Source organism: Bos taurus, chromosome 9, assembly GCF_002263795.3.
Source record: "Bos taurus isolate L1 Dominette 01449 registration number 42190680 breed Hereford chromosome 9, ARS-UCD2.0, whole genome shotgun sequence".
In the NCBI taxonomy this organism is placed as follows: domain Eukaryota; kingdom Metazoa; phylum Chordata; class Mammalia; order Artiodactyla; family Bovidae; genus Bos; species Bos taurus.
Window position 1 is genome coordinate 100,045,506 of NC_037336.1, and position 144,179 is coordinate 100,189,684.

The following is a 144,179-nucleotide window of genomic DNA, read 5'->3' on the forward strand; positions in this document are numbered from 1 at the left end:
TCAACCCCATGGACTGCAGCATGCCAGGCTTCCCTGTCCTTCACTATGTCCCTAAGTTTACACAAACTCATGTCCATTGAGTTGGTGATACCACCCAACCATCTCATCCTCTGTCATCCCCTTCTCCTCCTGCCTTTAATCTCTCCCAGCATCAGGCTCTTTTCCAATAAGTCAGTTCTTCACATCAGGTAGCCAAAGGATTACAGCTTCAGCGTCAGTCCTTCCAGTGAATATTCAGGATTGATTTCCTTTAGGACTGACTGTTTTTATTTTATTTTATTTTATCTCCTTGCTGTCCAAGGCACTCTCAAGAGTCTTCTCCAGCACCATAGTTCAAAAGCATTAATTCTTTGGTGCTCAGACTTCTTCGGGCTTCTCAGGTGGTTCTGTGCTGTGCTTAGCTGCTCAGGCGTGTCCAACTATTTGTGACCCCATGGACTGTAGCTCACCAAGCTCCTCTGTCCATGGGATTCTCCAGGCAAAAATACTGGAGTGGATTGCCATGCCCTCCTCCAGGAGGTCTTCCCAACTCAGGGATCAAACCCAGGTCTCCAGCACTGCAGGCAGATTCTTTACCATCTGAGCCACCAGGGAAGCCCAGGTGGCTTTATGGTAAAGAACCTTCCTGCCGATGCAGGAAATGCAGGAGACATGAGTTTCCTATGTCAGGAAGGTCCCCTGGAGTAGGAAATGGCAACCCACTCCAGTATTCTTGCCTGGAGAGTCCCATGGGCAGAGGAGCCTGGTGGGTTACAGCCCATAGGATCGCAGAGTCAGACACGACTGAAGAGACTTCACACACAAACAGCCTTCTTTACGGTCCAACTCTCACATCAGTACATAATTACTGGAAAAACCATAATTTGTCTAGCAGCTGTCCAGTGTTTACACTGTGTCTAGCACAAAGTAAACTCTGAGTGAAAGGAACATGTCACAGGCTTACGGCAGCAGTTCACAGGGACTCTGTTCTGAAACTTTTCCAAAGACCTTTACATTAGTTACTTGTCTGGTCATTTATGACCACATTCAGGACTGCAGATGAGCCATGAGATGTGTCATTAGCTACTACTAAGTGTGAGGAGTGGAAATGACCATGCATACTTTTCTTTTCTTTTTTAAACTTGGAGCAAATAATCCAAGATGCAGAAATGCCTGACACCCAGGGTTGCCTGTCATCCCTCACGTTCACTCCCTGTTAGTGCAGCGAATGGACGAGATCTTGGTGTACACGCACAGCCAGTGGTGGGAACACATAGAGGTCAGTTCCAAGAAAATGCACAGAGTAGACAGCTAACCCTCCAGGAGAAACTAGGAAACTCTGCTCTGTCTCGCCTCAGCCCAGACACTGTGGTTAGGGGAGGGAAAGCAGTTTGCTTGCTAATATGGCCAGCCTAATACGGCTGATTATCTTTTCTTTCTTTCCTGTTTGTAGACAGTTTGGAAAGCTTCCCAGGTAATGATCTATTTGTCTTTCCAAACAGCACCTCACAGGCTGAAGAATAGGATGGGTGCGAGGGAAAACCAACTTGTGAGCAGGGTGGAATTTTTCCTTCTCTGCGTTAGCAGATTCCTCAGTGTCTATTCAGAGGCTAAAGAAAAGATCGTGCCTGTTAACCAAATTTCAGCAAACACGCAAATCAAACACGTCTCTGTCTACAGCCTGAGGGGCAGGCCTGTGAGTTTGTTTCTGTCCAGGGGCTTCACGTCAGCCCTCGACTAAGAAAGGGGTTCAATCCAGGAAGGAATTCCTGGGCAGCAGAGTGAAAGCACCATTTTTCCTCTTCTCCTCGCTGCATTCATTTTAACTCCTCTCCAGATGTTCTCTCTTTACTGTGTTGGGGAAGGTGATGTATTCAGAGGAGCTAGAAGAGAAGAGAAAGAAATGAAGCAACTCGTCCGGGAGACAGGCTCCTAAGACAGACAGTATATAGGTCTCTTGTTTGTGCGGTTCTATTTCTAGATCGTGAGGAGGAGAAGGAGGAGGAGGTCTGAATCAAGAAATGGTGCCAAGAGTTGAGATGCAGTGTCTCTTCGTGGTGATGGAGGAGGCATGGAGATGCAACTAGTTGCAAAAACATCTTTAGCTTTTTCTCGCACACAAAGATAAAAGTTATTCTTTCTGGTGGGAAACGTGTTTGAATTCCCAAGTTAAATACTAAGAGAGATTGAAAGCATAAAACTGAAGAAAGTAGGAGAGGGAAGAACTCCCAAGATGCCAATTTATTGGTGAGCAGGAGACTAGGAGATGAGAAATACATTTAATACACCCTCTAAACAGCATATGTGTCTTCACCGGGTCACATGCTTTTTTAGGTTAAATTGTTTCTCCTAGAAGATACCTTGAAATCCAGATCCTAGCACCAGGGGAGGTGACCTTATGAGGAGAAAGGGCCTTTGCGGATGTAGCCAAGTTAGAATGAGGTCACACGGGGGAAAGTGGGCCCTGATACAATGTGATACGCGTGAGTGCTCAGTCACTCAGTTGTGTCCTACTCCTGGGGACCCCGTGGATCCTTGCCCATCAGGCTCCTTTGTCCAGGGATTTTTTTCCTGGCAAGAATACTGCAGTGGGTTGCCCATTTTCTCCTCCACGGGATCTTCTTGACCCAGGGATCAAAGCCACATCTGCATCTTCTGCACTGCAGGCAGATTCTTTGCCACTGAGCCATGACGAAAGCCCAATAGGATGGATGGGTGTCTCTAAGAAGAGACAGAAGACACACAGGTAGAGTGTCCCGTGACCAGAGCAGCGGCGATTAGAGCGATACAGTGCCAAGCAGACACCAAGGGCCAGGGTCAACACCAGTGGCTCAGAGGAGGGGAGAGAGGGTTCCACCCAGAGTCCTAGAGGGAGCCCGGCCCTGCGGACAACTTGCTCTGGGACTCCTGGCCTCCAGAACTGTCGTGGAAGACATTTCTACCATTTTAAACCATCGAACGTGTGGCATGTTACCACAGCAGCCCTTGGAAACTAACACCCACTGAAGGAAATATGACCGGAATAGGACATTGTTTTTACTGTAAAAGGATCTGCAACATAGCTAGGAAGGTTACCTGGTGGGTGCTGAAAACAGCTCTTTCCTGCTCCTGGGGGAAGAAAGATTGATATTACCATGTTGAGGCTGTTGATGAAGTTTTGTGCTAAAATCTCTGATCAAAGCCTCGTGTTCTACATATGTAATTTTAGAACCATGTTATTTTGAAAATGAAATGGACTGAAGAGAGTATCCAAGCCCTTGCAACATGTGCCCTAATTAGAATTAAGGTCCCAAAGGGTGGCTTCACCCCTGTCCCAGTCCTGCTGTTTCTGCCTCTTTAACAAGGGCAGGTTCACTGTGATCTGCACCAGACACTTAGCATCAGGACATAATGCTGTCATGCAGCATGAATGTGAAGGAGCTTGCTTTCCCCAGCCAGTGAGAATAGGGCTTTCCAAAGCTTGAGCAGACTCACTCAACTTCTTGTTTGCTTGTGTCTTGATCAATGATTCGAAGAGCTGACTTGTTTGAAAAGACCCTAATGCTGGGAAAGATTGAGGGCAGGAGGAAAAGGGGACAACAGAGGATGAGATGGTTGGATGGCATCACTGACCTGATGGTCTTGGGTTTGGGTGGACTCCGGGAGTTGGTGATGGACAGGTAGGCCTGGCGTGCTGTGGTTCATGGGGTCGCAAAGAGTCAGACACGACTGGGCAGCTGAACTGAACTGAACTGATCGATGATTCTAAGTCTCTACCACTTCTATGGCTGGGTCAGAAAGATCCCTTGGAGAAGGGAATGGCAACCCACTCTAGTATTCTTGCCTGGGAAATCCCACAGCTGGAGGAGTCTGGCAGGCTACAGTCCATGGGGTCACCAAGAGTCAGACACGACTGAGCACACATGCACAGCTAACAATTATTTTTCTTAAGAAGGAGAACATGACCCAGATGAATTTCAGTGGAAAATGATTTTTTAGAAGGATGTTGTCTAGCTTATAAGATACTAAGAAAGACTTAGGTAATGGATCATATAAACACCAGGACCAAGCATACCAACCTCCCACCAGACAAGACATCTGAGGACAGTGGGCCCAGCCCTCAGACTCCCAAGATACCAGGTGATCTCTCTGCCCACTGTTCTCTTGCCCACCTGCTGTCCTGGTCCTGAAGGCTGGGGCTGCTGCCTCGGTCTCCTGCCTTTAGTCTACGACAAGGCATCTGGGTGTGTGAGCCTGGCCTCACGTGAATCTCATGGAACTGGTTATACAAGTAGTATGTAACTGTGTAAATGAATGGCAACTTCTTAGTACCTCAAAATATTTATACTAGTAACTTAATCAGATTAAGACATCCGTTATGAAATAAGAAAAAAGACTAATAGTTAACTCCTTCCCAGGAGCACCAAATATTCCAGCATCACATCATGTCCTACTTTGTAACAGCAAGCTGGAAATGAGAACACAGGTAAAAATTACAAGACCTTTTTCATTCTGAGGTTCTTCCAATAAGATGATAAACTCCCAGTGGCAGAGAATATATTCCAACCTTCCTTTCTCTCTCTGTGGACCCCTGAGCCTGTGTCTTCGTGCCACCAGCGCTAGTTGAATGCCACCCCCCCCACCCCCAGGAACATCCTAAAACAGACACAGTGACTGATGGGACAGCGTGGAGGCCACAGGTCATAGAGGGAGGCCAGCCACCAGCACCCGCTGCCTGACCGTCTCCTGTGAATAACTCCAGCCCAGTGTCGGTTGGTTTCATTTCTATTGTAAGGTGTGCATACGTAGCCAGGAGAAAGGAGCTTTAAAATTAAGTGTGCTCTGACTTGTCTATCTTTCCCGATTTTGAACTTCTTGAAGAATCCAACTGCATTTTCTATTGCTGAAATTTCCAAGTGCCTCAGCTCACTGCCATTCACTCAAGGGGCAGACACTTCACATTTCATGGGAAGAACAAAAGTAGGTTATAAATAGCTCACAGCACGGTTTATGGATATCTTTTAAAGCAGTGCTCTCCATCCGCAAGCAGTGTATGCTGGGAACCAATTAAATGCCGTGTGCATCACTTCCTGGGTGACTGGAATTTACTCAGGAAAACCATCACTGCTTTTGTGATTATCCAAACCTTCGGGACACAGATCAATTCCGAGTGAATTCTGTGAAGCGCATGGCAGACAAGCCCCCTCAGATCTCAGTGTGCCATCTCACAGGGATTGTGCCTGCAGACACCACAAAGAACGCTGAGCGTGGCTTGCAAGCTGAAAAAACATCGGCTGCTCGGAGTATGTTTGTGAGTGGTATCTGAGTGCAAAACGCCATAAAGAAAGCATGACATTTCAGGAAGAGCTGGACCCGTCATACCCAGCATCATTTGCAAAGAGTCTTTCCCCAGTTTCTTTTGTCTTAACGAGTGATTATACAAGGCTCTAGGCTCAGAGTCCTGGAACCGATTGTTCGCGATGCATCTTCCTTGTCAGAGGGCATCACACAAACATATATAAAATGGGAAATTACAAACAAAGATAGTCTTTGCAAGACAAACTTGTTTTTCTTTAAATTTACACACATTTTTATTTAATTTTTTTTACACAAAACTATTATGTAATTGTAGAACCACTTAAGATAGATAAATAAAATGCAAAAGTATTATCAAATTTATTAGTCACTATTAACATTTAGCTCATTTCCTTCTATTATATTTTAATTACATATATTTTTATATTCTCTACTTTGATAATTATATATTATATATAATTGTATCTATTATGTATTTACATTATTATATAATACAAATGCTGTTCTATTATTTCTATGTGTACATGCATATAGTTTGATTTATTTTTTACACATCTGTATATGGATAGAAGGGCTTCCCAGGTAGCACTAGTGGTAAGGAACCTGCCTGCCATCGAAGGAGACGAGAGACGTGGGTTCGATCACTGGGTCAGGAAGATTTCCTGGAGGAGGGCATGGCAACCCATTCTTTCCTGGATTCCACAGACAGCAGAGTCTGGTGGGCTACAGTCCACCAGTCGTCAAGAGTCAGACACGACTGAAGCGATTTAGCATAGCACAGCACATGTGGATGGGATTGTCATGTTCTTTTTAAGTTATCACTCAGTTTCATACGTAACTAAATAATATTTGAAAATATGACAGAATGTTCATAATAGTTAATAGTTTGATAATTTTCCTATGAAGTGAACATTTGATACTGATGTTGACTATCCATGGGTACTCCGCTTTGTTTCCAAGCTTTTAGCATTATATATCATTTTGGATGAACATCCTTAATCAAAACATTTGGTTATATAAAGTTTTATATAGATTTCTTGGTAAGAGGTAATGAACATTTTAGAAAAGAGAGAGAAGAGCGAGAAAAAGAGTGTACACCCCAAATTATTCACCCTCCCCTTAAATGTCTGATTTTTCAAAAAGTACATGAGAGAACTCATTTTATTCCAACCTTTCTGAAATTGAATATTATCATTAAAACTTTTTTCATAATCTTTCAAGCAAGAAAGTTATATTTTTGTTTTAATTGTAGTTTAATTACTAAGCTGAACAATTTAAACAGTTTTATTAATCATCTGTAATTCCTCTTCTCTAATAGTCATGTTATAATTATCTTTCTGCTAAATTTTAGTATTTTTCTTATCCACTTCTGTGGATTCTTTCTATAATAATTTATTGTCCCTTTTCTTTTATATTTGTTGTAATTATGTTTCTTATTTGCACTTTTAAAATTACGTTTGTGATTAACATCTTCAGATTCATATTTACTGTTCATGTTCTTTCGTATTTCACGTTGATTCAGATTTGGGAAGTGACTGATTTCAAGATCATATATATGTTTTCCTATAATTTTATATCCATTCTCTGGTTTTTATCTTTTAATAAAATTATTTAATGTATTAGAATTTCAGTGTTTCTTATCAAGTGAAGCTCCAAAATTCAAATGTATAATATCAAAATTAACAAAGAAGATCAACCCACAATCTGATTTATATGTAATTGTATTTAAAATTTCTATATAATTGTACTCAAAACCCACAAGTGACTTTCCATAAACACAGATCTACTCTTCCTATTTTCAAGTGAAACAATATTTTAAACAATGGTATAATTTTGAAATGTAAGAAAAACAAATGTAAAATATAAAATTCCTTTTGAGAGACAGGATTAAAGGAAAGTGAGATTTAATATGGCTGGTAGTCATCTCCTCTCCGTATCAACTGAGCATTGAGACCAGAGAGTAAATCTGGTGAGACTGATGCGAAAATACTACCCTATCTAGTGAGGATGTGATTTTTTAAAACCTACAAGATTAGAATAGTAAGCTCACATGAGTAATGTACAGCTGCAAAGATTAATGCTACTGCTGTCTCTTCAGCTAGCCTGTCTCCTCTGCTGATGGCATTTATGTAGGACTGGCTGGCTCTGATGAATAGTTTGCAATAATAGCAGGTGGACCGAGTTAATCAAAATGGCCACATTTATGGTAGAAATAATCCCCAAGGGCTGTTTAATTGTCTGCATGTCTGAATGTTCTGATATGACCTTTTTTTTCTCTTGCCATCTTAAACAATAAAACTCAATGTGAGGAGAGTAAAGACAGATGCAGAAAGTAGGCTAAGAACCACATGGGTCTGAAATCAGCACAGTTGTCTCTGTCGATGATGCCTCTAACAGAAACCGAAGATAAATCACAAGACAACGAATGCTTATTGTCTCTTATTTGGTGTCCCATGGCTGAAATACGCAGTGTTTCTGATGGATATATTTGTGGAGCTTTTTCGGATAAAGAGAATCATGTAAGTTAGGGCTTTTCTGACATAAATATGATCTGGCGTCAACAAACTAGGATTTTTTGTGTCTACATGTAACTCATGCCCAGGCCCCTGGAGGGCACGTATGCCACGGAATTTTTTGCTGGGTTTTCAGTGCTCTGGAGGATTTACATTAGTGAGACAAATGGCTAATTCACTACAGCCAAATGTTGCACATTTCATGATTAAAGACAAGCCTCGCAGGACTGGGCTTCATTTATTTCTCCCACAGTGAAATATGTGTGGGTTTACATGTTTTCATTACTACATAAATACAAGCAGTTTATAAAATGCTGGAGGAATTATCGAAGAGAAATCTCCCATTCCAAGACAATGAAAGGAATTTTCCTGTTGTTTTTTTCTTTGTAAAAGCACATCTCATTTCATGCTCAGTTGTGTCCGACTCTTTTGTGACCCGATGGACTGCCTCTTCTGTCCATGAAATTTTCCGGGAAAGGACACTGGAGTGGGTTGTCATCTTCTCCTCTAGGGGACCTTCCTGACCCAGGGATCAAACCTGCATCTCCTGCATTTTCAGGCTGATTCTTTACCTCTGAGCCACCTGGGAAGCCCTTACAGCACTAGCCACCATATAATGATTTAATGACAATAAAAAGATCTATTTAATTGCATTACTTAAAAAGTGAAATGAATAAAATTCAGCACATCCACTCATTAAGTCAGCTGGAGCTAAAGTCTTGCTTTCTGAAAATTAAAGGGTACTGGAGAAATTTGTACCGCTAACTGACCCAAGTTACTGCAATGTCTGGGGCTCCCCCAGTGGCTCAGTTCATAACGAACCTGCTTGCCAATGCAGGAGACACAAGAAGTGTGGATTCAAACCCTAGGTGGAGATCCCCTGGAGAAGGAAATGGCACCCCACACCAGTGTTCTTGCCTGGAGGATCCCATGGACAGAGGAGCCTGGCGGGCTGCCGTCCATGGGGGTTGCACAGAGTCGGACACGACTGAGCAGGCACGCACAGGACACAGGGCAGCCGTGCTCGCTGCGGCGCTGTTTACCAGCTCACGGAAGCGACTTAGTGTCCATCAGCAGACGAGTGGGTGAAGATGCGGTACATATATGCCACGGAATACTGCTCAGGAGAAGGCAATGGCACCCCACTCCAGTACTCTTGCCTGGAAAATCCCATGGATGGAGGAGCCTGGTAGGCTGCAGTCCATGGGGTCACTAAGAGTCGGACACGACTGAGTGACTTCCCTTTCACTTTTCACTTTCATGCATTTGAGAAGGAAATGGCAAGCCACTCCAATGTTCTTGCCTGGAGAATCCCAGGGACAGGGGAGCCTGGTGGGCTGCCGTCTCTGGGGTCGCACAGAGTCGGACACGACTGAAGCAACTTAGCAGCAGCAGCATACAAGGAATGAAATAGTGCCATTTGCAGAGACACAGATGGACCTAGAGACTGTCATACAGAGTGAAGGAAGGTGAAAGAGGACAGCAAATATCGTATAATATTGCTTATACATAGAATCTAGAAAAATAGTCCGGACGAACTTACTTGTGAAGCAGAGATAGAGACAGATGTAGAGAACAAATGTGTGGACACCGAAGAGGGAAGGTGGGGTGGGACCAGTTAGGAGATTGGGATGGACATATGCACTCTACTATGTGTAAAATAGACAGTTAATGACAACCTACTGTATAACACAGGGAACCCTACTCTGTACTCTGTGGCGACCCAGATGGGAAGGAAATCTGAAAAAGAGGGGATATGTGTACACTATATATATATAGTAAAAAAAGAGGGGCTATATAACTTTGCTCTACAGCGGAAACTAACACAGCATTGTAAAGCGACTCTACACCAGTCAAAACTGGTAGAGACGGCATTGGATCATAACATCAAGTTTGCTAGTTTAGTACACGATTATGCTGCAAATTTTCCAGGTTATCAAACTATTCATTTGTCTGTTCCCCTACCCCAGGAATTCTTTAGGGACACCCTTGTGCTTGCTCCCAGGAATCAGGAATTCAGTAGTTCTCAAGACAAAGGGTGAGTTTCCTGGAACTGACTGTGAAAGGCAGCAGTTAAAAATAGAACTCTCTATTTCACCCATCGGAATGCTTTTATGCCTTTGTAAAAAGTCATCAGGGCTTATTTATGGGGTTCCACTTCCAAACTCTACTCTGTTCCATTGGTCTGTGTGTCCCTCCCTTCATCAACACCATACAATTGGATTTTAGCAGCTCGATAACTCTTGGATTCAGGTAGAGTAATCCCTCCTCTTTATTCTTCTTTCTAATAGTTTTAGCTTAGATTAATTTAAAGCTTTTATTCTCTCCTAATATATGTGTTTAATATCATAAAATTCCCTCTCAACATTGTTTTAACTGCATCCCACAGATATTCCAGTTTCTTCAACTTTATATATACAGCTTTTACAATAATCTTGTCTATAAGTAACTATATGACATTTTACTAGGATTTTGAAAGAAATTAGTTAAACCTATGTTTCAATTGTTATCTTCATCATGTGAGTTTTCCAGTCAATGAACAAGATGTGTCCCCCCAGTTATTTAGATATTTGATTTCTTTAAATCGTGTTGTATAGTATTTAGCATACAAGTCCTATATATTCATTAGTTTACACATTATTATTTCATTTTGTAAATGACCATCAATGGTATTATATTTTAAGTTTAATTCTAAGTGCTCATTACTAGTATATAAACTTCTACTGAATTTTGAGTATTTATATCCTACAATCTTGCTGAAAATACATTACTTCTAGCAATATTTTTGTAGATTTATTTGGTTTATTCAACAAAGATAATTATGTAATCTGAAAAAAGGAAGTTTTATTTTCTTCCTTAAGATCTGTATGCCTTTTACTTGTTTAGCTCACTGTTTTTCACTGGCTAAAACTTTTGGCTGAAACGATGTATTATTTTGAACGATGGTAGTATTAACAGGTATCAGGGTCTTCTTCCAGATCTCAACAGAAATGAATTCAAGCTTTTATAGTTAAGCACAATAGAAGCTATAGTTGTTTTGCAAGTACCGGTATTAAACTGGAGGATTTTAGTCATATTTTTCTAAGGGTTTTCATCATGAATTCGTGTTTAATTGTGGGTTTATCCTTTTTCTCAGTACTATGAATTTTTGCTTGACACCACTTCAGTTCAGTTGTTCAGTCATGTCCGACTCTTTGCACCCCTTGGACTGCAGCACGCCAGGCTTCCCTGTCCATCACCAGCTCCCAAAGCTTGCTCAAACTCAAGTCTGTAGAGTCGGTGATGCCATTCAGCCATCTCATCCTCTGTCGTCCCCTTCTCCTCCTGCCTTCAATCTTTCCCAACATCAGTCTTTTCCAATGAGTCAGTTCTTCACATCAGGTGGCCAAAGTATTGGAGTTTCAGCTTCAGCATCAGTCCTTCCAATGAATATTCAGAACTGATTTCCTTTAGGATGAACTGGTTGGATCTCCTTGCAGTCCAACAGACTCAAGAGTCTTCTCCAACCCCACAGTTCAAAAACATCAATTCTTTGGTGCTCAGCTTTCTTTATGGTCCAACTCTCACACCCATACATGACTACCAGAAAAACCATGGCTTTGACCAGATGGACCTTTGTCAGCAAAGTAATGTCTCTGCTTTTTTTGTCTGTTTGTTTTAATATGTTTTTAGGATTACTGGGTATTCGTGGTTGATTGACCCTTTCATCATTATATAACATATAACCCCCAAATTTTTGGTTTAATGTGCTCTTTTTCCTTCCTAATGTCTAAGTGTGCTAAGTATTTTTAAAATTATTTATGTTGGGGGACTGCTTTTAGCTATCCTTTTATGTCAGGTCTTCTGACAAAAACAACAACAAAAAAATCTCTTTATATTCTTTCTTCTGAGAATATCTTCATTTCTCCTTCATTCCTTAAGGACATTTTTACTGAATGTAAAGCTCCAGATTAATAGTTCTTTTCTCTCAGCATTTGAAAAGTAAGCTGCTTCCTTTTGGTCTTTATGGCTCTTGGTAAGACCCACTGCCACTTGACTTGTTTTCTCTGTAGATAAATTGTTGTTTCTCACTCACCAATTTCAAGATTTCTTTGTCTTTAGTGCCACGTATTCAATTATAATAAGCCTGAATTTGTTTGAGTTCCTCTAGTTCAAGTTTTACCTAGCTTCTTGCATCTGTAGTTTTCTGTCTTTTACTATATGTGAGAAGTTCTTTGCCATTATTTTTTAAAGTATTTTTCAGTCCCTCCCCTTTTCTCTTCCATTTCCAGGATTTTGATGGCATGAGCGTATGTTTTGTTACAGTCTTGATGTTCCTTCTTTTAACTCATTTTCTCTCTGTTGCTCAGACTGGATAATTTCTAGTGTTCTCTCTTCAAGCTCATCGGTTCTTTCCTCTCTCACCTTGCTGCAGGTTGAATGTGCGCCCCCTCAGAATTCTCATGTTGAAGCCCTAGCCTGTGATTGTTCATGAAGATGGGGTCTTTAGGGAAGTAAAGTCGCATGAGGTCATACGGGTGAGGTCCTGATCAAGGGCAGTAGTGTCCTTATGAGAAAGGACCCCAGAGAGCACCTCCCGCTCCTCTCTCTCCCTCTCTTCTCACCACCCTTGAGCTTTTGCACAGAGAACAGGCCATCTGAGAACTTCACAGGAAGGCAGCTTTTTGCAAGCTGAAGCGAGAGGAGAGGCCTCTCTAGAAAAGAAACCAGCTGAAATCTTGATCTTAGACTTCCAGCCTCCAGAACTGTGAAAAATAGATTTCTGCTGTGTAAGCCACCCAGGCTGTGGTATTCTGTTTTGGTAGCCTGAGTAGACTGAGACACCCCTCCATTCTTCCACTGAACCCCTTGTGGAGTGCTTTACTTCAGTTAGTGGCACTGGGCATGGTTATTGAGGAAGAATAAGTTTGCACTGAAGTAGGGAGGAATACAATGCATGAGCAAGGCAAACTCATCATGTATATATCAGTTATTATGCAGCTTTTATCTAAGATGAAAAAAAAAATCATGGGACCTTAAGACTTGAGTTTTCAGGCCTTTGGAAATTATCTAAAACTTCTCAGTTAAAGGTATGATTAAACTTTTCAGTTAAACAAATATGATTGATTAGCTAATTATTCGAGAAGCTATCCTTGCTGTTCAGTATTCTCTCTTAAATACCTATTATTTTAACAAGTTTCTCTACTATATGTATACATTCAATAAATTATTATTTATTGAGGGCAACTTATTTCCCTGAAACCATGGATAGTCTTTTTGACTGTGTTACATTTATAGTCTTATAATAATGATTTCTGAATTATACCCAGAAAAGGAAGTCTTTCGTATTTAGCGTGGATGCTAAGGCTGCTGGCCTCATTCCTAATTCTATTTAATACCTCTCTTCTCTACTTTTGGTGGGAGCTGTTTTCTTCCCTTGCTTATGACATGAGAGAAATAAATACCATTAAATGCATGCAGTGTGTGGCTTCCCTTTGTCTCTATCTTTGTATAGAATTTATCCTGAAAAATAAAATTTATCCTTAAAAAAACAGGTTTCCTGATCCCTATGGGTGGTCTGAGGCTTCCTGTGGCAGCTGGTAAGCCTAGCCCACTGCTGTGGGGCAGCAGGGGAACCACTAGCAAAAGCCAGTTACAAGGACTTATTTTCCATTTGTTTTTTTTTTTTTTTTTTTTTACCATAAATTAGGGGGAAAAAAACTGTATAATACTTAGTTTGGCAAGCAGAAAAAGGAAAATGCAAGATTTAAATTATTGGTTCGTAAAATAAGGCACAGACGATTCACCACAGTTGGTCATCATCTGCTGGCAGGTGGAAGTGCTGTGCGTCCAGACGCCGAGAGAGGAGGAAGGAGCCGCTGACCGGGGAACCAGTTCCCCCACCTGAATTATTCTCATAGTACTTCTCTATCCACTACCTTCATAGATAATCCATAAACGGAGTACACCACAAACTCCAGATTGTCATTGCATTTGCTTTTATTTTTTCAGTAGATAAAGTTTGCAACCATGCTGAGATAAAAGTTTTAAGTACTGTATTGTCTCTGATTTATACTTGTTGTCATAATTGTGGGTAATAAGGCATATTGGCAGTCTAATATCCAAATTAAATGCATTATGCATTGGTAAAGGACTGAACCAAGAAGAGGTAAAGATACCGTGAAATTCTTGAACCTTAAAAGCTTTTGAAAATTTGAATTTATGTGCATTGTAATACTCTGGTGGCTCAGATGGTAAAGAATCTGCCCACAATGTGGGAGACCTGGATTCGATCCCTGGGTTGGGAAGATCCTTTGGAGAAGAGTATGGCTACCCACTCCAGTATTCTGGCCTGGAAAATTTCATAGACAGAGGAGCCTGGGAGGCTACAGTCCATGAGTTGGACATGACTGGGAGACTTTCATTTAATAATAGGAAAAATAGCCAAAAGAGTCCAGTTCCCAAAATTCAGAGTCTTCATAAGACATAGACTCAGAATCAGACTTCAGATTTTGAAGGCCCCACCCATTCAAAGTTTTAGCTAGTAACTGTGGGAAATTCTGAAAGAGATGGGAATACCAGACCACCTGACCTGCCTCTTGAGAAATCTGTATGCAGGTCAGGAAGCAACAGTTAGAACTGAACATGGAACAACAGATTGGTTCCAAATAGGAAAAGGAGTACGTCAAGGCTGTATATTGTCACCCTGCTTATTTAACTTATATGCAGAGTACATCATGAGAAATGCTGGACTGGAAGAAACACAAGCTGGAATCAAGATTGCCAGGAGAAATATCAATAACCTCAGATATGCAGATGACACCACCCTTATGGCAGAAAGTGAAGAGGAACTAAAAAGTCTCTTGATGAAAGTGAAAGAGGAGGGTGAAAAAGTTGGCTTAAAGCTCAACATTCAGAAAACTAAGATCATGGCATCCGGTCCCATCATTTCATGGGAAATAAATGGGGAAACAGTGGAAACAGTGTCAGACTTTATTTTTCTGGGCTCCAAAATCATTACAGTTGGTCACTGCAGCCATGAAATTAAAAGACGCTTACTCCTTGGAAGGAAAGTTATGACCAACCTAGATAGCATTTTTAAAAGCAGAGACATTACTTTGCCAACAAAGGTTCGTCTAGTCAAGGCTATGGTTTTTCCAGTGGTCATGTATGGATGTGAGAGTTGGACTGTGAAGAAGGCTGAGTGCCGAAGAATTGATGCTTTTGAACTGTGGTGTTGGAGAAGACTCTTGAGAGTCCCTTGGACTGAAAGGAGATCCAACCAGTCCATTCTGAAGGAGATCAGTCCTGGGATTTCTTTGGAAAGAATGATGCTAAAGCTGAAGCTCCAGTACTTTGGCCACCTCATGCAAAGAGTTGACTTATTGGAAAAACTGATGCTGGGAGGGATTGGGGGAGAAAGGAGAAGGGGACGACAGAGGATGAGATGGCTGGATGGCATCACCAACTCGATGGACGTGAGTCTGAGTGAATCCCGGGAGTTGGTGATGGACAGGGAGGCCTGGCGTGCTGCGGTTCATGGGGTTGCAAAGAGTCGGACACGACTGAGCGACTGAACTGAACTGAACTGAACTGTGGGGTCATTTACTGATTCATTTTTAAAATATTGATTGACAGCATACAATGAGCTGCGGGCTATTTTGATGTTAAGGGTTGATGAATTTGAGGGCTAAATCTCAGGAATAACTCACCCCTAAGGAGCAACTAAAATATGAGAAATCAGTGATTGTGAGATACAGCCCCTTGTCCCTGCTGACACGCTTCCCTCCCTCTTCTAGATGTGCAAATCCTGTTAAAGATAGGGTGGCTTTTCCCTAAAGTTTTCATCACAGAACCAGTCTAAAATGCACTTTCCTCATTAGGGATGTGAAGAAGAGGGCTTGAAAACGGCCATCTATGGTGGTGTTGTGGGTGGTTCTCTAGGGTTGAGAAATGTAAAGTGTCCAAGAAATGCATTAATAGTCAGGAGAAATTTGCTGAGGAATCAACATATACATATGAAAGCTATGGTGTACTGTTACCTACTGCTAAATGAAAAACCACCTAGAACCTGTTGGTTCAAACAATAGTGCATTTTCTGCTGGTCTTGCTGGGCTCACTTCTAGGGCTGTATCAGTTGGCAGCTTGGCTTGGACAAGGTTCCATGGCAGCCTCACAAGCATGCTGCTGAAGGTGGCTGTCACATGAATGTCATTGGAGATGTCAGGAAGGGGCTTGAAAATGGCCATTATGCTTCATAAAATTGTTTAAAAATATGATCTAAAAACATTAGGCTTCCTTGGTAGCTCAGCTGGTAAAGAATCTGCCTGCAATTCAGGAGACCCCCATTAGATTCCTGGGCTGGAAAGATCCCCTGGAGAAGGGAAGGGCTACCCACTCCAGTCTGGCCTGGAGAACGCCATGAACTATATAGTCCATTGGCATCGCAAAGAGTCAGACACAGCTGAGCGACTTTCACTTTCACTTTGATAAGCATTAAGTGAATGGATTTTATTTTTAATGATATTGAATCAAAGGTTATGGGCTTCTTTTTGTGCCAAGACATTGTTGAAAACTTCTCTAAAAATAAACAATCAGAGACTCTAAACAGTCAAAATAAACAGGGACTATCTGTGACTTTCATGATATAATTTGGGAACTGACAACTTGGCCGTTGACTCTGAGGCCTAAGGGAGAGTCAGTCATTTCATAGGCCCAGCATATAATTCAGGTCTCAGTGGACTTGAAGAAATTGGAGGGCTGAGCAGTGTCCACCGGCTGTGCTTGGTCCGAAAGTACACGGGCCTGACCTCAGCCCATCCTCACCCAGAATTAACTTAATTGGGCCAGAGGTCCGATAAGACAGTTTTGATTTGATGGCTCACACAACACAAATATGGCAGAATTGCAGATTTATAAATATATAGAAAAATAGGGACATTGAATATTGTTCAAAGAAGAAGAAAACAGAAAGCATTCCAGTTCACATAAGCAATTGTTTCAAAGTTTGTTCATCAGAGCATTCTTTGTACCAGTAACTTAAGTATCTTGCTTTCTTTCATTTAAAATTTGCTCCTAATTTTTTGGTGTGTGTAGTTCGTATTAAATTTTATGTTTCATTAATAACTCATGTTTGTGTCATCGTATCCAGAAAGTTATTAATAAAAAATTACCATAGCAATTAAAATAGAACTGATGACTTTTGGAATGCTTTAAACAATTTTTTTTTTTTTTTGGATATTAATACCTTTTAATGTTTCACATTGCTTTTTTTTTTCTTCCAGAATATTTATAACAAAAATACATGGAATTTAATGAGTTTCAATACACCAGGCGATTACAGAGACAAGTCTATAAGGTGGGATTCTTCTTGTGGGGGCAGAATATTCCATTCCACGAAGAAGACAGAATCACAACATGATTAGGCTTACTCTCGATTGCCACTATAGCCAAAATTGTGAAAAATGTGCACTATACTATAGTCAAGGTGAGACATTGAGATAAGTTATAGGTAATTTCCACTTTTAGGGCCATTTCTATGGTTATATAACCAGCACATATTACTTCAGAACATGTTACCATGGTTATTTCAGGTAATTCCAGGTTATTAACACTTTTAAAATAAAAATAATTTTTCTGCAGTGATTGAATAAAATTGTTCAAGAAAGAAATACCCATGGAGCATTTCATTTAGTGCCCCTGACGGAAGGTGGGAGGAGGCAGGCGGGGGTACCTTTCCCTTCTTAAACCTCTCCCATCTTCACTGAAATCATGACAACAGGGTAGAATCTCACACATCTACAGATAAGCTGCTGTACATGAGCCAGAAGCAGCAACAGATGGAAAATAAGCTCTAACGCTTAGCGCTCCCTCTGCTTCTGGATATAAAAGCAGTGACAGAAAAATGGACGACAGCAAAGCCCAGAAAAAGGAAGGACTGAGCAGATGCTCGTTTGCTCCTCGCCGTGGCCCTTGTTACTGTTTACTTGTTTGGCTCACTTTCTCCACTGATGGACACATGGGCTGACATAAACTCGAAGCGCAGATGAGTGCTTAGGAATAGATACCTGAAATAATATTTCAAGAGCTGACTCTGAGCTGGAAAGTGTCTTTAGAGCACACTGGATGTCCAGGGACAGAGGGACATGTGGACAGATGAAATGCTGGCTGGATTTGATCACTTTGAAACAAGATGGGGTTTCGTCCGACCACACGTGAGCTTTTAGCCACAGGCCCAATGTGTCAGGCTTCTGATCTTCGTATTACTTGGTGACAGTCTGTAAACATCTGAAACCAAATTTCTGCCCTCCCCCGCCCCAGAAACCTGGAACAGAGGGTATGGTTGTATGAACACAGAGCAGACACAGGTCCTGAACAGCTTAAATTTTCTGTGACTTTTTCTTAGCTTTTTAAAAATGTTTATTGTATATTGCACTATAGTTTATTTACGACGTTGTGTTAGTTTCAGGAGTACAACAAGCTGACTCAGTTATACATATACATGTATTATTCTTTCTCAGATTCTTTTCCCATGTAAGTTGTTACACGATATTAAGCAGAGTTCCCTGTGCTAGACAGCAGGTCCTTGCTTGTTGTTCTAATTGTTCAGTTGCTAAGTCGCGTCTGACTCTTTGCGACCCAGTGGACTTCCCTATCTTTTACTGTCTCCCAGAGTTCGCTCAGATTCATGTCTGTTGAGTTGGTGATGCCATCCAACCATCTCCTCCTGTATTGCCCACTCTTGCCCTCGATCTTTCCTATCATCAGGGTCTTTTCCAATGTGTTGGCTCTTCTCATCAGGCAGCCAAATGGAACTTCAGCTTCAGTCCTTCCAGTGAATCTTCTGAGTTCATTTCCTTTAGGATTGACTGGCTTGATTTCCTTGCTGTCCAAGATTCTTGAGGATTATCTATTATTCTCCTTCCTCTGATGATTCCTTGGCCTTCCTTTCTTACTCTTCTAGCTCATGTGATTTAAATTTCATTAACATTGTGTTGTGTCTAATGTACTAATGTACTTACATAAGCAGTAGTAAATGTTTTATGAAGCAGGCTGTGGGAGGAATTTATAAAAAGAATAGAAATCAGGAAACATGACTGTCATGACAACACCAAAGTGAAGTAAATGCCACAGGTACCACACAAATACACAAATGTGCACGATTGCCTAACACTACCTTAGTTATCTATCAGCATCTATAGTTATTTATAAAGCAGGTGTTGTCTTCTAAGGATTTGTAAATTAATGAAAATAATAATTATATGTATAACTGAATCACTTTGCTGCACAGCAGAAATTAACACAATATTGTAAATCAATTATATTTCAAAAAATAATTTTTAAAAAAGGAGAAAAAATTTAAAATAAATTATTGCTAAAATATAAAAAATATCATATCCATAAATAATTACATACCTAAGTTTTACTCATATTAAGTAGCAGGGTTTTCCAGGAAAACTTCACTATCTAACACAAAATCTTATTGGAAAACCTTAAATCTATGAACCTTTGTTGTAATGCTGACACTGATGGAGAGTATATTTGGACAGGTATAAATAGTGGGCCCACTACCCTATAACATGGACATCTTACTAAATCTATGGGTGAACAGTGCCTGTTTATTTTTTTCCTCCATGCAGAGACAGGGAGGAAGCCTAATCAGAAAGAAACAAACAATGGTTTGTTCAGTTCAACATGTGGACACATTAGGGCAGTTTAACTGAATTTTCTGCCTGTTTCCTCATGTGCAAATAGTTCCTGACAAAGACCCTCCCAGGGCTGCTCTGAAGTTCAAAGCAAAAAACTGATTTGTCATTACCTGTAAGTGCTCTACTAACATGAATGGCCAAGTTAATAATAAAAAAGACAATACAAAACTCATTTTCTTTACTAAATAAACTCAAAACATATACACAAAACCAATTTCCATTTCACATAAGTATTTGGACAGAATATGTTTGAATTGCTTCTCTGGATTCCATCTTCACAACTCTCTCTCATTTTATCCTTCTTCTTTTTCTTTTCTTTTTTCTTGTTTTACCTTGACTACTTTTCTGACTTAGACCTGTCAATTTTACAGGATGCTCTCTGACCAAAGTCTTTAAACAAGCTGTTGAGTCAGACTGTTTCAAAGAATGTTGCGCAGAGTATATCAAAGGGTGTACAACTCCAGCTAAACTTAATAACATTGTGCTTTATTATAATTATAAACTATGCTCAAAAGCAGCTTCAAAATTAAAAGAGAAATTGAACAAGACATCATACCAGCCATTGGATAATTGAAAAGGAATGTTGCTTGAGTGGATAGTGGACTTCATCTTATGAAAGCTTAGATGTCAAAAGAGTTTTGGTTAAAAGAACATCTATTTTCATTTCAGGAAACAAAGGGCAGAAGGATTATAGATCTGGAAAACTAGGAATCTTAAAGAATTACTTGGCATAGCCCACAGTATAGAAAAAAAAAATTAAAGCAGCCTTATAAAAGGACTTCAGATTTTGAGAGACTGTCCCCAAGAAAGAGGAAACTAACATGTCTGGTTAATTTCCTACTTGAACCTGAAAAGAGCACACTTGCATTTAGTCAGAACACTGAGTGAGGCAGTCAGCTGAGTCACTCAGTCGTGTCTGACTTTTTGCGACCCCATGGACTGCAGCACACCAGGCTTCCCTGTCCATCACCAACTCCTGGGGCTTGTTCAAACTCATGACCATCAAGTCAGTGATGCCATCCAACCATCTCATCCTCTATCATCCCCTTCTCCTCCATCTACAATCTTTCCCAGCAACAGGGTCAGTTCTTCACATCAGGTGCCCAAAGTATTGGAGCTTCAGCTTCAGCATCAGTCCTTCCAATGAATATTAGGACTGAGTTCCTTAAGATTGACTGTTTTGATCTCCTTGCAGTCCAAGGGACTCTCAAGAGTCTTCTCCAACACCATAGTTCAAAAGCATCAATTCTTTGGTGCTCACCGTTTTTATGATCCAACTCTCACATCCATACATGACTACTGGAAAAACCAAAGCTTTGACTAGATGGACCTTTGTTGGCAAAATAACGTCTCTGCTTTTTATAATGCTGTCTAGGTTGGGCTTTTCTTCTAAGAAGAAAGCATCTTTTAATTTAATGAGTCACCATCTACAGTGATTTTGGAGCCCAAGCAAGTAATGTCTGTCACTGTTTCCATTGTTTCCCCATCTATTTCCCGTGAAGGGATGGGACCAGATGCCATGATCTTCGTTTTCTGAATGTTGAGTTTTAAGCCAACTTTTTCACTCTCCTCTTTCACCTTCATCAAGAGGCTTTTGAGTTCCTCTTCACTTTCTGCCATAAGGCTGGTGTCATCTGCATATCTGAGATTATTGAGATTTCTCCCGGCAATCTTGATTCTAGCTTGTGCTTCTTCCAGCCCAGCGTTTCTCATGATGTACTCTGCATATAAGTTAAATAAACAGGGTGACAATATACAGCCTTGACGTACTCCTTTTCCTATTTGAAACCAGTCTGTTGTTCCATGCCCAGTTCTAACTGTTGCTTCCTGACTTGCATACAAATTTCTCAAGAGGCAGGTCAGGTGGTCTGGTATTTCCATCTCTTGAAGAATTTTCCACAGTTTATTGTGATCCCCACAGTCAAAGGCTTTGGCATAGTCAATAAAGCAGAAATAGATGTTTTTCTGGAACTCTCTTGCTTTTTCCATGATCCAGCAGATGTTGGCAATTTGGTCTCTGGTTCCTCTGCCTTTTCTAAAACCAGCTTGAACATCTGGAAGTTCACGGTTCACGTATTGCTGAAGCCTGGCTTGGAGAATTTTGAGCATTACTTTACTAGCATGTGAGACGAGTGCAATTGTGCAGTAGTTTGAGCTTTCTTTGGGATTGGAATGAAAACTGACCTTTTCCAGTCCTGTGGCCACTGATGAGTTTTCCAAATTTGCTGGCATATTGAGTGCAGCACTTTCACAGCATCATCTTTCAGGATTTGAAATAGCTCAACTGGAATCCCATCACCTCCACTAGCTTTGTTCGTGTGATGCTTTCTAAGGCCCACTTGACTTTACATTCCAGGATGTCTGGCTCTAGGTGAGTGATCACACCATCGTGATTATCTGGGTTGTGAAGATCTTTTTTGTACAGTTCTTCTGTGTATTCTTGCCATCTCTTCTTAATATCTTCTGCTTCTGTTAGGTCCATACCATTTCTGTCCTTTTTCGAGCCCATCTTTGCATGAAATGTTCCCTTGGTATCTCTGATTTTCTTGAAGAGATCTCTAGTCTTTCCCATTCTGTTGTTTGCCTCTATTTCTTTGCATTGATTGCTGAGGAAGGCTTTCTTATCTCTTCTTGCTATTCTTTGGAACTCTGCATTCAGATGCTTATATCTTTCCTTTTCTCCTTTGCTTTTTGCTTCTCTTCTTTTCACAGCTATTTGTAAGGCCTCCCCAGACAGCCATTTTGCTTTTTTGCATTTCTTTTCCATGGGGGTGGTTGATCCCTGTCTCCTGTACAATGTCACGAACTTCCTAAGGCCCACTTGACTTCAAATTCCAGGATCTCTGGCTCTAAATGAGTGATCCCACCATTGTGGTTATGTGGGTCATTAAAATCTTCTTGTACAGTTCTTCTGTGTATTCTTGCCACCTCTTCTTAATATCTTCTGCTTCTGTTAGGTCCATGCCATTTCTGTCCTTTATTGTGTCCATTTTTGCATGAAATATTCCCTTTGTATCTCTAATTTTCTTGAAGAGATCTCTAGTCTTTCCCATTCTGTTGTCTTCCTCTATTTCTTTGCACTGATCACTTAGGAAGGCTTTCTTATCTCTCCTTGCTATTCTTTGGAACTCTGCATTCAGCTGGATATATCTTTCCTTGTCTTCTTTCCCTTTAGCTTCTCTTTTTTACACTGCCATTTGTAAGGCCTCAGACAACCATTTTGCCTTTCTGCATTTCTTTTTCTTGGGGATGGTCTTGATCACTGCCTCCTGTACAGTGTCAGGAACCTCTGTCCATAGTTCTTCAGATAATCTGTCTATCAGATCTAATCCCTTGCATCTATTTGTCACTTCCACTCTATAATCACAAGGGACCTGATTTAGGTCATACCTGAATGGTCTAGTGGTTTTCCCTACTTTCTTCAATTTCAGTCTGAATTTGGCAATAAGGAGTTCATGATCAGAGCCACAGTCAGCTCCCGGTCTTGTTTTTTTGACTGTATAGAGTGTCTCCATCTTTGGCTGCAAAGAATATAGTCAAATATTTTGGTATTGATCATCTGGTGATGTCCATGTATAGGGTCTTCTTGTGTGTTGTTCGAATAGGGTGTTTGCTCTGACCAGTGCATTCTGTTGGCAAAACTCTGTTAGCCTTTGTCCTGCTTCATTGTGTACTCCAAGGCCAAACTTGCCTATGACTCCAGATATTTCTTGACTTCCTACATTTGTATTCCAGTTCCCTATGATGAAAAGGACATCTTATTTTGGCGTTAGTTGTAGAAGGTCTTGTAGGTCATCACAGAACCATTCAACATCAGTTTTCAGCGTTACTGGTTGGATAAAGTTCTCTTCAGATCAAGGTAAATCATGATGCTGTTACAATAGTATTGTCTTTAGAACTCAAGGTATTCAAGTTTGGCAAGTTTGACATTTTATATGAGAGTCCTTTTGTCCTCTATAATATCTGTGCCATGTTGACCATGATATTTATATTAATAACATGGTATTAGAGATTGAATGTAGTCACTTGACCAGTAATTTTGGTTAAAGAGAAACTGCATGGGATTGCCGTATTACCAATGTATAAATATGTAGGTATGGAGGCACCAATATAAAATATGTGCTGAAATGACAAACGGCAAACATCTACCTAATGAAGACAATTTTTAAATATCATTAGAAACATCTTTATATGAAAGTGTTAGTTGCTCAGTCGTGTCCAACTCTTTGCAACCTCATGGCCTGTAGCCCACCAGGCTCCTCTGTCTATGGAATTCTCTAGGCAAGAATACTGGCATGGGTTACCATTCCTTTCTGCAGGGGATCTTTCCAACCCAGAGATCAAGCCCCATTCTCCAGCACTACAGGCAGTTTCTTTACATTCTGAGCTGCCACGGAAGCCCCCTTTATATAACACTGTGTAAATAAAATTGTTTAAAAGCCTGCATGAAGAGAATTGCTTCCTGTGTAAATGTTAATTTATCTGTATCAGTCCAAATGGAAATAGAAAACCCAAACTGAATAATTACAAAAGAAACAAAAAAGTAATTAGAGTGTCACAAAGCTTAAAACAACAGCTACAGCAACAAAAAATATATTCTTTCAGTCCTATCACTTTTTGGTCAATTTATGTTTCATGTGCTTTGAAGTTCTGCTCCTAAGTGCTTGCTGCAGTAGCACGGTTATATAATTTTTGACATATTTATCATTATTTTCTTTATACCTGATACTGGTTTTTAATACAAATCTACTTTGTCTAATACTAATATAGTCAATCTAGCTTTCTTTGATTGGTGTTTGTATAAAATATCTTTCTTCGTTCTTTTATTCTTAATCTATAATTAAACAGGTATTATTTGCTTATTCATTTAAGGCAGCAGCTGCTGCTGCTGCTAAGTCACTTCAGTCGTGTCTGACTCTATGCGACCCCATAGATGGCAGCCCGCCCACCAGGCTCACCTATCCCTGGGATTTTCCAGGCAAGAACACTGGAGTGGGTTACCATTTCCTTCTCCATTGTGAGAAAGTGAGAAGTGAAAGTGAAGTCACTCAGTCGCGTCTGAATCGTAACGACCCCATGGACTGCAGCCTACCAGGCTCCTCCATCTATGGGATTTTCTAGGCAAGAGTACTGGAGTGGCTTGCCATTGCCTTCTCCATCATTTAAGGCAGACTTCTTATTAAAAAAATATAGTTGTGTGTCTTGCTTTATGGAATATTTGATTTCTTTTTTAAATTAGTATGTTTAAGTAATTTATAGTTGGACTTCTCTGGTGGCCCAATGGTGTATTAGTGAGTAATATAAGGAGATCAGCCCTGGGATTTCTTTGGAAGGAATGATGCTAAAGCTGAAACTCCAGTACTTTGGCCACCTCCTGCAAAGAGTTGACTCATTGGAAAAGACTCTGATGCTGGGAGGGATTGGGGGCAGGAGGAGAAGGGTACGACAGAGGATGAGATGGCTGGATGGCATCACCAACTCGATGGATGTAAGTTTGAGTGAACTTTGGGAGTTGGTGATGGACAGGGAGGCCTGGCGTGCTGCAATTCATGGGGTCGCAAAGAGTCAGACATGACTGAGTGACTGAACTGAACTGAAAACCATAAGACTTTTAAAAGAAAATATAAGAGAAAATCTTTGTGACTTATGGCAGAAAGTGAAGAGGAACTAAAAAACCTCTTGATGAAAGTGAAAGTGGAAAGTGAAAAAGTTGGCTTAAAGCTCAACATTCAGAAAATGAAGATCATGGCATCCGGTCCCATCACTTCATGGGAAATAGATGGGAAACAGTGGAAACAGTGTAAGACTTTATTTTGGGGGGCTCCAAAATCACTGCAGATGGTGATTGCAGCCATGAGATTAAAAAACGCTTACTCCTTGGAAGGAAAGTTATGACCAACCTAGATAGCATATTCAAAAGCATAGACATTACTTTGCCAAGAAAAGTCTGTCTAGTCAAGGCTATGCTTTTTCCAGTGGTCACGTATGGATGTGAGAGTTGGACTGTGAAGAAGGCTGAGTGCCAAAGAATTGATGGTTTTGAACTGTGGTGTTGGAGAAGACTCTTGAGAGTCCCTTGGACTGCAAGGAGATCCAACCAGTCCCTTCTGAAGGAGATCAGCCCTGGGATTTCTTTGGAGGGAATGATGCTGAAGCTGAAACTCCAGTACTTTGACCACCTCCTACGAAAGTTGACTCATTGGAAAAGACTCTGATGCTGGGAGGGATTGGGGGCGGGAAGGATTGGGGGCAGGAGTAGAAGGGGACGACAGAGGATGAGATGGCTGGATGGCATCACTGACTCGATGGACGTGAGTCTGAGTGAACTCCAGGAGCTTGTGATGGACAGGGAGGCCTGGCGTGCTACGATTCATGGGGTCGCAAAGAGTTGGACATGACTGAGCGACTGAACTGAACTGAACTGATGATACATGGTAAAGTCTGCAAAAAGACAATTTAAATTAGTTAAATATGAGAAAAATTTTGAGGTTTTTGAAAATCATATTTATTAGAGATATATGCTATCATACTCAAAAATGCAATTACATAATTAATAAATTTCTTTAGAATATTTTGGCAAAGGGAAATTTAAAGGGTAGTTTTAAAAAAAGAACAATGATAAGTTTTGAATTGAAATATTGTGTATATATAAGTTAATTATTTAATCTCTTCATTTTTATATATAGTTAACAATTTCCAAAATTAAAAAAATTTATACACATACATATGTACACACATGCATAATCTTATATATATATATACATTAAATAATGGGAAAAATAAAAAACAATTTATGGAAGAAAACTTGTACTTCAAAGCATTTTAATTTGGGATCCATCTACAAATCCTAGATACTGAAATACAGGAATCTAATAAATCAGGAAGAACTTACTGAGGAATGGTAGAAGCACATGTCTTTTTAGAAAATTATCTCTATATATTATTGGATCATCAATGAATACCTAAGTTATAAAGGTCTCCAAAACTAATCATGCTTAAGAAAAACAAACATTAATGTTCTGGTCAGGTGCCATAAAATGACATTGCTATACTGAATGACCAGCAAACAGGAAAATTTGTAATGGAGTGCAAAATTAATATGTAAGGATATAATACAACATTTGGCAATTGCAAATGATTTATTGAGATTGTGAAGAGTATACTGAAAGATATGCTTCATTATTTCCCATGAATAAAATTCTAAAAGAAATAAAGCTAGTTTTCAGTGGCTTAATTTCTAAATCACATAATATTTTGTTTGCTTGTATTTTTGAAGCTTATATTATTTCTTTTTAAAGTTGAGTTTGAGTTTTCTGTTTCATGAGATTAAGTATAGGTTAAGTCACTGAAATATTTTTCAACCCAGTTATGTTTAATAGAATTGCGTAAGGATAGAAATCTCTCTTCACCTGTCTTCTTAGAAACCATGCTCGTGTTTATTTCTTTAATCTGTAGTCCTTGTTTGAACATGGCTGATAGGGTAGGGGACAAACTTTAAACAACAAAGAAAGGCTAGACTGGTTTACATTTCAAAAGCCCTGCATCAACCTTATATCTAATGGCAGTCAGAGAGACGGTGTTGAAGGCCACAATGAGAGCATGGGTTTGCCCGGGCTGAGCAGACTAGACTGCAGGTTTTTCTGAGATGAAAGTCTTGAACAGCTTTTGTCAGGGTTCAGAGAGATTCAGGTGAAGAAATACGATGTTTAGGCCATTTCATTGTAAGTCATGAATTGCAGTGTTTTTTGGATCTTCTTCTACCTTTTCATAGAGCAGGAGTAAATATTTCTTGTTGTTTAGTTGCTAATCGTGTCCAGCTATTTGTGACCCCATGGACTGTAGTCTGCCAGGCCCCTCTGTCCATGGGATTCTCCAGGCAAGAATACTGGAGTGGATTCTCCTTTCCTTCTCCAGGGAATCTTCCCAACCCAGGGATCAAATCCCCATCTCTTGCACCTCTTGCACTGGCAGGAAGATTCTTTCCTACTGAGCTGACAGAGAAGCCTAGTAAACCCTTAAGTTGTTGTTTAATGCATTTATTGGGTATGCAACTATTGTGTGTCCACTGATTTCCTTTTGAATGTGCTACTGCTCTGAGGCAGGCAGCAAGCTAGCCCAGCTTGACTCTGGTTACAAGAATTTCCTTCTAGATTCTGAGTACAGTATGCTTGCTCCAAGTTTGCAGTGTTCTTCTTAGTTCCCATTTTGTTTTGCACCTTCATCCACCTTTCAGTGAGAAGTGAGGAGGGGCTATTTTAGGTAGGGCTGCTTTCCAAACACTATTTTTAAATGCATTAGCTTGTTTTTCTCTAACCTAAATTTTTCTTACCATGTAAGCCATAATCAGAAAATATCACAGCTCAAAGTCCTTTGGCAAACATTGTTTATTAATTTTCTAGTTACAGAACCAAAATATCAAAGCTATATTAAACAGAGATTTTGCTCGTTGTTTTCTCAAAGCAACCAGAATAAATCTCACTGATGTCTGACTGGTTGTATTTTGAAGATAACCCCTTTATAGATCACTGAGATTTGTAATACTTAACTCAAATCCATTATTTGACCTTTCTGCTCTAGGTAACACGACAACAAGAGTGAGACTCCAAAGAGAGGAATATTCTCATTAAATGCTCTTGCCCATCACAGTATTTGATTGTTCAAATTAGTGAACTCTTACTTCAAAAAGCGGTTAATGCTTGCAAATAATAAAAATGACCTTCTCGGCCCTTCATTTATCTCTATGCAAAGGACAAACAAGTGTTTTATCATAAGCCAATTCCAGAATAAAACCACTGTTTAAAAAATACTAACAATTAGGCAATAATTTCAGAGGTTTTGACTGTAAATACCCTGTGTGGAACAGATTAAGGGACTACTGTCTATGTATTCCGGGAGAAAACCAATTAAGACGAGGATGTGATGAGCAGTGATGTTCTCTTACATCTGTCCACAAACCAATCAACTTACACTGTTGCAGACTGCATGCTTCTTTTCAGTGTTCTGTATGGACGCCTTGAAACAGCAAATCATGTGTGCAGTGCATGCACATGGTGATGTTTCTGAAGCAACAGGTCTCAGAACCAAAGTTCTTTCTGAATCAAACTATTAATCACCAACACTTTAGATTTTCAGCCAAGGAGGAAGAAGAACATTTTTAATATTCTGCATGTTATATTTTCTGAATATCTATCCCCATTTTTCATTCCTCAAATTATCTCTCAGCCAATCTGAGCAAACGATTTACTTTAGAAAAATCTAAATTGAGCATGGTTGATATTCCTTGAGTTCTTTATTTTTCAAATGTTTAGTTTTTTCTGAATAATAAGAATGGAAGCATCAATAGTTTGCCAACTGTTTTTCATGTAATTCAGCTCTTCATAACATATATACAATCTTCAGTTTATTTTCGCTCAAATATCTAGAATTATTTATAGAAGAAATTACCCTCTTTCAGTGATTTTTCTGTATCTTTGGAACAAAGTATAAGAACTGTATTTATAACCCAAATCATGATTCACAAAGAAGACTTATTATCCTATCTTTGGGAACCAAAAATATATAAATTGGGGGTGTTAATAATTAATGTTTTAGTGTCCTAGGGCCAGATGAAGAGATGAGAAATGAAGCATATAGCGTTCAGCCTTGGAGAGTTTACTCACTAACACGTTAATTCCTTAAGGACTCCCCAGTATCTCAAACAAATGCAATTTTCCAACAATCCCAACCAAGGAAATAGGGGCAAATTAAAACTAGCAATTTTCTGTCTGTACTTTTAACAAAGATTTCTCGAGGGGCTTGTGTGTTCTCAGCACAATTCTAAAAAGGCTGCATTTCAGAATCACACTCGACAGAGGAGGAGTGTAACTAACAGGCTTCCGTAGCAGCTCCTCCACTGCCATTAAGTGTTTGTTTCAGTCCCTTAATCTCAACCTCAGTTTACCAGACAGAGTTTTCACAAGAAGTGTGTGTGTGTGTGTGTGTGTGTGTGTGTGTGTGTGTGAAGAGAGCCCGAAACACAACAAGTGAATAAATCTATCAGTCATGGTAAAGACCTGTGTTCACCTTGGCCCTAATCCTATGACAAACTTTATACCAGCACTTTTTAATCACCTATGGATTATATCAAATTGGATTTAACAGCATTATGAATGCAGGAGACCCCAGTTCCATTTCTGGGTTGGGAAAATCCGCTGGTGAAGGAATAGGCTAACCACTCCATTATTCTTGAGCTTCCCTTGTGGCTCAGCTGGTAAAGAACTGCCTGCAGTGCAGGAGACCTGGGCTGGATCCCTGGGTTGGGAAGATCCCCTGGAAAAGGGAAAGGCTACCCACTCCAGTATTCTAGCCTGGAGAATTCCAGGCTATACAGTCCATGGGGGTCACAAAGAGTCAGACACAACTGAATGACTTTCACTTTCATTCTTGCATTTACCTACAACACATTCTTATATGATAGAAATTTTAGTTTTAAGGCTATTACTATCAATTCATTAATTATGTTTATATTCATATTTAAATATGTTTATTGATCTTTTTATACATCCTGTTTCTTACATATGCTGTTGCTGTTGTTGTTGTTCAGTCACTAAATCGTGTCCAACTCTTTGCCAGCCATGGACTGCAGCACACCAGGCTTCACTTTCTTTCACTATCTCCTGGAGTTTGTTCAAACTTATGTTCATTGAGTCAGTGATGCTATCTAACCATCTCATCCTTTGTTGCCCCCTTCTTCTCCTGCCCTCAATCTTTCCCAGCATGTCTATTTTCACCCACTCAGACATTAATTAGCATTTTACTTACTAAAATAGTTATTTGTGCTTATATTTCAGATGTGTTAAGTACATTGTACAAAACATAACACATGCTCCCTTAGAACAATACGTCTCCTGCCACAGTAATACTATATAACATAGGAAAAAATACCGTCAAGTAGGTACAAATGAATGAAATGATCATTGTGGTGGGAATTTTTTCAGTGAATTCGGGAGTATTGCAATAATTGCCAATAAAATAAGAGCTGAGAGGATCAAAAGTAGGCAAATTTTTTAATAATTACTTTAAGAAATGTGACTGAGAAAAATAATCAACATTAAATACTGTTTAATAGTATCCAAGAACCATTAACTGTGATCGGATCAGATCAGACCAGTTGCTCAGTCGTGTCCGACTCTTTGCAACCCCGTGAACCTCAGCACGCCAGGCCTCCCTGTCCATCACCAACTCCCGGAGTTCACTCAGACTCACGTCCATCGAGTCAGTGATGCCATCCAGCCATCTCATCCTCTGTCGTCCCCTTCTCCACCTGCCCCCAATCCCTCCCAGCATCAGAGGCTTTTCCAGTGAGTCAACTCTTTGCATGAGGTGACCAAAGTACTGGAGCTTCAGCTTTAGCATCATTCCTTCCAAAGAAATACCAGGGCTGATCTCCTCCAGAAGGGGCTGGTTGGGTCTCCTTGCAGTCCAAGGGACTCTCAAGAGTCTTCTCCAACACCACAGTTCAAAACCATCAATTCTTTGGCACTCAGCCTTCTTCACAGTCCAACTCTCACATCCATACATGACCACAGGAAAAACCATAACCTTGACTAGATGGACCTTTGTTGGCAAAGTAGTGTCTCTGCTTTTGAATATGCTATCTAGGTCAGTCATAACTTTCCTTCCAAGGAGTAAGCGTATTTTAATTTCGTGGCTTCAGTCACCATCTGCAGTGATTTTGGAGCCCAAAAAAATAAAGTCTGACACTGTGATAGGAATGCACTTTGAATGCAATATCCAATTATTAGCTAAAACGGTATACTGAAGACATGCTAGATTTTAATAGAGTAATATAATCGATGGAATATTAAATAACTTTCTAATTTTATACATAATTAAAGCTTATTGCAGAGATCTTGGAAACATTGTTTTCACATATGTGTACATTATTAACATATTTCCATACCATATTTTTCTAGAACATTTTCAGTAACTTCCTAATATTTCAAAAAATATCATGATTGAATGCCAAGGATATCTTCATTTCAAATAATGCTGCAGTCAGGAAGCAGCAGTTAGAACTGGACGTGGAACAGACTGGTTTCAAATAGGAAAAAGAGTACGTCAAGGCTGTATATTGTCACCCTACTTATTTAACTTATATGCAGAGTACATCATGAGAAATGCTGGACTGGAAGAAACACAAGCTGGAATTAAGATTTCCGGGAAAAATATCAATAACCTCAGATATGCAGATGACACCACCCTTATGGCAGAAAGTGAAGAGGAACTAAAAAGCCTCTTGATGAAAGTGAAAGTGGAGAGTGAAAAGGTTGGCTTAAAGCTCAACATTCAGAAAACGAAGATCATAGCATCCAGTCCCATCACTTCATGGGAAATAGATGGGGAAACAGTGGAAGCAGTGTCAGACTTTATTTTTCTGGGCTCCAAAATCACTGCAGATGGTGACTGCAGCCATGAAATTAAAAAACGCTTACTCCTTGGAAGGAAAGTTATGACTGACCTAAATAGCATATTCAAAAGCAGAGACACTACTTTGCCAACAAAGGTCCATCTAGTCAAGGCTATGGTTTTTTCTGTGGTCATGTATGGATGTGAGAGTTGGACTGTGAAGAAAGCTGAGTGCCAAAGAATTGATGGTTTTGAACTGTGGTGTTGGAGAAGACTCTTGAGAGTCCCTTGGACTGCAAGGAGATCCAACCAGCCCCTTCTGGAGGAGATCAGCCCTGGTATTTCTTTGGAAGGAATGATGCTGAAGCTGAAACTCCAGTACTTTGGCCACCTCATGGGAAGAGTTGATTCATTGGAAAAGACTCTGATGCTGGGAGGGATTGGGGGCAGGAGGAGAAGGGGACGACAGAGGATGAGATAGCTGGATGGCATCACTGACTCGATGGACGTGAGTCTGAGTGAACTCCGGGAGTTGGTGATGGACAGGGAGGCTTGTCGTGCTGTGATTCATGGGGTTGCAAAGAGTCGGACACGACTGAGCAACTGAACTGAACTGATGAACTGAACTGAAAGCATCCATAGTATAGGCATCTCTGCACACATCATTTATATTTTCCTGAGGATATATATCTAAAAGAGTAATTGCAGAGTCAGATTTCTTTGGTGCATCATCACAGTGTATCAGCTACTTTCCACATCACTGTTCTCAAGCAGCTTTCCATGCTCGCTTACTAATAATCTCATTGTTTTCAGATGACACACCCTCACTTATCCTTGTGATCGAGATCCTTTCTACATTCACTGGCTATCTATATTTATTTTTCTATGGACTTCTTTTTTTCAAGTTTTCTTGTGATTTTTATTTATTAATTAACTTGCAAGCAACCTTTGCAAATGAAAGCCACCAAAAATTTATTGTATGTATTGTACATAAATTCTCCAATAATGATACTGTGCTACCACATGTTACATCTTCAAAATAAAAAGTGAGCAGTACTGCAATTATCTTTCCTGTATTTAAGATGTTATTTAACTATAATCTTCCTGGAACATCATCTAAACTTTGAGAATTAAGAATAATCTTATGCTACATATTTTGGTTAATATTAGGTTATTGGGTTAATTTTAGGGTATATTAGGTTATTTGGTTAATATTAGGTTATTGCCTCATTTGTATCATTTTAAATTGCATGTGTGTTTTCAACATTGAAACCTGTTACCATATTGATGCAACTCATACTTATATAACTTAGAGGTAGAATTTTAAGCTGTAAGCAAAGCTTGCACACGACAGCTGTATCAGTCCTGCTGCATGTTTCACTGTTGCCATATCCTTAGCAATACAAGTAATGAGCAAAGGCCTTACATAGTTGTCATGGGCAGGAAAATTGGTTTACAGTAGTCTAACTATGACCGTTGTTGGTCTCACCCTTTATAGCTTCAGTTCAGTTCAGTTCAGTTGCTCAGTCTTCACAGTTTATAGCTTAGGGACTGTCTACAATGTGATACTTATGACCAACCTAGATAGCATATTCAAAAGCAGAGACATTACTTTGCCAACAAAGGTTCATCTAGTCAAGGCTATGGTTTTTCCAGTGGTCATGTATGGATGTGAGAGTTGGACTGTGAAGAAGGCTGAGTGCCTAAGAATTGATGCTTGTGAACTGTGGTGTTGGAGAAGACTCTTGAGAGTCCCTTGGACTGCAAGGAAATCCAACCAGTCCATTCTAAAGGAAATCAGCCCTGGGTGTTCTTTGGAAGGAATGATGCTAAAGCTGAAACTCCAATACTTTGGCCACCTCCTGCGAAGAGTTGACTCATTGGAAAAGACTCTGATGCTGGGAGGGATTGGGGGCGGGAGGAGGAGGGGACAACAGAGGATGAGATGGCTGGATGGCATCACCGACTTGATGGACATGAGTTTGAGTGAACTCCGGGAGTTGGTGATGGACAGGGAGGCCTGGCGTGATGTGATTCATGGAGTCGCAAAGAGTTGGACATGACTGAGCGGCTGAACTGAACTGAACTGATCACTACAGGAGCCGTAGCATCAGTAGTGAACAGCATGAAATGAGAGGGGCTGGAGGCAACGTCTCTGCATGAGGAGAAATGAAGTGAAGGGAAAAGACGAGAAGGAGGAGAGGTGGAGGAGGGAGACTGATGAGAGTGGAAGGCCTAAGGGGGACAGGGGGCAGGCAGCTGTGCGGGGACGGCCTATACCTGTGACTCTGCTTTATAAAGTTACGGTTGCCAGAGGATAGGTGCGGGGGGATAAACTGAGAGGCTGGAACTGACATACACACGTCACCATATATAAAATGCATAACTAATAAGAACCTGCCATATAGCACAGGGAACTTTACTCCATACCCTTTAAAGGACTGTATGGGAAAGAATCTTTAGAAAGAGTGGATATATGTATATGTTCAACTGAATCACTTGGCTGGACTCCTGAAACTAACACAGCATTGTGAATCAACTGTACTCCAATAATTGCTTTTCAAAGAGATATTGTCAGCTGTGACATATGCAAGAGAGAGCAGATGAAGTGGGGACGAAAGAGAATGCTTATAATTGCTAACAAAGAGGTTCCTAAGCCACATGGGATGGTTTGGTAGTGAAAAGAGTTATGCTGTCTCATGCCAAAGACACATGAGTGAGCATGCTTCTTGAAGCAGCATCCCAAAGGGAGGAGGTGAAAAGGAACCAAGGAGTCATCGGAAAATGACAGGTGGCCAAGAGAAAGGGAAATTGTGGGTGGATGTGGGGCTTGGGTTGCATTTCATGGACCCTGGGAAGCTGAAGGCGTTCACGTGGAATGGCCCTGACCTTCCCAACGAGGTGGTAGCAGGTGTCTCCTCGTCCATCAGTCATTGTCTGGCTTTATTTCACAGGATCTTTGTGTTTTACTCCATGTCTTTGTATTTTTTCCATGTTCTCAAATGTTTATTTGCATTAAATATTCAAGAACTTTAACATAACGACAGTAACAGACAAGTTCAAAAATATTAAATCAATGTCTTAGTCCATTTGGGGCTGCTATAACAGAACACCATAGACTGGGTAGCTTATAAGCCACAGAAATTTATTTTTCAAAAATCTGGGGCCTGGAAGTCTGAGGCCAGGGCACCTGTAGATACACTGTCATATCTGCTTTCCAGTTCATAGCTGGGTGTTCTCTCTCTGTGGGCTCATGTGGCCTCTGGGGTGAGGAAGCTGTACAGGGTCTCTTTTATAAGGGCACTAATTCCATTCATGAGGCTTCCACTCTTAGTACCTAAGGCCCTCCCTTCAGTTCAGTTCAGTTGCTCAGTCGTGTCCAGCTCTTTGCGACCCCATGAATCGCAGCACGCCAGGCCTCCCTGTCCATCACCAACTCCCGGAGTTCACTCAGACTCACGTCCATCGAGTCAGTGATGCCATCCAGCCATCTCATCCTCTGTCGTCCCCTTCTCCTCCTGCCCCCAATCCCTCCCAGCATCAGAGTCTTTTCCAATGAGTCAACTCTTCGCATGAGGTGGCCAAAGTACTGGAGTTTCAGCTTTAGCATCATTCCTTCCAAAGAAATCCCAGGGCTGATCTCCTTCAGAATACATTACTTACCTGAAAAGAAATGTTTAAAATATCAAAATGCTATTTTAAATATACCATCAATTATTTTATCACAATATTGTTTATCCTACTTATAGAATAGAAGAAGCTTAAAGGTCAACATTACAGAAGTGGATACAGCATTTTCAGTGCAGATATAAAATGGTATATGATGCAGTCAATAAAAATTATAGCTCTGCAGCATATTAATGTTAATAAACTTTCTCATATAAATGGAAAATGATTAGCCAAGTCATCTTCTATAGATGCATCAATATCTATGTATTACTGTGTATATCTACATACCATATATGGAAGCGTATGTGCATGCTAACTCACTTCAGTCATTTTCAACTCTTTGTGACCCCATGGACTGTAGCCTGCCAGGTTCCTCTGTCCATAGGATTTTCCAGGCAAGAATACTGGAGTGGGTTGCCATTTTGTTCTCCAGGCCCTCCCTCAGCACCTCCCAAAGGCCCCACCTGCCAATCCCATCACACTGAGGAATATATTTTAACATATGAATTTGGAGGAAGCACATTCAGTCCATCACAGTCAAGGATATTGAAAGCAAAACAACTTAAATGAAGTTGCAAATTACATGGGTAAAATAGTGGATGGTGCATGAAATCTTAACTAACTTCAATCAACCTATAAAATTTTTTTCTTGGCAATGGTCAGTCTTCTTAGTCGATCTTGACCAAATTATCAAAATACTAGGTACACTGAGTCTGGGTGCAGAAGCCAAGACCTGGGTGCTAAGAACCTCCCCACAAAACACGCACAGATGCACTGAGGGCCACAGGGCCACTGTGGCCTGCCTCCCCAAGGACTGGACATCAAATGGGAGCTGACGTTTCAGGACTTTTGTCACTGTTCAAAGGAAACACGGAGAAATTTCAGATTGCTGCATTCTTAAGCCATTAGCCCATCTTTTAAAAAGTACAGAAGGCCACTTTTCCTTCCAGCTCTTCAGTCACTGCTCTGACAGGAACCGGTGTCATTTTCCTTTAATGTGAGCTCTGCATGAAAGCCGAAAATGAACTAAAGCTTGGACACGCTATTTTGTTAAGACGCATACGCTGGCGAGCACTCAAGCCCTGTCTGATTGAGCTGGTAACGCACCCTTTCACCACGGGCAGAAGCAGCGCGGGCAGCAGCCAATGGCCCCACTCCCTGTTCTCCATCCGGTCACCTCGGAGGCTTATTCCTTTTTTTTTTAATTTATTTATTTTTTACTGAAAGATAATTTGCTTTACAGAACGTTGCTGTTTTCTGTCAAACCTCAGCATGAGTCAGTTCTCATGAGGTGGATGAACCTAGAACCCATTATACAGAGTGAAGTGAGTCGGGAAGAGAAAGATAAATCCCATATTCTAACACATATATATGGAACCTAGAAAAAGAGTACTGAAGAATTTAAGGGCAACAATGGAAAAACAGACATAGAGGCATATTGCTTTTAATGGAGACAGCCCTATGCTTCTTGGAGCTAAAAGAACTAACCTTGCCTCAGAAGACGCACTCTCCTGCTTAGATGCTGAATGCAAGCCATCGGCGCCAGGAAATGTAACAGAACAAACGAGCACCTCACACCAGCAGCCTCTGTGCGTCTCTGAATATTCTTCTCTCCCCTCTCTCTCTCCCCTTCCTTGTTTTAACTGGAATTCTTCTTCTAAACTAGTTTCTGTCAGACCTGCTTAACTCTCCCTTTGCTTCACTGGAACGTGACTGGCTCGTAGGGTCATTTCAATCTGTTCTCTGCCCTTCGTCCACTTTGCCAACATTAGAATTTGACAGAAATTTGGGAGCTGGTTTGAGGCTGGCAGGACAGAGCAGGGTGCACCATATTTCTTTGTTATTTGTGCTTAATATATTGCTGGCAGCCTCATCTGTTTTAGCTTCTTGGCAGTATTCGGTCTCTCTTCCCTTGGCACTGTTCCCTCATTTTTGAACACTCGGGGAAATTTATGTAGAGAGCTTTTAAATAGTCCGTTTTTAGACCAACGGATATAAAAGTCACCAACTGACCCTGTCCTGTCAAGCAGCCAAGAAGTGCAATCTTTATTGTAATCAACAGGCTCTGAAGTGACTATGCAAAGAGATGTTGAATCTGAGAAATCCAATAAGTATTAGCAATTTTCTTAACATATTAGTCAAAACCTTCAGAAGTCACTTCTGTGAGTGTGAGGAATCTCACCGTGAACTACTTGGCTCTGATAAACCAAAATGCATTTAACAAAATGCAACCTGTGTTGAAACCAAGATCTTAGCAACAGGTAGCCATGACAGTGAACTCTACTACTGGTTTAATTCAGGTTCCACTCAGGGAAAAGTGACCAGACATGGCTACTCCCTTAGAATATAAGCATGATCGTAACTGGGTGACCAGCTGCTTTGCTGGGAATTCTTCCTGTTGACAGCATATGTCAGTCCACACAGAGCCCAAGCTGTGACATCTCGCACTAAGTGAATTTAATTTAACCAACACTGGCATACTTCTTAAAAAGAGATTTCACTCTGAACACTCGTGTCTGTTCATTAGTTTGTCTGGACCACATCTTACATGATTAACATACATTTAGAGAAAAAACATAAAACGTAAAATAAATCCATTAAAATGTGAAGTCAGTCACTGGTACACTGCAGACCAGGCCCATCTTAGTGGATCTACAATGCAGTACCTTCTAAACTGTACTTAGATCACTCTTCCACAGTTATTACAAACATTGAAACCCTCAGGTACATAGATCATGTACTGTCAAAAAAATCTGAAATAGAATTTAAAATATGCACTAGAAAACTTTGAAAGAAATATAACACACTGTAAAGAATATTTGCTTCTGAGTTATGGGTTTGTGTCCTTTTTATTCTTTTGTATGCAATTCTTTTATATTATGAAAAATAATATGTAATTTCAAGAGAGTAGAAATGTGTATGTCATTTTTTTGAGTATAAGTGTAATGAACAATCACAAAAATTAGAATCAATTATCTGTGCAAGCATTTCCCTAACTCTTGAGCAATTTTTGAATCAAATCCTAAAGTTTCACGACTTTGCAATTCTTTCTAACTGTGGTGCTGGAGACCACTCTTGGGAGTCCCTTGGACTACAGTCCTAAAGGAAATCAACCTGCGTATTCACTGGAAGGACTGATGCTGGAGCTGAAGCTCCTATACTTTGGCCACCTGATGGGAAGAGCTGACTCATTAGATTAGACCCTGATGCTGGGAAAGATTGAAGGCAGGAAAAGCAAGGGGCGGCAGAGAATAAGATGGTTGGATGGTATAATTGATTCAACAGACATGAGTTTGAACAAAGTGTGGGAGATGGTGAAGGACAGGAAAGCCTGGCGTGCTGCATTCCATGCGGTTGCCAAGAGCTGGACATGACTTAGTGAGTGAACCACGACACTGTGCATTTCCCCCAAACCCCGACACTGTCAATGGACAGTCTCCACACCAAAGGCTGGACAACTGCAGCCTGCGGGCCCAGTTTGGCCAGTCACCTCTTTTTTTTAAGAGTCAAGAGTGAAATATGCCTTTTAACATTTCAAATGGCTATATTCTAAATGTTAACTAAGCATCTACACCATAGTCTCAATGTTTTTCACCAGCAAAACCTAAAACATTTATTTTCTGGGTCCTCTAAGGAAAAACTTCACTGGCCTCTGATCTAAAAAAAAAAAAAAGTGATCCAGATTTAAATGTGTAAAAAAGTGTAGATTAAATTTGAAAAGGTTGGTTTCATGCAGCCTCAACATTTTAATGTGTTGTTCGTATTACAACTATAAGGAAATTATACATTTAAAGATAGGCAGCCTCTCCTAACTATTTGAGCATGGAAAAATTGCATTTTTGTATGACTTTTGGTACATTTCAGGTCTTGGTTTCACAGAAAATTATTTGCTATAAAGTGCAATGCATTCAACCAGAAGCTTTCTCAGTACTTAGCGGAACAGTAGCTTGGAAAGAAGCTTCCAGATCAGAAAAAAAAGTGGGTTTCAGTCCTGAGTGCTGCATTCTGTAATGTGAAAGTTTCCCTCTCTGTAACAGGAATCTTCTCAGGGCAGTACACCAGCTCATAGATTTACTTAAGGGCTAAGGAGGATAACATACCCAGAGTGGTTAGTGCAGTGTCAAGTTCTTAATAAAACCAGACTGAAAGTAATTATTATTTGTTATGGTGTTTAAGGCCATGGGGTATGGTTGTTGGTACACTTGAGAGATGGGACAATTCTGAAGAGAAACAAAGAAGTAGGCAACTGCTGTTCACTGGCATGGAGTCCCCTTGTCAGCTGGGAGATGAGATGCTTAAAGGAACCTGACTTGCCCTGGCAGGTGAGAAGTGTCCTGCATTCCCCCCAGCTGGATATTTCTACTAACTACTAGCCACTGTTTCCTCTCTAGGTGGTTCATCCTATGGGGCAGTGATGGAGAAGCACTTGCTGCCTTGGGGAAGCTTGTCAGTAGGTCCTAACTGAAGCAGCCTAGAGTATCAAGTTGTCACATGCGGCCAACTGTCTTAGAGATTGACACAGACCTAGAGCAAATTCCCTGGGAGAGACACCCCTCTTTCTGTGATTAATCCACTGAGCTTGTTTACTTCAGTTTAGACTCTATGGACTCATCTAACTCGTATTTGGACAAAAGTCAGCAACTTGTTGTAATTCAGGTAAAATTGCTTGAACTTATGGGGCTTCCCAGGGGGTGCAGTGGTAAAGAATCTGCCTGCCAATTCAGGAGATGCAAGAGACACATGTTCAATCCCTGGGTCAGAAATATCCCTTGGTGCATGTGTCTGTGCTAAATAGCTTCAGTCGTATCTGACTCTTTGTGACCCTATGGACTGTAGCCTGCCAGGCTCCTCTGTCCATGGGATTCTCCAGGCAAGAATGCTGAAGTGGGTTGCCATGCCCTCCTCCAGAGGATCTTCCCAATCCAATAGGAAATGGCAACCTGCTCCAGTAATGCTGCCTGGAAAATTCCATGGGCACAGCAGACTGGCTGGCTATAATCCACAGGGTCACAAAAAGTCAGACATGACTGAACACGTGTTTGAATTTATGTGCATGCACTTTATGGCCATGTACATTTCATGCTTCCTAAAGCATAATCTAGTGTTTAATGTATGGGAAAAAAATGGATATACATTCACCCAGTAAGAAAACACAGTTTCTTCTTGCATTTTGTGCTTTCTCTACAAAAGGTGTAAATGCCGTGTTGTACGTGCTGCACCGGCAGTTGGCTCCACAGACTGTTTCTCAGCCACAGTGCACCGCCTGCGCTGAGCACACTCCTCAGAATGCTTACTGACAAACGCCTGATTATTCCCAGTCCTGATGAATAGAGCAGGTTGTCATAACAAATTGCTATCTTCTAGAACAGATTTTGAGAGAAAAAGCCAATAGTGAGAATGTCAATGATTCTTGGGCTTTTCAGCTTACAATAAGTGGAGATCAATACCATTCATTTAAATGGCCATGTATTACACCTGCTATAATTCTTTCAACATTCATGTCAACCCGGCATTTCCCTAGAAATTTCTCTACAGGAAAAGAGGCAACAATGTAGGCTCCATGTGTGTGTCTATGTATCTTTATTCAAGGTGTTTCCATAGAAAGACTTCATAACCAGTGACTATAAACAAACATTTGAATAAAGAGACTGTAATTTCCTTTTAATGAATTACATTTTGCTATATTCTGGATGAGGAACTTGATTAGAATACTTATTATAATAGGTAAATTGAGGCCATTTCAATATCTTATGCAGAAAATACATGCTTTTCTTTAGTTCAACAGAATTGTATAATTAATTGGCAAAGCTTATAGCATTACTTGTAGGAAGCACTAGCTGATTTCATTTATTATTTCAGTACATTTCATCAATTATGTAAGTAAAACTACATATTAAATTTCATTTCAATATTTTCATTATTTACTTTCAAAGTGTGGGGAAAAACTAGAAGAAAACAGACATCCTGAGGGAAATATAAGAACAGTTGATGGTAGATTAGGATGAATAAAGGGAGAAGGCAATGGCACCCCATTCCAGTACTGTTGCCTGGAAAATCCCATGGATGGAGGAGCCTGGTAGGCTGCGGTCCATGGGGTCGCTAAGAGTCGGACACGACTGAGCGACTTCACTTTCACTTTCCACTGTCATGCATTGGAGAAGGAAATGGCAACCCACTCCAGTGTTCTTGCCTGGAGAATCCCAGGGACAGAGAAGCCTGGTGGGCTGCAGTCTGTGGGGTCACGCAGAGTCAGACACGACTGAATCGACTTGGCAGCAGGATGCATAAAATGTTCAGAATAGGAGCTTCAGAGGGAGACTATAGACAAAGTAGTCTCAGTAACAATTAATTGACTGTCTATAACAATTACTTAGACAAATGATGATGAGAAGGGAAGGCGTTGCAGGAAGGATGGGCTGAAACTGCAGGGTGAAACGGAGCACCAAACCACAAGGAAAATTGAAAGCAAGAGCTACAGCTCAGACCAAGGAGGGGAAAGATCCTTAATGTTGAGGCTACAGGGAAAGTCTTAAAGTTTTTGACTGAAAGTCTAGTTTCCTACAAGATAAGAAAAAAAATCAGACTTTTACTTTGCAACACTGGAAGCAAAGAGAAAGACAAGCACAAGATCACATATAAAGCTGGCAAGAATGGGAAGAATAAAACTAACTTTAGGACACACAAAAATTTAGAGTATATTGCTCACAGAAAACTGCCCCAAAAAAGACACTAGCCAAAAAAAAAACAAGACAATGAAGCAGAAAATGCAGGTCAGGTCAAGAGAAATGGCGGTAACATTCATGTATAGCGATAAGGTCTCACAGGGTCACACAAAATAATGGGTTGTGCTGTTGTTGACTGAGCCCTAACAGAAATGGATAAGGTGGCCCTCATATCTACTGTATTCTGAACTGTTTCTCTTTAACTATCCAGTAAGTTACAAGGAATAGTGCATTAATTATCTCCAGCTACACCTGTGGATTTGTCCACTTCTCCCTTAAATTCTGTCAGGTTTTGCTGTAATAGTTATACACATGCCTATTGGTGATTATTTATCATTTCGTGCCCTCTCTCTTTCTTTTCTCCTAGCGATATCCCTGTCTTCAAGTTTACTTTGTCCTTGATTATTATGTGGTCTCCTCCTTTCTCACATTTCTTGTTTTCTAGGTACATTTTTCTAACATTATGTTTTGAAACTATTTGGGCTTGTGTGTTTTGTTTCTCTTGCAGAATAGAATAGACTTTAAAAAGAAAACCCAACCTGATAGTCTCTGTCTTGACTAGATCGCTCAGTCTATTTGTACTTAATATTGCTATTGATATGCCTGTATTTACATTTTACAGATTGTTACTATTTTCCTCTTTTGCTTCATTATTTTCCCTCCTTCCCTTCATTCTTTTTTGTCAAATAAGTTTTTCTATGATTTAATTTTATTGCTTCTATTGACTTCTTAGCTATATTTCTTTGAATTATGTTTGCTGCTGCTGCTGTTAAGTCGCTTCAGTCGTGTCCGACTCTGTGTGACCCCATAAACGGCAGCCCATCAGTCTCCCCCGTCCCTGGAATTCTCCAGGCAAGAACACTGGAGTGGGTTGCCATTTCCTTCTCTAATGCATGAAAGTGAAAGTGAAGTCGCTCAGTTGTGCCCAACTCTTCGCAACCCCATGGACTGCAGCCCACCAGGCTCCTCCATCCATGGATTTTCCAGACAAGAGTACTGGAGTGGGGTGCCATTGCCTTCTCTGTGAATTATGTTTAGTAGATTTTCTAGGGATTACAACATACATCTTTACCACAATAGACTTAGAACTGCTGTTCAGATACTGAAGGTCAAATGGAAACTTCTGTCCAGTGCATTTTTATGTAACACTCCCAGCCTTAGCACTTACGGTCACATTTCCTATATACCTATACACACTGTAAACTGAACAACAACAAAAAAAAAGTGTTACAATTTTTGCTTTAAATAATCATGTATCTTCTAATGAGATAGACAAAACACTGATGGCTTCAGTTAGGTAGTGTTCGACTTTGTCTATTGGAGAAGATTCAGGGGACCTCGGATGACAGTCTGTGACTCGGGTTTATTGCAGGAAAGGACATGATGCAGCGGCTGCACTACAGTGGGTGCTCAGCCCCCTTCACGGCTCAGCTCTCACGTCCGAGCGTGACCCCTGGGGAACCACAGCCGTGACTGGACAGACCTTTGTCGGCAAAGCGATGTCTCTGCTTTTAGGTTTGTCACAGCGTTTCTTCCAAGGAGCAAGTGCCTTTTAATTTCACGGCTATAGTCACCATCCACAGTGATTTAGGAACCCAAGACAATAAAATCTATCGCTACTTCCAAATTTTCCCCTTATTTTCCATGAAGTGATAGGACGAGATTCCATGGTCTTAATTTTTTTGAATGTTGTGCTTTAAGCCAGATTCCCGCTCTCTCCTTTCACCCTCATCAAGAGGCTCTTCAGTTCCTCTTTGCTTTCTGCCATTAGAGTGGTATCGTCTGCATATCTGAGGTTGTTGATATTTTTTCTGGCAATCTGGATTCCAGTTTGTGATACATCAGGCTTGTATATACTGTTTCCTAATCTCTCTTACTCTATCCCATTAACCTACTTTACTTTTATCAAAGCATTTATGACCTGAAATTATCTTGAACTCACTAGAAGGTAAACTCTGAGATGAAAGACTTTGCTTGACTGTTCAGTGCTTAGGAAAGCCTTGACACAAAGCAGATATTGAATGAATATAAATTATGAAAGAAGGTATTTTTATTCAACTTTATACATGTGGTTTATTGGATGAAGGATACACCATTATAAGGAAGTATAAATTTACCCAACTACTGAACTGGTATTTACATTTAATTTTGTTTTCAAAGTTGTCACTATTAGAAGCAATCCCTCTCATTCCTGTAGCTAATCTTGGCACAAATCTTTTGTTATTGCCTTGATTTAAATTTCTAGACAAGAGATTGATGGATCAAAGGGTATGCATAATTTAAGTGTTTTCATATACTTTGTCCAATTCAGATGTAGCACCTTTTTTTTCTCTTCTATTAGTTTTTCCTGACATATCTTGAACTTGTGCCAACATTATGGATTACCACTTATTGCTACCAGTTTGAAAGATGGAAAATGGCTTCCCAGTCTGTTTATATTTGCATTTATTAGACAATTAACAAGTTTCGACTTCAGTACACTGATTTATTAATTACTTGTTTATATCTTTTGCCAGTTCTAATGGGGATACTGTCTTTTTCTTGGGTGTTTTCAAATAATAAAAGCATTAATCATCTTCCTGTCATGTTACATTCTTCCCAGTTTGTAATTCGCCTTTTATACTGTTGATTTTCTCATGATAATCAAACTTAGTTTTTCAATTTCTAGCATCTCCATCAGTTTATGCCAAGAAATTTCAAATAGTATTTTTATGAAGTCTTCCTTTTATCATTTCGGTTTTTATTGTGTTTCTTGTATTATCTTTTGAATTGACTTTCTTTTGAAAACATACTTAATATATGGATTTTTGCACAGCATTGCAGAAAATATCATTCATGGTATATTATTGTGAACTAAGAGATGTTGACTGAATAGTGTAGTCAGGTGGCACTGCAGTTTAAATCTTACATGAGCGGTGCTGATTTATAGATCAGATCAACTCAGAAGCAGGCATCTACTGACTGTCATGTGGGCCTTATCCCTGACCATTTTCTTTAGCTCCTGTGAAATTACATGTTCTTTTTCCTCTCCAGCCTCCTCAGCAAGCAGTATATTCTGCAAAGAAGTATGACGAGGAAGACGTGGAAAGGCAGCTGTGTCCACTGGTGTCTGACCCTATCTGAAGTGTGTGAAAGAGCAGAGGGTAGGGGCCCATGTGCTCCAAGGACAGGCCTGCATGAGTGCGTAGGATGCCCCTGACCATAATGGGGCAACACGTTTATTAGCCCCATTCTCTCTTCCCATTCACAAGGTGAGAACTGAGTCAGAGAGAACTTCCCTTCCATGAACCTTAGGCCTTGCCCAGGTGAGATGCTGGGCATGGAAGCACAATCCCCGATGATGGGGAAGAAAACAGCCAGAGATGCAAGTCAGAGATGTCTGGGTGAAGGACCTTGAGGGTGAGCGCATCATCACCTGGGGAGGAAGGTGGGAAAAGAAATTCAGTAGTTGATCATGTGCCATACGTACACAGAGGCACCCTGGAATGATAACCAAGTTCCTGGTTTTCTCAGGACAGTACCAGTGAAAGTACATTTTCTCCTGCCCATTCACCAAGAATCAGAAAAGAGAAGTGAATTGGGTGGGGAGGCAGGTCATACCTTCCCTTCCTTACCAGCACAGCTAGTGCATTCAGGAAAACCCACACCAACAGATTAATTTCTATTGAACTGGAGATGTTTTTGTATTTCTTACTAAAATTAGATATCTTAAGTATGGAAAGTTATGGAACCGAGATCATTTATAGAAGAATAAAAAAGACTGGAAAAACTTTCTATCGCTCAAAAGGTGAACTGAAAGTGATTCCCACCCCCCAACCCCCACCCCTCCCCGGCCTAAATCTCATTCATGAGTAGGAGAAAAACATTTCCCACACAATGGGCTTGCAGTCTCAGTAAGGAGTAAAAAAAAAAACAATTGTGTTTTGATCCACTGGAGATCCTGTTTCTGCAACATAATGAATACAATTATAACCATGAACTCAAATCAAAAGAGCACATTTCAGAAAGAAAATTTTCAAAGCTGGCCAAAATTGCAATGAAGTTGATCACAGTTTGTGGGTGTGTCAGTGTATGGATAATTGAACCTCTTGATGAGGGTGAAAGACAGCAAAAAAACTGGCTTAAAACTCAAAATTCAAAAATGAAGATCAGGACATCTGGTCCCATCATTTCATGGTAAATACTTAGGGAAACAATGCAGATGGTGACCGCAGCAATGAAAGGAAAAGACACTTGCTCCTTGGAAGAAAAGCTATGACCAACCTAGAAAGCATATTAAAAAGCAGAGACATTACCTTGCCAACAAAGGTCCGTCTAGTCAAAGCTATGGTTTTTCCAGTAGTCATATATGGATGTGAGAGTCAGACTATAAAGAAAGCTGAGTGACATAGAATTGATGCTTTTGAACTATGGTGTTGGAGAAGGCTCTTGAGAGTCCCTTGGACTGCAAGAAGATCAAACCAGTCCATCTTGAAGGAAATCAGTCCTGAATATTCAATGGAAGGACTGATGCTAAAGCTGAAACTCCAATACTTTGGCCACATGATGCGAAGAACTGACTCATTGGAAAAGACCCTGATGCTGGGAAAGATTGAGGGCAGGAGGAGAAGGGGACGACAGGATGAGATGGTTGGGTGGCATCACCGACTCAATGGACATGAGTGTGAGCAAACTTGAGGAGCTGGCGATGGACAGGGAAGCCTGGAGTGCTGCAGTCCAGGGGTCACAAAGAGTCCGACATGATTTAGTAACTGAACAACAACAACACTATAATTATTATTTGTGTGCCTTTCTGTTTGAAATAAGACACGTTTTAAAGAAAAAAAAAAAAGGTCTGGTTTGCCAGCCTTAGCTGAAGATGAGTTTATGAATTTCTCCTTGGAAATAGCATCAGAATCTTAACTGACCACAAGGAAATGTGCCTGGTGAAAGCTGACAGCTCCAGGCTCCCTGTAAACGAGACGGTCACTGAGTTCAGCGGCTGCTGATAGCCCTGCCCTCGATGGTCATTCCTGATGCCTGGAGATGGCCACGCATCTTACAATGGTTTTATACCTTGAAAGTGGGTTCTGTTCCAAGGAGTGAAGTATACTATAGCATCTCCATTGTGAATCTTACAGGCATCATTCCCCAAACGATCCCTGCTTCATTATCGGCATGAAGCTGCCAGGAGAACCCACAGCAGAGGTGAGCTTCCTCCTGTCCCATCTGGGTCGCTCCTCTTGCTTTCTCTCCTTTCCTCTCCAGGCAAATCAGCCCTCGTTAAGTGAAGCAGCTGTCCAGCCGGCTGGAGCCTGGTCTAGAGCCAACCAGCCTTGCCCCGGAGATACAGAAGGAATGAGAAAAGGGGAGAGAAGCCCGAGAGGAAGCTGCTGGAACTTGGCTCAATCTGTCTCATACTGCTGATGCTGAGCTGCTGGCTCGGGCACCCAGAAGGTGACTTTGACGGGGGAGTTAAGAACACCCCAGGACAGGAGGGGCCTGGGATTAGTGGGAGAGAACATTCCTGAAGTAAAGGCACAACTTCAAACCAGCTTCATCTGGATGCTGACACGGAGCCACAGGGGCTCACTGTACCACCCACTGCGGATTTGCAAAGAGGCAACAAATCTGGATTTCTATGTTTATTGATGTTTAAATATTGCCCCTAATTGAAAGGACTGTGTGGTCTAACGCATGTAGGCCACAAGGTAACACACCCACAGGCCTGGTCTGACTGTGGATGACAGGTTTGTGATCTCAGAATGCTAAGATTTCATTCAGTGGATCCAAGAAAGCCCAAATTTAGCTTGTAAGAAGTGTGTGTGGAGTAAAAATATGATGTATGAATATATAAGATGTATAAACAGCGTAGGTTCCAGTTGATGTCTACAAAATTATTCCTTTTTTAAAATTTTTTATTGGAGGATAATTGCCTTACTGTGTTGGTTTCTGCAGTACAAAAATGTGAATCCTAATTATGTATATTCCTTTCCTCTTGAGCCTCCCTCTTCCTTCCACCTCATCCCTCTAGGCATTCATAGAGCACCAGGTAATTCTCAAAGTATACCCTGTGGGCCCACCAGAGTCCCTGAGAATTTTCATGGTGCATTCATTTCTATTTCTGAATGTTATATCCATGTGGAACAAATTACCACTAATTTATAGGCTTAAAACAGTACACCTTTATTGTCTCACAATTTCCCTGGGTCAGAAGTCCAGACACATGGCTGAATTCTCTTTGGGTCTCACATGGCCATCACAAGTAAGGTGTCTGCAGAGTGACGTCTCTTCCTGGAGGTCCTGGTGGAAATCCTCTTCGGGACTGTTTATGTCGTTGGTAGAATTGAGTTTCAACCAGCTTTAGGACTAAAGTCTCATTCCCTTGCTGGCATCATTCTCAGCTTCTAGTTGCTATCTGTGTTCTTGGGCACATGACCCCCTCCATCCTCAAGCCAGCAACAGTGGGTCAAAGACTTCTTTAATTCTAAGCTCTCTAACCTCCACTCTCCTCTTCTGCCAGAGAAAGCTCTGTGAATTTCAGGGCCCCTGTGATTAGATGAGCTGCACTGAGAGAATGATTTCCTAAAGGAAATCAGTCCTGAATATTCATTGGAAGGACTGATGCTGAAGCTGAAACTCCAATAATTTGGCCACCTGATGCGAAGAGCTGACTCATTGGAAAAGACCCTGATGCTGAGAAAGATTGAAGGCAGGAGGAGAAGGGGACGACAAAGGATGAGATGGTTGGATGGCATCACTGACTCAATGGACATGAGTTTAGCAAGCTCCAGGAGTTGGTGATGGATAGGGAGGCCTGGCGTGCTGCAGTCCACGGTGTCACAAAAAGTGGCACACGTCTGAGCGTGTGTCCATCTGACCCAGATAATGTGCCTTTCCCCACCACATAGTCTGGGGAGTGATATTTCATTACCTTCCTTTACAGATCCTGTGGAATTTGAGGAGCCATGCACAGGGGAACATGAGTTAAATCTACTTTTATAATAATGCTACGATGCTGCAAAAGCAACTGTAGGTCAATCTGCTGGCCCCTTGGAATCAAGACAGTGGCACCATACTGGACTGAACAAGTCAGTAGATTCTCCACAGTTAAACACCCACAGTGAGGGAGTAAGTAAAATCTAAATATTACTCTCGATAAAAAGGTAAAAATGTATGAAGTTCTTAAAATTGGAATCCTTGAGTTCACATCTTTTAATATAGTTTAATTAAATGACTGATGTGTATGTATGCTCGGTCACACCCAACTCCTTGCAACCCCGTGGAAGGCTGCCCACCAGGCTCCTCTGTTCTTGGAATTTTCCAGGCAAGAAAATGGAGTGGCTTGCCATTTCCTCCAACAGGGGATCTTCCAGAACAAGGGATCAAACCCTCATTTTCTGCATCTCCTGCATTGGTAGGTGGGTTCTTTACCACTGAGCCTTGAGGGGAGCCCTAATGAAATGGAAGTATGCATAAATCATTTCAGATTGCTGTCTCAAGGAGAAATATAGAAATAGTTTGAGCTGAAAACTCAACTAGCTGCTTTTTCATAAAATACCATTTTACTTAAAATAATGACTCACAGACTAATTATGGATATTCAGACATGGGTATTAGACTGACAATTTCTTTTTTTTGCATTAATTAAAAAAAAAAATTTTATACTAAAGTATAGCTCATTAGCTATACTAATGATGACAGAGGATGACATGGTTGGATGGCATCACCGACTCAATGGACTTGAGTTTGAGTAAACTCCAGGAGTTCGTGATGGACAGGGAGGCCTGGCGTGCTGCAGTCCACGGGGTCACAAAGAGTAGGATACGACTGAGTGACTGATCTGAACTGAACAGATAGCTCATTAGATGGGCATTCCTAGTGACTCAGTGTTAAAGAATTCATCTGCCAATGCAGGAGATGCAGGGTCAATCCCTCAGTTGGGAAGATCCAACTGGGATGGCACCCCACTCCAATATTCTTGCTTGGGAAATCCGGCGGACAGAGGAGCCTGGCAGACTAGAGTCCATGGGGTCACAAAGAGTCCACAACAGCTGAGGGACTGAGCGTCACATATAGTTGATTAACAGTGATGTGCTACATACATACAGCAAACTGATTTAATTATACCCATACAAGTATCTGTTTTTTTTTCAAATTCTTTTCTCACTTAGGTTATTACAGAATATTGAGGTAAGTTCCCCATATTATTCGGTAGGTCCTTACTGGCTATCTATTTTAAATATGGCAGTGTGTGCATGTCTATCCTAAACTCCCCATCTATTTCCACCTCCTACCCCTTGGTAACCATAAATTCATTACCTAACTCTGAGAGTGTTTCTGTTTTATAAGTAAATTCATTTCTATCATTTTTTTTTTTTTTAGATTTCACATATAGGCAATATATGATATTTGATTGATTAACGGTTTCTTGAAATTAGCTTCAAAGCTTTTGCTTTCAGGAAAATAACTGACAGCAGTTATTGCTGACAATAAAATTTGAGGATGACTTTAGCAAGATGGCAAGATAGGAGATGCTAGTGCACACCCCCATACCAACACATCAATTTGGACAACTATCGGCGTGGAAAATACCTTCACTAGAGCTAGGGGCTCCAGGTGAGAGACCACAGCACAGGGTGCGGGACAGAAATAAGGAAAGGCATGATGGAAAGGGAGGCAGGTCAGGTGCACCCTGCCAGCTGTCCACCGCGCATGGACCGAGATACCCTCCCTGTCTGGAAAGAAGAGTCCAACAAGTCCTGGCTTCACTGCTGCTGATGCACAAGATGATGGGGGTGAAAAATACTGTATTGACTACTGCGGCTTCCCAGGTGGCTCAGGGGGTAAAGAACCTGCCTGCAATGTGGGAGACCTGGATTCGATCTCTGTGTTGGGAATATCCTCTGGAGAAGGGAAGGGCAACTCACCCCAGTATTCTTGCCTGGAGAATTCCTTGGACAGAGGAGCCTGGGAGGCTACAGTCTGGGGTTGCAGAGTCAGACATGATAGAGTGATTTTCACTATTGATTATTGGAAATATATAAAGACAAAAATGTTTGGATGTCCTTATCAGGAAAAAATAAGGAAATTTTAAAATATATTTTATACCCTATATATTTACTTTTAATTTATTTATTTTTAATTGGAGTCTATTTGCTTTACAATATTGTGTTGATATATTTTAAAACATAAAATAGTCTTTGTGCCTTCAACTGAAATTTAGATTTTTGGAAACCAAGTATCAGCAACGTGAGCTTAAGAACTTCCAAGCGTTTGTTTTTTAGTTTTCTGATAAATTTGTGGTGATGTTACCAAATGTCATTTTTTTAAAAATCACAGGATAAGGTGCATCAATATTTGAAAGATCTGCATAACTCAATTAAGCCAAAAAACAATTGGTGAAAGAGCCATTGAAAGTGGAAGACAGGCCAGTATAATATAGAACAATAAACTGAAAGTGTATTGATATAGTTTGAGAATCTATTAAAATTGCAACTAAACTTTGAGAAACTGCCATTTGTTGAATTTTGGTAAAATATCAAAGAAGAATGTCCATTGTTATTGAGAAATCTTACTAAAATACCTCTTTCTTTTTGAGTTGCATATCTATATAAGAAGAAAGTTTAAACTTCAACTAAAACTGCATATTACAATGGATTGAGTATAGAAGCAACTGTAAGTCCATCTGTCTTCAATAATGTCAGATATTAATAGGTTTCAATTTTGGGGGCTCTAAAATCATTACAGATGGTGACTGCAGCCATGAAATTAAAAGATGCTTACTCCTTAGATAGAAAGTTATGACCAACCTAGACAGCATATTAAAAAGCAGAGACATCACTTTGTCAACAAAGGTCCGACTAGTCAAGGCTATGGTTTTTCCAGTAGTCATGTATGGATGTGAGAGTTGGACTATAAAGAAAGCTGAGCGCCAGAGAATTGATGCTTTTGAAACGTGGTGTTGGAGAAGACTCTTGAGAGTCCCTTGGACTGCAAGGAGATCCAACCAGTCCATTCTAAAGGAGATCAGTCCTGAGTGTTCATTGGAAGGACTGATGTTGAAGCTGAAACTCCAATACTTCGGGCACCTGATGCAAAGAGCTGAGAGGGTAACAGGCAGGAAGGCCAGGGGTCTCCAAATGGAGGAAATAGCCTGCAAGTGTCAGACATTTTTATCTCTTTTAAGCGGCAGGAGGAAACAAACTAGCAATATTTTTTCCTTCTCTATACAAATTTAAAGGGAGGTTTCTCTTAAAATACTGTGTTGCCATAATGACACCCCACTTCGCCTGAAGTTAGCTATTCTCGAGCCTAGAGATAACCAATGCCTTTTTCTTATGGAAATGTTTGTCTTAAGCTATGCTAATGTACTATGCCTTTACCCCAAACTCTGTCTCCAAGTCGGTTCCACCTCTTGGCCCAGAACCTACTTGACAAACCAGTATGGATATTGTTCCCCTAATCTATGTAAATGAAACTATTTATATGGTGGTCTGCCCTTCTTCAAGATTCAAGTTAATCATTTTATGGCCCAGGATAAACCATTTGGTGCCAAGATTATCCCAAAATGCATCTTATGGGTGAGGGGCCTGGTGCCATTCTGAATTTTAAGACATTCCTTTCTTTCATTAACAGACTGCTAGTGACTATATAACATCCAGCTAAAGACTAGCAGGGGGGTACTCTTTCTGCCCCCTTCTGATGCCTATGTCAGAAGCTTTCTCTATCTCCTTTATACTTCAATAAAACTTTATTACACAAAAGCTCTGAGCGATCAAGCCTCGTCTCTGGCCCCAGATTGAATTCTTCTCCTCCGGGGGCCAAGAATCCTGGTGTATTCGCGTGATTCAACAACAACCTTTCAGAGCTCACTCATTTGAAAAGACCCTGATGCTGGGAAAGATTGAAGGCAGGAGGAGAAGGGGACGACAGAGGATGAGATGGTTGGATGGCATCACCGACTCCTTGGGTATGAGTTTGGGTGAACTCCGGAGTTGGTGATGAACAGGGAGGCCTGGCATGCCGCGTTTCATGGGGTTGCAAAGAGTTGGACACGACTGAGCAACTGAACTGAACTGAACAGAATGGTAGGTGAATGCCACTCCTCTAACTGCATTTTTTTATTTGCAAAAATAAGATATGTTAAATGACAATGATTTAATTATGTTCATTTTAAATAGATTAATAAATATATTTTAATTTTTCCTTTAATTTCTAGCACAGTAAGTATTGACAAATTTAACCCACATTAACAGAAACTTCTTGGTGCTCTCAATAAATTTTGTGTAACGGAGCGCTAAGATTAAAATGTTTGAAAAGAATAATAATAATATCATGATTCTCAAGCTAGCTGAAAACTTTAAAAGTGTTTCTCTCTTCCAAGACTTTTTCTTTTTTGGGCAGCACGGTGTGGTATGTGGAATCTTATTTCCCCAACCAGGGATCAAACCGTGCCCCCTGCATTAGAAGCACAGTCTTCACCACTGGACCACTAAGGACATCTTCAGGACTTTTCCTTAACCAATGCTCCTCATTTTTTTCCCCAAATGACCAACTATTTTGTGTTAGTCAAGACAACTTTTACTTCTTCTCTTGCAGAAAGCCTCTTAAGACTTACCTTCTCCCACACTGTAAAAGGCATTCCTCTTCCCTGGTTCTGCATCTCACTATTTATGCATTAAATAACAGCACTTGCAATGTTCATTGCTGCTCTTGACTGTCTACTCCATGGGATGGAAAGATGCCACTGCCTCATTTTCCTTAGGGACAGGATTTCAGACATTTTCTATCATTACATCATCAGTAGCAGCTCCATCCTTGCATATGGCCTTTGCTTAGCCTCATCTTCTGTTTCATTTTCCTTTTCTCATTTTATTATCTCACCACAGAGCATCAGGAGCCAAAATTCTAGAAGGACAATTTAAAGTCCTCCATAAACAAATTATTCTCACCAAATTTGTTGCTGTGACATTGCATGTTTATTGTATCGATGACTACCCAGAAGCTGACATCTCAAAGAACTCGCCCTTCACTGAGAGCTTTCCCAAATGTCGCCACTGACAGCATGCACACAGCTGTTTAAAGAGCAGGCATACATTCTGTGGAGCACAGTGGTGGCCTCAGCTGTGAGACTGTCATTTCTTAAGGTTCTGCTTCTTAGATGGCCACCTCTCTTGCCCAAAATCAATCATTCCCTCTCAAGTTGCTGCCTGGCACACTGATACATGCCTGCTGCTACAACTCCGTCTGAAGATTTGATTCCATATGTCACTGTGCCAGCTTCCAGCTCATGCTTCCTGGGGTGACCCTCCTTCATCTGAGACACTCAGGAGTTGCTCAAATGTCATGTTGTCAATCATCCTGTAGACACGCTTGGATCACGATGCTTAGTTTCATTGCTTCAGGACCTTGTCATTATCCATCTCCTGTTGCTGTGTGCTATTAAACTTTAGGCATAAGTGACCTGATAGAACTTCTTAAGAAACTGAAGGTCACATCCACACATATTCAAGTGTTGTAGTAAAAACAACAAAAAAATTTTGAAAGGAGTATTTGTCTTTAGAAACTGGAACTGGATAGTTCTTCTAAGCCTAGTTTCTCAAGAATGTTAAATATTGGAGTTTCCCTGATAAATGTCTTTCATTCCTTCGGTCGTTGGTTAAATGCCTGAAAGAAAAAAAAAAAAAATGAAAGAAAAAATAAAAGCCGCTTTAAAACCATATTATCAAAATACTTTAGCGCTGAGAAAATTATGTCATTGACTCCAACCTCCCACTCACACAGAGAAAGAGAGAGACAGAGGGAGAGAGTGTAGCGTGGAAAATATGAAGCCAACAGTGTCAAGACTTTCTATGAGATAATTTGATTTCTGACATGCAATCTCAATGAAAAATTTCAAATTTTTACATTGTTCAAAAAATATAACTTTGATATGTTTCAAAATTTGCATAGCAAATTTCATGAGTCTTATGGGGATACTTACAGTGTTTATTTCCATAACACTTTTATATTTCCTCTTGGTTATCTGGACATATATTAAAATATTCTGAGTAATGTTCCCTTGTTTAATTTAGTCTGTACTGATGTGGGATTGTATGCATATATGATAAGCAGCTTAGTTGAAATCTGAAGTTTGAGTCTATTCTCTTCTATTTAACAAGTAATTCCTGGAGGAGGAAATGGCAACCCCCTCCATTATTCTTGCCTGGAGAATCCCATGGACAGAGGAGCCTGGCAGCTACAGTCCACGAGGTCACAAAGAGTCAGACACAACTGAAGCAACTTAGTACCCACACGACAAGCAGTTTATTGTTTAACCAGTTTCACTGTTTTCACATGTAAAGTTGAGATACAAGTAACATAACCCCTCTCTCATGAAACGTTGGCATTGCCGTTTAAAAAATATTAACCTATCAGAGACTCCTTGGTGGCCCAGTGATCGAGAATCCACCTTGCCATGCAGTGGATGTGGGTTCAGTCCCTGGTCAGGGAACTAGGGTCCACATGTTGAGGAGCAACCAAGTCCTTGCCACAACTGTTGAGCTCTCACCCCACAGCTAGAGACTCTGTGCTCTGCCATGGTGAAAGACCCCACGTGCTACAACTGAGACCCAACACAGACAAATAAATATTTAAAAAATTAAAATGTTAACCTATTAAAATATATACATTACTTTATATATTTCTATACAAGCATCCACAGTAATGGATATAAACAATTTGAGAAATCAATACTGCCTCCAAATCTATGTCACAACACTAGCTACTTATCCAAAAGCACTTACACAGTATGGTATAAATATTGAGATTTTATGTCTTAATGTTGTTTCAGGGGTTTTCCACGTGGCTAAGTGCTAAAGGATATGCCTGCCAATGCAGAAGATGTGAGTTCAATCCCTGGGTCGGAAAGATCCCCTGGAGAAGGAAATGGCAACCCACTCCAGTGTTCTTGCCTGAAGAATCCCATGGAGAGAGGAGTCTGATGGGCTACAGTCTACGGAGTCACAAACAGTCAGAGAGGACTGAGCAACTAAACAACAGACAGACAACAATGTTGGTTCTAGAAAATTATATTTAATTATCAACAGAGAGATTCTGATGTAATCCCTGCTGCTGCTGCTGCTGCTGCTGCTAAGTCGCTTTAGTCATGTCCAACTCTGTGCGACCCCACAGACGACAGCCCACCAGGCTCCCCCATCCCTGGGATTCTCCAGGCAAGAACACTGGAGTGGGTTGTCATTTCCTTCTCGAATGCATGAAAGTGAAAAGTGAAAGTGAAGTCTCTCAGTCGTGTCTGACCCTCAGCGACTCCATGGACTGCAGCCTTCCAGGCTCCTCCATCCATGGGATTTTCCAGGCAAGAGTACTGGAGTGGGGTGCCATTGCCTTCTCCAGATGTAATCCCTAAATGCACTCAAGTATTTATATGAAAATACCCAAATATAAAACTGTTCTTTTATAACTCTAGGACTGATGATCCTTCTAGTTTGTAAACCAGCGGCTAATATTATAAATAATAAAGTCCAAGAGGTAAGAGTAGCATTGTTTGGATATATGCAAATCCTACAAGTATCAGTTTCAAGTTCCTAATAAAATTCATAAGCTGTAGACATTTACTCTCTTCTCTAGTAAGATATAAGTGAAAATCACATTTTCAGAACCATATACAGATATATAAATGCTAGTTGTTAATTCAAATTTTTAAGTTAACTTTGTTAAACCATGTGAAATTAGCTATGATCATAAAAGCTCATTAGTGCCCCCAGTATGTTATGAGCAAAATGCAATTTAAACAACTTTGTTACTTGAATATTTAAACAAACATTTCTTCAATTTCCAGTTATTGATGGGATAACTGTTCACATGTTTGGTCATGACATTTTTCCACAGGACTCAACTGACTCCCAATTTTTTTTTTTTTTTCTGATGAGACCTGGAGGATAAACACCCCCACCACTCTGCCCACCCAAACCTCTGATCCTCTTAACTTCTCTTGTGCCTGGGAAAGAGCAGAAAACAAACAAATGAACAAAAACAAACTGAACAAACATACGACACACTACAGACGTGATTTCTGGAAGAGATAAGAATGGTCTGCGATCAGTCTGGTTCTAACTGTTTTAGAGTCTCTTGGCTGTGTAGAAGCAGGCAAATACTTAAATATGGCTCTTTTGATTCTGGACCTTGGAGAGACTGTGGTCTTAGCCAGAACCAAGGGGAACAAAGCGGGCAATCCGGGAAGGTAGACTAAGGCGTGGGCAAAGGGAGACAGCGGGAGAGTGAAGCCAGCAGGGCTTTTCCAAGTCCGGGGACAAAGTAAGAGATCCTTTTCCGTACTCTGCTGCCTGAAGCCTTGATTTCAAAGCTCACTTTCTAAGTCATTTGAATGAGCCATTGCGCCGTCTATTGGGAGAAAGTGTTCACCTCCTTGAACTGCAGTGCTGATCTGTTACCTCCAGGTCTGAGAGCACCTAGATTTAGGTCCCGTTTATGTGTAAGGACAGTGCATTGTTGAGGAATGTCTTTGGAATCTGGGTCCAAACAATTGAAAGCTGTTCGTTTTATTTAGGAGATACTTTGCCCTATCCCACCCATCACTCACGTGTAGCTCACGGCCCATCAGGACAAATGTCACCTGATTCAATCCTTCATGCCCTCATTCGTTCAGTCATTCATTCAGTCATCCAGCAAATGAGTGAGTTAATAGCATCATCAGAATGGCGATAGCCTGCAGGAGTTTCTCGGAATTCAAACATGAAAGAAAGGAAGCCCTTTTCCTCAAGGACTGGCAAATAACTGAAACAGTGTGATGTGACATCGGTTGCAAGAACCAGGTGTTCTTGGATACGATGAGGACACACAGGCGCGATGGTCATGTTGTGAAATGTTGTTGATTACCCTCTTCCAGTTACACTCCAACTCCAGCTCCGTGTTTCCCTGAATCCTACTTATGCCCAGAGAGGCAATTGACAGGCTGTGTTTTAATCATCCATAGGATTGCCTCCTTCATTGGACAATTAACTTTCAGAGAACACAAAGTAAGTTTGGTTTCTTTTTATCATCTCCACACTCAAAATAGCTCCTAAAGTGTCTAGTAAAAGTATGAATAAAGCAAAGTTCATTAACCGGCCTCAGCTGTCTTCAGTTAACCTTATGTGCCTCTTTAAAGCATTATTCTTCCAATCCCCTCTTCTCAAAAATAACTATTCCTTTGACAAATGCATAGCATGATGTGTGATGCAAAATCATTCTTCCTGTAGCCAAAATTAATTTGCCCGGACATTGTTTGTGATTTTCCTCTTACCAGAGCTCTGGAATTATTCCCAAAGAAGAACTTGTTTGCTTATAGTCTCTATTGCCCCTAAAAGGGGAAAGCTCAAATTGTGGTAGAATTCAACATATGATGCGACACACACGCAGCCATGAAATATTTTTCTCCCTCACCACAAAGTCACTGCTGCTAAATTTATCAGCCTGCCGCTCTCAGTCTGCCATCATGCAGAAAAATAAATAAATAAAAGGCATCAGCAGCTATATCATCCTGTATGAGCTTCCTATTGCTGCTGTAAAAAAATTATTCCTAGAGACTGGTAAAAACTCAGTGTTATTATCATACAATTCTGGAGGTCAGAAGTCTGAAATGGCTCTCCCTGGGCAAAAGCCAAGGTCTCAGTAGGACACCATGCCTTTCTGGATGTGCTAGGAGGGAATCCACTGTCCAGCCTTTTCCAGCTTCCAGAGGCTCTCAGCATCCCATGGCTGGTGGTCCCCTTCCACCTTCAAAGCCTCCAGCAGTTGGTTGATTCTCCTATTCGCATCATCCTGACACAATTCTGCCTCCCTCCTTCACTTACAAGGATCTATGAGATTACAACATTGTATCTAGCAGGATAATACAGGGTCATCTCGCCATTTCACAGTTAACTTACTAGCAAATTAAATTTCATCTGCCATCCTAACTCACTTTAGCATAGAACACGGCTGAGTTCCCAGGTTCCAGGGACTCAGATGTGGACATTTTTGAGGGGTCATTTATTTTGCTGACCACACCCCCTTATGTGCCTGCTTTAGTGTTCTCTCCTACGAAAGCCTGTCCAGGGAATCCCTAACAGACAAATTTTCACCTGCTGCACCATCATGTTGTCAAGAAGTAGAGAACAAGTTGGTTCTTATCTTATGCCTTAAAGAAGGTGGATCTCTAATGACAGAATTGGATATATACACAGTCTTTTTAGATCAGGGCTGTTTATTCCAACAGGGACGGATGAGTTTGCAAATGCTGGCGTGCATTTCCCCAGGATGACCTTGCATTCCTATGCACTGCTTGGGAACGGGATGGAGAAATTTGTTTATACTGTGTTCTTTGGCTGATAGTTCCTGTGTCACAACTGGATGGCTTGCGTGAGAGTTTTCTTGGTGGTTCTCAGTTCCCATGGAGACACCCATCCCGTCCTTCTGGGACTCGGGACGTCAGCTGCCTTCTGTCCTCACCACCCCACTGCAGCTCTGCCAGATTTCTCCCCAGTGCTGCTATCGGTACAAACGTGTCAGCACTTTGTAACAGATGGTTGCCTTCAACAGTGAACAGTCTCTTAATATATCACGTGGGCTCCAAGAAATGCTGGGTGCACATCTCCGAGACAGGCTGGCTGCACTGTGAAGCACAGGCTAGGGAAAACAGTAGCTGCCCTGGGAAGCCTGGGGCAGAAGCCATGGAAGGTGGCGGCGAACACCCAGAGCAAACTGCTAACCTTTCCTTCACTGAAGTCAGCCAAGGAAATGGCACGTGTCCCAATGTGGCAAAGATCTACTCCATATCAAGGGCTTAGAGGGCTGAACTTACACAGCCAAATAGAGACCCACACTTTTACCTGCTGGCTGCTTGACTTGGAACAAATCACTAAAATCTTTTAAGTTAAATGTGTCTGAAAAGGAGAAGTGACAACTTTTGCAGTTTTTGAGAAGAGTTAGGTAGAAAGTACTTTGAAACTGAAAGAGCAAATTAATGCAAGGAACTATTATTCTATTGTTTCCGTTGAATATAAGGTCGCCAGGCTAAATTCGGAGAAGGCAATGACACCCCACTCCAGTACTCTTGCCTGGAAAATCCCATGGATGGAGGAGCCTAATAGGTTGCAGACCATGGGGTCGCGAAGAGTCAGAAACGACTGAGCGACTTCACTTTCGCTTTTCACTTTCATGCATTGGAGAAGGAAATGGGAACCCACTCCAGTGTTCTTTCCTGGAGAATCCCAGGGACGGGGGAGCCTGGTGGGCTCCCGTCCATGGGGTCACACAGAGTCGGACATGACTGAAGAGACTTAGCGGCAGCAGCAGCAGCAGCAGCAGGCTAAATTAAAATAATCTGAAGTGGGTGTAAGTTAGACATTGGTTCTCAACAGTATCCTCAAAAGTTATTTGGAAATATGGGAGTTGCTTTGTGTTTCACAAAGAGTGGCAACGCACTGAGTTTCCGTGGGTTGGATGCATGTGACGTAGATACGCTGAGGTTCATAGGACAGCCCTGCACACTGAGGAGCTGTTCAGTATCCTACCTACTTGACAAGTATCCCACTAAGACCCCTGCAGGAGGACGACTATCTGAGCCTAAATCTAATGCTCTTTTGAGACATAAAACATTTTCTGTTGGTCTTTAATATCCGTGAATTTATCCAGAAACAATTTCCATATACATTGAGGAAGAATGTACTTTACTGTGTTCAGACATTAACCATACATGGTTTCAGAGGCTTTGCGACCCCATGGACTGCAGCACACCAGGCAACCCTGTCCATCACCGACTCCCGGAGCTTACTCAAACTCATGTCCATTCAGTCAGTGATGCCATCCAGCCATCTCATCCTCTGTCGTCCCCTTCTCCTCCTGCCTTTGATCTTTCCCAGCATCAGGGTCTTTTCAAATGAGTCAGTTCTTTACATCAGGTGGTGAAAGGATTGGAGTTTCAGCTTCAGCATCAGTCCTTCCAATGAATATTCAGGACTGATTTCCTTTAAGATGGACTGGTTGGATTTCCTTGTAGCCCAAAGGACTCTCAAGAGTCTTCTTCAACATCACAGTTCAAAAGCATCAATTCTTTGGTGCTCAGTTTTCTTTATAGTCCAACTCTCACATCCATACATGACTACTGGAAAAACCATAACTTTGACTAGACAGATCTTTGTTGGCAAAGTAATGTCTCTGCTTTGTAACATGCTGTCTTGTTGTTGCTGAGTCACTTCAGTCGTGTCCGACTCTGTGTGACCCCATAAATGGCAGCCCACCAGCCTCCCCTGCCCCTGGGATTCTCCAGGCAAGAACACTGGAGTGGGTTGCCATTTCCTTCTGCAATGCATGAAAGTGAAAAGTGAAAGTGAAGTTGCTCAGTCGTGCCCGACTTTTCACGACCCCATGGACTGCAGCCCACCAGGCTCCTCCATCCATGGAATTTTCCAGGCAAGAGTACTGGAGTGGGGTGCCATCGCCTTCTCCGAATATGCTGTCTAGGTTTACATGTAAACATTGTTTACAACCTTAGAAAATCAGCCTATTAACAGCCACACCTCTTGTGGTATATGTCACCCATCCAACACATGTATCCCTCTGTATTTGTAACTATGATATGCACAATAACTTTATTATATGAGTATCCTTATTGATGATTTACTACAAAATGCCAATAATACAGAAAAAGGCTTAGAACTTAACTGTTTTCCTCTCTGGAATATAAATTTGAGTGGATACAAGGTTCCAACTATGTATGATCTATTGCATATGCCTTCCATTTACATAATAAAATACATATAATTTTATTATTAACTGCATTATTTTCATTTTTTCACACTTTAAAGATAGAATATGTGTACATTGTGGATGTACATAATGTTATCCATGTATGTTTTCCAAGTTTGCAGACTGCTTACATTGTTAAGCATAATCATTATAGGGAAGGAAAGGAACAGATTATGACACTGAAAGCAAGGAAATTGGAATTAAGCAAACAAGATTAAATCTGATTTCCAAATCTTAGTAACTATCTGATAATCAGCTAGTATTGACCTGTTGGTTTTGTTTTCCTTAAATTTATTGTGGCAACTGTGGCAATAAGGTAAAAATTGTAATGTGCATAAATTACTATTTTAATATAGTGGTAGTTATTGATATATGTATTTATGGTTTGCATTTAGTAAGTCTTATTTTAAGAAAGTCCATCCCACTGTAAGGGTATTCTCCTATGTTGTTTTCAAAAAAAAATTACATTTTGCTCTTCACATTTAAATTCAGGACTCATGTAATCCAATTGTCTATTGACCATATATTATTTGTGCTATTTTAAAAAAAACTTTTATTTTGAAAGAATTGTAGGTTTATAAAGCAGTTACAAAAATGAAGAAAATTCACTTACTATCTTTTCCCAGCTTCTTCCAATGTTAATATCTTTATATATCCATAGTGTAAATTGAAAAAGCAGCATGTTGATGTCAATGGAACCCTAGTAACTAAAGCAAGCTCTGCATCTGAAGCTCCCTATTCATATGGAGCAATTGCTGTTTATCATCAGTTGAGATAGAGATCTCTTTCCTGTTTTTCACATGGATAGATATCCGTTTCCTGTTTCTCACGTGGATACACTGCCTCCCCTAAACTATGCACTGATGATTTCCCCCCGGAGGGGACATGACAGTTCTAACCTATTTCTGGTTTTCACGTAAGCATGGATCTGTTTCTGGACTTCTTTACTATTTTCTACTATTCTATTTATCAGTCCCTAAATCTATACCACTCAAAAAGCATAACATAGCTTGACAATCACTGCATAGATATACTTAATATATATAATATACCCAACATATAAGATAAATCCTGCCGGGAGCCAGCATGGGAGTCCCCACCCATGACAAGGTCATGCGGAAGCGCTCTGATGGGCAAGGCGAGTCAGAGCTAGAGGGCCGCCCTCCCCCCACCCCCGCCCCCCGGGACCTGCTTGAGCATCTACCCCAAAACCAGAATCTGTCTGTTTTACTATTTCATGACCTTCACCAACTCCTCTGACATTAACGGGGGGCTATCCCCGACTACCCTTCTCTGAAGAAAATCAATTTAGAGCTCTAGTTAATAATTCTCCTGGGCATAATAGGAGAGTTTCGATTAAAAGCCCTCTGATGACTTTCTAGCTTGCCTGACAGGTTTGTTCAGATTCACAGCCTCCCAACCACGAGAGGCACAGGAAGCTTAAGACATTCTAACAATGCAGAGCTTCTCAGAGAGTTAAAATTGTTAGAATAGAACTAGTAGAGGATTTCTTTGTTGAGCTAATGCTTGCTGCCAAGTTTCCATATCCCTTACCTACTGTGTCCCTGGGAGTGTATTGATTAATATATTTGGTGTATAGAAATGTAAGTAGTAGCTTTAATGTTTGTAACCTTGGACCCTTGAGTTAATTCTTTTCTTGTTATAGCCCACCACACTTTTGACCTATAGGAATGCAACTTTAATGCTTTCAGAGGGTGGCGCCTGACTTTAGAATAATCACCTTTAGAGAAAAATAAGTTTTCTGAAGACAGGGTCATAAAATGTTAACAAGCCTCCTGGCCAGAAGATGATGTAAATCACCTAAAACTTTTGCATATGATAAGTTTGCAGAAAGAAAGCCTGGCTTCGATAAGGATCAAGGACTGCTGACCTTGCATGACTCTACCCTTCCCGCATTATCCTCTATGCACAACTTAAGGTATAAAAACTACTTTGGAAAATAAAGTGTGGGCCTTGCTCATCAGGCTTGGTCTCCCCATGTCGTTCTTTCTCTTTCCTTTTCCTTTTCAGGCTGATTCCCTGGAGCGCAGGGGCCCTCTGTGTTCACTTTCCTGCCTGGGCTTCTAAGACCCACTCGAGAAGGTGCCTAAGGTGGGGCACCTTCCGCGATTTGAGAGGGCACCTGCGGCCTACGTGAACAGAGCAAGTCCCATGCTGGGGCTTTACTGGCTTTCTGCGTAAACCAAGGAATATCAGCCTCTTTTCTCTCCTCTATTTTCTCAACTGCAAAATTCTTTCCTTATCTCTTTCTCCTTTTATCTATCCTTTCACCAACGCCGTCCTCCCGAGGGAATCCCTGGATCCAACCAGGGCTGGTCCCCGGCAAAATCCTATCTCATTCTTCTTCAGGAATGTCTTGGTTATTATTGCCCTTCACTCTTCGATATAGTTTTAGAGTCTTAGATGATGTATGTATAGAATATAAAGAACTATGTAAATACTCAATTATTTTCTAAATGAGATGTTGTAAATGAAAAAAGTACAAGGATATCTCTGATATTTATTTTCCTGGTGACTACAATCATCACAAAACAGATAGTGGATTTATATTGAAACAGATCTTGAAATATATTCTATCCTCTGGTGTATATATTAAACTTATTTTGCCACCAAGCTGTCCAGTTGCCTAGTTTTATTATATCTCTCTGAAGTTTCTCAGCTTGTCTTAAATTCTTCACTAACCAAATATTATGTAACCGTTTAACACAGTATTTGTTTGACTATTTCACAGGAGCCCATTGTATCTTTTTGACACAAGACCTTTGTTTCAAGAGTATGTATTCAGATTTTTTCTATATGTCACCACTTTCAGAGCCACCACCTTGTTCTGAAACATCATCATTGCCATCCTGGACTAATAAAATAATATCTTAGCTTGTCTTACTTTTAGTCCAGTCATGGTTGCTTTTTGTGAGTCTATTGATTAAAGTGTAGTGCATGCATGCAAAGTCCTTTAGTCTTGTCTGACTCTGTGAGACCCTATCGACTGTATCCTACCAGGCTCCTCTGTCCATGGGATTCTCCAGGCAAGAATACTGGAGTGGGTTGCCATGCCCTCTTCTAGGGGATCTTTCTGACCCAGGGATTGAAATTGAATCTTCTGCATCTCCTGCATTGCAGGTGGATTCTTTACCACTGAGCCACCGAGGAAGCCCCAAAATGTAGTATATACACAGAGAAATTTTTACAAAGTATAGATTTACAGCTGGATGTGTATATGTTATATTTAAATATGTCATATTTAATTATCTTACAGCTCAGAATATTTTCTCATTTCCTTTGTCACTTTTTTTTTTTAAACTCATGAGTTGTTGGAGAAGGAAATGGCAACCCACTCCAGTATTTTTGCCTAGAGAATCCTGTGGACAGAGGAGCCTAGTGGGCTCCTGTCCATAGGGTTGCACAGAGTCGGACAAGACAGAAGCAACTTAGCATGCGTACATGCATGGGAGAAGGAAATGGCAACCCACTCCAGTGTTCTTGCCTGGAGAATCCCAGGGATGGAGGAGCCTGGTGGGCTGCTGTCTATGGGGTCGCACAGAGTCAGACATGACTGAAGTGACTTAGCAGCAGCAGCAGCATGAGTTGTTTAAAAATAATTAGTTCTCTACCATTGGGAGACTTTCCGCTTACCTACTGATTTCTAGATTAACTTCATTGTGTTCATACAGCATACTTTGAATAATTCCCACTCTTAGTATGAAAGACAGGTTATATAGTCCAGCATGTAATCAGTTCTATGCCCATGTTATCTATATGCGAATTGGGTCACAGGTATTGATCTTATTTGGGTCTTTCACATGTTTCCGGATTTTGCTTAAACTCTTAGTTCTGTTGGATACTAAGAAGGCTGCATTAGAGGATTCTCAGTTTGGCTTGCAGATGGCTGCCTTCTCAATATCTGCTCATACGGTCTTTTCCTGGTGTATGTGCCTAAAGAGAGAAACAGATCTCTTTTTCTCCTTCTTCTTAAAAGGTCAGCAATCTTATAAGTTTAAGACCTCTCTCTTATGACCCCATTTAACCTTAATTATACCCTAAAAGACCATCTCCAAACATTCATATTGGGACTTAAGGCTTTAGCATATAAATTTGAAGGGGAAACAATTCAGTCCATAACAGACCTTCAATCTCTTGCCATGCTAAGCCCAATATCATGATTACCAGAAACTTGGAAAACAGAATTCACATGCCATTATCTTTGAGCAATTGTTTTTGCTAAATAACACTGAAGAATGACACTGAACTCCAACTCAAATTCTTCCTGAAAAACTAATATGATGTTGAAAATACATTTTTTAAAAATGCTGTAACAAGATCCCACTTATAGCCCTTATCTGGATCAGCCAGGGTTGAAGGGTAGCCAGGGCTATGAGGAGAGCCATATAAAAAGACTCTGTCAGATAAACAGCATTCATAATCAGATATATTTAGGTGGTCTTAGAGCACCAGGTCAGAGAAGGCAATGGCACCCCACTCCAGTACTCTTGCCTGGCAAATCCCACGGACGTAGGAGCCTGGTGGGCTGCAGTCCATGGGGTCAGTAGGAGTCGGACATGACTGAGCAACTTCACTTTCACTTTTCAATTTCATACATTGGAGAAGGAAATGGCAACCCACTCCAGTGTTCTTGCCTGGAGAATCCCAGGGACGGGGGAGCCTGGTGGGGTGCCGACTATGGGGTCGCACAGAGTCGGACACAACTGAAGCGACTTAGCAGCAGCAGAGCACCAGGTGGCTCAGTGGGTAATGAATCCACCTGTGATGCAGGAGACATAAGAGACGTGGATTCAGTCCCCAGGTCGGGAAGATCCCCTGGAGGAGGGCATGGCAACCTACTCCAGTATTCTTGCGTGGAGAATCCCTTGGAGAGAGGAGCCTGACAGGCTATGGTCCATGAGGTCGCAGAGTTGGATACAACTGAAGCTACTGAGCAGACAGGCACATAGCACCATACAGATCATCTGGCCATACTACAGACTTTGTATTTTAAAGAAGGTACCAGATGCAGACCTGGGAATATTTCCAAGAAAGGACTGCCATCAATCAATAGAGATGCTTAAAAATGACCTGAGTTCTTTAGAAATAAGAAAGTGGAGGGGACAGGAGTTAAAGTCGAAGCATCAGTTGGAGTGACTCCACACTCTGTGAAGACTTTAACTGGGGTTTTTGCACTGACTGAATAAGAAGTGAAATGGGTATTTTTTGTGTGTGGAGGCGGGGATGGTGGGATATCCTTGAAGTTGCATCAACAGGATTTTTAGTAGCGAAGAAAAGGTAAATGTCAGAAGTAATTCCCAGGTTTGGTTTGGGCAATTGGTTTAATACAGGTGCTATTGTTGTGAGGTAAGGCTAGGAAATAAATAACAGGGCAAAGTCAAAGTATGTAAGGAAGCTGGACCTTGGCATAACGGTCTACCCAAATGGAGAGAAGGTGCTTTCCACAGGTATCCCACCAAAATCCAGCTTCCTCGCTCATCACTTAACTCATTCCCCCACATAAGATCCAGAGAAGAAAATCTAACAGCAGCAAGTACACTGTAAGGTGAGATCCCCAACACACAATCTGCAGAAGGGATGATGCAGAAGCATCATCCCAGTGATGCCCCCTGCTCAAGGATTAGCCAGCATGAGAACCAGGAGAAGTCCCATGAGATTACTTTGCAACATAAGAAGACTCAGACTATCGGTAGATTTAAAAAGAAAAAAAAAAGTTTTTAAAAAGTCTTAATTGAGAGAAAATCCATTTTGACAAAATCTGTTTTGAATTCTCTCAAAAAGTAAATGAAAGAAGGGAGGCAGTTTCAGGACGGAAGGGGCAGACGTGCACCTGCGGTTGATTTTGCTGATTTACAGCAGAACCAGCCCAGGTCTGTAAAGCGGTCATCCTCCAATTAATTAATAAATAAAACATAAAAATGCCCGAGACTGCAGCACTGGAAAGTCAATGCTCACTGTCACTAAAAATAGTAAATAAAATAAGATATACATTAGAAAAATGTTAATGCCACATTTGAAAACATAAGTGAGATAGCAAGTCAGGCCACAGCAATTTGCAGTGGCACTTAGAATAAATGAAATGAAGTGAAGTCGCTCAGTCGTGTCTGACCTCTTTGCCATGGACTGTAGCCCACCAGGCTCCTCCGTCCCTGAGATTCTCCAGGTAAGAATCCTGGAGTGGGTTGCCATTTCCTTCTCCAGGAGATCTTCCCAACCCAGGAATCGAACCCGGGTCTCCCGCATTGCAGGCAGACGCTTTACCATCTAAGCCACCAGGGAAGCTCATCTAGAATAAGTAATAAGGCATGATAACTTCACTTGTAATTTTTTTTCTGCATTAATAAATTGCCTCATTGCCTAGAATAATTAATGAGGCAATTTATTAATGTAAAAAAAAATCACAGTGAAGTTATCATGTATACCTTTAAAAGAAAGAGAAAGAACATGCAAACAAAGATGATAGGCATAAAGGACAAATAATAGGGAGAAAATAACTATAAAGACTACAATAAGAAAGAAAAACTGGTAAGAATTTCCGGACAGTGATAATCTACCTACAATATTCAGAAGAATCAACTGAAAAGCTACAGTTAAAAAATGGCTTGTGTAAGATCAATATATAAATATTTTATAATCAATGAACACTAATTACAAAATATGAGTGAGTATGTAAAAAAAATACATAAAGTACTTAGGAAATAATGTTACAAATCAGAAGACATTTATAAAGATGTAACTGGTGTCTGAATTACTAGAGGGATTGTGTCCCTGGTATAGAATCAATATGGCAAAGACATTAATTCTTCAAAGGAAAGGAAAGGAAAGTGAAGTCACTCACTCAGTTGTGTCCGACTGTTTGCGACCCCATGGACTGTAGCCTACCAGGCTCCTCCATCCATGGGACTTTCCAGGCAATAGTACTGGAGTGGATTGCCATTTCCTTCTCCAGTGGATCTTCCCCACCCAGGGATGGAACCCAGTTCTCCCACATTGTAGACAGACGCTTTACCATCTGAGCCACCAGAGAAGTCCAAATTCTTCAAAACTAATCTACAAATATAGTATGGTTTACAGATAAAAATTTCACAAGATTTTTCATAGAGCCTAACATTAATGGTAATATTTATTTATATATATATATAATGTAACACATGCACTAGAAGAGCAGAGTTTATTGTGAAAAATAATGAATGTAGAGTTTTTTCTTCAAGATATCAAAAGAGAGTTTATATTTCGTGTCGCTAAAAGTGTAGGATTTCTATTAAGTAAAGAGAGCAAGAGAACTGAAAGTATAAAAATGAAGATATATATTCATTCATGAAGTTCAAAGCGTCCTTGTAATGAGATCAGTGCCTTTATAAAAGACCCCAGGAAGCTCCTTTCCCTTCTAACATGTGACACTGAGAAGTCTGAAACCCAGAAGAGGGTCTTCATCAGAACCCCAGCATGCTGGTCCTGTAATCTGGGACATCTATCCTCCAAGACTGTGAGAAATTCTGTTGTTTTTAAGCCATCGAGTCTTGGTATTCTGTTAGAGCAAACTGAACCAAGACAGGAAAGAAAGAAGTCATCCAAAAGACCCAAAGCCTTGCAAACATAGATGCTCTCATTAAAAAGATGCAATCCTATATTATTTAAGAGAAAAGTTGAAGGAGAAAGACCTGCAGAAAAATATTTTCTGGGTATATAACAAAGGAAGAATATGGTAAAAAAAATTTTTTTAATTAATTAAGAATTAACATATACATACTGCTATATATAAAATAATCAGCAAGGACTTACTGTATAGCACAGGGAACTTTACTTAATATTCTGTCATAACCTCTATGAGAAAAGAATCTGAAAATGAGTGGATGCCTGTATATACATGTGTATACATATATTCTGCCATACACTTGACACTAACAGAGCATTGTAAATTGACTACGCTCAAATATAAGCTAAAAATTTTTTAAAGACATATTTTAAGCTTTTCCTTTAAAAAATGGAATATAACAATAATGAAATAAAATATCAGTACTTGATAATGTAGGCAAACCTCATTTTACTGTGATTTACTTTTTTGCACTTCAGAGATAGTGTGCTTTTTACAAATTAAAGTTTTGTGCAAACTTGTGCTATCAGATGATGATTAACATTTTTATAAATAAAGTATTATTTTTAAGACACAATGTTATTGGACATTTCACAGGGAGTAGCATAGTGTAAAACGTAACTTTTATATGCATTGGGAAACAAAAAAAGTGACTCCTTTTGTTGCAATATTCACTTTATTATTTGGAATCAAACCTACAATATCTCCTAGGTATGCTATAATAAAGAAAAGTTATTGAACTTCTCTAGTATTGAAGAATATGTAAACTAAGCCAGAGTTAATATTTCCCCTGCTGAAATTGGTAAAATGTATAGTTTTATACCATTCTTGCCGGGTATAAGAAAATGTATATCCCTGTGCACGCTTGGTTGACTGTCACTTCATAGAGTCCTTGAAAGGGGAAAAAAAAAAACTTAGAACGTCAATCTAGAATTCCACACTCTGAACCTTCGTTAACTCAGACAGGCATACTTAGATGTGTTACAAAAAAAAAAAAAACAAAGAAAGATAAGAATGGACTAATAGTAGAGTGTTAGCACAGATTATATTTGTTGAAATTTATTTGGATTATCTAAATACAAGTTGAAGCTATTCAGTTCAAGTTAAAGTCAATTCTTTTTGGTCTTAAATGTGATGTGGTTGCCATAGAAACTGTTTTTCCCCCCCAAGAAATTCTTTAAAAGAACACCTGTGTCAATAAGCATACATCTGAAATATATAAACTCTTACAACTCCATGTGCTTTAATTTCTATGTTCCCTTAAAGAATAAAGATTAATAATGAGTCTCCTAACTGTATCACTGTAGGTCAAAATGTCTCTGTTTATGCACAATTACATTTTTCATGATTTCCTGGGAAAGCAAAATACAAATTCAGTATGAATACTTTTGAAATGATAGCTTTTTTCAGTCTGCATAGCAGGGAAGGAAGAGAAAAATAATGGTGGATTTTGAGGAAAGAGGGATTCTGGAATGCACCCTCGATTAGTGGAAGTATTTTAAAGAAATTTAAAATCCACCTGGCACTCAGATATAAAAAGCCATGAAGACTGAGCTGCAGTGCCGGCATTTCTTTCTGGATGCCGAGGACTGTAATGACTCATGCTTCGTTGCTATGCCAGCCTGTCTTCCAGCGCAAGCTTCATTAAGGCTAAAACAAACATCAAAAGCAAATGCAAGGCTAGTGTCAGGGAAGACTGGCAAGTCTCAGTGACCTGTCACGGTGACACAAACCCCGATGTGCCCGGCTAGAAGCTCCATGGGAAATGTGTCCAATGACAGGGACCCCGGGATGATTCTGTACAGAAATGAAGCTGGGAGTCACGGTAATGCCACCAGACAGCGAGGAGGCTGAGCTTCACAGGCAGTAACATGGCGTGAATGATGCCCGAGTAACCAGGCTCAGAGCAACAGAATTGGCAAAGTAAGGGACTTTCATAGTGTGCATAAAAATGTGTGTGGGGCAGATAGGCACCGTGTTATCTACATAATTTTCTAGTAATGGCAATTCTATGTGTGTTAAATGTCAGCATGGGTGAGTCTAATTCAGTCTTCATGGAACAACAGCAATATTAAATATCAAACGATCGTAAAATACTATCTGTGCGAGCTCCAAAGCCAATTTTTTATGTGTGTAAGTTGTCCGGTTGCAAGCCAAGATTTATCTTAAGGGCTGGATCGGCTGAGGTTGCCTGGAAATATATTCCTTATTCTTCCATACGGTGGTATTACACTGTCCTCTGAATGAGATGCGGTGTGTGCGTGCACACACGCATGTGCATTGAGAAGGGGCGGGGTAGATGGCTGCAGAGTGAAAACCAGGGATATTGTTCCGTGTTTTCCATGTTGCTCTTAAATTCCTAGGTAAAGGGATTTGGGGGGAGGAATCCTTGTTGGTAAAACTTTTCTCGACGCTTCAGAGCATAAGAGTTTCTTAGATGGTGCTTTTATTTAGGACGGGGAGGAAACCGAGATGTCACGCTAGCTAAACCCTCCAAAGTTCTCCTCCATGCCCTCGTTCCTGCTGATGTAATGACAGCCCTCAATACTTAAGCATAATGTGCTGTACGTGACCATGAGGTCATGATGACCGTGGCAGGGAGTTTTGATCTTAAATTGTTCCTCTGGTCTCAACATCTTTCCATTTCAGAATCTCTAAACCTTCCATTTCCCCACCCCAGCTGAAAACAAGAAACGGGACTCTCAGAGGTTCATATTGCCCTATGTAATTGTGTGCAGAAATATAACTGGAATAACAGTGTCTAGATTGTGCATTAATAGCACTCAAGCCCCTGTCAGTAGGTAGGAATCTTTTTTCCTAGGCTTTGTGAGTTGGCTTTCTCTGGACAGGCCCTGGCCAATGGCCTGAACCGGGTTCACATCATTTCAGAACACGTGACAATCCCTGCTTCCAAGCTGCTTCCAGACCCTAGACGACTTCGCGTCTTTGTGCCTCCACTGATTGATCTGTAAATCAGGACACTAGTAAGATGTCTCTTACAGGATTATTGCAAACATTAATTGAGAGCTTAAAAGTGACGTCTGTAAAAGATTTCCTCAGGTTCAGTTTATCTGAAAATGGGCTCCTCGAGCTAGTTTATGGAAAAATGGCTTTCCTTCAAATTCATTTTTGAAAAAAAAATTTGAAAAATTTTAATTTCATATTTATTTTTGAAAAAAATGTTCTGTGTAGAATTGGGGGTTGTGGGGTGTTTTTTTCTTTTCATTTTACCTCTTTAACAATAATTGTCATATAATTTGCAGTTTTGAACGAGACACAGCGAAGTCTTTATCTTTGCTCTTTTGTGCGTGTGTTCTCTTGGGATTCACAAGGAATTGGCTCCAGGATCCCCCATGGGCACCAAAATCCATGCATACACAAGTCCCTTGTGTAGAGTCGTGAGCTACAGCTGGCCCTTCATAACTATGGGCTCCATACTTCAATCCACAGTTGGTTCAATCTATGGATGTGGAACCCACACATACAGAGGACTTTCTATAATGTTTTATTTCCTGACTCTGACTGCCTTCAATGTTTTTTCTTTCATATTAGTTTTCAGTGGTTTGAACATCATATGTTTATTTTTGTTGACATTTATCCTATTTAGATATCAGTGATTTCTAGATCTCATTATTATTTTTTATTGTTCGTTATTATTGGAAAACTACTACTGTTATCTCTTCAAAATTCTCCTGTGTTTTATTCACTTTCTCTTCTTTCTCTAGGATGCCGATCACATATATGTCAGTTCAATATTTGTTCTCTGTGTGTGCATTCTCGGTCTCTTCAGTCGTGTGTGACTCTTTGCGACCCCATGGGCTGTAACCCACCAGGCTCCTCTGTCCCTGGGATTCTCCAGGCAAGAACACTGAAGGGGGTTGCCGTTTCCTTCTCTAGGGGATCTTCCTGACCCAGGGATCAAACCCACTTCTCCTGCATCGCCTTCAGTAGAGGCAAATTCTTTACCCACTGAGCCACCTGAGAAGCCCATTTGTGCCATCATCCTTAGATTTTCTCCATTGTTTTATTTCTACTTTTATTCCTTGATTCATGCTGTTTCAACTTATTTAATTTCTTTTAACCTATTTCCATATTCAGTGATTTTTTTGCTTAGCTGGTTTGAGTCACCTGATGAATCCATTAAAGACATTCTTCACCTTTCTAACTGTATTGCTTTCATTTCTAATTTTTTTTTACCTCTTTCTTGCAATTTCTTTTCCACTGCTTAAACCTCATCTGTTCTTACATGGTGGCAACCTTTTCTCCTAAACCCATGCACAAATCAATTACAGCTATGTTAAACTGCGTATCTGGCAGTGGTAGAGGTGGCCGTGAGAAATAATAAATTCTCACGCCTTGACCAAGTGTTGCTTCTCCACAGGCCCTCTGTACCTTGGCTTCATGGGTGCATTTTTCTCAGCCTTCTTGACCCTCCTCTTCAGGGCGGCATAACTCTGCCTTGTATGTGTGTGCTCGTATATTCATGAGCTGCCCTTGGCGATGCTGTCATCTCAGGTGCTGAAATAAGGAGTGAAAAATAAGGATGAATGGACTGGAAAAGCTAATGCCACCAAACCCCAATGGCTCAGTGGATAAAGAATTCGCCTGCAATGCAGGAGACACAGGAGATGGAAGTTCGATCCCCAGGTCAGGAGATCCCCTGGAGAAGGAAATGGCAACCTGCTCCAGTATTTTTGCCTGGAAAATCCCAAGGACAGAGGAGCCTGGAGGGCTACAGTCCATGGGATCACAAAGAATCAGACATGACTGAGTGACTAAGCATGGAAGCACAACACTAGCATGCATAAAGCACCAGTTGGAATTCCATGTTATTTTAGACAGAAATTGCACAAAATCTGCTGTACTCTTGATCTTTTTAGGGTAGGATCTTGTCATTTGTCTTTAGAGATCCCCCAGTGTCAGGTTACAAGTTTTGAGATGTAGCCAGTGAAGGTCTGTTTAAGTCGGTCCTCACACCTTTATAAATCCGGAGGGCAAGTGTTTTCTGTATAGAGGCAAATGAGGGTATATACAAGAGTGGGTGTTTTCGGGTATATGGGGCCAAAGAAATGTTGCTACCTGATTAATAATGGGGTCCTTCCAACAACCACAACTACCACCACCACGATGACAATAGAACATTTTTCCATTAGTTTGAAGGGAGAAATTTTCCCAAAATCTCTGTGAGGAATTCAGAAGAATTCCAATATGTTGTCCATAACTTCCTATATTGTATCCTCTTAAAATTCCTCTGTAGCATTTCTAATAATTGTGAGAACTCAAATTGGGTTAATCAAAGCCAAATAATATAAGAGATGCAATGTACTAGATTCCCCTTCCTAGTAAGTTCTAGTCCCTTGAGAGTCATCTAATAACCTATGCCCTCTGTGAAAATACAGGCAAATGATGGAAGGTAATGAAGCCCGCAGTAACATGATTGTTCACCTGTTACGCTTTACAAGGCTTGTGCTCTATTCCCCCAGATTCTGCAGGGTCTAAAGCTAGTTGATTCATTTAATCAGGACTCTGATACATAACACTGTTATTTTCTCCTGGTAACTGCCAGCCACAGATTTACTCTGATGAACTTTAGTGCCTCTAAACAATGAATAAAAGGGACAAGAAACCAGTTAAATGGTACCTTGAGTGTTCCTTATGGGCCAGTTCACAGTCATTACAAGGGTGCACCCATAATGTATAGCAACCATTGGTCATCCTGTTGTGCTTTATCTTTCCAATTGTTCTCTTTACAGTGAGGATTGTTACACAAGGTAAAGCCCGTTCTTAGTTTAGTGCTCAAAATCATTTTTATCCAATTTATTAAAGAGTAACTCAAGACAAGTATCTTGTTAACTAGGTTCTTTTTTGCTCGTTTGTTTACTGAGATTCAAACGACCGAGAAAATCCCTTAATTCAAACTTGATGCTTGCAGTATGGTTTGCACAAAAGTTTTACAATTGCATCACCACACAGATAACCATGAATCTGAGAGTGGACAAGTGTTCATTTGTAAACAGCCTAGACTGTTTCTTGTCAATAGGACCTGATTATTTTTGTCTTACGCAAATGTGAAATGGCCTAAATCGTGTAACTTAGCTTCAAGGCCATCCCCTCACTCCAAGACTGGTTCTTTGCACATTATTTGTAATCACTCACTTTATACACCTTGGGTTGAATTAAAATTCACCCTCTGTATCCTCATGCCTTCTTCCAAATATACCAACATTAATTATACAGACAAAAAATACAGTCAAATCAAATAAAAACCATTTCTGCTTTCTATTATATTTTTTGGAGATGCTCAGTGCTAACTCAAACCAACCCACCCAAATAATTAAGGAAAGAGCATCTCCTGTATATTAAACCTAGTTGATGCCATCTAGTTTAGTTATCAATGGAGAGTGATGGTGAAACTGGAGTCAGGATATTAATCAGAATGAACTTCATATTTTTTCATATACTCTCCCATCAATGCTTTCACTGTATTAAGGTCTCGATGTAAATTAAGCCCTGGAGTTAAACTAACAAGCAATTTATTAGAACCTCGTGTCTTTGCTCAATGCCCTTCTTATACGATGCTTTAAAGTTCTTTGCATCAATAAAAAGTGTGTAAAAAAAGTTGTGCTTGTGTATGTGGCTTTCTGTATGCTCTTTTCTCTTGAACATTTGCCATAAAATTAGTGAATACTATTTTCACTTCAGTGAATGATTGTTTGGAATACTCTTTACTTGTAGATATAAATTTTGACTCACCACTTAAGTGGTATAAAAATGAAGTATATTGTCCTTTATGACTCAAAAACCTAGGAAAAATGTATGTAACACAGTAAGATTGATACACAAATAAACACATAACAAGAATGGCCACTGTCACATACAACATGGCTTATTAAAGTATTTTCATAACTGAATTCACTTGTCTTGCTAAAAAAATTCTCTTATCAGGTTCAGTTCAGTTCAGTCACTCAGTCGTGTCTAACTCTTTGTGACCCCATGCACTGCAGCACACCAGGCCTCCCTGTCCAACACCACCTCCTGGAGTTTACTCAAACTCATGTCCATCAAGTTGGTGATGCCATCCAATAATCTCATCCTCTGTTGCCCCCTTCTCCTCTTGCCTCCAATCTCTTCTATCATCAGGGTCTTTTCCAATGAGTCAGCTCTTCACATCAGGTGGCAAAGGATTGGATTTTTAGCTTCCGCATCAGTCCTTCCACTGAACACCCAGGACCCTCCTTTAGGATGGACTGGTTGGATCTCCTTGCAGTCCAAGGGACTCTCAAGAGTCTTCTCCAACACCACAGTTCAAAAGCATCAATTCTTCAGCGCTCAGCTTTCTTTATAGTCCAACTCTCACATCCATACATGACCACTGGAAGAACCATAGCCTTGACTAGATGCACCTTTGTTGGCAAAGTAATATCTCTGCTTTTGAATATGCTATCTAGGTTGGTCATAACTTTCTTTCCAAGGAGTAAGCATCTTCTAATTTCATGGCTGCAGTCACCATCTGTAGTGATTTTGGAGCCTCAAAAAATAAAGTCTGACACTGTTTCCACTGTTTTCCATCTATTTGCCATGAAGTGGTGGGACCAGATGCCATGATCTTCGTTTTTTGAATGTTGAGCTTTAAGCCAACTTTTTCACTCTCCTCTTTCACTTTCATCAAGAGGCTATTTAGTTCCTCTTCACTTTCTGCCATAAGGGTGGTGTCATCTTCATGAGGTTATTGATATTTCTCCCAGCAATCTTCATTCCAGCTTGTGCTTCATCCAGTCCATCATTTCTCATGATGTCACCTGCATATAAGTTAAATAAGCAGGGTGACAATATACAGCCTTGACGTACTCCTTTTCTTATTTGGAACCAGTCTGTTGTTCCATGTCCAGTTTTAGCTGTTGCTTCCTGACGTGCATACAGATTTCTCAAGAAGCAGGTCAGGTGGTCTGGTATTCCCATCTTTTTAAAAATTTTCCACAGTTTATTGTGATCCACACAGTCAAAGGATTTGGCATAGTCAATAAAGCAGAAATAGATGTTTTTCTGGAACTCTCTTGCTTTTTCAGTGGATGTTGGCAATTAGATCTTTGGTTCCTCTGCCTTTTCTAAAACTAGCTTGAACATCAGGAAGTTCACAGTTCACATACAGTTGAAGCCTATATGTGGAGAATTTTAAGCTTTACTAGCATGTGAGATGAGTGCAATTGTGCGGTAGTTTTAGCATTCTTTGGCATTGCCTTTATCAGGGATTGGACTGAAAATTGACCTTTTCAGTCCTGTGGCCACTGCTGGCTTTTCCAAATTTGCTGGCATATTGAGCGCAGCACTTTCACAGCATCATCTTTTAGGATTTGAAATAGTTCAACTGCAATTCCATCACCTCAAGTATCTGTTCGTAGTAATGCTTCCTAAGGCCCACTTGACTTCACATCCCAGGATGTCTGGCTCTAGGTGAGTGATCACACCATCATGATTATCTGAACCATGAAGATCTTTTTTGTATAATTCTACTTCGTATTCTTGTCACCTCTTCTTAATATCTTCTGCTTCTGTTAGGTCCATACAATTTCTGTCCTTTATCGAGCCCATCTTTGTGTGAAATATTCCCTTGGTATCTCTAGTTTGCTTGAAGAGATCTCTAATCTTTCCCATTCTGTTGTTTTCCTCTATTTATTTGCACTGATCACTGAGGAGGACTTTCTTACCTCTCCTCGCTATTCTTTGGAGCTCTGTCTTCAAATGGGTGTATCTTTCCTTTTTGCCTTTGCTTTTTGCTTCTCTTCTTTTCTCAGCTATTCGTAAGGCCTCCTCAGATAGCCATTTTGCTTTTTTGCATTTCTTTTTCTTGATGATGGTCTTGCTCCCTGTCTCCTGTACAATGTCACGAACCTCTGTCCATAGTTCATCAGGCACTCTATCTATCAGGTCTATTCCCTTAAATCTATTTCTCACTTCCACTGTATAATCATTAGAGATTTGGTTTAAGTCATAGCTGAATAGTCTAGTGGTTTTCCCTACTTTCTTCAAATTAAGTCTGAATTTGGTAATAAGGAGTTCATGATCTGAGCCACAGTCAGCTCCTGGTCTTGTTTTTGCTGACTTATCTTATTGGGTTAAAATATTTTAGCCTGTATACCATATATGGGCTAATGCATCCTGGCTTAGGTGGTAAACTCTCCTTCCATTGTATTTGCATTTTGCTTTCACTGTGGCTAAACCCAGACCTCATCCTGGCCTCTAGCGCCTTAGTCCTTCTACCTTCCCATGCTTACCATCCTTCCCTTCCCAGTTGGCTTGGAATCATCATCCATCATTACAACCAAACTATTTATATCCTCAACTACTTTGTTCCTTTCTTCTACCATATGATTCACCTGGAAAAATTCCTTTCTAGAACAATTGTAGGGTGACCAGCCATTCTAGTTTCCCTGGGAATTAGAAAGTACAACAAAACAGGATGGTTAATCACTCTGAAATCAATTGTTCAGCCATCCACTTTCTGTGTTTCTCATGTGTTTTCCTCAGTTCTTCCAGCCCATCCCTGAGATTCTTTCTGCTCTTCCTTCTCCAGGTCAAGTCTGATGGGCACTACTGATTTCAGACTTCCTCAGTACTGCAAAGCCTCCGCTGTCCTCCTCCTGTTGTAGATAGGGGACCTAAGCACTGCTTTACACTTCTTAACACTGTAATTTAACTTAAAATTTACTAGGTGCCTGATTTACTTGCCTCCAGTCAGCAACATGGGCCAGTAATCACAGTATTTTTTCTCCAACTAGATACCACTTTTGAGCCTGACTTTTCCCCCATTGTTCCCAAAACGTTCTCTCTCAATTTAACATCAGTTTTCATGAGATGATCTGAAAATTAGGCATAAAGGAAAGGAAGAGTCTCAGGGACACATCTCTATGAATAATTTATAAATCTTAATGAACATTTGTTGTTCCCATTTTTTTTTTCTTTCAGTTTTGTCTCCTCCCAATGATCTCCATTGGAATCAGGAAGCAGCTGAATTCCTGAGCCCTTCAAGGTCCGGATATTCTGGATTAGCTTTATTTTACTTTTTCTCTCAAGTAGTTTTTGCTTAAGCTCACCTCTTTCTTTGGATGTCTTGATAAAAGCAGAAAGTAAAATTAAACTATACCATATTTTGACTCTTGCCAACCATTCCCCTAAACTATACTTCAGTAAGCATATGGGTTGTTTTTCAAGTTTTTATAAGGGACATATTATCAAATGTTTTGCCGCAGCATGTAAAAGATCCTCTTTCCAAGCCATACTGATTTCCTCATGGTCTCCCTTCTGACCACCAGTGTGCAAAAAAATGTGAAAATGGTACTTGGTCTGTTGTGTGCTACTCTTTGTGACGCCATGAAATGTAGCCCTCCAGACTTCTCTGTCCATGGAATTCTTCAGGCAAGAACCCTGGAGTGGTTTGCCATTTTCTCCTCCAGGGTATCTTGCTGACTCAGGAACTGAACCCAGGTCTCCTGTATTGCACGTGGATTCTTTACCATCTGAAACACCAGATCTGACCACTAAGATAATTTTTATTATGCAGCATTTCACTTCAAGGTACCCCTTTCTTCACTCTTTGTTAAAATTAAAGAGTTAAGTTGGGTGAAAGATGATAATTAAGAATAATTAAGTGGAAGGGAATCTATCATATGTATTATCTGTGTTTACAGTCATTCTAGACATGTTATCCATCCAATAATAGAAGAAAAATGGAGAAGACATAATTGTTTCTTTATTCCTTAGCCTGGGAATATTTCACGTCACTTCCACTTAGCCTCCACTGCTAAGAACCAGCCGTATGGCCATGTCTGAGCATGGGGAGAAGTGGAAAGTGTTTTCTCCCAGTGGACAGCCAATCCTGACTGTCAACGCTAGCCTCTAGGAGGTGAAGCACAGTCAGAATCCAGAAGACTGCTCTGATCAGGAATGCGTGCCTTCTTTTACAGTCGCTCTGTCATCCATCACTGCCGATGGTGACTGCAGCCATGAAATTAAAAGATGCTTACTCTTTGGAAGGAAAGTTATGACCAACCTAGATAGCATGTTCAAAAGCAGAGACATTACTTTGCCAACAAAAGTCTGGCTAGTCAAGGCTATGGTTTTTCCTGTGGTCATGTATGGATGTGAGAGTTGGACTGTGAAGAAGGCTGAGGGCCAAAGAATTGATGCTTTTGAACTGTGGTGTTGGAGAAGACTCTTGAGAGTCCCTTGGACTGCAAGGAGATCCAACCAGTCCATTCTGAAGGAGATCAGCCATGGGATTTCTTTGGAAGGAATGATGCTAAAGCTGAAACTCCAGTACTTTGGCCACCTCATGCGAAGAGTTGACTCATTGGAAGACTCTGATGCTGGGAGGAGTTGGGGGCAGGAGGAGAAGGAGACGACAGAGGATGAATGGCTGGATGGCATCACTGACTCGATGGACGTGAGTCTGAGTGAACTCCGGGAGTTGGTGATGGACAGGGAGGCCTGGCGTGCTGCGATTCATGGGATCGCAAAGAGTCAGACACAACTGAGCGACTGAACTGAACTGAACTGTCATCCATCAGAGAAACACCATGCACTTGTACTCACCTTATTTCCTGAAAATATTAGTTGCTTAGTCTTGTCCAACTCTTTGCGACCCCATTGACTGCAGCCCGCCAGGCTCCTCTGGCTATGGGATGTCTAGCTTTGTCTAATTCCTCAACATTTCACCATTTCTAGTGCTGCTATGCATAGTTAAGGCCTCTTGAAATATTTTAGAAAGAATACTAATATTTCTAAAATATTTTTATTTCATAAATGGCTTAGTTTGAAATGTGTTGTGTATTTCTTTGCAGCTTATACAATGATAAAAATAATTCAAAACTAGATGAATAACTTTTCTCTTTTTTAATTTAAATTTATTTATTTTAATTAGAGGCTAATTACTTTACAATATTGTATTGGTTTTGCCATACATCAACATGAATCCACCACGGGTGTACACATGTTCCAACTTTTCATATCAATTTTATTCGACTAAGAGAAGAGATTCTGAACATTCATTGGAAGGACTGATATTGGAGCTTAAGCTTCAGTACCTTGGCCACCTGATGCAAAGAGCTGACTCATTTGAAAAGACCTGGATGCTGGGAAAGATTGAAAGCAAAAGGAGAAGAGGGCGGCAGAGGATGGCATGGTTGGATGGCATCACCAACTCAAAGGACGTGAATTTGAGCAAACTCCAGGAGACAGTGAAGGACTGGGAGGCCTGGCTTGCTGCGCTCCGTGGGGTCGCAAAGAGTTGGACATAACTTAGTGACTGAACAACAACAGAGAGACTCTTTCAGAAGTATATAATGAACAAATAGAAAATAACTCATTTTTTTAAAATACAGCCATTTGAAATTAAGAACATGTTTTAATATTAATGAAACTTTTTTTTTTTTTTTTTTGCTCCTAAGATGTATTTGTAATAGCACCGGGAAAGAAAGCCTTTGCTTTCAGAAAGTTGATTGAAAGAAAAATAAAATACCAAAACCAGTTCACAGATCATTTGCACATAAAGTGAAGAACAGAGACATAAGGTATTCAAGTAGGTTAACTAATTTAATTCTTACCAAGAAAGAAGCAAGCATTGGACTTTCTTTAATTGCTCTTTTGTAGAGAAAAGGACTGACCTCAGAATGTGGTCAGGGTTGGGGAAGCCTGCCCAAGGTCACTCACCTGGTAAACCCTGAAGTCGGGACTTGGATTCACACAGTTTGGTCCCAGAGTCCATCTTCATGTCCTATACAGGGAGGGCTGGTACAAAGGCCACATTTTCCTAAGATGAACAAGAGACTGTAAGTGCCAAGGATTAAATGTGCATTTATGAATTCTCACACGGTTTTTGACTGTTCTCCTCTACCGAGTTCTCTGTCTCATGAAAGTCATTCTGCTGCTGCTAAGTCACTGCAGTCGTGTCCGACTCTGTGCGACCCCATAGACGGCAGCCCACCAGGCTCCCCCGTCCCTGGGATTCTCCAGGCAAGAACATTGGAGTGGGTTGCCATTTCCTTCTCCAATGCATGAAAGTGAAAAGTGAAAGTGAAGTCGCTCAGTCGTGTCCGACTCTTAGCGACCCCATGGACTGCAGCCTACCAGGCTCCTCCATCCATGGGATTTTCCAGGCAAGAGTACTGGAGTGGGGTGCCATTGCCTTCTCCGAAAGTCATTCAGTCATGTCTAACTCTTTGCGACCCCTTGAACTATACAGTCCATGGAATTCTCCAGGCCAGAATATTGGAGTGGGCAGGCTTTCCCTTCTCCAGGGGATCTTCCCAATCCAGGGATTAAACCCAGGTCTCCTGCATTGCAGGTGAATTCTTTACCAGCTGATCCACAAGGGAAGCCCAAGAATACTGGAGTGGGTAGCCTATCCCTTCTCCAGCAGATTTTACCAACCCTGGAATCAAACCAGAGTCTCCTGCATTGCACGCAGATTCTTTACCAATGGAGCTATGAGGGAATCAAACTTTTTTGTTCAATTAGAGATAACCTTAGAATTACACACAGTTTAAAGAAATGAGACAGAGAGACCCACATGCACTTTACCTAGTTTTCACCAACAGCGGCACCTTGTAAACCTTGGTGAAATATCACCACGGGGACTTTGACGTTGAGTCAGTGCAGAGAGGTTCCTGTGGCTGCCAGGACCACTCTGAGCATCCCTTCCACCACCGCTGGGCTGAAAAGAGTTGATGTTTCTGGGGCTTTTTGTGTGTATGCATGTGCTATTTCTGCGTTCTTAGCTCCACAGTTTAGGGCTATGAGGGAAAAGGAAACAGAACTCACCACTGCATCATTTCTTGGATCCTGAGGTCCCCAGCTCACTTTCCTGCTCTGCGCCTTTCAGGTCTCCTTATGTTTAAGTGTAAGACCTGCGGCACTTATTGGAGGAGAAATAAGGCAACATATGTCTACCTTATGGTTTCTAACACATTTCTCTCCAAGACCAACACCACTAATTCTTTCCCGGGTTCTTATCTGTCACCAAGGGGGTGCTGGCTTGCTCAGCCTGCTACAGGAAGCGCTGCAGGCGGGGTGGCTTAAACCACCCCAAGGGCGTCTTGTGATTCTGGGCTGAAAACGTAGGATCGAGGTGCTCAGGGGTTGAGGGAAGGATCGGCTCCAGGTTCTCTCCAAGCTTCTGGTGGCCCCTTGTCTAGATGCTCCAGTTTCAACAGGGCGTCCTCCCTGTGTGCATATCTGTACCCAAATTTCCCCTTTGTATAAAAATATCAGCCACATTGAATTAGCAGTGGTGGTGGTGTAGTCGTTCAGTCATTGTCTGACTCTGTGATCGCATGGACTATACATAGCCCATCAGTCTCCTCTGTCCATGAGATTTTCCAGGCAGGAATACTGGAGTAGGTTACCATTTCCTTCTCCAGGAGATCTCTCTGACCCAGGGATCGAAGCCGCATCTCCTGCATTGGCAGGCAGATTCTTTACCCCTGAGCCACCAGGGAGCTATTGCATTAGAGTCCACCCAAATTACTTTCTTTTATTGTAATTACCTGTCTAAAGACACTCTCCAAATAAGGTCGTGTTCTGAGTCACTGGGGGTGAGGATTTCAATGTATAAATTCTTAAGGCACACAATTCAGACCACAACAGGGGCCATGTATCTAAAGAGTTTATTTATTTCTATTGCCTTTAAAACTGATCTGTACATCCCCATGTAGACTAGCAGCCCCCGAAGGTGGGGACAAGTACATAGTGTGAACCCTGGCTCCTCCCATTCCCTTGTTTGCTGTGAATCACTACCAAAAAACTAATCTTTGGGGGCACTAAAAATGTCAGTAAAATCCATTCATATGTAAGTGGCAAGCATTCCACATTTGATTTTGTTTTCTTCTCTTTCCAGCATTTTCAGTCTTAGCTTTTCATGGCCTCTTCGAAAGGCAACACAGTACAGTGATTGAAAAGAAGGAATTAAGCACCAGATGGTCCGAGTTAAAATCCAGAATATGCTCGTCAGCTATGGAGCTGTGGGCATGTTATTTAAAAATCTGCCCCCATACTCATCTGCAGAGTGGAAAAAATGATGATGACTCTCACGGTACAGTTATCATGAGGATCATGTAGTAACTGCCCAACATCCAAGTAGCCAGCCCAGGAAAACCACATATATATTGTTTGAAATACAATATAAAAATGCATAATATAAAGACATAATGTGTTAGTCTCTCGGTCATGCCCGACTTTTTGCTACCCCATGGACTGTATCCCACCAGGCTGCTCTGTCCGTGGAATTTTCCAGGCAAGAATACTGGAGTGGGTTGCCATTTCCTCCTCCAGGGGATCTTTGTGAAATACAGGGCTCAAATCCGTATTTCCTGTGTCTCCTGCATTGTAGGCACATCCTTTACCCATTGTTATATATGTGTTATTACACAAAGCACTTGACTTTTTATTTCTTTCAGTGTTCACTTGACTATCTTTTCCAAACTGAGTAGAGACTTCAGGTTTGTATCTTGGATATTTTACATTATAAGCTTCTAGGTCTTCTTTCTTTCTTATTCTATGGAGAAAATTGACACCTTCGTGGGCTGCAGTGAAAGTACCAACCGTGTTTTCAAAGTTTCTGCAGTGCCGTCCTGCTGTGTGCTATCCAGTGGTCAGTCGGGGATCTGGCTGGAACTGTACCCTTTAGCTAGTTCTTGGCATCTTTTCCTGGAAGCTCTTCCTTGCCCTTGCCTCTGCCTGGGACAGCCCAGCGACTGAGGCACCTGCAAAGAGAATATGAAAAGGCAAATATCTCCTCTGATCCACATGACTGTATATACTGTTCAAAATTCCCCATGCCGGCATGTGCATGCTGCGAAGGTGTTGTAGCGGAGACCAGTGAGAGTTAAAGGAGGTGTGTGTTTACTGCACCAACTCCCATCACTGCGGCTGCTGTAATTTGTCATTCACCATTACTATTGTCATGTTATTACTATGATTGAAGCTTATAAAAATGATTACTATTTACATTTTTTCTTTTGTAGATTATGTGCCTTTGCTTTCATAACTCTTCCTGTTTCGTTATCTGTTCTCCCTTTGTGAGTTCTTTCTGTCTTGTGTTAAAAATAACAATACTTTGTCACATATATTGAACCAGAAGAATCGTCCCTGCTCTTTTTAAAGACCAAGTCCTCCTAACTTTGCTTTGAACCCCTATTCGCTGTAGTCTTACTCATGAATTTGCATCTATCGTTTTTACTATTTCTTCTCTTCTCATCAATTTCATATTCTTTCTCAGAAAAAAGCCTACCAGAGTATATTAACATGAGAAATCTGTTCCTATGTTCACTTCTATCTCAAGAAATCTCCCCACAGCTCTATCCTCTTCACAGCAAAAAAGAGAAAAAGATGAAAGGAGCCTGTAGTTGCCTACTTTACACCTTCCACTCCTCTTATAGCACTCGAATCCTCCTATCCTTCCCACCACTCCACTAAAAACGCTCTTGCCAAGGTTAAAACTCACCTCCTTGTTACAAAACTCAGGGTCACTTTTCATCCCACTCAGTCTCTTTGAACACACTTATTTGAGATTCACTAACAACATTTACTTCAGTTGCTGCTTCTGCTGAGATGCCTTTGTTACATCTTCTTCCCCTGCCTCTCACTGTTGGAGCACCTCTCATGCCCTCTTGGCCATGTTCTTCTATTCTCTTATATTAATGATTAAAATCCTCAGCAAACTAGATCTAGAAAGAGACCTTCTCAATCTCATAAGAGTGATCTATACAAATCCTACAGATAGCATTATGCATAGTGGTGAAAGACTGAATGCTTTGCCCCTAAGCTGTGAAACAACCATGGTCGCCCACTTATAAATCCTATTCAACAAATTATTGGAAGTGCTAGCTGGTGAGGTGAGGCAAAAAGAAGAAACAAAAGTCATGTTGATTGGAAAGAGGGAAATAAAAATGCTTTATTTGCAGCCAAAATGATTGTCAGTATTCACAAAGAAACCACTGGAACTAAGGAGTGAGTTTAGGATTACACAGATAGTAAGCTAAACTTTCAAAAATTACAGTAGCAACAAAAAATTTTAAATTAAAAATTTAAATTGTCATTTAAAATAGACCAAACATCATTAAATCCTTTTGTATAAATCTTTCAAATTGTTTGAAAGATCTGTATCTGAAAAACTGAAATCTACAAAAGACTGATGAAAGAAATCAAAGAAGATTTAAATAAATGAAGAAATATATCACATTAATTGATTAAAAGCCTCAGTATCATAACAGCATCAATTCTTTAAAAATGTATTACAGATTGAACTCAATTTCAAACATATATTAGTAACTTTTTATAGAAGTTACCAAAGATTCTAAAATTTATACAGATGGAAAAGAAATTAGAATCACCAATTTTGTAAAAGAAGAACAAAGTTTGATAACTCTATCTGATTTAAATATAAATTCACAATAGATAACATGAACGGCACGGACAATAATAATTTTTGTACTTAAAAAGATACTCAACTACAATGGATTAATGAGAAAATATATTATGGATATGATGGCAGTGAGCAGAAATAATACTCTCACTGAATTTTATCATCTGGAACAGAGGGAATGGGACTGTGGCCAAAGGATAAAATTTTATCAGAAAGATTTATTTGCATTATTATTCAATTGATATGCTTAAGAGGAAGAATTGATGATTATTTGACAGAAGAAATGACTGCAATAGTAAAACCCTGAGCCAACTGACATTACGGAGTGGTGAAACAGACGTTAATTATCTCTCCAAAATTAAGATTTCCCCTGACCCATTATAGAGAAACAAGGGAGTTTGGTTGGGGTTGACCTTACTCCCCTGATTCAAGATAGAATTTCATGGTCTAAGCTACACAAGAGAAGCCCATTGACCACTTCCATGGTTATTGTTTCAGGGAGCCCAGGCCTACACACATGGCATTTTTTAATAACATCTGTTGATTAAAGACCCACATAATCAGCCCAAAGCTAAGGGGTCAAGTTTGGATGATTATGGGAGAGGTACACCTCTTGAAAGTGAACACAGAAGTGGGTAGCCCATAGGACTGTAGACAGCCCTGTTGTAGCCAAGAAGGAATCAATCCTAGGATGGGGCAACCAAGGTCAGAGGAATTTAAGAGAGGAGCAGTGACTCAAGGCAATCAGACAGAAATGGAGCAGAAGCTCAGGTCACACCTTTCGTCAAAGTTGTTCTCACTTGCAGTATTGGAAATGTGGGTCAATGAATTCTCTCTTCAATTCGAGATGACTTTATTTGGCTGTTCTATTACCTAAGCTTCCCACTTTAGACACACACGTACACCCTCCTAACAGCACAGGCAGATGGTTGTCTTTGAACATGCATTGCCAATAGGTTCAGTGAGTGTTACCACCAACCGGCCAGAAGATGGTTTCTAGGGAGCAAAATATCTTTCTCTTTTATGCCTAAAGTATAGAGTCTGTGCAGTTTATGGTCAGATAGACAGTGTGTAAGTGATGTTAAAATTAGGAAAACTAGTCTAAAAAGATTCCTCGAGTAAATGAGAAACACTGCTTCACAGGAATATAAACATCCTCTTTCCTTTGTGACAGAAGTGAAGGCAGAGATTGAGAGCAAATAAATACACCGAGGATGGTAGACTTAAGTAAGAGGAGTTTGAGAACACTTGCCTCCGCTTTCTTTGTGAAGAATGAGGTGTGATGGCTTTCCAGACGGCAGCCTGGAGAAGATCAGGGTTGGGGTCCTAGGAGGAGAGAAGGTCAGTGCCACCTCATGGCCAGCCAGGGGTGGAGTAACTCGCTGGGCAGTATTGAGGGGGTCAGACTGGGACAAGTTTGTGGCTGTGGAGACTCTGCTCCCAATGGCTGACCAAGATCACTGTTCACAGCCACAGCACACAGGCTACTGGCAACATGTATATCTTCCAGAGCTGCCATTCTTGTCAAAGTGTTTACTGAGTTTAGCCCCCTACTAGGAAATTTACTAAAGTCTGTAATTTATTTCCTTGTTAAATTTAAGTACCTGAATTCTTATTGACAGGCAGTAATGACTATAATTAAAGGCACTAACATTTAGCAACAGATGCCTTCATTGACAATGGAGTTGTAAACACAATCCCAGGTAATGATTTCATCTTTATGAGCTAGAATATAGACCTATATTTATATATATGCTAATGTGCAGACATACATGTGAAATGATATGCAGTAAGAAAATAAAGCAAAGGATTATTTTCTGTCAAGGGTATACACAACATACTTAGAAAAGTGTATTATTTTTTGAAGTCCATTATCTAGAAGTCCATACATTGTGGAGAACAAATATATCACTGAGAAAAGCCACAGGTATTTGTAAAGTTATCACATTTATGGTCTCTGTTTTCCATGAACAAATGGGATAAAAAGCTAATCTTTGCCTTCATTGTTTGTTTTTATTTTTCTTCCAGGAGAACAGAAAAAGTTTTGAGACATTTCTTTAATGTTTTACTCTTATGAAAAATCCAAAAAAAAAAAATCCCCCAAAATTACATGCTTAAAATAAATTATAAAAGCAAGAGAGATTTGCAAGATCTGAAGTGGAACAAATTTTTCCTAATGTTAAAGCTAAATTTTAAAGCAAAAATCTTAGTGAAAGAAGTTCAATGCAATATATACATTTTCCAATATCTAGAAACCCACAAAAATAAGCATATTATCCTTTCTTTCTTACAACTAGCTAAAGAAGTAACTATTTTTAGCCATTCACACAGGGCACTTGCTTGCTTTCCATTCCCAAGGACTCATGTGTCAATGGCTCCATCTCAGCACACCTGTCCTTTTTCTCCCTCCTGTTCAATATGCTCCACTTGGCACAGAACACAGTGCCCACTTTGATCAGCAAGCAGGTGGCAGGTGGCAACTAACTTCTCAGTAAGAATATACTCTGGAATAGTACGTTCTATTCCACTTACTTGACCAGTATTAGCTTATATTAGACAACTTAGACTTGGCCTCAGAGTCCTTAACCATGTAGAAACTACCCAATGGATTTCCTGTTGCTGCATTTTAAAGTAGAAAATAAAAGGCCAAGTTGATGCATACAGAGAGATAGAAATAAATTTTCATCATCAATCCTCTCTCAAAGCATCATTTATTTTCTTTCTGTTGTTGTTGTTCAGCTAGAAGAGAGACTAGACTAGAATCCAGACCTGAAGACACAACTCTTTGAATCTTTTCCTTAGTGGGCTGGGGAAGGAAAAAGTGAACGGATAGAGAAAATGAGAATTGAGTATTTATTTCCTGTGTTCCTTGATCTACGCCATACTTGCTCCTCCAGTGGACAGCCATTTCAATGGGTGTTTGCGACCCTACCAAGTGAGTCCCAACTACTCTTCTTTTTCCAGTTTTGTTCCCTGTAACAGTGCCTCACCAGGATGTCGGAATTTTTGCTAACATATCTGATCTTGATTATTCGCAGTGTTAGCATACTGCTGTCATAGGTAGCAAAGGAGAGACACTGGGGCTTCTGCTTCTCCTAGTAAGTGTTTTAATCATAAAGACCCCACCCGCACCAAAAATGCTTATTCTCTGATTTCCCTAAAAAGAAATAATTTGAGGACACAACACATTCAAAATTCTTATTCTGTGCTTTCTCTTTAAAAAGGCAATTTGAGAATTTATCACGTTGTCTACTCCAGTAGACAAATGAACCCTTAATATTATCTCAAGATTTAGGGCTTCACACGTGGCTCAGTGGTAAACAATCCACCTGCCAATGCGGGAGACGAAGGTTCAGTCTGTGGGTCAGGAAGATCCCCTGGGGAAGGAAATGACAACCACTCCAGTATTCTTGCCTGGAGAATCCCATGAACAGAGGAGCCTGGCAGACTACAGTCCATGGAGCTGCAAAGAGTCAGACACCACTGAGCACGCACACACACGATTTTGTACTAAATGCTAAAATCTGTACAATTCTTCCCCCACCCAATTCCCAAGGCAGGTGTTTTTATACTTGAAAGTGATTCTTTCTCTGCTGAGTTCCAGAATCAGAACTTCCAAGGAAAAAGACTTACACGTGTATCATTAAATGTTGACTTAGAAAAGATGTACACTGACAAGCCCAGAGTTAATCCAAAATAATTATTCTCTCTGTTCCATTGATGCTATCCTGGTAAATGACCAGGGATTTAAAATAAGATTTCCATATTATTTCTATGTTTTGATATAATGACATTTATTTGTCATTATTTACACTATTTAAAATTGAACAAATGCCCAATGATACTAGATTGAATAAATATATCATAGTACAGTTATAGATAGAATATCACACATTGGCTCCAAAATCTTACATATTTAACGATTATTAGATTCCATAGTAAATATTCAATATATTCGTTTAAGTTATAATCAAAACTTTACATAGAAGATGAGCACTATTCAAGTGTGCATACATGAATGTGCATACACATGCCCACACACAATTATATGCATGTGCTTAAAGAAATACAGCATTTCTCCATGCTCTGGACAGTGGCAAATCATCTTATTTTACTTGCAAGAATAATCAAGATCAGTTGTGTTAGCAAAAAATCTGACATGATGGTGAGGCATTTTTACAGAAAACATACTGTAGGAAGGAGAATAATTAGAATGTTACTCAATAGACGGACTTTTTTCTTTTCTTTTTCTTTCTTTTTTGAGGGGAAAGGATTGGACTAAGGCACTAGGGGAGTGGAGATGGTAAAAACAGAAGAGGAGTCAAACAAGAAAGTGGCGTCGTCTGCATCACCACAGACGAAAAATGCTCAGGGTCTGTGTATTTTGTTTCCCTGTAAGCATGTACCACCTTGAGAGGCACAACTCTAGATGACTGTGTGACAGTTTAAACTTTGCAAAAATAGCTCCCAGGTCCCAGCTCATGGAAAGGAAGTGTCTAAGGGCTCCTGGAAGCCAACACTTTGTTCCTTCAGCTTCTGGCGTGGTGCTTGGTCCTCGGTAAATAGTAAATAGAGATCGATGCAGTCGATTTATGATCCTCTGGGAGAACGAAGGTGAAGTTTTCTGCTGTTGTCCATCACAAGCGGTTTTTCTTTGATTTTTCCCCGAAGTCAACTTCCTCCAGTCTCTTTTACACAGGTTCCTGTGCATGTCATTTCTGTGTTTGATTAACTAAGGATTGATACATTAAACCAACTCGAAGACATCTCACAGCTCACAGCACTTAAAATGGAGACAAACATGCTTTGGGAGAAGGGGAGCAAAGGATGTCCCCAAAGAACCTATTAGTTGCTGAGAATCTAATACTGGTTGGGAACTTCAGCTAAATTTTTGCTAGTTCCTTCCTGCGTTTACTTCACAAAGACCAATTGCCTCTGGAGTATGGAGAAGATGATCAATATAAGTCTCTTTGCTGACTAGCGCTGAGTCTATGAAAGTTCACAGTGGTCGAGTTTGACAGAACACTTCGCTTTGTCCGACTTAAAAGTTATTGGATTTGATTTGTACCCTGAGACATGCTTTGAAAATGCTCAGTTGCTATGGCACTTGCTAAAAATGAAGAAGAAATCAGATGCAAGGATTAAGAAGCTGGAAGTGCAAGCACAGACCAGGTGAGTTCAATGACCCTTAGAGACAGTGCAGCTCAGAGGTCCAGGAGAGCTGAGGAGGACACAGAGCCATGTTGGCTCAAACTGGGCCCGGATGAAACAGGAAGGAGTTTCAGACTGAAAAAACCCAGGGATCTTGAAGCCCCATTTGAATGAGTGACTATATTTCTATCCTAAAGAAAAACTTGTATAATGATTCTTTCATTAACTTTAAGCAACAGATATTTTAAAAGTCACATTTATTTCTTAGTTTAATGATGGCCCTGTTTTAAAAGCAATACATAGTAGAAATTTTGAAATACATAATATAAAATAGAAATTTTGAATACGCAATAGAAAATTTGAAAATACAAAAACAGTGAAAGACGGCAAAGACAAAATGTAAAATTGCCACCATCTCATGGCAATCAGGGTTAACATTTTAGAGTGTGCTGATATAATTTTGTGTGCACATGTGTCAAAAATGCATAAGTTTATACAATAAGTAGTATTTATATTCCCTATATTCTCACTTGACATTTTATTGAAAGATTTTTGACAAAATTTTATAAGTTATTTTATATTGGCTCCATAAAATAAAACAATATGGCTCTCTATTGTTTATTTAAATAATTATCTATTTTTATATGCTTGGATAATTTTTAATATTCTTTTACTTTCAGAAGTGAGACCAAACTTGCTTAAAGATAAACTTTGGACTACATCTATAATTATTTCCATAGTATTAAAACCTAGAAGTTAAAATTATGGGATATAAAATTGTTAAGAATAAATATCTGAGTGACGATGTAGTGGTGGGGCAGAGCATAATCCCTGGAGTAGACAGACACATTTCCAAATTCTTGTTCTGATACTTACTTCCTCTGTGAAAGTAGGCAGGCTCCATTTTATTTTTTCTCATAAGTGCATAGGACATAAATGGTTTTGCCTTATAAGATTGTTACACAAAATAAATAATACACTACATATTATCATTTGATAAAAAGTCATGCATGGAATAAGCACTAAATAAATATAATCACAGTATCTATTATTAAATCAAATGATGTCCTTTGACAAATGTGCTGTGATTCCCAAATTTGACTCGGACTCCAACATTTCATATTTAACATGAAATTCCTTTTGAGAGTTTAAAATTCTTCTTAAAGAATGCATCAGATGATAAACTGATTTAGCTGATTTAATTTGCTATGTGTTCTGTTTTCTAAATTAGCTTAAAGCCTTTGATTCGTAGCTGAGAAGGTAAATGTGGTATACTAACAATAATACAATTGCTTTGAGTATACTTAAAAAGAATAAGGAATAATTGTCCTGAATTCTGTAAATACTGAGTTCTTGAGTCCAAATATGACTGAACAACAGCAACAACTTACACAACTAATAAAGGGAAAAAAAAAGTTCATCTTCCTTCTCAGTTCAGTTCAGTCACTCAGTCTTTTCCAATCTTTGCGAACCCGTGGACTGCAGCACGCCAGGCTTCCCTGTCCGTCATCAACTCCCAGAGCTTGCTCAGACTCATGTCCATTGAGTCGGTGATGTCATCCAACCATCCCACCTTCTGTCATCCCCTTCTCCTCCTGACCTCAATCTTTCCCAGCATCAGAGTCTTTTCTAATGAGTCAGTTCTTCATATCAGGTGGCCGAAGTATTGGAGTTTCAGCTTCAGCATCAGTCCTTCAAGTGAATATTCAGGATTTATTTCCTTTAGGATGGACTGGTTGGATCTCTTTGCTGTCCAAGGGACTCTCAAAAGTCTTTTCCAACACCACAGTTCAAAAGTATCAGTTATTTGGTGCACAATAGTCCAAGTTACTAATAATAAATAAGATTGCATGTGGGAAATCCTGTCTCTGCTTCTCCAAAGTCCAGTAGCTTTTCGATCCACTCAAGTGGATGCTCACCCACTGGAAACTACTCTGGGTAAGGTCACTGGTGACTTTGTGTGGACACTTTTCAGTACCTTGTTAGTCATTAGTGAAGTCACTCAGTCGTGTCTGACTCTTTGTGACCCCATGGATTGTAGCCTACCAGGCTCCTCCATCCATGGGATTTTCCAGGCAAGAGTACTGGAGTGGGTAGCCCCTGCCTTCTCTAGAGGATCTTCCCTACCCAGAGATCGAACCCAGGTCTACTGAATTGTAGGCAGACCCTTTACCGTCTGAGCCACAAGGGAAGTCCTAGCTGACTAGAAAGCACTTTCTTTCTGGAAACACTTTTCTCTTGACCCCCAGGATGCCACAGCACTGGCATTCCTCATTCCTCTGTAACTGTTTTTTTTTTTTTTTTTTCAGTCTTCAGTGTTAGCTCACTGTAGGTCTGTTTTCAACACCCCTCTTCTGGCTCATTTCTAGATTCTGCGATTTGAGCTCAGTTGTGGTACATCATCTTGCACGTGGAGTGGTGTCTTAAGCCCTGATAGATCCCAAAGTGCCTCTCCACCTCACACCTCCAAATCTACCGACCTGCTGAGGTGTTTCCAGCGATCTAACAAGTATTGCAAAAAGTAAACAAATCCTCACACTTTATCAACTGAAAATCTGTTCCTTTAATGGTGCTTCTAGCAGAAATCATTCCTGGAACTTCTATCTCCCTCCCTCTCCTCCTCCTCAAGGCAAATCTTTCATGCCTATCTCTAGATATGTACCTGGAATCTATCCACATGGCTTAATAACAGCTAACAATACAGGATCAAGTCCTTGATGGACTGATGCAATAGTCATTTAACTCGCCTCTATTACATTCTTGTTCCTAATCACTCCATTCTCTGCAAACCAGTCAGAATGATCTCTGCAATGTGCAAAACATAATAAGCACAATATAAAATTTATTCAGCCTAAAACCACACTTAGGATATAATCAGAAATCTAACTAACATCTACAAGGCTTTACATAACCTAAGCCCTTATAATCTGTTCAACGTCACTGGACGTTCCTCAGAGTCTCTCTCTCTCTCTCTCTCAACTTGCTTCTGCAGAACCACCACTTCAGAAATTCTATTTGACGGACATGTCCTTTTTCAAAAATTCCTTAAATATGCTAAAAGTCTTTGTTTTCCCAGATGGTCAGTCTAGTGTTTCCTCTGTACCTGAAATGCAGTAATGCTGTCTCCTCACTGTTTAGTTAATAAAACCCAGTCTTCATTCAGGTGTGTGTATATATATATAATATATATATATATATATCTGTATGTATATATCTGCAGACCATATGTACCCAGAGTTTAAAAAATGTTGCTGTGTAAAACAGTGTTCTTGTCAGTTTTCCATGCCCACAAGGAAGAAAGAAATCTAGAACCAGATGTCAGGGCACATGTCAAGCATCTGAGGAATGCTTGTGTGTGTGCTCAGTCACTTCAGTCCTGTCTGACTCTTTGAGACCCTAAGGACCATAGTCCTCCAGGCTCCTCTGTCCATGGGATTCTCCAGGCAAGAATACTGGAGTGGGTTGCCATGCCCTTCTCCAGGGGGTCTTCCTGACCCAGGGACTGAGCCTGCGTCTTTTATGTCTCCTGCATTGCAGGCATGTTCTTTACCCACTGAGCCCCCTGGGAAGCCCAAAGAATGCTAACAAGGTAAGTTCTACCAGCAGAACCAACAGTATGGAAGAAATTCACCCAGGAATAGCCATGGTTAAATAATCACTGTCACATATGAGACAATCCTCACAAACAATGAGTGGTTTATGGCCATTTGAGAACCCCAAGTTCATGATGATTCGTGAGAAAGTGCTTGAGATTCCACTCATGGAGTAAATGACACTAATGATGTCATACACCTCTGTTTCACAGGCAGCTCTTTGCATAAAGCCAAACTCTTCAAAAATAAGAGATAGAAAACTAAATTATCTATCTTTGGGAAGGAGAGAAATCACCAGATTATCCAGCTAGACTCCAAACAAGGCAAGTTAAAGATGATTCTATGTGACAGAGTTCTGGACAGACTTGTCCACATGCCAGACAATACTTTCATGCTTATTTTGGTAATAGCACACTGTTGCATCACTACTGTGATGATTTTGAGGTAAAGATGACAAGTGCAACCCCGGTGGGGTCAACGTGATCAGACTTTGTTCCATGCACACACAATCCTGAAAATGCCGCATTTGGGAATCTGTAGTTGGGCCCCTGCAGAACCATTGTTTGGATGGAGAGTGTGCACAGTGTCAATAGTGGATGAGAAATTTTCATTCTTACATAACAAGGGTGAGTGAGTACGTGTTAGTTGCTCCATTATTTTCTGACTCTTTCTGACCCCATGCACTGTAGCCTGCCAGGCTCCTCTGTCCGTAGGATTCTCTAGCAAGAATACTGCAGTGGGAAGCCATTTCTTTCTCCAAGGTATCTTTCTGACCCAGGAATCAAACGTGGGTCTCCTGCATTGCAGGCAGATTCTTTACTGTCTGAGCCACCAGGGAACTTTCACTCAACGCCAGGAAGCCTTAAAATTCCACATAGGTAAGCATGATGGTAAAACAAGGGAAGATCAAGAGTATTTTGTTACCCGCTACCCTTCATCATGTTTTTCCCAGAGCTCAGGTAATTATAAAATTACTTCAGTATGCAATGCTCAGCACATTTGTCTGACATTTTAATAGCGTATACACTAATTTTGAATAAGAGGTTTTTTTAACACCCTACTCCTAAGTGTAAAACAATACCACATTATATTTAAGCATCAGGGCATGGCAGTGTCAGAGCACAAGACTAGGTTTCAGGCACTCATCTCTTAGGTCTCTTTGGCCACTGGTAGTTACAGGAAGCCACTGAGTGAATAAAGCTTCTTATCTATCATGCTGTGCGAACAGCCAGATAAATATAGAAGTAGTAGCAAAGTGGCTACAGGACAAAATCACCCTTCACAGAGTCCTGTGGTTCGGAAAGTCCTGTAGTACTAAAGTCAGGTTTTCCACAAAGCATTCTAACTGGGCTTCCCAGTTCTAGCACCACTTCCCAGGTGGTGCTAATGGTAAAGAACCTGCCTGCCAGTGCAGGAGACATAAGAGATGTGAGTTCCATCCCTGGGTTGGGAAGACCCCTTGGAGGAAGGCCTGGGAACCCACTCTAGTATTCTTGTATGGAGAATCCCGTGGACAGAGGAATCTGGTGGGCTACATTCCATAGGGCACAAAAAGTCGGACACTGAAGTGACTCAGCACGCACGCATCAGTTCAGTTCAGTTGCTCAGTCACGTCTGACTCTTTGCAACCCCATGGGGCGCAAATCATCAGGCTTCCTTGTCCATCACCAACACGTGGAGCTTGCTCAAACTCATGTCCAGTGAGTCAGTGATGCCATCCAACCATCTCATCCTCTGCCATCCCCTTGTCCTCCTGCATTCAATCTTTCCCAGCATCAGGGTCTTTTCAAATGAGTCAGTTCTTTGCATCAGGTGGCCAAAGTATTGGAGTTTCAGCTTCAGCATCAGTCCTTCCAATGAACACCCAGGACTGATTTCCTTTAGGATGGACTGGTTTGATCTCCTTGCAGTCCAAGAGACTCTCAAGAGTCTTCTTCAACCACAGTTCAAAAGCATCAATTCTTCAGTGCTCAGCTTTCTTTATAGTCCAACTCTCACATCCACACATGACTACTGGAAAAACCATGGCTTTGACTGGACGAGCCTTTGTCATCAGCACACATGCATGCATGTTGGCAAATCAGTTACATACATAGCCACTTAGAGAAACAACCCTCGTGGTATGGTATTCCAAGGAGTAGAAGAGGTATCACCCCCATCTGAGGCTAGAACAAGAAAAGAAACGGATGTGTAATGAACAGCAGTGGTAAAAAATCACCCACAGAAAGGACAGAGAGTGAGTTTTCTCCATCATGGTGCTACACTTGATTTGAGGTGAATTAAACTAACAGAGCCATGCCCTTGAGAAGTTTATAATCTAAGATCAACAAGGGTGGAGCTGCTGCCTTTGCTGTCTGAAGAAATAAAGAGGTTAAAATCTCAGTCGCAGTGAACATCTATGACACAGCTTAAGGGAATTTATAAGGAAGCAAAGCAAGATTGAATTGCTGTATACAGAGATCAGTCCTCTTCTCTTCTCACTCAGAAATTCATGGTTCCCTTTAATCTTCATCACTGATCCTGACAGCAGAACTGGAGTACCTTAAAGGCAAATACTTCTCATCCACTTCTCATCCAAAGAAACCAGGGGTGCTTTTGGAATCATGGCTGGTCCTATGAAACACATCTGGACCTTATCACATGCAATTGCTATAAAGATTGACTTAGGTGAAAACTTCAGAAATCTATGCAACTAACCATGATGCCAGTGATGATAAATTCTGCCATGTGCCCCTGAAACCCTGCTCCAAAAAGCAAAGTAGAAAAGAGGTGGTAGGAGCCACGGATTCCCTCCAGCTACCTTATTTGTTGCCTCACTTGAAACAAAAACTCCTTACGAGAGTAAGCTAAAAGTAACAATTTGATCTCAGTGGACATGAACTTGAGCAAACTCCAGGAGATAGTGGAGGACAGAAGAGCCTGGTATGCTACAGTCCATGGAGTTGCAAAGAATTGGACACAACTTAGCAACTGAACAACAATTTAATCTGCTATTAGACCATTTTATGGAGGACAAAATTCTTTCCAACATCCAGTCAGTTTAAACCATGTTTAATATGAAACCAATTTACAGTAGAAGAGAAACATTTTATTTAGCTTAATATACAGATTGTACCAATATATAGTCTTTGAAAAACATTTTACGAACAGAAACATGTGATGCTTATGTTTCTTTATAAACCAGTATTTGTCCCCTCACAACTGGCAGCTATACCAAGTGGGAAAATCATTCACTGAGAAGTAAAAGAAAATCTCTTAAGGAAAATAAACAGCACAGACCTCATCTCTGCAAAGATGCTTCTCTTATCTCTCCACGCTCAGCCTGAATAGGCATTATTACCCAATTATGTCTCTTAAATTTCTCCCTTGACTCTCATAAAAGACTCCTAGTTTAAATGAAAACATTTTAATTTGATATGTCTTTCTATATTTATCTCATGTATTAAAAGGCTTTAGGCTTAAAGTGCAAACAATACTTTTACAAATATCTTATATCCTCACCATGTCCAATGACTATGATGTGGAATACCATTAGCATGAAAAACTGGTCTTCCCTTTCCTTAGGCTCCTGATGATAATTATCACAATCTTTTTACAGAATCAAAGTGGACATAACACTGCCCTGAATTCCTGGTGTAATGACATTTTTATCTCTGCTTTAAGAAAATGACGTTAGGCTATGATGAGATGGTATACAATTTTGTTCACTAATTTCACAATTCATCTGATCATGGTGACGATAGAATTACTTCCCTGGACTGCTTTGTCCCAGGCGCTTTCAGACTCTTTGATCTTTGATTGTCAGTGAAATTCTCAGGTGCTTATCCATCGTTGTCTAACCTTCGATTTTGAGGACTGTGTCTGGACTTTGGCTCCATGGCTTGCGCTGTTTAATCACCCCTCGGTTGCCTGCCTTGCTTTCGACTCATTACCCTGCTGTACATTGACTCCCGGTGCTTTCGAAGCACAAGGACTCCTAATCGCCTGCATCCTGATCTGGCAGTCAGCTGCTTCCATTTCTGCCCAATCTGTCTCCAACATCAGCATCATCCCCCTGCCAAGCATCTTGTCCTGGCAACCCACATTTAACCACGGTGCTGATGAATGGAGACCCTTGGAGTGTATCTGTCAGCAAGGAAATAAGCTGACAAAGAGTTTGTAGCAGCAGTAACTGCAGGGCATGTACACATTGTCCTGGAGGAGGAGAAGCAGGACGTCTACTGTTCATTTTATTCAACTTTTAAGAAATCCAGAGTATCTGCTTCCCAAATCTGAACCACCTTTCTGGCAAACACGGAGTGGTAAGTAAAGTTTTTCCTTCATACCCCAAAGACAACGCTAGCGAGGTTTGTCTCAAACGAGTTTAAAAACTGTGATCATACGAACTCAAACAATGGGTTTCTAATAGTTAAATTGGCATCAAGCATTCATTACTGTATTTGGTGGACTGCATTTACGCCTTCCTCCAAGGGATCTTCCCAACCCATGGGATCGAACCAGTGTCTCATGTCTCCTGCATTGGCAGGCAGGTTCTTTCCCACTAGCGCCACCTGGGAAAAAGCCTAGTAGATTTTTATAAAGAGCCTAGTAGATCCCCAGCCTGTCTCCAGTACAGAGCACAGTAAGATTCAATCATTTTCTCTACCCAGAGAACATGTTACCACCATGTCAAATTACTCCCCTTTTGCAGGGGGTGAACTTCTCCAGGAAGCTTGAAAAGCAATTTCTAGTGCTATATTGCACTGAATTTTTATCATAAAAAAGATAAGGGAAATTTTTTATCCTCTTTCAGAAAAGTCTATTACAGTACTCAATGCTATGATTAGAAAGATGCTGACTTAAATCTTTTGAATATAAAAAGAGAGGAAGGCAGCCTTTGGCCATAATCACTGCTCAGCTGCTTTGGTTAAACAGGAAACTCAGAAAGAGTCCTCTCATTTTATTTCTTGGCGCAGGAAAGGAAATCTTTGATCTCGTATACTTGAGCAGACTTCTGGATGTATTATGGACATTTTCACCTCCCTGTATAAGCCAGAAGGAGGTTTGTGGAGCTGCAAAAAGATAACAAGGAATATTAGAGGAACTGTATATTTCATACCAGGGAAAGAGTTTGGCTAATGATGTAATTCCTGTGCTTCCATCAGGGCCTCATGTACTTTTCCCTTCTGCATGCCACCCACGGGTTGTAGTATATCTCCTGAGATCTGTTTATTAATAATGTGACCACTTCTATCGAGAAACAACAATTTTATTTCATCAATATTGATTTGTATTCTATAATTTTTTAAAAAGTACTCTGGATCTACCATTTATAAACGTGGAAACTGTGAAGACCATTCCAAGCAGAATTTAAGAGGAAAGAATGAAGGATAATGGAGGTGTCCTGCAAAGTTTCCTCTTCATTAGGTAGAAAGATCTATAATAGTTTAATTACACGTATCATGGATACCCATTCATCAATAGTCTTTTAGAAGCTCTACCTTAAAAAAGATGTTATCCAAGGCAAGAAACAGTACATTGAATGCAATAATGAAACTAATCATTAGGGCAATTTTGAGGTTAATCTGCTAAATTAATCACAATTTGAAATATGTTTTTAAGGGTAGCCAAGACACCTGAGGGTTCCCTGGTAGCTCAGATAGTATAGAATCTGCCTGAAATACAGGAGACCCAGGTTTCATCTCTGTGTCAGGAAGATTCCCCTGGAGAAGGGAATGACTACCCCTTCCAGTATTCTTGCCTGGAGAATTCCATGAAAGGCTGGTGGGCTGCAGTCCATAGGATCACAAAGAGTCAGACATGACTGATGGATTAACACTTTCAAGACATGAAAATGATTTGTGATGGTACACAAATACCAAGCATTCAGAGAGCAGGCCTTCAGTTACATTTGTCAGAAATGTCCCAAATGCCTAATACAACAACAAAAACTCAACGATCATTAGCTATATGTTGAGTCCAAAATCACTGCAGATGGTGATTGCAGCCATGAAATTAAAAGACGCTTGTTTCTTGGAAGGAAAGTTATGACCAACGTAGACAGCATATTAAAAAGCAGAGACATTACTTTGCCAAGAAAAGTCCATCTAGTCAAGGCTATGGTTTTTCCAGTGGTCATGTATGGATGTGAGAGTTGGACTATAAGGAAGGCTGAGCACTGAAGAATTGATGCTTTTGAACTGTGGTGTTGGAAAAGACTCTTGAGAGTCTCTTGGACTGCAAGGAGATCCAACCAGTCCATCCTAAAGGAGATTGTTCTTTGGAGGGACTGATGTTGAAGCTGAAGCTCCAATACTTTGGCCACCTGATGAGAAGAGCTGACTCATTTGAAAAGACCCTGTTGCTGGGAAAGATTGGGAGCAGAAGGAGAAGGGGATGACAGAGGGTGAGATGGTTGGATGGCATCACTGACTCGATGGACATGGGTTTGGGTGGACTCTGGGAGTTAGTTATGGACAGGGAGGCCTGGCGTGCTGCTGTTCATGAGGTCGCAAAGAGTCGGGCATGACTGAGCAACTGAACTGAAATGAACTGAACAGAGTGAATGAGTTCATTAACTGGCAATTATTTACAACGTGGTTGAAACAGGAAAATTATTTAACCTATAATTGGGGGAAATCGCTCAGTTACTTAACTTAGATGGCAGTAAGATATCCAAGTGAAGCTGAAGAGAGTTTGAAAAAGCTTTTAAGATTTTGGTGCATATGTTTTCAAAATCACAGCTCCAGATGGCTTTCCTGCTAGTTCATTTGGTGAGACGACCACTATCAAAGAAGATATTATAGCCTCAAGCTCTATTCTGTTCCAGTTTTTGTTTGTTTTCACATGTGATTGTTTTCTCAATACAAAATTAATTCATTTGTACACATATAAATGAGAATCTACAGAAAGATAATAGTAAGAAAATAAAACCACCTACAACTTCAACAAGACTTGCCCTCTGCAATTTTATTATTTATTATCATTTGATTTCTTTTGTTTTCAGAAAGAAATCCTACAGGGTACAGTGTTTTGCAATGTGCCTTTTATTTAGCAAAAGTACAGATTATGAAATACTACTTTACAACAGTTTAACACACCACAAAATATTCCATGAGCGAGTATGCTGTTGCTTTTTAAAATACCTGCTGATAGACACTACAGTTATCACAATTTTCTGATATAATAAATAAATTTCAAAATCTAAAAATACATCAAACTGTTTCTTCAGGTTGATTTTATATAGTGTTACTTGGTACAAAATGTTAATAAATGTTATCTCATACTTCTCCAGAAAGTTTTCATCAATTTGCTCTCTCCCTGAAAGTCTGTAATATTGCATTTTTCACTTCACTGTTATCAGTAATCTGTATTATAATTTATATCATTCTCAATTTGACTAGTCATCTAAATTATAGTGAACATCAGCGGTGTTTGCATATGTTCAATGCTTTTTCTATTTCTTCTATAGGAAAATGATTATTCATATCCTTAAGCAATTACTTTTATCAGTGTATATTCATTTTTCTCACTGATTTATGAAACTTGTTTAAAATATTAAAGATATCAATATTTTGCTTGTTCTACATACAGAAATTATTTTTGAACATTTTTCCTTCCCAGTTTCTTATGGTAGATCACAAGTTTGGTAGAGTTTATGCCTAACAAACTTTAGTATGTTGTCTTGGCTACAGAACAGCGTCAGCCTTGCACAAATAAAACTGACACTATTGTTTGCAAGACGATTTGAGATAACCAAGTGCCCATCACAAAATGTAAGTACTATCTAGATAGGTTCCTTGGCAGTGAGAATGACCAATCAATTCTTTCATATGTATTTATTGATCCATTTAACGAAATGCATCAGACCACCACACCGTGCCAGAGACCACATTAAACAGGGAGGTGTTTCGTGAACTGTCCTTGCTCTTATGGGGCTGACATTCTGCTGAGGGTCAGTCTTCATGGTTTACTTCTCAATTGCACAAGAGTCCATAATCTAGCAAATAAAACAAGCAAACTTTACAAATGAATAGAATTAGATTTTTTTTTCACCACAGATGCTACTGGTCAGCTATATATCCCTAATACATGAGGAAACAATGAGGTGAACCCTGTAAGCACCACAGCTCATGCCTCAAAATGCTTGTGGAGCACAGCCCAGGGAAGGGAACCCAAGCGGAATTCAGTGGGCTCCGTGATGATGGACAGAGCAGAAGCTCTGGGGGACAAGCTGGCTGGAGTTTAATGGGCTGAATATTAGAGACGGGAGATTAAGAGAGGCAAAGAGAGTGTGAAGGAAAGAGAGAGACAGATGCAGAGAGAACAGAGCTATTCAGAGACCAGGAAGTGGGACAAAGAGAGAGAGACCTGGACCTTGCCAGGGGTTCCCCTCAGGTCAGTGCACACGCGTGAAGCACTAGCTCACGGCAAGGAAAGAATCATCCAGAAGGACTGATAGAAACAGAGGAAATAGCAAAGGAGATGTTACAGACAGAGCAACAGAGTAAAGATCACAGGCAGTTTCTCACTGGAAACAGTGCAAGTGAGACGAGAGTGGGCAGCACCTCTGACCTGTCGGAAGAGACATCTGTCACCCAGAAAACCAGGCAAAACCAGGTGAGAATCACGACGCTTTCAGCCATACTATAAACGCTAGTGAGGAGTGAAACAAGAAAACACTTTCAGCCAATATACCAACAAGGAGATGAAACAGAATCACACAGACATGCTTAAACCAAAAGAAGAGAGAAAGAAAATGAAAAAAGCAAGTATAAAGGCAGAAAACGACAGAGTTAACTATAACTATACAATAGTCACTTAAAATATAAAGGTATAAATATTCCAATTACCAAGCGGAGATTGCCAGATTGAATGAAAAGTTAAGACCCAATGATATGCTGCCTACAACAAATGCACTTAAATATAAATAAAAATTAATTAAAAGGAAAGAATTGAAAAGACACATCCAGCTAACTGCAATCAAAAAGAAATCTGACTGGCTATATTAATAGCAGACAAGTATTTCAGAGTAAAGATTACCAGGAAGGTGGAAGGTCATTTTACAACAATAAGGGGGTCAATTATTCAAAAACACATGACAGTCCTAAATATTTGTGCACCTAATCAGAGAATGTATTCCACATGAACTATTCAGGAAAATTAAAGAATAAATTCTTCCCAAATCCTTCTAAGACCAAAAACCAGATACCTAATACCAAAACAAGCAAAAGACATCAAAACAAGACAATGCTGTCAAATACTCCTCAGGACATAAAGACAAACATTCTTAACAAATTTTTGTAAATTAACCCAATGATATATAAAATGAAAAATATGTCTTGACTAATTCATAGCTCATCAAAGAATACAGGGTTGATTTAATATTCAGAAATCAATTAATGTAATCAACATATTAAAAAACAACAAAAAAAAGAGAAATTACAAAATGATCTCAATAGGTACAATAAAGGTTTATGATAAAAATACAGCATCCTCTCCTGGTTGGTACTCTCAGCAAAATAATAATATAAGGGAAATTCCTCAACCTGATAAAAGACATCAACAAAAAGCCTGAGCTAACAATACTCAGTGCTGAATGACTGACAAGGGGGTTTCTCTGGCAACTTCTATTCCATGTTATGCTGAGTTTCTGGCCATTGCTATCAAGCAAGAAAAAGAAACAGAGGGCATTCACATTAAAAAGAGGGCTTCCGAGGTGGCTCAGATGATAAAGAATCTGCCTGCAATGCAGGAAACCAGGGTGTCATCCCTGGGTGGGGAAGATCCCTCCCTGGAGAAGGGAATGGCAACCCATTCCAGTATTCTTGCCTGGAGAATCCCATGGACAGAGGAGCCTGGCGGACTACAGTCCATGGGGTTGCAAAGAGTCAGACATGACTGAGCAACTAAGACTACTACTGCATTAAAAAGAAGAATAATCTGTATTCATAGATGACAAGACCATCCACACAGGCAATCTGATAAAATCTACAAAGAGAGAACTGGATCTAATAAGTGAGTTTACTAAGTTCAATAGTAGAATATTAACATAAAAATCAATGTATTTCTATAGACTACCAATATTCAAATGGAAATTTAAATAAATAAAATATATTACATATATAGAATAAAATATAAAATATTAAGTAATAATTTTGATGAAAAAATATGAAAGACCTAAATACTGGAAACTAGAACCTGGCTGAGAGAAATCTTTAAAAGCCCTAAACAAAATATTCCATGTCTGTGGCTTGGAAGACTCCTTATTGTTAAGATGTCAGTTCTTCCAAAAATGATGAATAGAATCAGTACAAACTCAGTCAGACTTCCATAAGAATTTTTTGTCAAAAGGGACAAACAAACAAAAGAACTATGAAAGAATTTAAAATACAAAGGCTGGCATACCTGTAAACACAAAGAAGGCAATTTTAGCACTCAGTTTATTTTCTCTATGGAGTTTATTTGTAAACTGAAAGGAATATGTACATCTTAGTTACAAAAAGTTGAGTGGTATGTATAGTAATTAATGAGGCAATGTTAATGAAGAAAATAATTCCCTAATGTAAAGCTAGCCTTTGGGGAAAGGTTGGAGAAGGCGATGGCACCCCACTCCAGTACTCTTGCCTGGAAAATCCCATGGACAGAGGAGCCTGGTAGGCTACAGTCCATGGGGTCGAGAAGAGTCAGACACGACTGAGGACTTCACTTTCGCTTTTCACTTTCCTGCATTGGAGAAGGAAATGGCAACCCACTCCAGTGTTCTTGCCTGGAGAATCCCAGGGACGGGGGAGCCTGGTGGGCTCCCGTCCATGGGGTCGCACAGAGTCAGACACGACTGAAGAGACTTAGCAGCAGCAGCAGCAGCAGGAGAGTAACTATTTAGAAAGCCAAAAAGAAGAGCAAACACAGAATGTCTGTCCATGAAGAAGGGAACCTAGAGGGACCCAGGGGTCCCTCTCACTTTTTGGTTTGGATACAAAGTCTTCTTTTTTTCTTCCACTTTGCCCATGATCTTAACAAAGAATCAAGTCAACTAAGTGCAAATATTCATGTTATCAACCATGCTTCATGTTACAAGTCGAAAGGAACCTAAAATAAGTAAGATAAGAGTAGTTGGAACAGAATGCAGGGCCAAGAGAGGGTTTTCAAAGGACAGGAGCTTCTACACATGAGTATCCTGGCTTTCCAAGTGAATGTTATTTTTGCCCAACTTTTCAACATCATCATCCAAGATCCCATTCATACCACTGACTCTGGCCACATACACTACACTTATTCCATCTTTCCATTTCTATTTTACCTGTTTATTTTCATCTGTAGTAGCTCAGATAACCTGGGTACTCAATAAATATTTTCAATCATTGTGTTGAATTCCCCAAGGGCTTCTCTTGTGGCTCAGTTGGTAAAAAAAAAAAAAAAAAAAAAAAATCTGCCTGCAATGCAGGAGACCAGGGTTCGATCCCTGGGTTGGGAGGATCCCCCGGTTAAGGGAAAGGCTACCCACTCCAGTATTATGGCCTGCAGAATTGCATGGACTCTATAGTCCATGGGGAGGCAAAGAGTCAGACACGACTGACTGACTTTCACTTACTTTGAATTCACCAAATGACTAACGGGTTTGCCAACTAATTAGATTCATCTTAAGTTAAATGAGGATATTCTGTGCTGAATTTGAGCAAAATGGTTATATAATTGTTTAATCATTCTCAAAATCATGACTGGGAATGGGATTTATTTTGTGAACATCCTGGATAATTGGAGGAATTACTGAAGTGCAAGAGGTCAGCAAATGTGTTTCAAATATTGAATAATTCAAGGGGCCCAGACGGTGGTATGAAGATCAAGAAACTAAGGCCTCAAGAGATTTAGAGACAAAGGCGAGAACAAATGCTAGAGACTACAATGTCTTTAGGGATGCACTCCTACATCTGGAGGGTATATGGGACATATTTATGAATATACTCTATATGTCCCAGGTGGCTTAGAAGTTAAAGACTGACTGCAATGCAGGACACCTGCGTTCAATCTCTGGTTAGGGGAGATCTCCTGGAGAAGGGAATGGCTACACACTCCAGGATTCTTAAATTCCATGGACGGAGGAAAATTCTGTGGATAGAGGAACCTGGCTGGCTACAGTCCATGGGATCACAAAGAGTTGGACATAACTGAGCAACTCACACACACACACACACACACACACACACACACACATGTGTATATAATATAAAGTGTCAGATGTTCTGTGGACCCAGTGTTTCTGCCCTTATCACAGGCCCTGTGTTCTGCAGCCCTCTACCTGCTTACTGGAGTAAGAAACTGCAAAGTGATTCTGAATCATCTCAGACAGGGAGTAAAATACAAAGTCTGAATATAGATATAAACTGAGGACCACAGAATGTCTGTAGGGTGAAAACTGTGTCAAATAAGTAGATTCAGGGTAAGGAGAATGGCTGTCTTCTTCTTTCCTGACTCCCAAAAATAGTGTTTTCTTTTGTTTTCCAGTTTTGATAATTAAGTTAATCTACTGGAAAATTAATATGTGTTCTATATTTCAAATATAGAAAAATGACCTTTTTAAGTTGTTCACAGCTGCAACTGTAAGAAAATGAAATTAATATTACTGCTAAATGTGGCCATGAGCTGGAAAAATGCCAGGGCTTCTATTCAGGACACAAATATCCTTTCTTGAAGAACAGTATGGGAGCAGCTCAGTCCATTTTCCAGGACAAGTGAAGTTTTTAAATGCCCCAACAGAATTTGAGCACCTAAAATGTTCACGTGGATCTCACTGACTGCGGTATTTGTCTGCACATCTTGGGGCAGGCAGTCCATCCTGTTTTTGCTCAGTCATGTCCAACTCTTCGTGACCCCATGGACTGCAGCATGCTAGGCCTCCCTGTCCATCACAACTCCCAGAGCTTGCTCAGACTCATGTCCATTGAATTGGTGATGCCATCCAACCATCTCATCCTCTGTCGCTCCCTTCTCCTCCTGCCCTCAATCTTTCCCAACATCAGGGTCTTTTCAAATGAGTCAGCTCTTCGCATCAGGTGGCCAAAGTATTGGAGCTTCAGCTGTCAATGAATTGGAAGGAATCAGTCCTTCCAATGAATATTCAGGGTTGATTTCCTTTAGGATTGACTGGTTTGATCTCCTTGCAGTCCAAGGGACTCTCAAGTCTTCTCCAGCATCACAATTCAAAAGCATCAATTCTTTAAGCCTTGGTTTTTTATGACTAGCTGTGAATATCAATTTTGGACATCTCCAGGGCTCCTCAGATTCCACACATCCCCAAATTAAATGCATAGTTTTCCTTTTAAATCTTGCTATTCTTCCTGTGCTCCATTCCTGATGCTGGGCAATGCCATTTCCCCAGTGGCCCAAACCAGAAGCCTCGATTTCATCATAATCCCCCCACTTGACTTTAATCTATGAATCCAAACATCAGCTGTGTCTGTAGGATTCCTTCTCTTTAAAATTTATCTGTGACGTTTTCTCACTGCCTTCTTTACCACTATAGATTAAGTTCCCCAAGGTATACAGTATGATAAACATTTAAGGGTAAATGCTTTGTCTTGGAAATAGTCCCAATTGAGTCAGTAGGAGAGTGGCAAAGGGAAGGAAAGGGGACCAATAAAGCATGCATTTTCAATGAATCACTGTTGTAAGTAACTGGAGGTCACTCCAAAAAAGCCAAAAAGCCCTGCAAGGAAAAGCCTTCCGCCGTGAAATAAAGAGCAGCCTGCATCAGGTGCGGACGCGGAGGCGCCTGCATCCACCTGCGGCTCCCTCTGCCCCCCACGTCCCGTGCTGTGATTCCAGACACACTGGGCGAGGTCGGGTCTCCTCACCCATCCTGGCTGCCTCTCCAAGCCCGAGTGTCACTTCAGACAATCTCATCCGCTTTGGCAGAATGCAGACAAGGCTCTGCTCCACAGACGCCTCATCTGTAATGCAGCCTCATCCCAGAGGTAAAATTTCACAGACCCTAGAGCTGCCTACTTGAGGAGCTAGAATCCTTTTCTACTTGCTTGTCTGTCTCTCCCACAAGGCGCCGATTCTTTCAGTGAAGGGCCAGGGGAGATTGATCTCAATCCACAGCCCCAGCCCCGCCAGCACCCGCATCGCGCCTGCGTGTTTGGAAGCATAGGGAAATATGGAGTTCAGGAGTGAAGTGAAGTGGAGTGATTTTGCTTGATCTTAAAGTTTCTAGTGAGATGTGTGTGTGTGTGTGTGTGTGTGTGTGTGTGTGTGCGCACGCGTGCAGCTGTCCAGAAGGAGGATAATTAAATGTCTGATGCAATTTAGCACCATTCCTTCCTTTTATTTTTCTGTGTTGCTATCTGAATTGATAGCCTGCATTTGGCTTAAACTCTGTGCTAAGCATTTCTGATGGTTTTGGCAAGTTTCCTGATGAAGTACCAGATGTGCAGGTACCAGAATAGGGGCTGCCAGTTTATATCCAGGGAGAAATTAGTGAGCTGATAAAACTCACACCTTTCAAATGAGAAAAGCTGGTATTTTAGTTCTTATCAAGGATTTTTAGCCCATGTGTCTATGTACAAAGAGAGTCAAAAACCGTTTAAAAGTAGGACACATAACAAGTAGTTATTATAAACTGAGATATAATGTCTTTGACTTGAAAGTGATTCTGGCTACAGACCAGATTTCTCACTGCATCCCCATCGTCTATGTCCTTTCTCCTGACATATAGTGTATTTTTACATCTCCTTCATCACAAACATAAATATTGCTCTCTGCCAAGGAGTCAACATGGTGTTTTTGGAAGCATACACTTTCCGTTGCCAAGAGGCTTGGGTCAGAGAGCAAAAAGCGCCTGGTCTGCATCCCCTTTCCTGCTCCTTTCTCACCAAGCTGGACCTCTTCTCTCCATGGATGGCTCTCCCATGAATTCTAATTATAGGAGAGGGAGAACAACCAGCAGGAAGGAGATATTTTATTTTTATATCTGCTGCCTGTAGATTGCTCCTCACATGGCTCCAGGAAAAAAAATGTGTTTACAAATGTATCATTATACAGCAGACCTTAAATTGCACAACTATTAGCTGTTACTATTGACTATTGTCAGAGCAGTTCTACTGCCTGGGAAAGGTCAGGGCTTTTCATTTGTATTTTTTTCATGTGGTGAATAACAAATAATGAAGCACAGAATTTATTGGGCTGTTGAGATTTCTCTCTCATATCTGCAGACTAGTTACCGGTTTTATATTTTCTTTGCTGGCATCAGACAAATCGGTTCATATTTATTTCATTTTTTAATCCCAGAAAGGAAATCTGATTGGGGAAATTACTGCTCAGAAGAGCAACTACAAGCAAATTATATTACTTGTACAAATCTTCACATGCTATTTCATGCCTTTAGCCAAGAGCAGAAAAGCATGCTGGCTCCGCTCACAGGAGTACAGGTGATCAATGCATCCTAGAGGTGTCAAATGATAGCCTCTTTCATTTCCACACACATCAGGGGCTCTAGCTGGTCTGAAATCTGAAAACAGAAATGATGTACTCTCTCCACTTAGCAGTTCCCTGGCTGGAGAAGGGCGTTAACGGTAGCTGGGAGGGAGAAACAGCGGTTCTAATGCACCATGACCGACTCCTCACCTCCCAGGGGAACATTACGACGAGCACGGCAGGAGAAACATCCTTGGCGGATAATCACCGACTCGCTAGGCGAGTGCATGTGAATTACATCCGCGGCTTCGAGGAGCCGCACCAGGACGGGAAAGCTGCTCTCCTGCTCACAGATGCCCTGTGACTTTGGACGTGGGTAATCTGGTTACAAGAAGGTGCTAAATCTTCATAAGGGCTCAGGCTTCAGACAAAACACGTGATCCCAAGGTTTCAGCAGAAGAGATTTTAAAAAACTGAAATACAGATGACTTTACCTGGTGAATGTCCCTGGTGGTCTCATCATTGAGACTCTGTGCTTCCTCTGCAGGGTGCACGGGTTTGATTTCTGGTCGGGGAACCAAGCGCGTTTCCCATGTGGCGCTACTGGTTAAAAAAAAAAAAAAATGCCTGCCAATGCAGGACATTCAAAAGATGTGGGTTTGATCCCTGGGTCGAGACCCCTGCAGGAGGAAATGGCAACTCTCTCCAGTATTCTTGCCTGGAAAATCCCATGGACAGAGGAGCTAGGGGGCGGGAGGATGGCGGGCAGGGGCGGTTCAGGGCGGTGGGGGTGGAGGGGGAGGGACGGGTGGCAGTCATAGTCAGACTCAACTGTGTGACTTAGCACACATAACGATGGGAAACTAAGACCCCATATACCAGCACAGCCAAAAGAAAAAGAAAATTTCTTGAACTGAATAAAAATGAAAATATGTCAACTTTAAAAATTATATGGGGAAAATAACCAAAGATAAGTATAGGCGAAAATAAAAAGATCTTGCTGCAAGAATTAAGTACTCAAGTGTCCCATGTTAAGCGCTCAGTTAACACTTCTTTGTATTGCTATTATTGTTATCATTGGGAAGAGCAGAGTCTATGCAGAACAGGAATGTTTGCTCAGCTACAACACTGTTTAATCATTTGCTCTGTGACATGCCTCCTAAGTCACCATGGATGGAGTGGAAGAGGTGAATTTCATTATAGGACACCTGCCATGTGAATCAAGATTGCAGGGAGAAATATCAATAACCTCAGATATGCAGATGACACCACCCTTATGGCAGGAAGTGAAGAAGAGCTAAAGAGCCTCTTCTTGAAAGTGAAAGAGGAAGAGTAAAAAAGTTGGCTTAAAACTCAACATTCAGAAAACTAAGATCATGGCATCTGGTCCCATCACTTCATGGCGAATAGATGGGGAAACAATGGAAACAGTAACAGACTTTATTTTATTGGGTTCCAAAATCACTGCAGATGTTGACTGCAGCCATGAAATTAAAAGATGCTTGCTCCTTGGAAGAAAAGCTATGACCAACCTAGAGAGCATATTCAAAAGCAGAGACATTACTTTGCCAACAAAGGTTCGTTTAGTCAAAGCTATGGTTTTTAATGTAGTCATGTATGGATATGAGAGTTGGACCATAAAGAAAGCTGAGCACCAAAGAATTGATGCTTTTGAACTGTGGTGTTGGAGAAGACTCTGTAGAGTCCCTTGGACAGCAAGTAGATCCAACCAGTCCATCCTAATGGAAATTAGTCCTAAATATTCATTGGAAGGACTGATGCTGAAGCTGAAACTCCAATACTTTGGCCACCTGATGCAAAGAACTGACTCATTTGAAAAGACCCTGATCCTGGGCAGGACTGAAGACAGGAAGAGAAGGGGCCAACAGAGGTGAGATGGTTGGATGGCATCACCAACTCAATAGACATGAGTTTCAGTAAGCTCCAAGAGTTGGTGATGAACAGGGAAACCTGGCGTGCTGCAGTCCATGGGGGCGCAAAGATTTGGACATGACAGAGCGACTGAACCGAATTGAACTGCTGTGTGACTGGAACTGTATGAGCCACTTTCCAAAATGTATTCTGTTTGGTACTTGTAATCACCCTATGAGATAAATAGTCACACTCACATTTAGCAAATGAAGAAACTTGGCCACAGAGAAGCCATGCACGTTACTCAGGGCTACCGGGAGAGTGACCTGGTGCCACACTACAGCCAAATGCCAGGCACACCTTTGTTGAGCTGCACCTCACTTCCACAGACTGCCTACACTTGAGGAAAATAGTCACAGGGTGAAGAGAAAGCACAAACAAAATAGTAGAGAAAATCCAAATAAGTGACCAAACACAGCAAAAAAGGGACTGAGAACCCCAGTTAGGAGAAATTATGTAACCACATTTTACATTTCTAAAATTCTATGCTATTTGCAAGAGATAGATCTAAAACACAGGGAAACAGACAATGTTAAAGTAAAAGGGTGAGACCCTCTGCATCAAGAACATGACATAAACCTAAGAGAAATGTTAAAGAATGACATTCAGTTCTATAAGAAAGAGTAACTAGTGATATAAACAGTCAATTCACCAGAAAAGCAAAAAGTTCTAAACATGAGCTCAGTACTTAATATGCCTCAAAACAAATGATGTAGAAATAAACAGAACTACACGGGGAAAAGGGTAAGTCTTCCATTCCATGAGAGAACTTAGCATCTTACTCTAAAATAGGTAAGGCTGGAAATATAAGACTAAACAAGGAACAAACTTGAACTGAGAACAACAAGAACCATATTTTCTAAAATCACACTGAAAATTTTAGAAAATTAACAATGTAAATATCTTTAAGCCAAATGACAACTGATTTCAAAGGAATAACATACTGAAAATTCAGTCCTCAATTTGAGTACAATTAAGGTAGATCAAAATCTAAGAAGCTAACCAGAGAATGAAACAAACTTTCAGCAACCGATAAGCAATTTGCATAATACATAAATCAAAGATGTACATTCAGTTCAGTTCAGTCGCTCAGTTGTGTCCGACTCTTGGCAACCCCATGAATCGCAGCACGCCAGGCCTCCCTGTCCATCACCAACTCCCGGAGTTCACTCAGACTCACATCCGTCGAGTCAGTGATGCCATCCAGTCATCTCATCCTCTGTTGTCCCCTTCTCCTCCTGCCTCCAATCCCTCCCAGCATCAGAGTCTTTTCCAGTGAGTCAACTCTTCACATGAGGTGGCCAAAGTACTAGAGTTTCAGCTTTAGCATCAGTCCTTCCAAAGAAATCCCAGGGCTGATGTCCTTCAGGATGGACTGGTTGGATCTCCTTGCAGTCCAAGGGACTCTCAAGAGTCTTCTCCAACACCATAGTTCAAAAGCATCAATTCTTTGGCGCTCAACTTTCTTCACAGTCCAACTCTCACATCCATATTAGACTAAGATAAATATATGCACATATATACTCAAGGCTATAGATTTACTTCAGATTACTGTTTTTGCAGCAGTCATGACTGAAAATTAATCTGCTTAAGAAATCAGAATGAGAAGTAACTGATGAAATAAATTTATAAAAAATTAAAAGAAGAAAGTAATAAGGATAAAAGGGGAAATTAATAAGAGAAAAATAAGTAATAGGGAGCGACTTCACTTTCACTTTTCACTTTCATGCATTGGAGAAGGAAATGGCAACCCACTCCAGTGTTCTTGCCTGGATGGGGTCGCACAGAGTTGGACACGACTGAAGTGACTTAGCAGCAGCAGCAGAAATTATCAACAAGGTTATATATTGGCATTTGAACCAATATGTCTCTAAGATATAAAAGAGAGAGAGAAACAACATTAAGGAATGAAAGGAGGTCAATGCAGTACATGCTGAAGACATTAAAATGCTAATGAAGCGTATCATTAACAAGCTTCTATCAGTGTTTTTGAAAGCTTAGGTGAAAGGAGCAAGTTTCTGTAGCCATACAACTTTCCAAAATGATTTAGGAAGATACAGAAATCCAAATAGTCCTATATCTCTTAAACAAATTCAATTAATTCAAATTCTTCTCACAAATGAAACACCAAACCCATACCAACTTCTGTTTGACAGAATTACTAAAAACATTGAAGACAAAATTGATTCCAATGTATACAAGCTCTTCTAGGGAATAAAAAAATGAGAAAATGTCTTGTGTTTACATCGTTATTTCATTAATGCTCTGTTGCATGATGAAAGGAAATATAAACATTTCTCCATTTGGGAAATTTGTTTCTATAAGTTTTCTTATATAGATTCAGACATATTCTGCACATACATTGCAGCTATATAATCTGACATGTGGCATTTTGATGTTTGATATTCCAAATGCTGAAATCCATGCTTCCTAACTCTAGGGCCAATGGCAGCTAAGCAGGCACCGAGATGAAGACTTGGATTCGCAAAGCAGCAACGCTGCACCCAACTGCCCAGGACCCTCTTCTCGATGGACAGAACGTAATAGTCTAGCAAAATGTGCCCAGGGCCTCTTAAGGACTCAGGGCTATGCAGGCGTTGCTTTCAATCTTTGCAGCAACTCTGGAACACAGACTGTGCTACTTTTTTCCCGGAGAAGAAAAGTGAGGTGCTTGTGTTAAGCAGCACCCAAAACAAAGCAGGGCTGCTAAGTGGAGGCACCGAGCTGGGCCTTCGGGTCATCTTCATGACGACTGGCTTCTCTCATCACATGCTTTCCTTAATTAAATATGGCCCGGTTCCATTCAATTAAGTTAGCACTCATTCAATGCTTCCTAGGAGCAAAGCATCACTCTGCCTGATATAGTTGCAATGGCTGACCTCAGACAGCATCTAGCAAAAGTGGGCATGTGTGACAGACCGCACAGCAGAGCCATCACATGCATGGGGCAGGTCGTATTATTGTTCTCAATCGTTTGCTCTCTCCCATGAAGGAGATTGAGTCTCCCCATGTTTCCACATCACTTGCCAAAGCCCCCTTCCTCAGCTGGGACTGCGGGACACAGGATTCCCCCAGTGAATTGGACATGGATTCAGAGGACATGTGCCACGTATGAGCAGAGCTACAGGGCCACCAACAGCCTTGACCTCCAGACAGGGCCCGGGATGAGGGACCTGAGCAGCATAGACCAGGGTTCTGTTTGCAGCTGACCCACAGCAGCCATGCTTATCATGTGAGCAGGAAAGAAGGGCTCTTTATGGTGAGGAAGTGAGACTTGTGTTACCTTAGCAAACTCAGCTGCTTTTCACATGTTTGTGCATGTACACACACATACACTCACATACTACAGTATGAAGTGATGCAAAAATCAGGGAAGGTTTCAGAGAAGAGCCAACAGTTGATCTGAAGTTTGAAGGTTTTGCCTAATATCCATTCTGCTCCTCTAAATTGAACATTACCTTCTGTCATCTGAGCTCGCACACACCCCACCTTAGTGATCCTGCTCCTGTCTCTGCTCCCACCATCCTGCCCACAGGATCCACCCTCAACTGAAGCCCAAGCTCCTCTCTGGTGTCCTTGAGTCACACTGGCCACGACCGCTGGGACACACCAGAAGTTCCTAAAGCAATGACACCACACTGGTTTACATTAGGAAAACAGAGAGTCCTGTTCGGCCCAGCCAGTGGGACAAACACGAGCACTGAGTTAACAGTGCTGTGTTTTCTCATAAATAAGAGCAAAGTATCCTCGATTCATCGCAATCTATTAGTATCTTCTTTTTTTCATTAACTCATTGTGTGTGTTCAGTCAATTCAGTCTCATTCAACTCTTTGCAACCCTATGGATTGTAGCCCTTCAGGCTCCTCTGTCCATGGGATTCTCCAGGCAAGAACACTGCAGTGGGTTGCCAATTCCTCCTCCAGGGGATCTTCCCCACCCACTGATCAAATCTGTGTCTCCTGCAATGCAGGAGGATTCTTTACCACTAAGCCACTTGGGAAGACCTTTAATTCATAGACATTCTTTTCTGTTAATTCAAAAAGGAATTTGGCTGGTTGTAGGGGTGAGGAATATGGGGATGTACCCAAGTCCTTCATCTCCTGCTCCATGCCGTCAGCAATTCCCTCAGGTTCTAAGTTAACCCAATAATGGGGGAGGGGCAAGGCCTGGAACTGAGGACTCCTGACACATCACTGACTTTGACTTAGTTTAGACGCACTGATCTGCATGTGGTAGAAATGACTTCTACCCAAAATACCAGAGGAAGGGGTCCTCCCAAATACTGTCATCTGTAAGCCTATAGGCAGAATGAACAACAAACCTGATATTTTGGAAAAAGCTGTGACTCAGGCATTATCCATAGAATGATGAATTCACTCTTGATAAAAGAAGGACCCCCCCTCCAAAGCCAGGATTGCAACACTGGTTTCAGGCAGGAGGTCACAGGCAACCACAACACAGGCCCTGAACATTTCAAAACAAGGTCAGCAGGATTTGGAAAACACAGGCTGCAAAGTCAGGAGCGGGCCTTTCACATGGATCTGTCCCTCAACCATCCATCTGACCCAACCAAAACTGTGAGTACCTGGCCTTTGAACTGGGCCAGTTCTTGACTTTGGATTTGACCACTGATTCTCTTGTCCCACCATTAGGGAGTAATTGATCTCTGACTAGTAAATTTCAGGAAAATGTTGGGAAAAGTAAGGCAGATTGACCTCGGCTGGATCAGGAAATGTGGGACAGTCTCATCCTTGAAGAACTTCCTGAGGTTCTTCACCTGCCCTCTCTCGATAGACACTGGATGTGGTATCCCAGGTTCCAGGGACTACTGGGGCCCAGCCCCGGTAGGATCCAGGGAGTCCCTCAGAAGGACGGCGTTGGCGAAAGGACAGATAAAAAGAGAAAGAGATAAGGAAAGAATTTTGCAGTTAAGAAAATAGAGGAGAGAAAAGAGGCTGATATTCCTTGGTTTACGCAGAAAACCAATAAAGCCCCAGCACAGGACTTGCTCTGTTCATGTAGGCCACAGGCACCCTCTCGAATCGCGGAAGGTGCCCTACCTTAGGCACCTTCTCAAGTGGGTCTTAGAAGCCCAGGCAGGAAAGTGAACGCAGAGAGCCCCTGCACTCCAGGGGATCAGCCTGAAAAGGAAAAGGAAAGAGAAAGAATGACACGGGGAGACCAAGTCTGATGAGCAAGGCCCGCACTTTATTTTCCAAAGTAGTTTTTATACCTTAAGTTGTGCATAGAGGATAATGGGGGAAGGGGTAGAGTCATGCAAGGTCAGCAGTCCTTGATCCTTATCGAAGCCAGGCTTTCTTTCTGCAAACTTACCACATGCAAAAGTTTTAGGTGATTTACATCATCTTCTGGCCAGGAGGCCTGTTAACATTTTACGACCTTGTCTTCAGAAAACTTATTTTTCTCTAAAGATGATTATTCTAAAGTCAGGCGCCACCCTCTGAAAGCATTAGATAAAGTTGCATTCCTATAGGGTGAAAGTGTGGTGGGCTATAACAAGAAAAGAATTAACTCAAGGGTCCAAGGTTACAAACATTAAAGCTACTACTTACATTTTTATACACCAAATATATTAATCAATACACTCCCAGGGACACAGTAGGTAAGGGATATGGAAACTTGGCAGCAAGCATTAGCTCAACAAAGAAATCCTCTACTAGTTCTATTCTAACAATTTTAACTCTCTGAGAAGTTCTGCATTGTTAGAATATCTTAAGCTTCCCGTGCCTCTCATGGTTGGGAGGCTGTAAATCTGAACAAACCTGTCAGGCAAGCTAGAAAGTCATCAGAGGGGTTTGAATCGAAACATTCCTATTATGCCCAGGAGACTTATTAACTAGAGTTTTAAGTTGATTTTCTTACAGAGAAAAGTGGTTGGGAATAGCCCCCCGTTAATGTCAGAGGAGTTGGTAAAAGTCATAAAATAGTACAACAGACAGATTCTGGCTTTAGGGTAGACGCTCAGGCAGACCGGGGGGAGGGGGCGCCCTTGAGCCCTGACTCACCTTGCCCTTCAGGGCTCTCCCGCATGACCTTGTCATGGGTGGGGACTCCTGTACTGGCTCCGGCAAGTGACTTTTTTCCCAAACCCTGACTTTAGGAAAGCAGTGACGGAAGCCAGTTGGCAATCAACGAGGTTTTGATTAATGAATTACAGATAGTGAAAAGTGAGTCACTCAAAGTCACTCAGTCGTGTCCAACTCTTTGCAACCCCATGGACTAAACAGTCCATGGAATTCTCCCGGCCAGAATATTGGAGTGGGTAGCCTTTCCCTTCTCCAGGGGATCTTCCCAACCCAGGGATTGAATCCAGGTCTCCCGCATTGCAGCTGGATTCTTTACCAGCTGAGCCACAAGGGAAGTCCAGATAGCAATTACAATTACAGATAGCAACCAGGCTAGTGGAAGTGGGTGAAGAAGGTAAGATAAAGTTTTTAGTTTGTTAGGTGTTTATATTGTTCTTTTTCATGGAAATAATCAGCTTTTATAACATAATTGCTGGTGGCACAGTCTTTGAATCAGGTGGGTCTATAAAGTCTCTGTTATTTGTATCTTAGAGCCATTGGCAAGTTGCTCAGCCTTTCAGAAACTCAATATTTTCATTGATACAATGGGGATGATGTCTCTAAGGAAGAATGGCGTATGGATTAAAATTAGGTCGTGGAATGCTGAGTTTTCATGACAGACAGGATCTGGTACACTGTTCAAGGACAGTCTGTGTGTGCGTGTGTTTTGAAAGGAATTATTCCATGATAGGAAAGGGAGGACTCGAATTTAAAGGAAGTGCTGGAAATAATGAAGGTAACATTTGCTGTTGGTAGAAGGTGAGTGGAAGGGAGGTAGGTTAGAAATAGTGAAACCAAGAGCATGGAAAAGGAGTTTACAGCATATCTCAAAGCCCTGCTCAGGAGCCCTAAAGAGGTTAATACAACAGCTTACCTGTCAGCAGACACAGGATTGAAAGAGAATCCTTAGGGGCCACTGCCATGAAATTGATGGGGAAGAACCTCTTTCAGCCTGAATATCTCAGTAAATAGTCACATGAAATTTTCTGTAAATAGCCATGCTTTACTCTTTTTAGTTTTGTGCCTGCTTTGTTTTTCCTTGACTCACTATATCTCAATAGGAGGAAAGATGTTTTTTAACTACTTTGCTCTCTGGAAAGGCACCCATACGCTTTCTAACCAGTGCATGTGGCACCGCGTGTCTGAGGACACCTGGCTCACGTGTGAGTAGGCTCGTGCGTGTGCCCCTGTGCCTGAACCACAGGCACTGCCCTGTGCAAAGAACTGCTTCTCCACTGAAGGCAGTTACAGGGCATCCGCCGGGGGGCACGCACATGACACCCTCACACAGAAAAACAGGCAGGGCACCGACGTCATCACAAACTCTGCCTCCTTTTACTTGCTAGAAAGTTTCATGAAAAACTCATTTCAATTTAGCATAATTCATTAATTCCGCATCATAACACCAGTAAGTACTTCTAGATCCTTTTGACTCAGTTGAAAATTATTCTAAATATGGGTCCTAGAATTAAACACATCTCTGCATATCTAGTTCATCACCGCCAAAGCTGCAGAGTTCTCGGTGATTTCTTTTACAGCTTGGCCTTTTTTTTAATATGTGCTCTTTACAATATATTTTCTGATGTAAGTGCCCTGCTGCTGCTGCTGCTAAGTTGCTTCAGTCATGTCCGACTCTGTGCGACCCCATAGACAGCAGCCCACCAGGCTCCCCACGTTCCCAAAAAGTGGAAGAAACGAATTGCACTAAATGATGGTACAGGCTGACTCTGTAGCACCACCTAGAGCCTTGGGAGATCATGACAGTCTTTCTAATAAGCAAGACATTCTCTTCCTCTCCTGGAAGAGAAAAAAAAAAAAAAAATGCCTTTTTATCCTCCTTACACTCATCAGTTTAACCCTGATTATTTAAACCCATGGTATACCAGTGGCCTTCACTTTGATAACATCATGTCTTTTCTGAGAAACAGTCTCTGAGTGCAGTTATGAGACCATGAAGACCTCACTGAAAGGGATTGAATATTTCTGGGCCTATTTTTAATCATGAAACTCAGTCCCAGACAGAAATTGGGCTTCCCTAGTGCTTCAGCTGTAAAGAATCCTCCTGCAATGAGGGAGAGGTAAGTTCGGTCCCTGGAGAAGGAAATGGCAACCCACTCCAGTATTCTTGCCTGGAGCATCCGTGGACAGAGGAGCCTGGTGGGCTACAGTCCATGAGGTCGCAGAAAAGTCAGACACGACTGAGCAACTAAACAAAAACAACATCCTGCTGCTGCTGCTGCTAAGTCGCTTCAGTCGTGTCCGACTCTGTGCGACCCCAGAGATGGCAGCCCACCAGGCTCCCCCGTCCCTGGATTATCCAGGCAAGAACACTGGGGTGGGTTGCCATTTCCTTCTCCAATGCATGAAAGTGAAAAGTGAAAGTGAAGTCGCTCAGTGTGTCCGACCCTTTGGGACCCCATGGACTGCAGCCCACCAGGCTCCTCTGCCCATGCCTTCTCTGAAACAACATCCTGGGGAAAAGATTTTAAAGCATCACATCAGATAGGGTTTTATTAAAGGTAGGAAAATATTCAACTGGACATCTAAGCAAATGCATCTTTGACCAATGCATCTGTTTTGAATGCCAAGTAAAACGTGTTAGAGAAAAGCAAAGGAAGAAGCACAACGTGTCTATTATTTTTCCAGCGCGCTTCCCCATTTCCGTTCCAAACCACTTCTTTATCTCAGGCAAGTTGGCAGTCTCCGGGGTGCGTCTGCCTTTAATGAATATTTCCTTTTGCAGAAGGCTGCCCAAAGCCATCAGTGGTCCCTGTTTCCTCTGAATTAATGCCGTTTATAAGCGGTAAAAGGGGAAAATGTTGGCCATATATGATTATGGATTAAATGATGCAGTTTCGGGGTCAGTCTACAGAAAGCACTTAACGAAGAATCTGACAAGCGAAGATGAATGGACCCGAAGGCGGGTGTTTACAGCTCACAGCCCAGAGCCCGGCGGACGCCAGGGCTCTGCTGACACCTGCTGGCGGCCAGGAGACCCGAGCCCGCGCGTCAGCACTCGGCACAGGGCCGTGAGGCTGTTTGCTCATTAAGAGAACAGCTCTCCTTGGAGGTCACAGCTCGCCTTTAGACTCAGAGACCTGTCAGTTAGCCCTCTCTCCGTATTCTGACTCATGTCCGGAAACAGGCATGCCAAAGGCTTGGCAGGAACGCTGGGGAAGAGATTCTGAACCCATCGGATGTGTTCAGTGTGCAATTCCTTAACACTTTATCGAAGCCAATAATACATTTAAATAATACACACGTGAGAGCAAGCCAGAACTAAAAAAGAGAACGGGAGATAAATTTGCGGTTATGAATTAAGTTATCACTTTAGGATATTCTCTGCCCCCATGCAGTCAATACGTGAACACTTTTGCATTTTGCCAAAATTTGGTTGAAATATGAGAAATGCATTCAGTAACTCTGTGAGCGTGTACACATACCTCCATCCAGCAGGGAAACTCTGCTTCTCTCTCTCCCTATCCAATCTCAACAGGGTTGAAAATAAATTTGATGCAGTATTTCTAATTTTTTTTTTCTTTTCCCCTTTCAAATTGACTAAGTATTTGATTTGTCCCTAGAGTTTGACTGTTATTTCTAGGTCAAGATGAGATTTCTGCCATGCATTAACGCTAATTTGGATTGTGAAAAAGTACAAGACCAGGAAGTCAATTCCGAGACCAGATATCCTGAGAGGAGAGTGCAGGATAAGCAGGGAGAAATTAATCAGCCCTGCCTTGAGCAATTTCACTGACTTGGGCAGGAGGGCTGGTGAGGTTCCCCGGGAAACTGACCCCGGGAGCTGGGGTCACAGCCCTTTGGGGGTGTGTCGCTTGGCCTCACTGCATGAGAAATAGAAATAAGGAATCTGTCAGGAGCATGGGAAATCTCGAGAAGGTGGAAATGCAGAGTACTAATTAGAACACAGGGAAGCTGCAATTCCCACAGCTTCCTGAGCTGCATTCACAACTCTGGTGGGAGGGGAAGGGAAGATACCTGAGGTCTTTCAGTGGAGCCCAGCGGTATTTTAATGGTGTGATACCCCCAATGGGGTGAGCTGAGAAAACTAACCCCAAAGAGCTCTTGGATACAACACTGCTTTTCTCCATGTAAAAGAGAAGATGGCAGTAAGGGCTCCTCTAGGAAATAATGGTTTAAAAGTTTATAAATACCTGCAGGTTCATCTTCCCCCAGCCAGGTATGCATCTCTCCAGGAATATATTTAGCAGGCTCACTTCCTTGTTTTGTTTCTCTAGCTTGGTGTGTTATTTCCCTGGATTATCGGCCAATGAATATTTATATTACAACAGAATAAGCGTATTCTTTCCTGTCATCTGAATAAAATGTATTAAACAAAATATAGCAAAACAAATTCACATATTTATCAAATGAATGTCATAAAAATAGGTTACATGAGTGATATGTCTTCTACCTGAGAAAAGGGATAAGACCTGACTACTGAGTAACTAGGCTCACGGACACTGCTGGTCAATTAGCAAGGATGGGAAAACACGGAGGAGACCCACGTGGCCAGAGCAGCGCACCCAGGCAGTGCTGTGTGGAACGCATGATGGATATGATGGACCCTGAGCTACATTCCAGCTGAAGAGCTGACGTGGAAATCAACTGGAGTTTTTCAACCTCACTTTTTCCTCCTCGTGAGTGTGTTGCATGTGACCTTTATTTTGAAAGTTTAATATAGATGCATTATGCTATTTTTTCATTTAACCCTGTATAGCTATTTCCTCTATTATGAAAATATACATTAATATAAACATTAATTAATAATTGGATATATGGTTTCATCCCAATTTTCTCATTACAAAGGGAGGTAAAATAATTCAAAATTTAGAGTTATATTTTTCCACATTTTTTATTGTTTTTCTAGGCTGGATCCTCAGCAGTAGAAATATGGACATAAAAGTTAAAAATATCTAAATTATTTCACTTCACATAACCAAAACACTCTAGTAATGAAATCTTAACTCTCATAGCAATGTATAGAACTACTAACTCATTGTTCACTATATTTTAAACTTTTTGCTAATTTAATTTGCCAAAAATGATTTATGGGAAAATGAGCTATTGAGTTTGTTTATTCACCTAGACAGAGAAAAGCAATGGAAAGTTGGGAATATGGCTCCAAAGCCTGGAAAAAAGTTCTGGGCTAGAGATATTGAGCTTAGGGTTTGGGGGGAAGCAGAAGAGAGTTGAAGCCAGGAGCTTCTGGGAAGCACACTCAGGTTATGTGCTGAGCTGTGTTCTTTAGTTACTTTAAATTTGGACCAAAAAATGATAGAAAGTGGCAAGGAGTAGCAAAAACTATATGCAAGACAATGGCTATAATGTCACCGATGATGAAAACATCAATAATGAAAACATATGTTCGGAACATATTTGGTTCCAGGCTACCCATGCGCATTTATTCACAACAAGGCAATCATTCATGGTAATTGCTATTAATATTGCCATTACAGAAATGAGGAACTGAGGTCCAAAGCTCAACTCACAGGTGTGGATATGAAACTTCCTCCTAGTCTGTCTGAATCCAAAATTTATGCTCTTATCCATCCAGTTAGGCCACTTATACAACAGTCATTAATGAAGATATTGGATTGACAGACTGAAATTGAGCTTTAGACTTGTCTTGTTCAACCCAATATATTTAATAGGTTTGTTGACTTAGAGCTCTTATAATTCCTTTTGCTCTTAGAGAAGTTACTAAATATTGTATGAATAAATATATATATGAAATTATAAATAAACAAATATTAACATAAGAATATAGCATATGTCTGTTACATATGCATATATATAAGTATAACCTAATTCGTAAAATTAGACTTGTAATTGAAAATTAAGCAATAATATTTCCAATCTGTATTTCATGATTTTCAGCATAGAGATACTTTAAGTACTTTAAAATGTAATTGATGAAATGCTTGTGCCTTTGTGTGAAGCAGCCTGATTGCTAGCAGCCTCAGCCTTGAAGAGCCTCACATTTTCTTGAGATTTACCTCAGCTTTCCACACAGTCTGAGAAGAAGTCCCTAGAACTTCCTACAGGGTGAGGAAAAGTCACAATTTTTGGAAAAGTTCAGAACTCTCTGTTTTTCTTGACAGGTCTGCCCTCAAAGGAGATGATTTTACTAGAAGCTTGCTTATTAGGGTTTTTCTGAAAGCTATCTGAACTAGGGGAAGGGAAATACCCAACTCAAGCTCACTAAGACACCGGGACTTACTCTTAGGACCATAGGATGCTTCCTCTGCCAATCTCTTACCTCCGCATCAAGAAGGCATTGACATAATAACAGGAGATTGCAGCTAAAAGAACCACAAGCCTCAGATCCTACTTCAGGAGGCTCTAGGGAAACCCAAAGGAAACAGAGGATACAAAAGCAAGGTCGCTACAGGAAATTTTAACCTCAGACTTACACCATGACTGCTGCAAACGTTAAACATAGAGCAACTCCCAGCCGGATCAACATAAAACTTCACACCAGAGGACTGCCTTCTTTTGTTCCTCTTACCTGATGTATTACGTCCTCCTTGAACAAAAAAGTCAGGAGGCATGCCAAAAGTGAAAAACAGAGTTTGAAGAGACAAACCAGGAATCAGAACCACACTCAAATGTCACAAAGATTTGGGAATGACCAGACATGGAATTCAAAATAACTATGATGAGTATGCCAAACCTTCTAGTGGAAAAGTTAACAACATGCAAGAACATATGGGTAATACAAGGAAGGAGATGGGAACGCTAAGAAAGAGTCAAAAGGAAACGTTAGAAATCAAGAACACTGTAACAGAAACGAAGATTGCCGTTGATGGCCTTATCAATAGACCAGACATGGCCAAAGAAAGAATCAGTAATCTTGAAGATATGTGAATAGAGATCTCCACAACAGAAATGCAAAAGAATAAAGGAATGAGAAATACGGAAGAGAATAGCCAAGAAGTATGGGCCAGTTACACAAGATGTAAGGCAGACACAGTAAGAATACCGGAAGAAGAAAGCGAGAAAGGAAAAGAGGGAATGTTTGAAATAATAATGGCTAAGAATTTTGGAAAATTAATGACAGATATCAAGCTACAGATCTAGGAAGCTCATAGAACACCTAACAAGATTAATTCCAAAAATCTATACCTAGGCATATGATATTCAAACTTCAGAAAATTAAGACAAGGAGAAAATTTTTGAAAGAAGGCAGAGGGAAAAAAAAATTCTATACTCTATACACTGGACTCCTCTTCAGAAACCATGGAAGCAAGAAAAAATTTGGGTGTAACATTTTAAACATTCAGAGAAAACAAAACAAAACAGCTTTCAGCATATCCAGGAAAATCATAAATTAAAAGTGAAGGAAAAATAAAGATTTTCACAGAAAAATTAAAACTGAGGGAACTTATTTCCAACAAACTTGCTTTATAAGTAAAGTGAAAAGTTTTTGAAAGAGAAAAAATTTTGTAGGTTTGTACAACCACTATGGAGAACAGTGTGGAGATTCCTTAAAAAACTGGAAATAGAACTGCCGTACATTTTAAAAGAAACAGCATTAAATAAAGAATAAATAAGATAAAATGTTTTATTTCTTATTTTTAATTCATTAAACAGATAACGGGTTTTTTTTCCAATTATAATATCAACAATGTGTCCGTGATTGTAGCGTATAAAGTGAAGTGAAAGTCACTTAGTCATGTTCGACTCTTTGGACCCCATGAACTATACAATCCATGGAATTCTCCAGGCCAGAATACTGGAATGGGTAGCTGTACACTTCTCCAGGGCATCTTTCTGACCCAGGGATTGAACCCAGGTCTCCCACATTGCAGGCAAATTGTTTACCAGCTGAGCTACTAGGGAAGCCCCTTGTAGCATATGGGCAAGTGAAATGAGTAACAGCAGTGTTGCAAGGATGGGGGAAGGGATTAGAATTCTATGTTACAAGGTCTTGCACTAAACATGAAGCAGCATAGTGTTATTTGAAAGTGACTTGGATTATCTGTAATTGTATATTGCAAACACAAAGACAATCACTCAAAAAGTTAAAAAGGAGGTATAGCTGACTTGCTAATAGAATAAAGAAAACCAGATCATATAAAACACTCAGTAAAAATCAGAGAAGGCAGAAAAAGAGGAAAAGTCAAAAAACAAAGAAAAAATACAATGAACAGAAAGCATCTACAAATATAGTAGATATTCATGTAAATATATAAATGATCAGTTTTCAACGTTAATGATATAAATATATCAATCAAAACACAAAAACTTTCAGAATAGTACAAAAACAAGAACCAACTATTGTTTATAAGAAATCCACTTTAAATATAAAGACACAGATTGATTCAAAGGAAAGAGATGGAAAAGGGTACATCATGTTAATACTAATCAAAAGAAAAAATAGAAATTTTATATTAACTTCAGACAAAGCAAACTTCAGAGCAAGGAAAATTATCAGAGGTAAACAAAAGCATTACTTGATGATGAGAGGATCGATTCTCCCAGAGGACACAACAGTCCTTAATATGTATGCTCGTGACAACAGATCATCAAAATACGTAGGACAAAATTGCAAAGAAAAATATATGGACCCACTATCTCAGTTGGCGGTTTCAATACCCTTGTTTCAGTAATAGATTCAGCAGGGAGGAAATCTGTAAAGATAGAACTGAGCTGAACAGCATCATCAGTCAACTGGGTCTAGTTGACATAGTTTGTTCCACCCAACAATAATAGAACATACATTCTTCTCAAGCACACGGAGAACATTCATCAACACAGAGCACATCTTGGGTAATAAAACACATCTTGACAAATTTAAAAGATTAGACATCGTGCAAAATGTTTTCACACAGCAATGGAATTAAAGTGGAAATCGGTAACAGAAAGATGGCTGGAAATCCAATATATTTGGAGATTTAACAATGCACTTCTAAAACACAAGTGGCTCATAGAAGAAGGCCCCTGGATAATTTTAAAATATTTTGAACTAAGTGAAAATGAAAATGCTGCTTCTGTTGTTTAGTCACTAAGTTGTGTCTGACTCAGCAGCCCCGTGGACTATAGCCCACCATGGTCCTCTGTCCCTGGGACTTCCCAGGCAAGGACAATGGAGTGGATTGTCATTTCCTCCTCCAGGGACTCTTCCTGACCAAGGGATCTAACCTGGGTCTCCTGCATTTCAAGCAGATTCTTTACCACTGACCTACCAGGGAAGCCGCAAAATAAGAGGACAGCATAACAAAATCTATGGGGTGCAGCCAAAGCAGTCTGAGAGAGAAATTTATAGCACTGAATGCACAGATTAGAGAAAAAGAACAATATCAACTAAGTTGCCTAAGCTTCCATCTTGGAAAGATACAAAGAATTATAAATAATAAATAAGATCTAAATAAATGCTTTTGAACTGTGGTGTTGGAGAAGAGTCTTGAGAGTCCCTTGGACTGCAAGGAGATTCAACCAGTCCATTCTAAAGGAGATCAGCCCTGGCTGTTCTTTGGAAGGAATGATGCTAAATCTGAAACTCCAGTACTTTGGCCACCTCATGCGAAGAGTTGACTCATTGGAAAAGACTCTGATGCTGGGAGGGATTGTGGGAGGAGAAGGGGACGACAGAGGATGAGATGGCTGGATGGCATCATTGACTTGATGGACACGAGTCTGAGTGAACTCTGGGAGTTGGTGATGGACAGGGAGGCCTGGCGTGCTGCGATTCATGGGGTCGCAAAGAGTTGGACACGACTGAGCAACTGAACTCAACTGAACTGAACTGAAGGTCTAAATAAATAAGACCCAAGTAAGTGGAAAAATATCTATGTCCATGAATAGGAACATTTAATATTGTTAAATTGTCAGTTCTGCTCATCTTGATCAATAGAGTCAATGAAATCCAAATCAACATTCTGCAAGTTAAATTATGAATATCAACAAATCAACCCTAACGTTTTTAAAGAAATGCAAAAGGCCAGAGTGCTGAATACCTATTGAAGGAGAAAAACAAAGATAATTGACATTATCCGACTTCAAATCATTTCGAACATCAAGGCTCAGTAATCAGGGCAGAGGGGTACTGGAAAGTGATAGACAAAGAGAACAGTGAACAGAAAGAGGCAATAAAAACGTCCACACAAAAATAGTCAACTGATCTCTAACAAAAAAAGCAACAGAAATTCTCTGGAAAAGGATTGCCTTTCAACACACAGCACTGAAACCACAGGGTCTCCACATGGCAGGAAAAATTAATCTAGACACTGACTCTACACTTTCCACGAAAATTAGCTTAAAATGAATCGTAGACCTAAATGTGAAATATAAAAGCATAAAACCCTAGAAGAAAACATAGAAAACTATTTATGGATTTGAGTTTGACAATGAGTTTTTAAATACAACACCAAAAGAATGACCTACCAAAGAAATATTAATAAATTGGGCTTCGTTAAAATTTAAAACGTCTGTCCTGCAAAAGGTATTGCTCAGAGAATGAAAAGACAAGCCACAGACGAGGAGAAAATATTAGCAAAAACATATCTAATACAGGCTGCATAACTATGATTCCAACTATATGACAATTTGGAAAACTTAAAGCTGTGGAGAGGGCTTCCCTGGTAGTCCAGTGGTGAAGAATCCACCTTGCAATGCAGGGAACTTCGGTTTGATCCCCTGGTCAGGGAACTAAGGTTCCACATGCCATGGCACAACTAAGCCTGCAAGACACAAGCACTGAGCCCGTGGGCTGTGGATCCCACGTGCTACGAGTAGAGAGACACACTGCGTGTCACGACTAATGAGCCCATGGGCTGTGGAGCCCACGTGCTACGAGTAGAGACACACTGCATGTCACGACTAGTGAGCCTGCAACACGTCACAGGGGAAGCAAGTCTCTTATTTGGAAGCCATGTTCCCAATCCCACGGCTTAATTCTGAAGCTTGTTAAAGGAATACTGGTAAGTCAATGCCAATCATCAAATTAGCAATATATTAAAATATAAAACCAAGATACCAAGAACCAAACATTTGTGTTTTTGAGATAATTATTCAATATGATTTTTTTTTAACTGACTGAGCAACCAAAATTAATGACCTATACCTGGAACTGTTATTTTTTTTAGAAATAGAATTCCTACTAAGTATTTTTAAAGACCCAAGATACTATGCTGCTGCTGCTGCTAAGTCACTTCAGTCGTGTCCGACTCTGTGCGACCCCATAGACAGCAGCCCACCAGGCTCCCCCGTCCCTGGGATTCTCCAGCCAAGAACACTGGAGTGGGTTGCCATTTCCTTCTCCAGTGCATGAAAGTGGAAAGTGAAAGTGAAGTCGGTCAGTCGTGTCTGACTCCCAGCGACCCCATGGACTGCAGCCTACCAGGCTCCTCTACCCGTGGGATTTTCCAGGCTAGAGTACTGGAGTGGGGTGCCATTGCCTTCTCCCCAAGATACTATAAATGTCACTAATTAAATATTTTATAACCTCTGGGTAGCTCACCCTGTAGAGACTAATACCAGAATGAGTATATGTTAGAAATGTATCTTTCATTTAAGGGGCAAAACAGGCATCCATTTATTTACTGAATTATATCCTTGGCAGGACAGGCTTTTCCTAAAGTACTTAAAAATATATTTTTTAGATTAAAGTTATTTTACCTACCAAAAGGAAAACAATTTTGAAAAGTGTAATACAATTTTCAGTCACTCATACTTCCCCATTAATTAATCTGCAATTCTTTCTTGAGACAAAGTTTTGATATAAAATGAAGAGATGAGATGATCCATTTTCTAAGTTTCTGAAAGTCAATGGCACACAAAAGAGGCAGTGGTGGGTTTATAGACTCTTTCTTGTTCAAACGCCCAAGTTCTGGCCTTCCTCTGGGAATAAATGAGATTTAAAGTCATCAGTATGCCAACAAATTTGGAAAACTCAACATTGGCCAGAGGACTGAAAAAAGTCAGTTTTCATTCCAATCCCTAAAAAAGGCAATGCCAAAGAATGTTCAAAGTACTGCACAATTGCACTCATTCACACACTAGTAAAGTAATGCTCAAAATTCTCCAAGCCAGGCTTCAACAGCATGTGAACCATGAAACTCCAGATGTTCAAGCTGGATTTAGAAAAGGCAGAGGAACCAGAGATCAAATTGCCAACATCCGCTGAATCATGGAAAAAGCAAGAGAGTTCCAGAAAAACATTTACTTCTGCTTTATTGACTATAACCTCTTTATTGACTATGCCAAAGCCTTTGACTGTGTGGGTCACAACAAATTGTGGAAAATTCTTCAAGAGATGGGAATACCAGACCACCTGACCTGCCTCCTGAGAAAACTGTATGCAGGTCAGGAAGCAACAGTTAGAACTGGACATGGAACAACAGACTGGTTCCAAATGAGGGAAGGAGTATGTCTAGGCTGTATATTGTCACTCTGCTTATTTAACTTATATGCAGAATACATCATGTGAAATGCCAGGCTGGATGAAGTACAAGCTGGAATCAAGATTGCTGAGAGAAATATCAATAACCTCAGATATGCAGATGACACCACCCTTATGGCAGAAGTGAAGAGGAACTGAAGAGCCTCTTGATGACAGTGAAGGAGGAGAGTGAAAAAGTTGGCTTAAAGCTCAACATTCAGAAAACTAAGATCATGGCAACTGGTCCCATCACTTCATGCAAATAGATGGGGAAACAATAGAAACACTGAGAGACTTTATTTTTGGGGGCTCCAAAATCACTGCAGATAGTGACTGCAGCCATGAAATTAAAAGATGCTTGCTATTTGGAAGAAAAGCTGTGACCAACCTAGACAGCATATGAAAAAGCAGAGACATTACTTTGTCAACAAAATTACGTGTAGTCAAAGCTATGGTTTTTCTAGTTTTCATGTACGGATGTGAGAGTTGGATCATAAAGAAAGCTGAGTGCCAAAGAATTGATGCTTTTGAACTGTGGTATTGGAGAAGACTCTTGAGAGTCCCTTGGACTGCAAGGGGATCCAACCAGTCCATCCTAAAGGAAATCAGTCCTGAATATTCATTGGAAGGACTGATGCTGAAGCTGAAACTCCAATGCTTTGGCCACCTAACATGAAGAATGGGCTCATTTGAAAAGACCCTGATGCTGGGAAAGATTGAAAGCAAGAGGAGAAGGGGATGACAGGATGAGATGGTTGGATGGCATCATCCACTCAATGGACATGAGTTTGAGCAAGCTCCAGGAGTTGGTGATGGACAGGGAGGCCTGGCGTGCTGCAGTCCATGGGGTCGCAAAGAGTCGCACACAACTGAGCAACTAAACTGAACTGAAAGTAGTCACTCTGTATCATGCTTAAGGCCAGTGAAACCGTTCTGTACCACTATGTTCTCTGTTAAATATAATAATCCAATTTCAAAATGCCTAGACTATCTGGTACCATCTCCTGCTGTGAACATATTCTGCAAGTATATGCAATGATGACAGAGATTATCTTTCCAGGATGAAAGCGAGACAGTCATTTGGATCTAAGAGATAATGTTCCATCAATTCCATTTCCTTGTGAATGAATTGATTTCAGTTACTGACTTAGAACAGGAGGAGTGAGGGATTAGCTCTCTGTCCTTGGAGAGTGAGAAGCCACAGCTCTGACTGCCCTGAGGCAGTGGCCATAGCCTGAGATGAAATTAGGCTGGAGTGCATGCCAGAGATGTTTCTTCAACCATTAGAAAAGGCGCTCTATTTCTGTCGCGTGCTTCAGAGGGCTTCTCTGTTATCTTCTGATTTGGGTAAATAAGAATCCAGGGATTAACTCATGGAACACACACTCAATTTTAAACTTTGTTTCTGACCAACTTCTTAGTCTTAATTATTGAAAATTATAATTTATTAGTTAGCAGTAAAATTATCATGGATGATACAAATCCTCAAACAAACATTGTTTACTGATGCGAAAAGCACAGCTGGCAAGATCACAGTGGGATGCAAATCAGAGGAATGAATGGATGCCACAAAGGACACAGAATCACAGTTGCCTTGGGAGCACATCAAATGCTCGTCCTCTTCTCCAACAGTGACTTCAGTCACCAATGTGTGTCATCCATGGATGTTTACTGTTATCTGACAGAATTGCATTTGGGTGCTATTGAGGGTGAGACTGACAGATGGCCCCACAACAAAAATAGAAAGAAATTGTTCCTTCAGTTCAGTTCAGTTCAGTTGCTCAGTCGTGTCCAACTCTTTGCGACCCCATGAACCACAGCACGCCAGGCCTTCCTGTCCATCACCAACTCCCGGAGTCCACCCAAACCCGTGTCCATTGAGTCGGTGATGCCATCCAACCATCTTATGCTCTGTCGTCCCCTTCTCCTCCTGCCCCCAATCCCTCCCAGCATCAGGGTCTTTTCCAATGATCAACTCTTCGCATGAGGTGGCCAAAGTATTCAGCTTCAGCATCAGTCCTTCCAATGAACACCCAGGACTAATCTCCTTTAGAATGGACTGGTTGGATCTGCTTGCAGTCCAAGGGACTGTCAAGTCTTCTCCAACACCACAGTTCAAAAGCATCTATTCTTTGGCACTCAGCTTTCTTCATAGTCCAACTCTCATATCCATACATGACCATTGGAAAAACCATAGCCTTGACTAGACAGACCTTTGTTGGCAAAGTAATGTCTCTGCTTCTCTATATGCTATCTAGGTTGGTCATAACTTTCCTTCCAAGGAGTAAGCATCCTTTAATTTCATGGCTGCAATCACCATCTGCAGTGATTTTGGAGCCCCCAAAAATAAAGTCTGACAATTTTCCCCATCTATTTCCCATGAAGTGATGGGACCAAATGCCATGATCTTCGTTTTCTGAATGTTGAGCTTTAAGCCAACTTTTTCACTCTCCTCTTTCACTTTCATCAAGAGGCTTTTGAGTTCCTCTTCACTTTCTGCCATAAGGGTGGTGTCATCTGCATATCTGAGGTTATTGACATTTCTCCCAGAAATCTTGATTCCAGCTTGTGCTTCTTTGAGCCCAGCATTTCTCATGATGTACTCTGCATATGAGTTAAATAAACAGGGTGACAATATACAGCCTTAATGTACTCCTTTTCCTATTTGGAACCAGTCTGTTGTTCCATGTCCAGTTCTAACTGTTGCTTCCTGACTTGCATATAGGTTTATCAAGAGGCAGGTCAGGTGGTCTGGTATTCCCATCTGTTTCAGAATTGTCCACAGTTTATTGTGATCCACACAGTCAAAGGCTTTGGCATAGTCAATAAAGCAGAAATAAATGTTTTTCTGGAACTCTCTTGCTTTTTCCATGATCCAGTGTATGTTGGCAGTTTGATCTCTGGTTCCTCTGCCTTTTCTAAAATCAGCTTAAACAACTGGAAGTTCACGGTTCACGTATTGCTGAAGCCTGGCTTGGAGAATGTTGAGCATTACTTTACTAGTGTGTGAGATGAGTGCAATTGTGTGGTAGTTTGAGCATTCTTTGGCATTGCCTTTCTTTGGGATTGGAATGAAAACTGACCTTTTCCGGTCCTGTGGCCACTGCTGAGTTTTCCAAATTTGCTGGCATATTGAGTGTAGCACTTTCACAGCATCATCTTTTAGGATTTGAAAGAGCTCACCTGCAATTCCATCACCTCCTCTAGCTTTGTTTTTAGTGATGCTGTCTAAGGTGCACTTGACTTCACATTCCAGGATGTCTGGCTCTAGGTCAGTGATCACACCATGGTGATTATCTGAGTCATGATGATCTTTTTTGTACAGTTGTTCTGTATAGTCTTGTCACCTCTTCTTAATATCTTCTGCTTCTGTTAGGTCCATACCATTTCTATCCTTTATCGAGCCCATCTTTGCATGAAATATTCCCTTGGTATCTCTAATTTTCCTGAAGAGATCTCTAGTCTTTCCCATTCTGTTGTTTTCCTCTATTTCTTTGCATTGATTGGTGAGGAAAGCTTTCTTATCTCTTCCTGCTATACTTTGGAACTCTGCATTCAGATGCTTATATCCTTCCTTTTCTCCTTTGCTTTTCACTTCTCTTCTTTTCACAGCTACTTGTAAGGCCTCCTCAGACAGCCATTTTTCTTTTTTGCCTTTCTTTTCCATGGGGATGGTCTTGATCCCAGTCTCCTGCACAGTGTCATGAACCTCCGTCCACAGTTCATCAGGCACTCTGTCTATCAGGTCTAGTCCCTTAAATCTGTTTCTCACTTCCACTGTATAATCATAAGGGATATGATTTAGGTCATAACTGAATGGTCAAATGGTTTTCCCTACTTTTTTCACTTTAAGTCTGAACTTCCCTGGTGGCTCAGATGGTAAAGCATCTGTCTACAATGCGGGAAACCCAGGTTCAATCCCATGGTTGGGAAGATCCCCTGGAGAAGGAAATGGCAATCCACTCCAGTACTATTGCCTGGAAAATCCCATGGACAGAGGAGCCTGGTAGGCTACAGTCCATGGTGTCGCAAAGAGTCAGATACGACTGAGTGACTTCACTTCACTTCACTTGGCAATAAGGAGTTCATGATATGAGCCACAGTCAGCTCCTGGTCTTGTTTTTGTTGACTGTATAGAGCTTCTCCATCTTTGGCTGCAAAGAATATAATCAATCTGATTTCGGTGTTGACCATCTGGTGATGTCCATGTGTAGAGCCTTCTCTTGTGTTGTTGGAAGAGGGTGTTTGCTATGACCAGTGCGTTCTTTTGGCAAAACTCTTATTAGCCTTTGCTCTGCTTCATTCTGTACTCCAAGGCCAAATTTGCCTGTTACCCCAGGTATTTCTTGACTTCCTACTTTTGCATTCCAGTCTCCTATAATGAAAAGGACATCTTTTTTGGGTGTTAGTTCTAGAAGGTCTTCATAGAACCATTCAACTTCAGCTTCTTCAGCGTTACTGGTTGGGGTATAGACTTGGATTACTGATATTGAATGGTTTGCCTTGGAAACAAACAGAGATCATTCTGTCATTTTTGAGATTGCATCCAAGTGCTGCATTTCGGACTCTTTGGTTGACCATGATGGCCCCTCCATTTCTTCTAAGGGATTCCTGCCCACAGTAGTAGATATAATGGTCATCTGAGCTAAATTCACCCATTCCAGTCCATTTCAGTTCGCTGGTTCCTAGAATGTCGACATTCACTCTTGCCATCTCCTGTTTGACCACTTCCAATTTGCCTTGATTCATGGACCTGACATTCCAGGTTCCTATGCAATATTGCTCTTTACAGTATTGGACCTTGCTTCTATCACCAGTCACATCCACAACTGGTTTTTTTTTTGTTTTTTGTTTTTTTTTTGCCTTGGCTGCATCCCTTCATTCTTTCTGGAGTTATTTCTCCACTGATCTCCAGTAGCTTATTGGGCACTTACCAACCCGGAGAGTTCCTCTTTCAGTATCCTATCATTTTGCCTTTTCATACTGTTTATGGGGTTCTCAAGGCAAGAATACTGGTTTGCCATTCCCTTCTCCAGTGGACCACATTCCGTCAGAAATCTCCACCATGACCCGTCTGTCTTGGGTGGCCCCACACAGCATGGCTTAGTTTCATTGAGTTAGACAAGGCTGTGGTCCATGTGATCAGACTGGCTAGTTTTCTGTGATTATGGTTTCAGTGTGTCTGCCCCCTGATGCCCTTTTGCATCACAATCGTAACTGTTCCTGACTCCCCCATAAATCCTCCCTGAAACTTTAGGTGTGTAATAAAAATGCAAAGCCAGATTATCCGAGAGAAAATGTTTCCAATGATTCTGTGTTTTATCAAGTAACCCCAGGAAAAGCAGCCTTTCAGGAGATTAATGTTCCAGGCAACATGGGCACATCCTCATAGACCATTCTTGGCATTGGTTCTGGGACTTCACTTTTAAAGAGGTGAGCCTGGCAGTCCTTTGTGATGATCACCCTTTAGGCAGAGTTCAGTTCAGTTCAGTAGCTCAGTCGTGTCCGACTCTGTGACCCCATGGACCGCAGCATGACAGGCCTCCCTGTCCATCACCTGTAAGTGTAGACTAAGCATTGTACAGGTATCTCTCAGTGTCTCTTCTGTGTTTCCAGGAATCTGTGTTGATAGAGATAAGCACTGATACCTTTGGATAGAGTGGCATAAATTTAGTGCCATAATTAATACCAATAAAGTAAATGTACCTTTATAAATTTAACAGAATTGACTCTTGTGGAAACATTGATTTTTACCAATGAGATATATCAGAACACTTTTGGGCAAGTTTCCAGTCCACTTGAACAGATTATTAGTACACAGTTAAAAAAAAAAAAAAAGAGGTTATTAGTACAATGTCTCTCCTTGAAGACTGGGATGGAAGAGGAAAACACGTTAATTATGATAGAAAAATATGTTATAGAAGAAACGATTTTTAGTTCTAGGATCAACAACTCACAAATTGTGTGCCCTTGAACGAATGACTTTACAATTTTTAAACCTCGGTGCTTCTATTTATAAAATGGAGACTCTTACTTCCCTTGGAGTTTCTGGTACAGATTAGTTGTGATACTTATAGAAAGTATCAAAGACAGTACCTGACACATGATAGTATTTAATAAATACTGGCTTCCCACTTTTTACCTCAACTTGTATTCCTGTTTGAAAAATCCTTTGCTGATTAGGTGACTAAAGATTCATTTGTTGAAATTCACAACTGGAAAATCACTTTCAGATTAGAATATAGAGATATGACCCGTATGGCAAGAGGGAAATTTTGTCAAGAATAGATTATGCAAGGGGGAACTCTTTTAATAAAAAAATAAATTATAAAAGAAGAACTTCCTCCATAAAAAATGTTCATCATCTGCAAACATTAATTTTTCCAGGTCCTGGAATTCTTTTAGTAATTGTTCAACACAGTCCAATATCAGACTTCTCTGGTGGAAGGAAGGCTCTAGACTCCCAATTCTACCAAGTAAAGATTAACCAGTTTGTTTCCAAGAGACTTTTTACATACCCTATCTCCCAAATGCATTTTGAGATAATGGGGAATGGTTTTGTAAAATGAGTAGAAATATCATCTGTAGTCACACTTCCCATTGTCTTAGAATTTGGCACTTGCTGGTAATGTTCTAGTCTTTGATCTGGGTGTTCTAAATTTGTGAAAATTCAGTGAGCTATAGGCTGAATGATAGGTACATTTTCTATATGCATTTTATGTTTCTATAGAATAAAGTTTTATAAAAGGACCCAGTAGCCAAATTGAAGAAGCTCTTGCTGGCTGAAAAAATGATCAAAATCTGAACATCAGATTACTTACTGAACAATAAGTATAATACAGGACTTCCCTGGTGGTCCAGTTGTTAAGACTTTGCCTTTCAAAGCAGAAGGTATGGGTTCAATCCGTGGTCAGGGAGTTAAGATCCCACATGCCTCTTGGCCAAAAAAAAAAAAACACATAAAACAGTACCAATATTTTAAAGACTTTAAAAATGGTCCACTTTCTGCCATAAGGGTGGTGTCATCTGCATATCTGAGGTTATTGATATTTCTCCCAGCAATCTTGATTCCAGCTTGTGTTTCTTCCAGTCCAGTGTTTCTCATGATGTACTCTGCATATAAGTTAAATAAACAGGGTGACAATATACAGCCTTGATGAACTCCTTTTCCTATTTGGAACCAGTCTGTTGTTCCATGTCCAGTTTTAACTGTTGCTTCCTGACCTGCATACAAATTTGTCAAGAGGCAAATCAGGTGGTCTGGTATTCCCATCTCTTTCAGAATTTTCCACAGTTTATTGTGATCCAAACAGTCAAAGGCTTTGGCATAGTCAATAAAGCAGAAATAGATGTTTTTCTGGAACTCTCTTGCTTTTTCCATGATTCAGCGGATGTTGGCAGTTTGATCTCTGGTTATTCTGCCTTTTCTAAAACCAGCTTGAACATCAGGAAGTTCATGGTTCGCATATTGCTGAAGCCTGGCTTGGAGAATTTTGAGCATTACTTTACTAGGGTGTGAGATGAGTGCAATTGTGGGGTAGTTTGAGCATTCTTTGGCATTGCCTTTCTTTGGGATTGGAATGAAAACTGACCTTTTCCAGTCCTGTGGCCACTGCTGAGTTTTCCAAATTTGCTGGCATATTGAATGCAGCACTTTCACAGCATCATCTTTCAGGATTTGGAATAGCTCAACTGGAATTCTATCACCTCCACTAGCTTTGTTCGTAGTGATGCTTTCTAAGGCCCACTTGACTTCACATTCCAGGATGTCTGGCTCTAGGTGAGTGATCACACCATCGTGATTATCTGGGTCGTGAAGATCTTTTTTGTACAGTTCTTCTGTGTATTCTTGCCATCTTTTCTTAATATCTTCTGCTTCTGTTAGGTCCATACCATTTCTGTCCTTTATCAAGCCCATCTTTGCATGAAATGTTCCTTTGGTATCTCTGATTTTCTTAAAGAGATCCCTAGTCTTTCCCATTCTGTTGTTTTCCTCTATTTCTTTGCATTGATCGCTGAAGAAAGCTTTCTTATCTCTTCTTGCTATTCTTTGGAACTCTGCATTCAGATGTTTATATCTTTCCTTTTCTCCTTTGCTTTTCACTTCTCTTCTTTTCACAGCTCTTTGTAAGGCCTCCCCAGACAGCCATTTTGCTTTTTTGCATTTCTTTTCCATGGGGATGGTCTTGATCCCTGTCTCCTATACAATGTCATGAACCTCATTCCATAGTTCACCAGGCATTCTATCTATCAGATCTAGGCCCTTAAATCTATTTCTCACTTCCACTGTATAATCATAAGGGATTTTATTTAGGTCATACCTGAATGGTCTAGTGGTTTTCCCTACTTTCTTCAATTTAAGTCTGAATTTGGCAATAAGGAGTTCATGGTCTGAGCCACAGTCAGCTCCCAGTCTTGTTTTTGCTGACTGTATAGAGCTTCTCCATCTTTGGCTGCAAAGAATATAATCAATCTGATTTTGGTGTTGACCATCTGGTGATGTCCATGTATAGAGTCTTCTCTTGTGTTGTTGGAAGAGGGTGTTTGTTATGACCAGTGCATTTTCTTGGCAAAACTCTATTAGTCTTTGCCCTGCTTCATTCCGTATTCCAAGGCCAAATTTGCCTGTTACTCCAGGTGTTTCTTGACTTCCTACTTTTGCATTCCAGTCCCCTATAATGAAAAGGAAATCTTTTTGGGTGTTAGTTCTAAAAGTTCTTGTAGGTCTTCATAGAACCATTCAACTTCAGCTTCTTCAGCGTTACTCGTTGGGGCATAGACTTGGATTACTGTGATATTGAATGGTTTGCCTTGGAAATGAATAGAGATCATTCTGTCGTTTTTGAGATTGCATCCAAGTACTGCATTTCAGACTCTTTTGTTGACCGTGATGGCCACTCCATTTCTTCTGAGGGATTCCTGCCCACAGTAGTAGATATAATGGTCATCTGAGTTAAATTCACCCATTCCAGTCCATTTCAGTTCGCTGGTTCCTAGAATGTCGACATTCACTCTTGCCATCTCTTGTTTGACCACTTCCAATTTGCCTTGATTCATGGACCTGACATTCCAGGTTCCTATGCAATATTGCTCTTTACAGCATCGGACCTTGCTTCTATCACCAGTCATATCCACAGCTGGGTATTGTTTTTGCTTTGGCTGCATCCCTTCATTCTTTCTGGAGTTATTTCTCCACTGATCTCCAGTAGCATATTGGGGACCTACTGACCTGGGGAGTTTCTCTTTCAGTATCCTATCATTTTGCTTTTTCATACTGTTCATGGGGTTCTCAAGGTAAGAATACTGAAGTGGTTTGCCATTCCCTTCTCCAGTGGACCACATTCTGTCAGATCTCTCCACCATGACCCGACCGTCTTGGGTTGCCCCACGGGCATGGCTTAGTTTCATTGAGTTAGATAAGGCTGTTGTCCTAGTGTGATTAGATTGACTAGTTTTCTGTGAGTATGGTTTCAGTGTGTTTGCCCTCTGATGCCCTCTTGCAACACCTACCGTCTTACTTGGGTTTCTCTTACCTTGGGCGTGGGGTATCTCTTCACGGCTGCTCCAGCAAAGTGCAGCCATTGCTTCTTACCTTAAATGAGGGGTATCTCCTCACCACCACCCTTCCTGACCTTCAACGTGGGATAGCTCCTCTAGGCCCTCCTGAGCCCATGCAGCCATGGCTCCTTGGACGTGAGGTTGGTCCTCCCGGCCACCGCCCCTGACCTCAGACGCGGGGTAACTCCTCTCGTCACCTGCCGCCTCTGGATTAAACCTTCTGGCTAATCCTGTAATCTTAAATTATGGGAGTAGGTCTGATGAGGTCTTTACAACCTCCAGACATTCTTTTGATTCACAGTAATAACTAATTGTAGAGTATATAACTCCACTGTTAACACTAGCAAGGGGGTACTCATTCTGCCCCCTTCTGATGTTTTCTCTATGTCAAAAGCTTTCTCTATCTCCTTTATACTTTAATAATACTTTATTACACAAAAACTCTGAGTGATCAAGCCTTGTCTCTGGCCCCGGATTGAATTCCTCTCCTCCTCAGGCCAAGAATCCCAGCATCTTTGCATGATTCAGCAACAACCTTTCACTTTCTTTTGTGAGCTTTATCACAGCAAAACCAAATATCATGAGAATTTTTCCTTGATAGTGTCCCAGCTAATTAGTGAAGAGAGAATAAATGAATGATGATTAAATTATCAGCACTTGATGACAACTGATGAAACTGTGGACCAAGGTTATAAATACCACTATGAACATCTCTCATCACAAAAGAAAGGTAACCATTCATGTTTCCTGATGGAAGGAAGCAGACAATATACTCTAAGATGCATGAGATGTATTCTTGCCAAAATTAGATCTCAGATTAAGCCTTTAGAGCTCACTACCCAATTCACAGGAAGTTCAGGAAAAGATGAACATATTAAAGGATACTACAGGGATGCAATTAGTGATTTCTGCACAAGAGTTGGTAGACAAAGGACCCAGTTTCATCAGCAAATAAAACTTAAGGGAAAAAAATGACTGAGGTTGGGGTGTGGGTTAGAAGAGGCTTAAGAATCGTGTGAATGTTATTTTGATGCCAATTCCAAAAACGCACTTTACAATTCTGAGACAGTTGAATGCCTACTAGATGGTTATTAACATTAAATTTTATTTTTCTTGTTTTAGGTGAGATAATGATTTTGTCATATTTTTCAGAGTCTTTTACAGGTACGCACTGAAGTATTTATGGGTGGAATAAATTTATGGCATACCTTTGCTTCAAAATAATCCTAGAGATGGAGAAAATGTGGGCATGTATGCTGTTATATGTAGATAAAACAAGAGTAATCATGAGTTGATGGTTTCTGAAGCTGTGTGATAAGTGTATAGTAACTTTCTCTCCGTTTTCATGTGTTGGTGATTTTTTTTTATCATTATAAGCACTATGTGTGCATGCTAAGTTGCTTCAGTCATGCCCGACTCTTTGTGACGCTATGGACTGTAGCCCACCAAGTTCCTCTATCCATGGGATTCTTCAGGCAAGAATACTGGAGTGGATTGCCATGCCCTCCTCCAGGGGATCTTCCTGACCCACTGTAGATGGCTTAATTCCTTTCAAAACTGAGTAAAAGAACTCCAAGTATTAACCTATCCTTTATCAGATAGATATCCTTTATTAGACTTCCCTGGTGGCTCAGACGTTAAAGTGCCTTGTTTACAATGCGGGAGACCTGGGTTTGATCCCTGGGTTGGGAAGATCCCCTGGAGAAGGAAATGGCAATCCACTCCAGTACTATTGCCTGGAAAATCCCATGGACAGAGGAGCTTGGTAGGCTACAGTCCATGAGGTCGCAAAGAGCCAGACACAACTGAGCGACTTCACTTTCCTTTATCAGATAAAAAGATAAATTTATTTGTAACAAATTCTTTGTAACATAATGGTAACTTGACTTTAATTGTCCCCAGGTTTATGAAATATCTTCCAACTCTGTTTTTCAGGAATATATGTGGGTGGATGTAAGCATAGGAAAAACAGTGATTCTGGGAAATAGCACACAAATAAGAAATTCTATACACTTTGAACAGCTGCCATGAATAGTTGAAACTAGACTATAAAATCGGTGATACCAAATGCTTGCTGTCACGGAGTTCAGAGTCAAACAGGGCACATGTATGACTATATAAGTAAATGCAGTAAGGTAAATGCTGTAACCAAAGATAAGACTATGTAAATTTGTCTTAAACAATGAAGACTTGCTGGGTTGGGGGAGCGATATGAGAATTTTCAGGATATAAGTATCTTGGAGAATCCTAAAGTGGGCAACAAATGGCATAGCTTCAATTCAGTTTTATAAAGTATATCCATTTCTCTTTTTCTCTCCCCTCTAAAACTGACTTTCAGTCTGCTTAAATGTTATATGTCTAGATCATAGAAAAAAGTATCAGTGCTGCAAAATACAAGGGCCAATACCCCAAAATTCGATCAGTCAGTCCCCACCCCTCCAAATGCACTCAACAAGGCCAAATGTTCCCTTTTTATCTCCACTGTTCCTTTTTCTATGTCCTCTCACCGCACCTTCATGAGATAATGGGGTGAATGTAGCAGTAAAAAAAGAAATGAGAAAATAAATAGTACTATAATACTCTGTAATGGAAAGAGAGAAGTGAGTCGTCTGTTATCCTTCAGATAAAGGAGGCTTTGTGAAGTAATCTAAATGTGTAGCATGGAAAAAGGAAATGGACACCAAGCTGTCACTTACACAAGAGTGAAAAGTTCTCCAAGTATTGACCTAGCCTTTATCAGATAAAAAGACAATTGATTACAAGAGAGAGTAAAGTGCAACAGAGTGAAAACTTTAAGACAAATATATGGATAATGTACATATTTTAAATAAATTAATAATAATAAAGATATTAGACAATTCACTTTTCAAACGATACTGGGAAAAAAATCTTTAAACGCTGAGTTGTGAATAAGTAGATAAGTACAGTTTTCCTGAAAAAAAAAAATTAATAAGGGCAGCCCCTATTTGGAGTTTTTCTACAGGGTATGCCAAATGGGGAGGAAATAATA